At 43.1% G+C, this 144,179-nt stretch overlaps 5 protein-coding genes across 23 annotated transcripts; 2 read left to right on the forward strand and 3 right to left on the reverse strand.

Moving 5' to 3' along the window:
* Window positions 1–20,537: 20,537 nt before the first annotated feature.
* Window positions 20,538–23,859, reverse strand: LOC110522469 (ADP-ribosylation factor 6). 6 transcript variants are annotated; one of them, XM_021600891.3, is made up of 3 exons: window positions 23,420–23,859; window positions 23,162–23,247; window positions 20,538–22,473 (listed from the first exon to the last, which is right to left on the reverse strand). In XM_021600891.3, the coding sequence occupies exon 3, from the start codon at window positions 22,443–22,445 to the stop codon at window positions 21,918–21,920; it is 528 nt and encodes a 175-aa protein (XP_021456566.1). In that variant the 5' UTR covers window positions 22,446–22,473; window positions 23,162–23,247; window positions 23,420–23,859; the 3' UTR covers window positions 20,538–21,917. The 6 variants fall into 6 exon arrangements, with proteins under 6 accessions (XP_021456566.1, XP_021456565.1, XP_036831973.1 ...); XM_021600890.3 differs by having other exon boundaries at window positions 22,956–23,247; window positions 23,420–23,846; XM_036976078.2 differs by having other exon boundaries at window positions 22,956–23,268; window positions 23,420–23,563.
* A 2,567-nt stretch (window positions 23,860–26,426) lies between these two features.
* LOC110522470 (pre-mRNA-processing factor 39) lies at window positions 26,427–36,544 on the forward strand. 10 transcript variants are annotated; one of them, XR_016495459.1, is made up of 17 exons: window positions 26,618–26,786; window positions 27,768–27,901; window positions 28,114–28,182; window positions 28,312–28,680; window positions 29,174–29,299; window positions 29,505–29,623; window positions 29,818–29,985; window positions 31,223–31,403; window positions 31,938–32,045; window positions 32,346–32,510; window positions 32,669–32,781; window positions 32,974–33,100; window positions 33,323–33,591; window positions 33,746–33,930; window positions 34,572–34,646; window positions 34,812–34,926; window positions 35,975–36,544. XR_016495459.1 is itself a non-coding variant. In XM_036976080.2 (16 exons), the coding sequence occupies exons 1-16, from the start codon at window positions 26,774–26,776 to the stop codon at window positions 36,065–36,067; spliced, it is 2,316 nt and encodes a 771-aa protein (XP_036831975.2). In that variant the 5' UTR covers window positions 26,427–26,773; the 3' UTR covers window positions 36,068–36,544. The 10 variants fall into 10 exon arrangements, 5 of the variants coding, with proteins under 5 accessions (XP_036831975.2, XP_021456569.3, XP_090089230.1 ...); XM_036976080.2 differs by lacking the exon at window positions 32,669–32,781 and having other exon boundaries at window positions 26,427–26,786; XR_016495457.1 differs by having other exon boundaries at window positions 26,601–26,786; window positions 28,114–28,680.
* Window positions 36,545–36,945: 401 nt separating this feature from the next.
* LOC110522472 (ubiquitin-like FUBI-ribosomal protein eS30 fusion protein) lies at window positions 36,946–41,975 on the forward strand. Of its 2 annotated transcripts, none has more exons than XM_090233107.1 (5): window positions 36,946–36,983; window positions 37,558–37,639; window positions 37,821–37,984; window positions 41,549–41,604; window positions 41,770–41,975. In XM_090233107.1, the coding sequence occupies exons 2-4, from the start codon at window positions 37,565–37,567 to the stop codon at window positions 41,580–41,582; spliced, it is 273 nt and encodes a 90-aa protein (XP_090089233.1). In that variant the 5' UTR covers window positions 36,946–36,983; window positions 37,558–37,564; the 3' UTR covers window positions 41,583–41,604; window positions 41,770–41,975. The 2 variants fall into 2 exon arrangements, with proteins under 2 accessions (XP_090089233.1, XP_021456572.1); XM_021600897.3 differs by having other exon boundaries at window positions 37,821–37,965.
* Window positions 41,976–44,118: 2,143 nt separating this feature from the next.
* On the reverse strand, window positions 44,119–50,244 carry LOC110522471 (FKBP prolyl isomerase 3). Of its 2 annotated transcripts, none has more exons than XM_021600896.3 (7): window positions 49,777–50,244; window positions 46,534–46,635; window positions 46,318–46,416; window positions 46,004–46,139; window positions 45,748–45,815; window positions 45,480–45,577; window positions 44,119–45,180 (listed from the first exon to the last, which is right to left on the reverse strand). In XM_021600896.3, the coding sequence occupies exons 1-7, from the start codon at window positions 49,861–49,863 to the stop codon at window positions 45,126–45,128; spliced, it is 645 nt and encodes a 214-aa protein (XP_021456571.3). In that variant the 5' UTR covers window positions 49,864–50,244; the 3' UTR covers window positions 44,119–45,125. The 2 variants fall into 2 exon arrangements, with proteins under 2 accessions (XP_021456571.3, XP_021456570.1); XM_021600895.3 differs by lacking the exon at window positions 49,777–50,244 and adding an exon at window positions 47,084–47,360.
* A 22,550-nt stretch (window positions 50,245–72,794) lies between these two features.
* Window positions 72,795–92,974, reverse strand: LOC110522474 (heme-binding protein 1). Of its 3 annotated transcripts, none has more exons than XM_021600898.3 (5): window positions 92,342–92,974; window positions 88,768–88,862; window positions 86,118–86,244; window positions 85,209–85,392; window positions 72,795–80,568 (listed from the first exon to the last, which is right to left on the reverse strand). In XM_021600898.3, the coding sequence occupies exons 1-5, from the start codon at window positions 92,583–92,585 to the stop codon at window positions 80,397–80,399; spliced, it is 822 nt and encodes a 273-aa protein (XP_021456573.1). In that variant the 5' UTR covers window positions 92,586–92,974; the 3' UTR covers window positions 72,795–80,396. The 3 variants fall into 3 exon arrangements, with proteins under 3 accessions (XP_021456573.1, XP_090089234.1, XP_036831978.1); XM_090233108.1 differs by lacking the exon at window positions 92,342–92,974 and adding an exon at window positions 92,195–92,308; XM_036976083.2 differs by lacking the exon at window positions 92,342–92,974 and adding an exon at window positions 92,177–92,308.
* Between the last annotated feature and the right edge of the window lie 51,205 nt (window positions 92,975–144,179).

The raw sequence follows: 144,179 nt of genomic DNA on the forward strand, positions 1-144,179 counted from the left end.
GGGACAACCACATATCACAGGCAAAGAAAGTACATTTTGCCTCAATAAAGTAGGGGGGTGTCGAGGCGAGGAGGAGGATGGATTATTTAAAATACTGTTTGAAGAGGTATGTTTTCACAAGATTGGCAGGGACTGCTGTCCTAGCTTCAGGGGGATGCTGATTCCACCATTGGACAAGGAATTGCTTGGACTGGGCTAAACGGGAGGGCCAAGAAACCTGATGTGACAGAATGGAGTGCTCTGGTTGGGATGTAGGGTTTGAGCATAGCCTGAAGGTAGGGAGGGGCAGTTCATCTTGCTGCTCCATAGGTAAGCACCATGGTTTTGTAGTGGATGCGAATTTCGACTGGAAGCCAGTGGAGTGTGCGGAAGAGCGGGGTGACATGAGAGAACTTGGGAAGGTTGAAAACCAGGCGGGCTGCATCATTCTAGATAAGTTGCAGGGGTTTGATGGCACAGGCGGGGAACCCAGGCAACAGCGAGTTGCAGTAGCCCAGACAGGAGAGGACAAGTGCCTGGATTAGGACCTGCACCGCTTACTGTGTAATGTAGGATCATACTCTATGGATGTTGTACAGCATGAACCTGCATGAGCGAGTCACTGCTTTGATGTTTGCAGAGAATGACAGGGTGTAGTCCAGGGTTACGCCAAGGTTCTTTGCACTCTGGGAGGGCGACACTGTGGAGGTGTCAACCGTGATGGAGAGGTCTTTGAATGGGCAGGCCTTCCCCGGGGGGAAGAGCATCTCCATCTTGTCGAGGTTGAGCTTGAGGTGGTGGGCCGACATCCAAGTTGATATATCTGCCAGGCACGCAGAGATACGTGTCGCCACCTGGGTGTCAGAAGGGGGAAGGAGAAAAGTAGTATCCTCCGCATAGCAATGATAGGAGAGACCATGTAGAGCCGAGTGACTTGGTGTGTAGAGAGAAGAGGAGAGGGTCTAGAACCGAGCCCTGGCGGACATCAGTACTGAGAGTACGTGGTGCAGAGTCTTTCGTCTCCTGGTAGGAGCGGCCTGCCAGGTAGGATACAACCAAGAGTGTACAGAGCCTGAGATGTCCAGCCCTGAGAGGGTGGAGAGGAGGATCTGATAATTGTCAAAGGCTTTGATAAGTGCCTTTGATAAGTGTCAAAGTCAGTGGATAGATTAAAGAGGAGGAGAACAAAGGAGAGAGAGTCAGCTTTGGCAGTGTGGAGAGCCTTTGCGACACAGACAAGAGCAGTCTCGGTTGAGTGACCCATCTTGAAGCCTGACTAGTTAGGGTCAAGAAGATCGTTCTGAGAGAGATAACGGGAAAGTTGATCAGAGACAGCACGCTCAAGTGTTTTGGAAAGAAAAGAAAGAAGGGATACAGGTCTATAGTTTTTGACGTCAGATGAGTCGAGTGTTGGTTTCTTGAGGAGGGGAACAACTCGGGCCATTTTGAAGTCAGAGGCAACCCAGCCAGTGGTCAGGGATGAATTGATTAGGAAAGTGAGGAGTGGGAAAAGGTCTCCAGGTCTGGAGTTCTGGAGAAGAGAGGAATGGGGTTGAGCAGGTAGGTTGTCAGGCAGCCAGACCTCACTAGTTGCAGGATGTCATCTTGGATGCGGTCTAGTCAGCCATTCTTTAATTACAGGTAACCTAAAGCCAATTCCAGCATATTGGTCCAATTCACTCAGGATGGCAGGCAGCATGCATTGGACATGTAATAGATTTCTGATTAAAATTCAAGTAATCAAAGAAGTAATACATTTTGTTGGTCAGTTCCACCATCTATATTTTACAAAAAAATGAAGGCCTACCTTTTACTTTTTGTGAAATATTTGTAAGTGCTCACTCATTTCTGTAATGTCTGAATCTTAGTCACATTGGGTCAATACAATTGTGTTTACTTTAGCTGACTACTGCTAACTACTACACTTTAGACAAACTTCCTCCCTCTTGCCCTCGCTGTGTGTGTGTGTGAGTGAGTGCGAGAGCAGGTGCATTGTGTGAGAGAGAGACAGAGAGGGAGAGAGAGAGAGACATTGAAATTCACTGATAGCTTCAACTCAGGGACTGTTCCCATTCGGCAGAGAAATGTCTGCTTCCTGCCACAGGAGGTCAGTGCTATTCACAAAGTTCCTGAAGTTTTCAAATACAAGTGAGGAAATTAAAATGGTATTTATTTATCACCATAAATGACTGTGTTGACAATCACTATACACCTCACTGTGGTTAGAGCGTTGGACTTGTAACCGAAAGGTTGCAAGATTGAATCCCCGAGCTAACAAGGTAATAATCTGTTGTTCTGCCTCTGAACAAGGCAGTTAACCCACTGTTCCTAGGCCATCATTGAAAATAAGAATTTGTTCTTAACTGACTTGCCTAGTTAAATAAAGGTAAAAACTGGGCCATGGTGTGCCACTATGTCTGTAAGGGTGTATGTTTGGCCTCCACAAGGTCAGAGACTGGCTCTAAGGCTGAGGCATCACCTGTGGCTATGCTAGGGTTAGGTTGGGTTGCCAACTGGGATCAAACTCCTTCTGGTATGTCATCAAAGTCCTTCAGGTGTGTCATCAAAGTCCTTCTGGTATGTCATCAAAGTCCTTCAGGTGTGTCATCAAACTCCTTCTGGTATGTCATCAAAGTCCTTCTGGTATGTCATCAAAGTCCTTCTGGTATGTCATCAAAGTCCTTCTGGTATGTCATCAAGCTCCTTCTGGTATGTCATCAAAGTTCTTCAGGTGTGTCATCAAACTCCTTCTGGTATGTCATTAAACTCCTTCTGATATGTCATCAAAGTAATTCTGGTATGTCATCAAAGTAATTCTGGTATGTCATAAAAGTCCAGGCTTTAACACTGTGTACATTTGACAGTATTCATTTCAGTCTGGCGTTAGAAAAAATCTCCCAGAATAGCTCCACTGCTCCCTGGGAGTTAAAGGGGTAAATGTCATTTCCAGGAGACTTGGAAACCCTATTCAGAGTGAAACGTCTAAATCTGCTGGTTTACAAGGGCCAGCCTGAGTCAAGGTGCTGGTCAGATGATCTGATCTACAAATCACTTAAACTTCTAAACAACTGGGGGTTGACTGGTCCTTATTATGGAAAGATTAGCTAATCTCAACAACGCTTACCTCTTGCATACCTTAAAGAACAAGCAGTCTGATTTATGAATGAACTTGACTCTTTGTAACCCTAACCACATCCTCATTTAGTGAAGTAGTAGTACACCATGTCTATAGTAAGCCTAATAAAAGGCTGGAGTCACTGAAAAGGTTCTTGTGGTTTCACTTTGTGGCTGGATAGTTTATATAAAGCAAAAACAACCAGTTTACTTTATTTATCTACAAGTCGCTGTCACAGAGAGAGACTGTCTAGGAACCATATTTGGTATGCTGATTTGAGATCTGACTGTGTGCCTTATTATCGTGATAGTGCGGAATGCATTACTCTCTGCTATCACTGTGCAGCCAGCCGTTGATGCAGATTTATTTCAGTGCTAGAACAAGAGCACAGAACAGCCAGTACAGAGTTTGTTTTTGGAAACACACACATTTATATACACAGATATACAGGCAGATACATGCACATACACAAAGCATACACTCACTACTACTAAATGTTTGAACAACCAGTCATACATTCCATAAGCACACGTTCCCCTCATTCCCACTCTCACTGAAACATTCTTTCTTTCATACTCTCTCTCCCTCTCTCTTACATACACACACAAGCACATGGCGCACACACACGCAGGCCCGCACACACACACAGTAATTATGTCATGGCTCTGGAGAGAGGGGTGAAGTATTTTGGCTGCTGATCATGCTCCACATGCAGCATCAAGATGTTTCCTGATTGTGGTTAAGTTATCGGCTGATAAGTCTGAGCTCAATGATGAATGGGACTTAATTTGGCAGACTATGGGAGAACACTCTCAATTTATAGTGGTCGCCACTGACACAACTGCCAACAAAGCAAAGGTATTTAACAGTGCAGTGATCTAACCTCCTGTGTCTGTGTGCTCACTACTCTAGTTATGCTTTGGATGCTTTCAGCATTGTCTAAGGTAAAAAAGGTGAAGGTGTGTGTGTTCCTTCACACTTTACATGATATGATATGCTAGGCAGTGCTTGACTGACTGAAATAGGTGGGGATAATCATTTTGAGTGCTGGTACTCTCTATATTTAGGTGCAGGAACTCCACAACACTTTTGAGCTAAGAGGTGCAGAGAACATTTAAGGTGCTGGTAGAACATTTGAGGTGCTGGTATTCAGTTCTGGTGAGTTCCTGCCTGGGTCAAGCACTGGTTATATGTGTGTCAGTAGTTCAGTTGATATGATATAGAGGGTTATATGTGTCAGTAGTTATAGAGGGTTATATGTGTGTCAGTAGTTCAGTTGATATAGAGGGTTATATGTGTCAGTAGATCAGTTGATATGATATAGAGGGTTATATTTGTCAGTAGTTCAGTTGCCATGATAGAGGGTTTTATGTGTCAGTAGTTCAGTTGAAATTATATAGAGGGTCATATGTGTGTCAGTAGTTCAGTTGATATAGAGGGTTATATGTGTCAGTAGATATGATATACAGGGTTATATGTGTCAGTAGTTCAGTTGATATGATAGAGGGTTATATGTGTCAGTAGATCAGTTGATATGATATAGAATATTATAGGTGTGTCAGTAGTTCAGTTGATATGCTATAGAGGGTTATATTTATTTTATTTAACTAGGCAAGTCAGTTAAGAACAAATTGTTTTTTCAATGACGGCCTAGGAACTGCTTTGTTCAGGGGCAGAACGACTGATTTTTATCTTGTCAGCTCAGGGTTTCGATCTAGCAACCTTTCAGTTTGTAGTCCAACGCTCTAACCACTAGGCTACCTGCCACCCCATATGTGTGTCAGTAGTTCAGTTGATGTTATATGGAGGGTTATACTTACAGTACCAGTCAACAGTTTGGACACCTACTCATTCCAAGGTTTTTCTTTATTTTTACTATTTTCTACATTGTAGAATAATAGTGAAGACATCAACACTATGAAATAACACATATGGAATCATGTAGTAACCAAAAAAGTGTTAAACAAACCAAAATATATTTGAGATTCTTCAAAGTAGCCACACTTTGCCTTGATGACAGCTTTTAACACTCTTGGAATCCTTGGAAGGTGTGTGTGTGTCCAGCAAGTGTACATAGCAGATGTTTGAGCTCTTGGGAGGGAGGTTATTTAAGGATAACGTGTCTTGTTGAGAGAGAGTGAAGTGGCAGGCTATTTAAGGATGCAGTGTTAATGTGAGGGTCTGTCTGCGGCAGGTGTGTGTGTGTGTGTGTGTGTGTGTGTGTGTGTGTGTGTGTGTGTGTGTGTGTGTGTGTGTGTGTGTGTGTGTGTGTGTGTGGAGGATATGAGTCAGCTAATTACGCCGTTCCCCATGGTCTTGCTGACCTTGCAGAATTCCTCTTAAATTCAATCCAGATAATTGCAGTCGCTTTGCCAATTAACAAACAAACAACAGGATTGATATCTTGGATCAGAATCAAGTAATGTGTCTTTGATTGTTTTATTTTCGGATGTACTCAAGTGGATTAGAGAATGTCTGTGTGCTGTAGTAGAAGGGTTATTATCCCAGTAGGCCGGTGGGAGGAGTTATAGGAGAACTGGCTGGAATAGAATGGAGTCAAACGTGTGGTTTCTATATGTTTGATACTGTTCAATTTATTCCATTCCAGCCATTACAATGAGCCCGTCCTCCTATAGCTCCCCCCACCAGCCTCCTCTGCCTGAGTATAACCATCTGTCTCTGGACCTCAGAGCAGCCTTTTTCACTCATTCTGTCGTTAGCATTGGATTGGTCCAATGCTTTATACTGTATCCTATAGGTGGAGGGAACAACTGCAGACATCAGGAAGGAGGAGACTCAATATTGGAATCTGCATAGAGGAACTTAAAACATATAATTCCTTTTATATTTGGGACCTGTTACAGCACTTTTCAAAAACACATCCATTCTTCCTCCCTTCCCTGGAAGTAATCACTAAGCAATCAGCATGATTGGATAAGCCTTGTTTTTACCTAACCAATCGTGATCAGTGACTCCAAGTAATCTAGAAAGGAAGGATGCATAAAAAATGAACAGGGCTCAATTCCACTCATATTTATTTAGGTCTAGCAGCTCGCATCACATCCTGTTAAAGAGGGTATCAACACGCATCCCTCCCACAAATCCCTGCCACCAGATGCACTAGGACCTCAAGGCACTATAGAAGTGTTAGCATGTGGAAAAAAGCAGAAGGAAAAGCTCTCTGTGACATTTTCTAAAGAGGCTGGTTGCAGCCTCAAGGCTGAGCGACACTGTTGAAGCACAGCATGGCTGTTTTATAGAGCAGTGTAAAGCATCCACAGCTGACCAGACAGTGTGTGTATGTGTGTGTGTGTGTGTGTCTCATTAGACCAAAGTGGTTTCCTCTCCCATCAGCATTCATATTCATCATGCACACTGGGTATATGTGAAATCTTTCATCTCCATCTTGACTATATTGTAAGATTCCATTCTCAAGGGTAAGGATAAATGAAAGGAGATAGGAAGCTATTTTGAGTATTGAGATGAATCCTGAGTGATGTCACACCTGAACAGGATGGCAGGTGAGTAGAAGGGGCAGATAATTACTACTAATTGATCAGAATACCTGAAAGTTCTACAGCTGCGCCATCAATTGGAAAGCTGCCGTGGTCATCCCCCTCTTCAAAAGGGGAGACATTCTAGACCCAAACTGCTACAGACCTGTATCTATCCTACCCTGCCTTTCTAAGGTCTTCGAAAGCCAAGTTAACAAAAAGATCACCGACCATTTAGAATCCCACCGTACCTTCTCCGCTATGCAATCTGGTTTCTGAGCTGGTCATGGGTGCACCTCAGCCACGCTCAAGGTCCTAAACGATATCATAACCGCCATCGATAAGCGACAATACCGTGCATCCGTATTCATCGACCTGGTCAAGGCTTTTGACTCTGTCAATCACCACATTCTTATTGGCAGACTCAACAGCCTTGGTTTCTCAAATGACTGCCTCGCCTGGTTCACCAACTACTTCTCAGACAGAGTTCAGTGTGTCAAAAAGGAGGGCCTGTTGTCCGGACCTCTGGTAGTCTCTATGGGGGTGCCACAGGGTTCAATTCTCAGGCCGACTCTTTCTCTGTATACATCAATGATGTCACTCTTGCTGCTGGTGATTCTCTGATCCATCTCTACGCAGACGACACCATTCTGTATACTTCTGGCCCTTCTTTGGAAACTGTGTTAACTAACCTCCAGATGAGCTTCAATGCCATACAACTCTCCTTCCGTGGCCTCCAGCTGCTCTTAAATGCAAGTAAAACTAAATGCATGCTCTTCAACCGATCACTGCCCACACCTGGCCGCCCGTCCAGCATCACTACTCTGGACGGTTCTGACTTAGAATATGTGGACAACTATAAATACCTAGGTGTCTGGTTAGACTGTAAACTCTCCTTCCAGACTCACATTAAGCATCTCCAATCCAAAATTAAATCTAGAATCGGCTTCCTATTTCGCAACAAAGCATCCTTCACTCATGCTGCCAAACATACCCTCGTAAAACTGACTATCCTACCGATCCTTGACTTCGGCAATGTCATTTACCAAATAGCATCCAACACTTTACTCAGCAAATTGGATGCAGTCTATCCACTACTGCGACCTGTATGCTATAGTTGGCTGGCCCTCGCTTCATATTTGTCGCCAGACCCACTGGCTTCAGGTCATCTAGAAGTCTTTGCTAGGTAAAGCCCCGCCTTATCTCACCTCAATGGTCACCCCCAAAGCCAATACCTACTTTAGCCACCTTTCCTTACAGTTCTCTGACGCCAATGACTGGAACGAACTGCAAAAATCACTGAAGCTGGAGACTCATATCTCCCTCACTAACTTTAAGCAACAGCTGTCAGAGCAGCTCACAGATGACTGCACCTGTACATAGCCCATCTGTAAATCGCCCATCCAACTACCTCATCCCCATGCTGTTATTTATTTTGCTCCTTTGCACCCCACTATCTCTACTTGCACACTCATCTTCTGCACATCTATCACTCCAGTGTTTAATTGCTAATTGTTACCTCCCTTATCCTACCTCATTTGCACACACTGTATATACACTTTTTCTATTGTATTATTGACTGTATGTTTGTTGTTTGTGTTGCACTGCTTTGCTTTATCTTGGCCAGGTCGCAGTTGTAAATGAGAACTTGCTCTCAACTAGCCAACCTGGTTAAATAAAGGTGAAATAAAAAATGTTATAAAAAAATAAAAAATCAAGAGCTGGTTGCATCACCGCCTGGTATGGCAACTGCTCCGCATCCGACCGTAAGGTGCTACAGAGGGTAGTGTGTACAGCCCAGTACATCACTGGGGCCAAGCTTCCTACATCCAGGACCTATACACTAAGCGGTGTCAGAGGAAGGCCCAAAAACTTGTCAAAGACTCCAGTCACTCAATTCACAGACTGTTCTCTCTGCTGCCTCACGGCAAGTGGTACCGGAGCGCCAAGTCTTGGTCCAAAACACTCCTTAACAGCTTCTACCCCCAAGCCATAACCCTGCTGAGCAATTAATCAAATGGCCAACCAGACTATTTGCATTGCCCCCCCCTTGTTTTTATACTGATGCTGCTCACTGTTTATTATCTATGCATAGTCACTTTACCCTTACCTACATGTACAAATGAATTAGACTAATGTGTACCACCGCACATTGACTCGGTACCGGTACCCCCTGTATATAGCCTCGTTATTTAAATTTTATTGTGTTACTTTTTTATTTATTTTTGACTTTAGTTAATTTAGTAAATATTTTCTTAACTCTATTTTCTTAAACCTGCATTGTTGGTTAAGGGCTTGTAAGTAAGCATTTCATGGTAAAGTCTACACCTGTTCTATTCGCCACATGTGACAAATAAAATACAATTTGAAGGTAGAATCTCCCAGTGTGTCGGTTTATGTGCTTGTCACCATACAATAGGCCTTCCTTCCTACTGATCCTAAGGACTTTCAGTTTGATGTTTTACACATCAGATTGCTGCTTGTGTCTGAGATTGAAGTTTGGGACATATTACTAAAATAAAATACAATTTTATTGGTCACACTCACATATTTAGCAGATGTTATTGTGGGTGTAGCGAAATGCTCCTAGTTCCAACAATGCAGTAGTATTTAACAATTCACAACAATACACACAAATCTCAAAGTAAAATAATGGAATTAAGAAATATATAAATATTAGGACAAGCAATGTCAGAGTGGCATTGACTAGAATACAGTACAATACAGTATATACATATGAATTGAGTAAAACGGTATGTAAACATTATTAAAGTGACCAGTGGTTCCATGTCTATGCACATAGAGCAACAGCCTCTAATGTGCAGGATTGAGTAACCGGGTGGTAGCCAGCTAGTGACAGTGACTATGTTCAGGGCAGGATACTGGGATGGCTATTTCAGTCTGATGGCCTTGAGATTGAAGTTGTTTTTCAGTCTTTCGGTCCCAGCTTTGATGCACCTGTATTGGCCTTGCCTTTTGGAAGATAACGGGGTAAACAGGCTGTGACTCGGGTGGTTGATGTCCTTGATTATATTTTTTGCCTTCCTGTGGCATCGGGTGCTGTAGGTGTCCTGGAGGGCACCTCTGGCAATGCAATGGGCAGACCGTACCACCCTCTGGAGAGCCCTGTGGTTGCGGGTGGTGGGGTTGCCGTACCAGGCAGTGATACAGTCCGACAGGATGCTCTCAATGGTGCATGTAAAAGTTTGTGAGGTTCTTAGGGGCCAAGCCAAATTTATTCAGCCTCCTGAGGTTGAGAAGGCGCTATTTGAAACACTGCCGATTTTGCAGGTTTTTCTACTTACAAAGCATGTAGAGGTCTGTAATTTTTATCATAGGTACACTTCAACTGTGAGAGACGGAATCTAAAACAAAAATCCAGAAAATCACATTATACGATTTTTAAGTAATTAATTTGCATTTTATTGCATGACATAAGTATTTGATACATCAGAAAAGCATAACTTAATATTTGGTACAGAAACCTTTGTTTGCAATTACAGAGATCATACGTTTCCTGTAGTTTTTCACCAGGTTTGCACACACTGCAGCAGGGATTTTGTCCCACTCCTCCATACAGACCTTCTCCAGAACCTTCAGGTTTCGGGGCTGTCGCTGGGCAATACGGACTTTCAGCTTCCTCCAAAGATGTTCTATTGGGTTCAGGTCTGGAGACTGGCTAGGCCACTCCAGGACCTTGAGATGCTTCTTACGGAGCCACTCCTTAGTTGCCCTGGCTGTGTGTTTCGGGTCGTTGTCATGCTGGAAGACCCAGCCACGACCCATCTTCAATGCTCCTACTGAGGGAAGGAGGTTGTTGGTCAAGATCTCGCAATACATGGCCCCATCCATCCTCCTCTTAATACGGTGCAGTCATCCTGTCCCCTTTGCAGAAAAAGCATCCCAAAGGAATGATGTTTCCACCTTCATGCTTCACGGTTGGGATGGTGTTCTTGGGGTTGTACTTATCCTTCTTCTTCCTCCAAACACGGCGAGTGGAGTTTAGACCAAAAATATATATTTCTGTCTCATCAGACCACATGACCTTCTCCCATTCCTCCTCTGGATCATCCAGATTGTCATTGGCAAACTTCAGACGGGCCTGGACATGTGCTGGCTTGAGCAGGGGGACCTTGCGTGCGCTGCAGGATTTTAATCCATGACGGCGTAGTGTGTTACTAATGGTTTTCTTTGAGACTGTGGTCCCAGCTCTCTTCAGGTCATTGACCAGGTCCTGCCGTGTAGTTCTGGGCTAATCCCTCACCTTCCTCATGATCATTGATACCCCACGAGGTGAGATCTTGCATGGAGCCCCAGACCGAGGGTGATTGACCGTCATCTTGAACTTCTTCCATTTTCTAATAATTGCACCAACAGTTGTTGCCTTCTCACCAAGCTGCTTGCCTATTGTCCTGTAGCCCATCCCAGCTTTGTGCAGGTCTACAATTTTCCCTGATGTCCTTACACAGCTCTCTGGTCTTGGCCATTGTGGAGAGGTTGGAGTCTGTTTGATTGAGTGTGTGGACAGGTGTCTTTTATACAGGTAACGAGTTCAAACAGGTGCAGTTAATACAGGTAATGAGTGGAGAACAGGAGAGCTTCTTAAAGAAAAACTAACAGGTCTGTGAGAGACGGAAATCTTACTGGTTGGTAGGTGATCAAATACTCATGTCATGCAATGAAATGCAAATGAATTACTTAAAAATCATACAATGTGATTTTCTGCATTTTTGTTTTAGATTCCGTCTCTCACAGTTGAAGTGTAACTATGATACAAATTACAGACCTCTACATGCTTTGTAAGTAGGAAAACCTGCAAAGTGTGTCAAATACTTGTTCTCCCCACTGTGTGTACTCCGAAAATTGTGAAGCATTTCACCTTCTCCACTGTGGTCCCGTCGATGTGGATGGGGGCATGCTCCCTCTGCTATCTCATGAAGTCCACAATCAGCTCCGTCATTTTGTTGACGTTGAGAGAGAGGTTATTTTCCCGGCACCACTCTGCCAGGGCCCTTACCCTGTATTCTGTCTTGTCATTGTTGGTAATCAGCTGTGGTGGGAAAAGTATCCAATAGAAAATGACTCAAGTAAAAGTGAAAATCCTACTTGAGTAAAAGTCCAAAAGTATAAATAATTTCAAATTCCTTATATTAGCAAACCAGACAGCACAATTTTCTTGTTTTTTAAATTTATGGACAGCCAGTGGCACACTCCAACACTCAGACATAATTTACAAACAAAGCATTTTTGTTTAGTGAGTCCGCCAGATCAGATGCAGTAGGGATGACCAGAGATTTTTGTGAATTAGACCATTTTCCTGTCCTTCTAAGCATTCAAAATGTAATGAGTACTTTTGGGTGTCAGGGAAAATGTATAGAGTAAAAAGTACATTATTTTCTTGAGGAATGTAGTGACGTTAAAGGAAAAGTTGTCAAAAATATAAATAGTAAAGTAAAGTACAGATACCCCCAAAAAAGACTTAAGTAGTACTCTAAAGTATTTTTTACTTAAGTACTTTACACGGCTGGTAAATCAGGCCTACTACTCTGGTGTCTTCTGCAAACTTGATGATTGAGTTGGAGGTGTGCGTGGCCATGCAGCCATCAGTGAACAGGGAGTACAGGAGGGGGCTGAGCACGCACCCTTGTGGGGCCCCTGTGTTGAGGATCAGCATTGTGGAGGTGTTGTTTCCTACCTTCACCACCTGGGGGCGGCCTGTCAGGAAGTCCAGGACCCAGTTTCACAGGGCTGAGTTCAGACCCAGGGCCCTGAGCTTAATGATAAGCTTGGAGGGTACTATGGTGTTGAAGGCTGAGCTGTTGTCAATGAACAGCATTCTGACATAGGTATTCCTCTTGTCCAGATGGGATAGGGCAGTGTTGAGTGTGATGGATATTGCATCGTCTGTGGATCTATTGGGGCGGTATGCAAGTTGAAGAGGGTCTAGGGTGTCAGGTAAGGTGGGGGTGATATGATCCTTAACTATCCTCTCATTGCACGGTTTGTTGTTTTGAACGTTTTCAACGTCTCTGAAAAAGTGTTTTATTTAAAAAGTTTGGTTACTAGCTACCTTTAGAATTTTGATCCCGTGATGCAGTTACCATCAGTTGCTGGGACCACTAATATTTGTCCAGGGATCCTGCAAACAAAAGTCTGAAGAGCTGCTTGGCATAGCAGCTAGCCTAGCTGCCAAGCTAGCAAGGTTTCCTGAAAGCTGAAAACCATGAGGAATAACATCGTTGTGGATGACATACCAGTTTTCGAGAACTGAGCCGAGTCTAAAGAGAAGGTAAAAAAAAGGATCACTGAAAAGCTGCAGCTGAATCATAAGAAGATTGAGGTGGAGCCACACTCACAGGTCTGGAAAACCTGTAACCAGCCCAGGTGACAGACCCAGGCCGATAGTGACCAAGTTCCTCAGGTTTAAGGGTAAAGGAAAATATGGCTGTTCTGGAAAGTGCCAATAACTTGTAGAAGAACCAACATCTTCCTTAACGAGGACTAATTATTATCCAGTAACTGGAAGCTTATTATCCTAGCAATGAAAGCTGCCAGAAAGCATGAGGACATTGCTTACAGTTACTTCTGCTATGACTGGGAGGAGTGAGAGGGCTTATTTCCAAAGGCTGGGACTAAAATAGTGTACAAGAGATCATACAAAACGTTTTGTACTGATTCCTATGTTGAAAATGCAAAAAATATTTGTTGGTCTGATGTGTGTAATGAGGAGCATCTAGACACTGCACTTGATGCATTTATTAAATTGTTTCTTCCAGTTATTAATAAGCATGAATCTACTAAGAAACTAACTGTTAGAACTGTTAAGTACCTGTGTATTGATGTGGAATTGAAAAGCTGTATGGTGGAACAAGGCAAACGGAGTGGTGAATAAGTCTGGCTGCACATCTGATTGGCAAACTTACTGTAAATTGAGACATTATGTGACTAAACTGAACAAAATAAATAGTGTTATGAAACCAAGATAAATGACAAAGTATACTTTAAATAAAATTATGGGCAGAAAGGCTAATTCATCTACATCTTTCATTGAATCAGATGGCTCATTTATCACTTTTGATGTTGCCAATTACTTTAATGACTATTTCATTAGCAAAGTAGGCAAATTTAGGCATGAAATGCCAACAACAAATTGTGAGCCATCATTTTCATGCATAAAATACCTAACAATTAAAGCAATGCATTGTCATTTGGAATTCTGTAAAGTTAGTGTGGGCGAGGTGGAATAATTATTGTTGTCCATCAATAATGAGAAACCAACTGGTATTGGTTTTGACAAACTTAGATGGAAAGCTACTGAGGATGGTAGCAGACTAAATTGTCACTCCTATTTGTCATATTTTATCTGAGTCTGGAGAAAACATTTTGTCCTCAGACCTGGAGGGAAGCCAAAGTCGTTCCGCTACCCAAGAATGGTAAAGCACCCTTTAATGGTTCTAACAGCCAACCAATCAGCTTGCTGCAGACTCTCAGCACACTTTTGGGAAAAAATGGTGTTTGACCAGATACAGTACAATGCTATTTCTCTGTAAACAAATGAATAAAAGACTTTCAGCATGCTTATATGGAAGTGCACTCAGCATGTACTACACTGTCACAAAGGATTGATGATTGGTCTAAATACAGTTATAATAAGAAGATTGTGGAAGCTATACTGTTAGATTTCAGTGCAGCCTTTGATATTATTGAGCAAAACCGATTGTTGAAAACGGCTTTTCAACCTTTTCCATATCGTGGATTCAGAGCCATCTGCACTGAACAAAAATATAATCACAACATGCAACAATTTCAAAGATTTTACTGAGTTACAGTTCATCTAAGGAAATTAGTCAATTGAATTAAATTCATTAGGCCCTAATCTATGGATTTCACATGAATGGGAATACAGATATGCATCTGTTGGTCACAGATACCTTGAAAAATAAGGTAGGGCTGTGGATCAGAAAACCAGTCAGAATCTGGTGTGACCACCATTTGCATCATGCAGCGTGACACATCTCCTTCGCAGAGAGTTGATCAGTCTGTTGATTGTGGCCTGTGGAATGTTGTCCCACTCCTTATCAATGGCTGTGCGAAGTTGCTGGGTGTTGGCGGAAACTGGAACACGCTGATGTCCATGTCAATCCAGAGCAATCAAACATGCTCAGTGGGTGACATGTCTGTTGAGTATGCAGGCCATGGAAGAACTGGGACATTTTCAGCTTCCAGGATTGTGTACAGATCCTTGAGACATGGGGCCGGGATCTCCAGCGTGCCAGTGGCCATCATAGGTGAGCATTTGCCCACTGAAGTCGGTTACGATGCCGAACTGCAGTCAGGTCAAGACCATGGTGAGGATGACGAGCACGCAGATGAGCTTCCCTGAGACTGTCTTTGACAGTTTGTGCAGAAATTCTTTGGTTGTACAAATCCACAATTTCATCAGCTGTCCAGGTGGCTGGTCTCAGACAATCCAGCAGGTGAAGAAGCAGGATGTTGAGGTCCTGGGCTGGCATGGTCTCTAAAACAACATTGGATGTGGCTTATGATAGAGAAATTAACATTAAATTCTCTAGCAACAGTTCTGGAGACATTCCTGCAGTCAGCAAGTCAACTGCACGCTCCCTCAAAACTGAGACATCTGTGGCATTGTGTTGTGTGACAACTACATTTTAGTGGCCTTTTATTGTCCCCAGTACAAGGTGCACTGTGTAATGATCATGCTGTTTAATCAGCTTCTTGATATGCCACACCTGTCAGGTGGATGGATTATTTTGGCAAATGAGAAATGCTTACTAACAAATAAACAAATTTGTGCACAACATTTGAGAGAAATAAGCTTTTTTTGCATATGAAACATTTTTGGAATCTTTTATTTCAGCTCATGAGACATGGGACCAACACTGTACATGTTGCGTTTATATTTTTGTTCAGTATAATAGAACACAGAGGGTTTTCTTTAATAATGTAAGCTTCTTTAATGCTAAACATGTAAATTGTGGTATACCACAGGGCAGCTCTCGTGACCATCTACTCTTTTCTATTTTTACTAATGACCTGCCACTGGCATTAAAACAAAGCCTGTGTGTCTATGTATGCTGAGTATTCAACCCTATACGCGTCAGCAACCACAGCTATTAAAATCACTGCCACCCTAAACAAAGAGTTGCAGTCAGTTTTAGAATGGGTGGCCAGTAATAAACTAGTCCTGAACCTCTAAAACTAAGGGCATTTTATTTGATACCGTGCAAATCATCCTCTAAGTTCTAGACCTCAGCTGAATCTGATAATGAATAATGTTGCTATTGAGCAAGTTAATGAGACTAAATTACTTGGTGTTACCTTGGATTGTAAACTGTCATGGTCAAAACCATATTGATTCAATGGTTGTAAAGACAAAGCAAGACCTGCAGGCTATAGTTTTTGATCTTGATTATTGCCCAGTCATATGGTTAGGTGCTGCAAAGAAGGACCTAGAAAAACTGCAGCTGGCCCAGAACAGAACGACATGTCTTGCTCTTCAATGTAATCAGAGGGCAAATATCAATACTATACATGCCAGTCTCTTTTGGCTAAAAGTAGAGCAGAGACTGACTCCATCACTTCTTTTTATAAGAAACGTGTTGAAAATTCAAAATTGTTTGCATAGTCATCTTACACACAGCTCCCCCCCCCCTCCCCCCACCACACACACACACACACACACCACCAGGGGTCATTTCAGTCCCCAAATCCAGAAACAAATCTAGAAAACGTACAGTATTATATAGAGCTATGATTGAGCTATATAGAGCTACTTCTATCTCAGATTGCTTGTGAACAGAATACCTTGTTTAAAAAAAACTGATAAAGCAACACCTCATGGCACAACACCTCTCCCCTATTTGAGCTAGATAGTGTGAGTTTATGTACTGATATGTAAGCTATGTGTGACGTTTTAACTTTATGTAGTTCGGTCCTTGAGCTGTTCTGGTCTATTAATGTTTGGTATTATGTCATGTTGTCTGGACCCCAGGAAGAGTAGCTGCTACTTTTGGAACAGCTAATGGGGATCTAATAAAAGACTAGATTCAAGGACCCAACACTGAAAACAGTTATCCTTTCACTGAGTTCAGCATGCCAGTTCCTTATTCTATACAAAGACACAAACTAGAGGTATACAAATATAACCTTGAAGTGGGGTTAGAGATTCAGAAAATAAAATATTTTGTATTAACCAGAATTCCGTAGCAGTGTGTCTTGTGGCCTCCAGAGAGGCGCAGCGGTCTAAGGCACTGCATTTCAGTGCTAGCTGTGCCACTAGAGATTCTGGGTTTGAGTCCAGGCTCTGTTGCAGCCGGCCGTGACCGGGAGACCCATGGTGCGGCGCACAATTGGCCTAGCGTCATCCGGGTTAGGGGAGGGTTTGGCCGGCAGGTATGTCCTTGTCCCATCGCACACTAGTGACTCCTGTGGTGGGCCAGGCGCAGTGCACACTGACACGGTTGCCATGTAGACTGTGTTTCCTCCGACACATTGATGAGGCTGGCTTTCAGGTTAAGTGGGAATTGTGTCAAGAAGCAGTGCGGCTTGGTTGGGTTGTGTTTCGGAGGACGCACGGCTCTCGACCTTTGCCTCTCCTGAGTCCGTATGGGAGTTGCAGCGATGAGGCAAGACCAACTACCAGTTGGATACCATGAAATTGGGGAGAAAAAGGGGTCAAATAAATAAATATACAAATAAAATAAAAAATAAGGTGTGTCTTGTAACAACTGCTGCTATGTTAATGTTAGTGTTGGAGTTGGGTTAATGTGTGTGTGTGTGTATAGCTGTTTCATAGGTAGGCTTGAATGAAGCTGTCATGTGATGAACATCATTAACACTTTTATTAGTCACCCCAGTGAACACAAGAAACATCCCCTTTACCAATATTGTGTGATTGTAAATGTACAGTCCATTAATAACCAAAGTAGCATTGCATTTGGTTGTGGTGTTTATAAATAGTTATGTTTTGTTCAAGAAAGAATTGTTGTTTATGTGTGTGGTTCAATACAGCATTAATAAGACAAAAAAGCAGGGAGGGACGCCTGAGTAAACTAAATTACTGGGAACTGGCAACAAGGTTTATTAAACATTTTTGGTTTAGTTCACGCCTCCAAAACGAACACAATAGATCGGTCCACCCCCACCCTGCAGCAGACAATGGTCCGGCTGAAGGCTAAATCCACCCAGCAAAACCCAAGCAGGTTCTCTTTGCCTTTCCATGAATCATACTAACTATATGTGCCTCTAATAACTTTCAATTCTAAACCCTTCTGAGTCACTCAAGAAATGAGAGGAAAGTGAGCAATTCAAAAGTAGTTCCCCTAATCTTGATGTAAAAATATTAGAACCAGAAAAGCAGGGAATACAACTTCAATGTGTGTGTATTGCAGACCTACATGTGTCTACTAACTTTAAAAAGAAGTATTTCAGACAGACCTTCATGATAACGTTCAGAGGCTTTACTGAACACTGCAGAACACAAACTCTTTAACATGTAGCCACAGGTGAGACAGACAGCAGAGGATGTTGGCTATTGTCTATTGTACATCCGGCACAGAGTGCAGTGACAGCTGTAGAAAAGCCTCTGACACGTGTGCTTCTGAGCCTCTCTAATCAAACACTATAGGGCTGAGCCTCAACAGTCTAAAATGGCTTCCTGTCCTTGGGTCCTCTCTTTCGTCTGAACTAATTTGGAGAGAAGTGGACTGGTAAAAGCAAATACCAACACGGTGCTTTCGCATCTCATATGTTGTCAGGTTATTGAAGATGAAAGATGATAGAGAAGGAGAGGATACAAGGAGAGTAAGCCACAACAGTCGACTGTGACGCAGTCAGAGTTCAACTCCCCGCACCGTGTATTCTGGGATCTCTAGTGTGCATACCAGGCAAATGGAGACGCTGCTTATTCAAACATTCACCATTCAGCTAGCGAGAGAGGGACAGCAGGGGGAAGTTTTACTTTTGTCTTTCTACAATGTAGTTAAGTTTACAGACAGTTGCAAAAGCATCAGCGGTGAAAGCAGGTTGATTTGGACGAGATAGCAGGTGGCTGCATTTGATCTCCCTGGTGTGGACTTGAACTACACGTCCTTGGTCCAGACAACCTGAGTCACTCAATCCTTTCAACACAGCGACACCCAGGTCAAACTCCAAACCAACAGACGCAGAACAAACAACACAGCAAACACTGCAGCCATGCCTCCATTTAATAAGGGAAGGGAGTGAGAGACAAGAGCAGGACTGACATTCCTTCACAGACTCAAGGGTGGGCACTTGCTGCCTGATTAATTTGAGTGGGTAATACAAACTGCCACAAACTGTAGAGTAGAATACTACAAATATATCCAATACCCTAAACTGCTCCTTGTTTTTTTCTTTATCAGAAAGGTCACACTGAACCTCATCTAAAAGCAAAAGTGAAGCGTCACACTTGGCTGGCTGGCTGTCTTAGCACTCGTGGACGGCCGGGCCACACCCCAAACAACAATCACACTGACGTGCATGGGAGAATCGCAATTTCATACTCCTCGTCTCCTTCTCAAAACCCATTGGAGTAGGTCGTCAGAGGGGGGACCTCTGGCTTTCTCGTCCAATGGGTTTTCAGATGGAGACGAGGAGAGCCGACATGAGGAATATGCAATTGAGATCTTCCCTCTGTCTTCTTCTAGCATTTTCTGATTTCAGTCGCTGATGTCACACCAATAATTCACCCTGTCTCTCCATCTGTCAAAAGATTAACTTGCCCATAGACACTGATCTAAGATCAGTTTTGCAGTCCCCCACTCTAATGGTTAAGGTTAAGGAGCAGGTAAACTCAAATCACATCAAACTTTATTTGCCACATGAGCCGAATACAAGTGTAGACTTTGTGAAATTCTTACTTACAAGCCCTTAACGAACTGTGCAGTTCAAGAAGAAGAAAATATTTACCAAGTAGACTAAAACATAAAGTAATAATAAAAAGTAACACAATAAGAATAAGAATAACTGATACTAGATCAGGGCGTTGACACCCTATTCCCTATACAGGTCACACAAGCATGAAAGATGACATCACTCTCCAGCCCAGTCGCCAAGCAAGTTCTCATTGGTGTGAACTGAAATGCATTACAGTACACTTGCCAACAGATTTGCCAATACAGTAACTTACTTTGAGCAACTATGAGATTGATAAAATGTGACTGACCCCCCCCCCCCCCCCCTGCCTTATGTATTATTTAAATCTGTGGATTTATATAGTTATACAGGTCAACGTACATACTCAAACACACTGAGTTGTTTGTTCTTGAGGACAAAGCCTAGTTTGAATGACCCACATCAATCAGATTATCTATTCGCTATGTACACAAGTGTCAGTCAGTTTCATAGTCGATGTCTTTCAACTGTGGCCATTTGAAGGGAATCGCCTAAGTGGTGGGGTTCAATATATCAATCTTCCAGCAGTCTCCTATGTTCTCAAACCAACACCAACTTTAGGACTCACTTTGCTTAAAACTTCAAGTTTGACTAAGGATGAAGAAACAGAGTTCCAAAACAGAACCCCTTACAAATTCACAAAAGAACACGTCCCTAAATGTCCAAAAAGCACTTTGGGTTGAATACACCAGAGACTCCTAGTACAGTATTCTAATGATGGACTAAGAAATACAGTCTTGAGGTAGGCCTGGAAAGTTGGACCTAAGCTACCTACCAATCACTACCCCGAAACCAGAGATCTTATCATCACTTATTCACAGCCGGTGACTCACGAGCACAACGGAAACACACCAAACTGACTTCACACATCAACTTTTTTCCCCCTTCTAACTCTTATAAACTGCCAAATTTCACTTCCTCTTTTGTGACATTTTAAATCCTTTAGGCAAGTACATGCTCATTGATAATGTGAAATGTTGCAGGATTCATATTGAAAACGCTCCACTTCCATGTTGATCTGGATACATATTTTTATTATTTCATCAGCATAGCAAATGGAACAAAAATAATTAAACAAAGCATTTTCATATCTATAACTTATGAACAGAACATGTAGTCTTGTCTGACTGCATGAAGAGCTGTACAACTGATGTGAATGGATAAAACAAACTGAGCAGGAGGCCCCATTTACTGGAGAGCAGAGCACCATGGAAGTGGTGTTGGATTGAAAAGTAAACACTTGCTTACTTGGGCCCAAGAGTCAGTCAGAAAGAGTCAGTGTGCACTTTTAGTCAAGGGGCCCTATAGTATTGTGTTTCCCCCCACCCCCTTGTGGATAGGGTAGTCATTCCCACCCCTAGTGAAGACTTAGCTATGAGGGTGCTTTCCACCACACTGTCTGTCTTTCTGTTGGTGCACCTGTAACTCAGGGCTTCCCAAAAGGCAGCCGGAACTACAAATACTCAACTGGAAATGGAAGCTCTTAGAAGATTAGAGGCAAAAAGAGATCAGTGGTAACAGATTCTGACCCGAAACAGAACAAAAATACAATGATATCCATCCATGTCGCAGTGTCCATGGTGTCTTCTCAGAAAACCCCCCTAGCAGACATGGGATGGAATCACTGTTTAAGGAATTAAGTACTAAACACATTTTCCTCAATCATCTCCACCATTTTGTACAATCAATCAAAAGTGAAAACAGTACTTCTTCATGAGGTCCTTACATGTCTGTAATACATATTCTTAACTCTTTAAAAACCATGGTGGCAGTTTGGAACCATGAGAACTGATATGCTGAATCTGTCCCTTGGTTTCCGGCGCAGATATGAGCGGGTAACGTCCACACAGGGGCATTGGCCTTTCCCATCCTTTGGGTGGAAATTGGGTCATGAGAATACTGTATGAAAACTGAATAGAAGGCTGTCTGTAATGTATCTATAACTGAGGGACAAAAAATAGCACACCCTAACCCTGAACCCTGCCACCGCAGAAATAAATCATACAAGAGAAAAAAAACATTTAATCTGCCTCTTTCAGAGCTTCTGAAAATAATATTTTGTGAATTATTGAGTGATTAGACTGTGAGTTCAGTATACTAGAGTCAAAGTGAACAAAAAAAAGAAAGAAAAGCCAGCCCAAAATAATTGCATTTTGTTTATAAAAAACATGGGTTATAGGGGCATCATTCACCATTATCAAAAGGAAAAAAATGGAGGATTATAATCAAACTTCTCTTTTATATAGGCCTACTCATCTGAGAAGTCATGTTATTCATTGACTCATGTTGTCATTTTTTTCTCATCTGTTGTTCATTTCACTTCTTCTCTTTTTGCTTTTTTTTGCTTGTTATTGTAACTAAACAGTCCAGGTTGAGCATAAAAGTGATGAACATTAAGATTTGTAATTTGAGGTGAGCCAGGTGAGACCCTCGTATAGTCCATCACCGGTGGAAGCACACGAGGGCTGAACGTACCAATTCCTATCTCTGATCCGGGTCAGGCCCAGCTTCTCCTGGATCTCGTGGGGCTTCATGGCGTCAGGCAGGTCCTGCTTATTGGCAAAGATCAGGATGATGGCATCCCGCATCTCCCGGTCATTGATGATCCGGTGGAGCTCCTGGCGGGCCTCGTCTATCCGGTCCCTGTCGGCACAGTCCACCACAAAGATGAGGCCCTGAGTGCCAGTGTAGTAGTGCCTCCACAGCGGCCGGATCTTGTCCTGGCCCCCCACGTCCCACACGTTGAACTTCACGTTCTTGTAGGTGACTGTCTCAACGTTGAAGCCGACTGTTGGGATGGTGGTGACAGACTGGCCCAGCTTCAGTTTGTAGAGGATGGTGGTCTTGCCAGCAGCATCAAGTCCAAGCATCAATATCCTCATCTCCTTGTTGCCAAAGATCTTCGAGAGCATTTTCCCCATCTTGTAGGCTGTGCATAAATATTACTTCCTTGGGGGAAAAAAAGTAAATTACTTCCCTATGATTTCAAGAGAGCAGAAATGGTTCTTAAAAATAAAACAGATTTTTGTTTCTAATGCTGTAGCAGGTTGCCCGACAGCATAAATCCACGTGACAGTCTATCAGTGGTGGATTGACAAATATAAATTAAGGTAGCAGTTACAAAAGTTAGTTCCAGATAACGTTTCACTTGTGTCTAGAACGACGGTCAATCTATGGAAAATGATCCACTGAAAGATACAAATATCCCGTTACACTAACAGCTGTCAAAAATAGCTGGGTGCTAGCCTATTCGAGAGGATTCAAAGGGAAATTGAAGTGCTCGAAAATTGGGCGTCTCAGTGCACGGGAGAGGGTGGGGAAATATTTTCATAATCTACAACACTCCGATTCAAACACTTTCTCTTTGATTAAAACGATTAGCGCACCGTCATCTTTAAATCCCAATTTCAGTTCCCGGTGCGTAGGCCTACCTTTGTGTTTTTAATAATGTAGAGAGAGAAATACAAAAATATATACAGCCTAATAGTTGCGTTTATGAAATTAGGCCCTCTCAAAAGCCCGTGGTAAATCCGACTTCCTCCTTGTCTGCCGGCTGTCCACTTGCCCTTATTCCAATCGGCGGATTCAAAAGAACGATTCTATTCAGTAGTTCATTGTAACAGACAGATAAGATCACCCCCGGTCGTATCTTCGCCAGGTCATCCAGGTCTAGAATGCTCAAAAGGTCATTGATTCCTCCGACTTTCAGCTCTTCCTCTCTCCCTATAACACAGGAGCGGAGCGCTTCAGAAAAGGGAGGGGTGTCAGACAGACAGAGCACAACTTTAATCGGCTACCGTTCTGTCCAAAGCGCATTATTATAGGCTGAAAATAGCGCGTAATATAAATCAAAAGCTTTCACAAAAAGAGCCACGTTGGAAAATGTGATAGGTACCTGCAACTGCGGCAACCCCCCGGTCCCCCAGGTTAGTTATCCCTGCTCTTGCCTCTCTACCTCTCTACAGTCGTTCAGTTACAGCGTTGGCAGTGCTGTGTTACCGGAAAAGGTGCGGACCCAGATCACCCGCCACTTCCTCTCGATTGCTCATGCACAGATGCACTACGCCATTTGGCATGCGCACACGGAGCGACTCAGCAGCAAGCCGATCATATGATAGTTGAAATGGACGCCATTTCAGCTCTGTGTCGCTCCGCGTTTTGTCTGTCTCGAAACTAAATTTAAAAAATGCTGTAGTTTTTTTGGTATTATTAAGGAATATCTCGTGTGTAATGATAGAAAACAACACGTTTTAAATTTGTCTTGTGATTCTCTGTTTCTGTGTTTTACACATCGAGAAACTGATCTCCCTATTGTTTACGTCATTTTCATCGTCTGCTCATTATATGACGTCGTGATTGTTCATTGGCTGTATAACGTGATAATTTGCAATGCCCAGATTGAGAGAATGCCGGTAATTTTTCCATCTGTAATCTTGTTTTTAAATGCTGTATTTGAGCTCTTCCTTTTGCAACAGCAACGGCATCAATAATAAGGCAACAATAAGCACAATAGTATGCCATATATATCACGGGCGGCTGGTGGCACCTTAATTGGGGAGGATGGGCTCCTAGTAATGGCAGGAATGGAATGGTATCAAGCACATTAAACACATGGTTCCATGTATTTAAAACGATTCCGTTCACTCCATTCCAGCCATTATTAGCCATCCTCCCCTCACCAGCCTCCTGTGAATTAGAATTTTCTTAACATTACAGTACAAACAGACAACGTGTGGATATGAGATACATTTAGTATTTGGTTCATAAAGCCTTTAGAATTTTTTTGAAATCATGATCAGAGTCAGAATCCATTTTATTCACCAAGTACATTCACACACACATACTCAGAATTGTACTTAGTGATATGGTGCTGCTAGTGATAGATTAAGAGACAGAATACAGACAGCGGAGGTTAAACAAAGTTTACATACATTATAAACAACTAGCTAGAGTGAGCATAGTGTTATAAGAATTAGCAGATATACAAATATACAGTGGGTATACAGTTGATATACAGTGGATGTACAAATTTACAGTATCAGTATGAATCAGTGGAGGCTGCTGAGGGGAGGATGGCCATTACCATGAGCCCATCCCCCCCAATTAAGGTGCCACCAACCTCCTGTGGTATGAATATATCTAAATGCAGAGAGATTAACAGAGTGCAATTGAAGTATAGCCCGGGGGAAGAAACGTTTCAGGTGGCGGGGGTTTTGGTCATGAGTGACCTGAACCGCCTGCCAGAGGGGAATTTTTGGAGGAGGGGGTGACTGGTGTGGGATGGGCCGGCAGTGATCTTTCCTGCACGCTTCCTTGTCCTGGAGTTGTGCAGGACCTCGATGGAGAGAAGATGGCAGCCGATGACCCTCTCTACAGCTAAAGTCCACAAACAATATCCTTGCATATATACATGCATATATACACCAAAAATATATACTAAGAATGCTATGTACAGCAGCAGATATATTACAGTGAGCTATGTCAAGAATCCAGTATTTAAATATGCAATGTGTATAAACAGTGTAACAAAAATGTAATATATTGGAATGATGTATGTGAAAAATACAGTATACACAGTAAAACTTTTCACTGTAAATGTACCACATTATAGTGGCACCAGAGATGCCAGCTTAATGCTGTCATTTTGCTTTAGTACTATTTTTCTTACTGTAAAAACATATTGTAAATGTACAGTGGTTTACAGTGTGAAGAACAATATAAAGAAACGGTCCAGTGTTTAATGTCTCTGTGTGTGTGTTTGTGAGTATGGGCGTATGCGTGTGTATGACTGCATATGTGAGTACAGGGGTCTGCTTGTGTATGAGGTGTGTGTGTGTGTGTGTGTGTGTGTGTGAGAGAGCTTGTGTATCTGTTTTGTGTGAGGGAGTCTATCTTTGTCTCTTACTACAGGAGATTGTGTGATGGCTGTTCAACAGGCTGATGGCCTGGAGATAGAAGCTGTTTTTCAGTCTTTCGGCCCCGGCTTTGATGCACCTGTACCTTCCCTGTCTGCTAGGTGGTAGAAGAGTGAACAGACCGTGACTCAGGTGGCTGAGGTCCTTGATACTTTTCTTGTCCTTCCTTTGACACTGAGTGCTGTAAATGTCCTGGAAGGCAGGCAGCATGCCCCTGGTGATGCGTTGGGCTGACCGCACCACCCTCTGGAGAGCCATTCATTTGAGGGCGGTGCAGCTGCCATACCAGGTGGTGATGCAGCCAGACAGAATGCTTCCAATCACACATAGGCTATTGATGGATTTATATGTTGCCTACATTTACATTATTCTACACTTCATTGTTAAATTCAATGCTAAATGATGATGTAAAATAGTGTCAAAAAATGTACAGGAATGTTATTCTCCTATCCTCTTATTCTGAATGGCAATGGTAACTTTCACCTTTTGTGTAAATCAGTGACTGCAGCCTCTACTGGCTACAGTTGTTGAATTCATTACAGACAGACACAAGTAGCTGGATATATTTAAGAAATAAGTCCAGAGGGGGTGTGGTATATGGCCAATATACCACGGCTAAAGGCTGTTCTTATGCACGACACAATGCAATGCGACGCGGATTACCTGGACACAGCCTTTATAGCCAAGGTATATTGGCCATATACCACAAACCCCCAAGGTGCCTTATTGCTATTATAAACTGGTTACCAACATAAATAAAGCAGTAAAAATACATGTTTTGTCATACCTATGGTATACAGTCTGTAATAAACTGGTGGTTCGAGCCCTAATGCTGATTGGCTGACAGCTGCGGTATATCAGACTGTATACCATGGGTATAACAAAACATGTATTTTTACTGCTCGAATTATGTCGGTAACCAATATATTACGTTGATAAGCCATGGTATATTTAAGCAATAAGGCACCTCGGGGGTTTGTGGTATGTGGCCAATATACCAAGGCTAAGGGCTGTGTCCAGGTAATCCGCGTTGCGTTGTGCTTAAAAACAGCCCTTAGCAGTGGTATATTGTCCATATACCACACTTCCTCGGGCCTTATTGCTTAAATATACCACAGCTTTCAGCCAATCGGCATTCAGGGCTCGAACCAAGTTTATACCATTCTTGGTTACGTTGTAGTGAACCCACCCGCATGACACTACAGTACGCATGTGCGTCTACTGTGCCTTTCCTCGAAGTTGTCGCTGGAGAATGAGAGTAGAAACGCGGCTACATGTTGTTGGTTAGATTAGTTTGAAGTATATGAAATACGCATTTGTCTCATCTAATTTCCATGGAAGATATTGGTAAGTTGTCGCAAACCTCTTTGCGCAAATGTTGTATTTAATTTTGCGAATTTACAAGTTCGGTTGCTGTAACGACGTGAAGATGGTGGACGTGCGCGGTCTGGCTAGCTAGCTAACTAGGCCCAAACCGAGGCAAGGTTGAAGCCTCAACATTAAGACCATTATTTGGGATTAGAATGAAATTGTCGCCTTTCCCTAGTTACAATCTTTATCACAACACGCAGTAACGTTACTAAAGTTTTATTTTCGAGGATACCTACAGAGTGTGTATCTAGTTTGGTAATTCAAACATCTAACTACGCTAGCTAGCTAACGTCATTGAGTGTGTACTGACCAACGATGTAGCTAGCTAGTTAAATGCTGACTGCAGTAAGTTGCTAAACCAATTTTACAACTGTGTGCCGTTCTTGAATGATGACCAAAAGCTCTAGCTAACTATTGCAAAAAATTGTCTAACTAGATAGCTACTGAAATAACTAGCCAACTAGTTGATTGACCGGATTAAATGTTGTTTAACTAGATACATAACGTGCTACTATCACCAGCATGCGCACCTGTAGTCAGCTAGCTAGCATGCTATCTCTTAACAAGTCAACAGATGCGGTCAGAGTGAGGATTCTTTGGCTCAAGGTTATTTGAATAATCCCAGTTGAGTTTGATTTGAATGGTTTAGGTTAATATCTGAAGCACGTATGATAAATACATTTAGCGTAACGTTACCTATCTAGCCATATCTGGATATGTGGGCACATTTGTATCAGCCATACAGATTTTATTGGTTGATAAGGATTTTTTTCGTGCATTAGTAGATATGCCCAAAGAACCCACAATAACCCAGTTATGTCAATATTGTCTGGACCCACTCCTGATTCTAAAACACTTTACTGTAAGCCAACGTTAATAATTACCCTCAACCCTTTTTGATGTTGTGTTGTTGATTGATGTGCAACCTGTGTCCCTTTCCAAACCGGCATCTCTCAGACGAGCCCATGACAGGGATGTTGGACACAGACAGCTCTGAGAGTGGGGACTCCCCAGCCATGGAGGGCAACGGAGATGGCTTCCTCCCAGACCTGCCTGTCCTCGCGCACCCTGCTGAATGGACCATGGACCAGGTCAGTGGTGAAAATAGACAGGTTTGCTCTGGGAAATTGAGAAATGCCTCTGAGCGTAACCACAAAGACAATGCCCTGTCATCATTACTCTAAACACCACATAGCCATTGTCATGTTTTTTTGCTTGCAGTCCGAGTAAACCACAATGCTTTCAACTTTGAATAAGGTTGTCGTTTCAAGCAGTGCCCTTTGTCTACTTCTCTTTCTACCAGGTTCCCCCTGACAACCTCACCACAGTTATCCACGACACTGACTCAGAGTCAGATCAGTCATCACCGGAGGTAATCAAGCAGCACCAGGACCAGCAGTCTGATCTGGGATCAGTTGAACAAGCAGTGCAGCACTTCCAGCTAGCGAGTGCCAAGCTCTTCCAAGAGGAGGATTCAGATGATCAGTTTTGTTCTCCCCAGGTAGAACAACAGAACCAAATGGAAGCTTCGTCAGAAGAAGAAAGCAAGGAAGGACAGAACAACCAAGAGGATGCCACAGAGTCTCTAATGCAGGGTGAGAAGATGTCAGAGGCTGTAGAACAGCAACAAGATCCAGCCCAAGCCCAGCCACCAATGGTTGCGGAAGATGGAAGCCCAGCTAACATGGAGCTGGAAGAATCCAAAGAGATGACCGAGCAGGGGGAACCTGTTGAGGTACCAGCTGAGGAACCAGCTGTCCCCACAGAGCCCCTCATCCCTGCTGAATACGAGAAGCTGGCTAAAGGGTGTGAGGAGAACCCTGAAGACTTCAATGGTTGGGTCTACCTGCTGCAGTATGTGGAGCAAGAGGTGAGCGTGGAGAAGTCCTGGAATTTGTATGTGGACCCTTGTATTGTGAATAGGTGTAATCTGCTCTCATAGTCTTCTGTATTGAAAACTACATTTTAAAATCTCAATGCGACTAAACCTGATTGATTAAAGGGTTAGATCAGGGCTCCAACACTGTTCCTGGAGAGCCACTGTTTTTCTTCTTCTCCAACCTTAATCCATCACATCCGATTCTAAAAATCAGCTGGTGTAGTCAGTGTTATCAAGGACTCCTTGGGATGTCCCTACCCTAAACCCTAACTTTAACCCTTACCTAACCCTTTCACCTTTCCACTTCAATGTGGTAGGGACGTCCTACGGATCGCAGATAGCATGGATGCAACAGGAGAGTAGCTCTCCCGGAACAACATTGGAGAGCCTATGGTTCGATGAACATGTGGCTTGATTTGGTTAAAGTCACATTGATAAAAATTGTCTGGCAGGAAGCAAGTTATAATTGATATGTTTTCCTCAGAATCATCTCGGTGTTGTGAGAAAGGCGTTTGATGCGTTTTTCCTGCACTACCCCTACTGCTACGGCTACTGGAAGAAGTTTGCTGATACTGAGAAGAAGCATGGCAATGTGCAGGTGGCAGAGGAGGTAAGTGTGAAATGAGCATGTCTTTTGCCGCAGATGGGCTGATGTTGTCAATAGTGTAAATGGACGTCTCCACCTATCCTCTGTGTTGATCTGAAAGGACTTGCCAGGGTTAGTTTGTTCTGTCTGCTTTGTTCTCTCTACTTTTTGGGTCATTGGCTTTTCAGTCTGTCTCATTCACCAATGTCCTTTTGTCTCCTGTCCCCAGGTGTACCGACGAGGTGTGCAGGCCATCCCCCTCAGTGTGGATCTGTGGCTTCACTACATGTCCTTCATCAAGGACAACGCTGACCATGAAGACCCAGAGACACCAGGACGCATTAGAGCGTGAGTAAAGATCCTTGTCGTCACTGAAAAGTGAAAGACTGAATCTCACTCACCTCAACACACACTCCTGTAAAAGCTTTGTGCATGGTGACACTTCAACAATCAAAACGACATGTCTTGACATTGTATTTATTCCATGATCTTTTCAGGTCATAGACTACATGATTAACAATGTCCTATGTTCTTTCCCACAGTGCGTATGAGCATGCTGTGTTGGCAGCAGGGACAGACTTCCGCTCTGACCGTCTATGGGAGGCCTACATCAACTGGGAGATGGAGCAGGAGAAACTGGCTAATGTCACGGCCATCTACGACCGCATCCTGGGCATCCCCACCCAGCTCTACTCACAGCACCTCCAGAGGTACGAGGGGTCAGCTCATTCACAATGGGTTTTGATAAATCATCCATGAGGGTTATGGTTATAGAATTAATACAAAGTGCTTGGAGACACTAACCCTGGCAATTCAATTTGTAAACTCACAGCTGCCTGGTATTATGATGCAATAATTTCAATGGTCATTTGGGATGCTCTCTACTGATGCTGGATTGTCATGGAAATGTATAATGATGCTAACTAATCTGGCTCATGGACTGTATTTGTTTTAACGTCAGTTGAGTTGACTCAACCAGTCACAGCACAGATTGAAGGGTCTATGCAAACTCTGCATCCTTGTGACTCCCCCCTATTGAAGTTAACATTTTTTTAATGTTATAGATAGGGCGGTCCCAAGGATCCCAGAAAGTACTGACTTAGATTTAAGGGTATACCTCCTTTTACTTTCTGTCAATGGTACTCTCAAAATGGCTGCCAGTCCACCCATTATGCCATCATTGACTTGAATGGGGATGTCCGTTCTATTCATTCTATTTCTGTTATGGTCAACATCTCGAGTAGTGGGTAGCTAAGAGAAATCAAATACTTAACACTGGCAATAGTTGTACACTTGTCAGCCACACTCACTTTCGGGCATGCTATGGCAACTGCTTAGCTTTCGATGGCAAGGTGCTACAGAGGGTAGTTCGTACGGCCCAGTACATGACTGGGGCCGAGTTCCCTGCCGTCCAGGACCTCTATACCAGGCGGTGTTAGAGGAAGGCTGTAAAAAAATTCAGCCCCCAGCAACCCAGGTCATAGACTGTTCTCTCCGTTACCGCATGGCAGGATTCTGAACCGCTTCTATCCCCAAGCCATAAGAATGCCGAATAATTATCCAAATGCCTACCCGGACTATCTGCATTGACCCTTTATGCACTAACTATTTCGACTCATCACATACTCTGCTTTTACTGTTTATGTATCCTGTTGCCTAGTCACTTTACCTCTACCTATGTGTATATATCTACTTCAGTGACCTACCCCTGCATATTGACTCTACTGGTACCCTGTGTGTATATAACCAAGTTATCGTTACTCATTGTGTATTTATTCCTTGTTATTTTTAATATTTTTCTATCTACATTGTTGGTAAGAGTCCGTAAGTAAGTAAACCTTTAACTGTTAGTCTACTCCTGTTTAAGAAGCATGTGACAAATACAATTTGATTTGATTTTGACTTCTCTGGTAGTAGTTTTGTGATGTATTGAATGTCTCTTCGCAGGTTCAAAGAGCATGTGCAGAACAACAACCCCAAACACTTCCTGTCAGAGGAGGAGTTTGTCCAACTGAGGGTGGAGCTAGCCAAAGCCAACGTAGCAGCTGCAGCCAATGGGGAAGGAGAGGACACAACACCTGCCGACGAGCTCCCGCCAGGCACCGAAGACCTCCCAGATCCTGCAAAGGTACGACTCCACCTCCTCACCCTCGAGGAGGGGTTGATATGCCACAACATGCCAGAGAGTTAGGAAAGAGGCCCTCGCCTCATCATCATCCTTGGAGAGAAACACAAATCTGTGCAGGTTTGAAGAGGTGTCTTTCCGTCAGCAGCCAAGCCAATGAGTACGTGGGGGATTCAAGTTGGCTTCATCCAGTCAGGGACTCGACTTAAAGTGGGTCAGGAATGGATGGATCGTGGGCCGGCTGGCCAAGTCGAGTGACCCCTCGTCCTTTCCAGTCCCCAGCACCAGGGCTGGCCTACAGGCAGGGTGCATACGGTACATACCCTGCCCCGGGTCGGGCCTCGGTCCCTGGGTCGGCCCCCTCGCCTTCGACAGGCAGGGCCCCTGCTAGTCTCAGGCTCTCTCGGCCTCATGGTGATGTAAATAATCTTGGCAGCTGGACATGCAGTTTGCACATCAGTGGAGAATGAGATTGTTACGAGATTGTTTTAAAGTGAAGTGAGAAGGTTAACATTGAGTGTCTTGTGTTCTGTGTAGAGAGTGACGGAGATTGAGAACATGCGACACAAGGTGATCGAGTCACGCCAGGAGGTGTTCAACCAAAACGAGCAGGAGGTCAGCAAACGCTGGGCCTTCGAGGAAGGGGTGAGTACTGACACTTTTTAATGATCAGAATATCATCCAATTATATTTCATATTGCTAAAAGGAATAGTTCACATACCTCTAAAGTGGGCTTTGTCAAGCTGGGTTGAAATTGAATGGGATGGTGCCACTCTTTCCTGTTTATTAGGGATTGAGGACTCCAGATGTCTACAAAGTAGATGGAATGTATAAAAATATCGGACAACTGTTGATTTTGGGGTAAACTATCCCTAATTCTCCAAAGTGGTTATTTTTTGTCCTTGCACCATTTTGAATGCTCTGTTTCTCCTCTCCCCCTGTAGATAAAACGCCCCTACTTCCATGTCAAAGCCCTGGAGAAGACCCAGCTCAGCAATTGGAAGGAGTACCTGGACTATGAGATCGAAAACGGCACTCCCGAACGTGTGGTCGTTCTGTTCGAACGCTGCCTCATCGCCTGTGCTCTTTACGAGGACTTCTGGACAAAGGTAACCCAACCCTTAACCGTTGACACCTCAAAAATAATGAACCCCCCCGCACTTCCCCTATCAACGATTTCATCACTTCCTGACAACAGTAAATCGTCCTGCACATCTCTTCTTTGCGTGTATCGTTGATCTGTGACTCACTGTATCTGTTGTATTAGGGGATGGCCAGCTTTGCCACACAAGATTTGACTCCAGCATTTGCCAACTACTACGTTGCATCTTCTCCGTCTCCCACTACCTTACAGAAACTTATCTTATTGGTTCCATGAAGGTGCTGATGGGTTTACAAAGAACATTTCTAAAAACACGATCTTGTCAATGAAGAAATTCACTGGTTGAGTAAACTGGAAATGGGTGTTTAAAATGTTGTCGTCCCCACCCCCTCCTCGTCTTCTCTTCCCACCTTCTTTCCATCCACCCCGTCCCCCTATTCCTCCAACCCTCCTCTCTTGCTTCTCTGAAGTATGCAAAATATATAGAAGGCTACAGCATTGATGGAGTAAGACATGTGTACAAGAAGGCGTGTACCATCCACCTGACCAAGAAGCCCAACATTCACCTGCTGTGGGCTGCGTTCGAGGAGCAACAGGGTGAGGGGTGTTTCTAGATCCCTCTTGACATCACATTCACATGTCATTAGACCTTTAGCAGATGCTCTTGTCTGAAGTGATTTACAAACAGGTACATTCAAATGAGGCTGAGCCAATCACGTAATACATGTTCAAAAGGATTGGTAGCCTCTGTCTACAAAACTAGTTAGAAACATTCAACCCAGAAGTGGAACTGAGTTTCTGTCATTTGTTTCCTTGCAGGGAACATAGCGGAGGCGCGCCGTATCCTGAAGGCTCTGGAGGCTACGGTACCAGCCCTAGCTATGGTGCGTCTGCGGCGGGTCAGCCTGGAGCGGCGCCACGGCAACCTGGAGGAGGCGGAGGCCCTGCTGAGGGAGGCGATTGCGGCGGGGAAGAACACCAGTGAGACGTCGTTCTACGCCGTGAAGCTGGCCCGGCAGCTGCTGAAGGTGCAGAGAAGCCTCGCCAAGGCCCGCAAGGTGCTGCTGGACGCCATAGAAAAGGACCAGGTAAGAGCACAAAACTAGACGAGGAATGGAGTCACTTGGTACAGGATCTTGATATTGAGATGTGTTATTGAGACGCATGGTGCCAAAGGGAGTTTGATTTGGAGAAACCATTTGAGTTCATCATTAATCTGCTTTGTGTGTGCGCCTCTCCCAGGCCAGTGCTAAACTGTATCTGAACCTGCTGGAATTGGAGTACAGTGGGGACGTGCAGCAGAACGAAGCGGACATCTTGGCCTGCTTCGACCGTGCACTGAGCAGCCCGCTGCCCCTCGACTCCCGTCTCACCTTCTCTCAGCGCAAGGTTGAGTTCCTCCAGGACTTTGGCAGCGACATCAACAAGTCAGTTCACCTGCAGTACCTACTTTCAAATACAATGAATGAATGTTTCATGACTAGTGTTCAAATTAGTCTGAAAGACTTCCCTTTCCACTTGGAGCTACAATATGCACTTTTCTGGGCGACCCAACCAAATTCACATTGATCTGTGATTTATAGATCTGTCATTCTCATTGAAAGCAAGTTTAAGAAGCGGTAGATCTGTTGCACTTGTGTCGTTTTTGTGTCGTGTTACTTTCGGTTTAGTACACCAGCTGAAAACTTTATTTTTGGTTATGGAAAAGATATTTCACAGTGGTTTTGGATAGTGCAATGATTCTCTACGCCACGTGCCACTCATTCCACGGAGGGCAGTGTCTGCGGGTTTTCGCTCCTCCCTTGTACTTAATTGATGAATTAAAATCACTAATTAGTAAGGAACTACCTTCACCTGGTTGTCTAGGTCTTAATTGAAAGGGAAAAAACAAAAACCAGCAGACACTAGGCCATCATGGAATGAGTTTGAAACCCCTAGTCTACACTACTTGTTTTGTCACAAACTGAAATTAGGTGAATTAGAATTCTTGCAAACAGGAAATGGCAGAGCGATTTCTGCATAGTGAGTCATTTTAATCTCAACCATGTATTATTTTTAACCCTCACAGGTTAGTGACTGCGTACGATGAACACCAGAAGCTTCTGAAAGAAAACGAGTCGGCAAAGAGGAAAGCAGAGAATGGGTAAGATTTCAGTTTGTTTACTTCCCTCAGCTTAACATTGACGTCATTGAGTACAAATCAATAGGATTGGTAGGACACTTCATAGCAGGTTGTGAATCACCATGCTTGACTTGGTTATTTGGGTGCTCTTGATTGACCTGAACCTGTTCCTTTGTGTCCCTGCAGCTCACAGGAAACCGAATCGAAGAGACAGCGTACAGACGAGCACTCAGGCTCAGGGCACATGATGCAGGGAGATGTGCAGGGTAACAACTCTGCCTACAACTACAACTGGTACCAGGTGAGTCCTATGACCTACTGTTTTACACCCAATTAATGTTGCAGTGAGCGATATACCCAGTTTATTAGGTACACCACCCCATTCATGAAAATGGTTCGTTCTGGCAGACAGTCATGTGGCCATGGCTTGCTATATAAAGCAGGTAGACGGGCATCAAGGCATTCAGTTACTGTTTGATTTTAAATGGGCAAAACGAGTGACCTAAGCAACTGAGCGTGGTATGATTGTCAGTGCCAAGCACACCTGTTCCAGTAAATCCGAAAAGGGCCGGCCTCCTGGGCTTTTCACACACGTGTCTAGGGTTTCCTGTGAAAACCTTCCCATCAGCAGCTGTCCTGTGGGAGAAAACAGCTTGTTGATAAGTGAGGTCGAAGGAGAAAGGCATGAATCGTGCAAGCTAGCAGGCAGGCCACAAACAGGCAAATAACGGAGCAGTACAACAGCGGTGTGCAGAACGGCATCTCGGAACGCACAACTCGTCGATCCTCGTCACGGATGGGCAATTGCAGCAAGCAGACGTCCCCACCGGGTTCCACTCCTATCAGCTAAAAACAAGGACATTTGAGGAATGGAAAACCATTGCCTCGTCCGATGAATCCCGGTTCCTGTTGGGTCAGTTTGACGGCAGAGTCAGGATTTGGCTTAAGCAGAAGGAGTCCATGGCACCATCCTGCCTGGTGTCAACAGTATAGGCTGTTGGTGTAACAGTGTGGGGAATGTTTTCCTGGCACATGTTTGGTCACTTGATACCAACGTTTGAATGCCACACCTTGTAGAATTCAGACTGTTCTGGAGTGGGGCTGACCTGGTACTAGATGGGTGGATCTAATTAACGGGCCTCTGAGTATTTTCACCATACTATGCCTAGGTGACAAAAGTCATACTGTCTGACACAAGACTCGAGGCAAAATTGCTTCTCAATGAGTAAAAAATGGGAGTGTGATAGTGTTGCACTATTCTCTTCATCACCTAACGCTAGAATGAGATGTTTCTAATTATTTGAAGGAATGCCAACTAATCCTGTCTGTCTTTTGCTTTCCTTCTACAGCAACAGTACAACAACTGGGGACAGAACTCCTGGGGACAGTACAACCAGTATTCCCAGCAGTATAACCAGTACTACCCCCCTCCACCCACATAAGGTCTTGCAGACCGAAAGGGAGATGAGAGGAAGCATCTTTCTACCCAGCCCAATTGCTCATCTCAGCTAGCCCCGCCTCCTGTGTGACGTAATTTGTTTCAATTGGCCATTAGATTGGCACGTTTACTGTCATCACCATTGTCATTCATTCATTGGCCGGCTGCTTTTTGTGTTGCTTGCACATGTGTTGATGCGGACTTCATTTTCTCAGTTGAAAAAAGCAACGATGTTTTCAATTTTTTGATTGACTGCATAATTTGGTTCCTCTTCGATATCTCAGTGGGGGGAATCTAGTTATGTTTGATACAGATTATATATTTGTATGGAGGTAGTGGTACCAGCTATGCTCCTCCCTGAGCCTCTTCTCTGCTTTCCTAAAATGTGAGATTTTTAAGATGAAGGTTTTTGTTTCCTGGGACAAAAACAGAAATGAATGGAAATGTTTGTTTATTTCATAATAAAGAGATGAATATCATATTTCATGTTTTGTTATTCCCTGAATTAACCCATATTTGTACGATATTAACGTCACCGCAATTGCGTCTAAATTAAACCAAACGGGAACATATTGAAGAGTTCATATGTAACCAATCATGTAGATACTCATGGCGCGGTATAAGGTGTGGCCCAGAGCTAAAAAGCTGATTCTGTTTACTGTCTACATCCAGCAGTTGAAACAGCAGGATGTATCATATGACATGTTTCTGTATGACAGGCAAACATTTACAATGATATTTGTATACAAAATCATAGGAAAGTATTTTATTCATGAATACGATTCCATAGGCTTTTTAAAAAAAAATAATAATAATGGTAGTGCCCTCAGCCTTATCTACGTCACACGTTGACACATGCGCACCGCCTACGCTCCGAAAGCCCTTTTTTGCATAGTGTTGAACGGCTAGCATCAACCGAGGTAAGGCCTGTGCAAATGTATTTAAAATATTGCATATTATACCCATTCGAGACTATATATAAGCTCGGAATAAGTACTTCACCATCCACGACGAATAATTATTTATTATATTGCCTTCTATTTAGCAAATCATATCGTTTTTCCGGAACCGCGTGCACCATGTGGCTAGCAAGTTTAGTTATGTGGTTGACTAGCTAATCAAACGACCATGGATGCGTAGCTATTCGTTAAGGTCGTAACTATAATACATCCTCGTGTTGCTGATTTGCAAATATATTGCCTGCCTAGGTATGTCTAAATGCAACTTTAGCTAGCTCGTCAACTTCCAAACCTTACAGCTATGCTCTGTCTTTGCAGTGAAGTGGTAGTTATTGGTTCCTAAATTGCCTATTTCTATTGATATCTTAACAGATGTGCCACCTAGGCAGACAATATATCAATGCGTAGTCATCCCTAGCGCAGTCGTAGTTGCTTTTTTAGAGCGGATTCAAGTCACATGTGGACCAATGACACCCAGTTTGCTGCCAACTGTTCTCATACTAAAAGCTAACGAACCATCTCTTCCTATCCACAGCATCAAGATGCAGCTCTTCTTGCGTGCCCAGAACACTCACACCCTTGAGGTGACCGGACAGGAGACCGTCAGAGAAATAAAGGTGAGAGGCTAAGCTTGGATAAAGCAATGATCATTGTGTTGTAATTGGTGTACTGTCTTGAGTCTACATTTCCACCAGGTCTTGTTACATTGTCTGGATTTGTCACATGCATGTAAATTGTTTGGATGTATCCATGTCTGGAGCAAACCAGTAAGTAAGTGTGTCTGTTGGGTTGTTTCAGCTCCATGTCCAGACTCTGGAGGGTCTCCTAGTGGAGGACCAGGTACTATTGCTGGACAGTTCCCCCTTGGAGGACTCTTCCTCTCTGGTGGACTGTGGCATCTCTGAGTACTGCACCTTGGAAGTGGCTGGCCGACTTCTGGGAGGTCAGTACTCGGGCAGCAGGTATCCTAGTGGTTAAGAGCACTGGGCCAGTAACCATAAGGTTGCTGGTTCAAATCCCTAAGCTGTCTAAGTGAAATCTGCTGATGTGCCCTTGAGCAAGGCACGTAGCCCCAATTGCTCTTGTAAGTGGCTTTGGATAAGACTAAAATGATGGAGAACCAAATACAGCTTGCTACAATGGTTTATGAGGTCCTGTACATGATCTCAATATGTGTCCTGATTTGAATACTTTGAAAATGTATCCTTCCTCCATTGAATAAAATCACAGCTATGAGAGGATTGGATTTTTGAAAGAAATAGGGTTGGAACCCTTGACCTTTTTCATATTTTGTTATGTCACAGCCTTATTCTGAAATGGATTAAATACATTTTTCCTCTATCTACACACAGTACCCTATAATGACAGAGCAAAAACTAGTTTTTAGACATTTTTAAATAATAAAAACATGTCTACTTTACATAAGTATACAGACACTTTGCTATGATACTTGAAATTGGGCACAGGCGCATCCTGTTTCCATTGATCATCCTTGAGATGTTTCTACAACTTGATTGGAGTGCACCTGTGATAAATTCAATTGATTTGGAAAGGCACACACCGGTCAAAATGAAGTCCCACAGTTGACAGTGCATGTCAGAGCAAAAACCAAGCCATGAGGTCAAAGGAATCTAAGACAGGATTGTGTCTGGGGAAGGGTACTGAAACATTTCTGCAGCATTGAAGGTCCCCAGGAACACAGTGGTCTCCATCATTCTTAAATGGAAGAAGTTTGGAATCACCAAGACTCTTCCTAGAGCTGGCCGCCCGGCCAAACTGAGCATTCGGGGGAGAAGGGTGTTGGTCAGGGAGCTGACCAAGAACCTGATGGTCACACTGACAAAGCTCCAGAGTTACTCTGTGGAGATGGGAGAATCTTCCAGAAGGACAACCATCTCTGCAACACTCCACCAATCACGTCTTTATGGTAGAGTGGCCAGGCAGAAGCCACTCCTTAGCAAAGGACAGCCTGCTTGGAGTTTGCCAAAAGGCACCTAAGGACTCACCATGAGAAACAATATTAGCTGGTCTGATGACACCAAGATTTAACTCTTTGGTCTGAATGCCAAGCGTCACGTCTGGAGGAAACCTGGCACCATACCTACGGTGAAGCATGGTGGTGGCAGCATCATGCTAAGGAGATGTTTTTCAGCGGCAGGGACTGGAAGACTAGTCAGGATTGAGGGAAAGATGGACAGAGTGAAGTGCAGAGAGATCCTTGATGAAAACCTGTTCCAGAGCACTCAGGACCTCAGACTGGGACAAAGGTTCACCTTCCAACAGGACAATGACCCTAAGCACACAGCCAAGACAACGCAGGAGTGGCTTCAGGACAAGTCTCTGAATGTCCTTGAGGGGCCCAGACAGAGCCCGGACTTGAACCCGCCCGAACATCTCTGGAGAGACCTGAAAATAGCTGTGCAGCGACGCTTCCCATCCAACCTGACAGTTCTTGAGAGGATCTGCAGAGAAGAATGGGAGAAACTCCCGAAATACAGGTGTGCCAAGCTTGTATCGTCATACCCAAGAAGAATCGAGGCTGTAATCGCTGCCAAAGTTGCTTCAACAAAGTACTGAGTAAAGGGTCTGAATACTTAAGAAAATGTAATATTAAATTGGTTTTATTTTTAATACATTGGCAAACATTTCTGAAAACCTGTTTTTGCTTTGTCATTATGGGGTATTGTGTGTAGATTTGATGGGGGGGGGGGGATTTATACATTTTAGAATAAGGCTGTAATGTAACAATGTGGAAAAGTCAAGGGGTCTAAATACAGTGCCTTGCGAAAGTATTCGGCCCCCTTGAACTTTGCGACCTTTTGCCACATTTCAGACTTCAAACATAAAGATATAAAACTGTATTTTTTTGTGAAGAATCAACAACAAGTGGGACACAATCATGAAGTGGAATGACATTTATTGGATATTTCTAACTTTTTTAACAAATCAAAAACTGAAAAATTGGGCGTGCAAAATTATTCAGCCCCCTTAAGTTAATACTTTGTAGCGCCACCTTTTGCTGCGATTACAGCTGTAAGTCGCTTGGGGTATGTCTCTATCAGTTTTGCACATCGAGAGTTTTCCCATTCCTCCTTGCAAAACAGCTCGAGCTCAGTGAGGTTGGATGGAGAGCATTTGTGAACAGCAGTTTTCAGTTCTTTCCACAGATTCTCGATTGGATTCAGGTCTGGACTTTGACTTGGCCATTCTAACACCTGGATATGTTTATTTTTGAACCATTCCATTGTAGATTTTGCTTTATGTTTTGGATCATTGTCTTGTTGGAAGACAAATCTCCGTCCCAGTCTCAGGTCTTTTGCAGACTCCATCAGGTTTTCTTCCAGAATGGTCCTGTATTTGGCTCCATTCATCTTCCCATCAATTTTAACCATCTTCCCTGTCCCTGCTGAAGAAAAGCAGGCCCAAACCATGATGCTGCCACCACCATGTTTGACAGTGGGGATGGTGTGTTCAGGGTAATGAGCTGTGTTGCTTTTACGCCAAACATAACGTTTTGCATTGTTGCCAAAAAGTTCGATTTTGGTTTCATCTGACCAGAGCACCTTCTTCCACATGTTTGGTGTGTCTCCCAGGTGGCTTGTGGCAAACTTTAAACAACACTTTTTATGGATATCTTTAAGAAATGGCTTTCTTCTTGCCACTCTTCCATAAAGGTCAGATTTGTGCAATATACGACTGATTGTTGCCCTATGGACAGAGTCTCCCACCTCAGCTGTAGATCTCTGCAGTTCATCCAGAGTAATCATGGGCCTCTTGGCTGCACCTCTGATCAGTCTTCTCCTTGTATGAGCTGAATGTTTAGAGGGACGGCCAGGTCTTGGTAGATTTGCAGTGGTCTGATACTCCTTCCATTTCAATATTATCGCTTGCACAGTGCTCCTTGATGTTTAAAGCTTGGGAAATCTTTTTGTATCCAAATCCGGCTTTAAACTTCTTCACAACAGTATCTCGGACCTGCCTGGTGTGTTCCTTGTTCTTCATGATGCTCTCTGCGCTTTTAACGGACCTCTGAGACTATCACAGTGCAGGTGCATTTATACAGAGACTTGATTACACACAGGTGGATTGTATTTATCATCATTAGTCATTTAGGTCAACATTGGATCATTCAGAGATCCTCACTGAACTTCTGGAGAGAGTTTGCTGCACTGAAAGTAAAGGGGCTGAATAATTTTGCACGCCCAATTTTTCAGTTTTTGATTTGTTAAAAAAGTTAGAAATATCCAATAAATGTCATTCCACTTCATGATTGTGTCCCACTTGTTGTTGATTCTTCACAAAAAAATACAGTTTTATATCTTTGTTTGAAGCCTGAAATGTGGCAAAAGGTCGCAAAGTTCAAGGGGGCCGAATACTTTCGCAAGGCACTGTAATTTCTGAATGCACTGTGCAACTCCATTCAAGATCAGCAGTTAACTAATGAATGCTCTGTCGAGGTCTCTTATTGTCATTTCCATTGCTGTATGTTCACTTGGGATAATCTCTTTGCTTTCTCTCCCCACCAGGAAAGGTCCACGGCTCCCTGGCCCGTGCCGGTAAAGTGCGGGGACAGACACCCAAGGTCAGCAGATACTTTCTGATATTTTTTAAACATACTCTTTATGACACTATGGTAGTTGGTTTTGTGGCAGTTGTTTCAAACTCTTTATAGTGGCTGGATTAGTGTCTGCTAAATAATGTATTTCTGCATAGTATGGACCATAGCACTGTCCCTCTATCACTCCAGGTTGACAAGCAGGAGAAGAAGAAGAAGAAGACTGGTCGTGCCAAGCGTCGCATCCAGTACAACAGGCGCTTCGTCAATGTTGTGCCCACCTTCGGCAAGAAGAAGGGCCCCAACGCCAACTCCTAAGAACCCCCCCCCTCCCCCCCTTCAAGAGAACGCTGAAAGGTTTTCCTCCTGTACAGAATAAAGATTTGCCTTGGACTAAATAATGATCTCATGTCTTGGGTGTTTCTGAATTTGAGATAAGTAAATTATATTATTAAAATGCCTATTAGAAACTATTGTTTGGGCAACATATTGACAAATTATTTGATACTTTCTTGTTCAGGGGTTTTTGAATCTGAGCCTGCAGTTCTGCTGGTTTTCTGTTCTACCTGATAATGGCTATAAATAGTCACACACTCCATATATAAATTCCCAGTGATTTATTGGGTCAATCACCAACGTGATTGGGTCAATCACCAGCAGTGATGCTGACCAACGTGTCAGCATCACTGCCTTCTTCAAGGTAATGTCTTGAATACAATGTAGACAATTTGTGCAACCAATGACAATAGTGGGGTGTGTCATTAAGTTAATTATTAATGAGTGAAGCTGTTAAACAATAGTTTATGGCGTGTTGAATATATTAGGTTATGTGGAAACATTGAATATTGTACATAATATTAGCGTCACCATTGTTTAATTCAATTTCACATTTGTTTCATATTTCTCAGGTTAAACTATGTACCCTGTGTAACAGGGTGAACATATTGGATGTACACTGATAAGCTGTAGAAAGAATATAATGTATAATACTTGTTCATAAAAGAGAGAATTGTTCATAAGGGCCTGGGATCAAAGTCAATATTTAAACCACATGCTCAATGCCTGTGTATTTGAGGGAGGAGATTGGATGGTTAGCTTTAACAAAGTGAGCTGCTACTGGATAGTCAATGTACTTTTTGAAATTGTATTTTTGTTTGTCCTACGTAGGCTTTCCCACATGAACAGGTGATGAGATAGATTTCACCCTTGATCTTGCATGAGATGATAATCCTAACGGATTTTTCGACCTGTATGTGGGTGTCTGAAGAAGGATGTTTTTATAGTGCTATTGCACTGCGCATGAGCCACATTTGTAATTTCCGGTTGGAATGGGTTTCAAGAGTGGCTCAGGGGGCATGTCAGATCTCACCAAGCTATGTCCAATATTGCGACCACACTTATAGACCAGCAGTGGGGGTTCCTTGAAGAGGTGTGCGATTTTTTTGTTGTTGTCTGATTGCAGAATATGCCAGTGCTTTTTCAGGATCGCTTTCATTTTCTCTGTGTTCGGGGAACAGTTTCACTCAATTCATTCTAATTAACTTTATGACGCACCCCTCACTATTATCATTGGTTGTACTGTTGTCTACATAACCTGGTTCAAGCATTCATGACATTTCCCTAAAGAAGGCAGTGATGCCGAAACATTGATTTACCCAATAAATGGGAGTTTATGGAGTGAGCGACTATTTTTTTTTATAGCTTATTCGCCGTTAGTCAGCACCTCTACATCAAATAATTATCTGGGTGTGTGCCAGCTCATGTTTTTTTATTCGACTATCCGATAATGGCACTCACCTCGGGTGCGTTGACAGGCAGCCCAATTCATGTTTTCACTAACTGGTATTTTGACCAATGTAGATCAGCTCTGAAAAATATCTGTGATTGGTGAATTTTTTAAAAAAATTTAATTTTTACCTTTATTTAACCAGGCAAGTCAGTTAAGAACAAATTCTTATTTTCAATGACGGCCTGGGAACAGTGGGTTAACTGCCTGTTCAGGGGCAGAACGACAGATTTGTACCTTGTCAGCTCGGGGGTTTGAACTCGCAACCTTCCGGTTACTAGTCCAACACTCTAACCACTAGGCTACCCTGGTAGACCAATTGGTGGAACAAAATGTCAGAATTGGTCTGCCGGTCTAAATGCAGCCATTTTGTACTAAGTTGATTTGAGGGGAAAGAAATGGAAGTGGAACTGACTTAAAGGTTGTCTAATGGCGTTTGGAAATGAATAAGGGATGTGGTCAAAACTGGTAATACCAACACCATATATTAAGAGTTCTGACAGCTGTCTAAAGTTTAAGTACACATGAACTGGGCTGGTTCAACACAACCGGTGCAGTTTGTGTTGTACTACACACCTTCAGGTGGGTGTTTAGAACCCCTTTTAGATGGCTGGGAGGACTGGTTCTGATTAGAACAGACATGCATGTCTGATTTCAAGAGCAGGAACTTACTTCCAAACCATTCACTACTGCCCAGTTCTGGACCATTCAAACACTGAAAGCACCCAATAAACAAGACCTGATGTACGTGTCAATTTAGTCTCCAAAATTGGTTTATTAATCTTTAAAAAAGGACATGCATGCAAAAGAACAAGAATAAACAGGAAGGCTTTCCTCTGCGGTGTGTAACTGTCAGGCAGGATGCCCCATCTGTACAGTGTTGTCCGGTCATCACTATCTTGCCATGCTGGAAAGGACAGAAGCATGGCACCTTCTCAACTCACCACAAATAACCCTGGTCTGTTCCTGCTTCAGACAATATGCCAAAACAATGATAAAAGGACTTGACTTAAGCAGAAAAAGACAAAACAACCAGACTAACCTTAAGAAGGGTTACTTTGGGATTCTGGCAATGAATCAGATGAACTGGTGGATACCACTTTTATGACTCAGTGTCCAGTCATCCTACCATCCCAGTGTTTAATTGCTATATTGTAATTACTTTGCCACCATGGCCTATTTATTGCCTTACCTCTTATCCTACCTCATTTGCACATGCTGTATATAGATTTTTCTACTGTATTATTGATTGAATGTTTGTTTATGCCATGTCTAACGCTATTGTGTCGAACTGCTTTGCTTTATCTTGGCCAGGTCGCAGTTGCAAATGAGAACTTGTTCTCAACTAGCCTACCTGGTTAAATAAAGGTGAAATAAAAAATAAATAAAATAAATGAAAGTTATGTAGTTTCATGAGCCAATGCTAACTAGTGTTAAACACATTCTAGTAGACGCCCATAGAATTCCAGTCATCGTGCCAAAACTAGTTAGTTTCTCGAGCCACTGCTATATTTAACTTCCTTCATACTGACAAAAACAAAAAAAGTATCCAAAAGTTAATCTGACTCTGGGGAAGTAGATAAATGGCCTTATTGCCAAAATCCCAAAGCATCCCATTAAATGTAAATTAAGACATATCACAGACTCCTTCAATGTTCTGACAAGGTTACAACCACTTCTGTCCTTTCGAGCATAGCCATCTAGTGACTACCATGTTTTCCCCGTCCACGGAGAGAAGGGCATGCTGGGTAGGATTCTGCCATTAATCGACGGCCACCAGCTCGACCTCGAAGATCAGCTTTGCGTTTGGTGGGATTCTGGTGGTGGGAGAGTTAAAGGGAAGCACACAGGAAACGTTTGCATATCGATTCAATGAGAGACATTCAACTGTTACAACTAAGAGTAAGTAGTTATAAATCTGGCTCAAATTCAATGAGTACCAACAAGGCTATGCTAGAGCCATTGTACAGGAGACGACTATGCTGAGGATTGGCAATCTTCCTGACCACCATTGGTGGTGTAAAACATACCATTAAAGCCAAGAGGGGTCACTTTCTGCCATCTCCTAATTAAAAATTAGCTCATGGTTCACATGATGTTAAAATGTAAAGGATACTTTGAATCAGGAAGTCCTTTCTTCCCGTAGGCCCATTCTGGTTCAATCTCCAGTTTGGCTGTCTCGCCTTTGCTCATCGTTAAGATACCTTCATCCCACTGTGGAAACAACCATTTCTCATGAGACAGTGAAAACTGTTACTTTTCATTTAACTTGGATTCTTCAAAACCCACAAGGAAATCAGAATTATTGCTAAATTGATGAAAGAGCACCATTAGCCATATAAATCAATATGTTACTAGTATAATACAGTATCTCTATGTCTTACCCCTTTGATGACCCGGCCCAGGCCAACTTTGAAGCTAAGTGGCTTGCTCTGTTTCTTCTTTCTGGCAGCTGCAGAGGGGAGGACAGAGGAAACAGTAGAATCACTATTGGTATTACTGAGAGAAAGGTAATTGAGATAAAGTGACAGTGACAATACGTGTGTGAGAGAGACCAAGAGGATGAAGTTGTGTATCAGATAGTAAGAGAGAATGCATGCGTTTGAGTGAGTGCGACAGAAGTATGAGAAGAAAACATACTTGCAGGGATGTTGGTGTCAAACACTGTGCCATCCTCCAGGGAGCCAGTGTACCAACAGCTCACATTGTCTCCCTTCTTAGGGAAGTTAGTCTTGTCACCTTTCTTCAGCACAGACTTGAAGAACTTAGGAGGACCCTGGGAATTGCAATACATAAGTGACCATTAGAGAGTACAATTCTGACAAACTGAATATAGTGGAGCAGTAAATTGTACTTGTTAAACTTAAATGCAAAATACAGGACTTTTATCCTGATGCTTATTTCAGTGGGAAGTGCTTATTCATACGTTTTTCAAACACGGGTTGTGTACATACCTCATCAACGACTTCCACAACTTCTTTTGGCTTGTCGTCGATCTTCACATTTTTCACATGCTCCGTCACATCTTCAATGGGTTCTGAACCTAAAAATCTCTGTTGGTTGGACAAACAAAATACATTACAGGTATTCATTATTTAAATTTGAAACCTTGTGTCATTTGCTTCTGAAAATAGATATCACATTGAATCCATTCACGTGGTCCACCCTACCTTGCTCTCAAACAAATCGTTGTATGCAATAATTAGTTGCTCCTTCTTTGCCGTTTTTGCAACATTCTTGATATTTCCCATCAGCTTGTGTTCTGCAAGAAACTGGAAGAGAGAAGTCACTACGTCAGAAGAGAGTAGTAGTTTTGCCATGAACGGAATGAATGACAACTTAAGTAATTTTGTGCACCTGCATTATTTCCAAAATCTGGCAACAAACACTTTCATGCGTAGCTGCCCCCCCGTTGCCACAAAAATATATACTTCACATAGGCCCAAAGGCTGGAAATGTTTTACTTAAAATATTTAGCCTTATCCATGTGAACTTGACACGGCATGATAAGCACAATGAATGATACTAGCTAGTAAAGACCTGCATACAACGCTGAACTACTACATGCTAGGCTAACAAGCTAGCGTCAAGCTAAATTGGAAGCGGTTCGCCAATGCGGAGGTAAACTGATCTCACCATGCGTGCGCTCTAAAAGTAAGCAATGGCATTTCAGTGAGCGCTGTCACACCAATGGATGGATGGATGAAACATAAAACATACCGAATGGGCAGCATTGTCCTGAATGAACTTAATAATGTCTTTTTTGGGTAGATCATCACTTTTTAGCTGTTCATCGCTCCACTCTCTGGTCAATTCAGCCGCCATTTTACAAGGCGCACTGCTGAACTTTCACCTCCGCTATGTAAGGATTGGGGAGGCGCGATGCCTTTACCGTTTTTCCTTGCCTTGGTCAGAGAGGAAGGGGAGAGCTGGGCCCAAAATCAATCTTCTCCAACAGGTGGCGTTTTTTCTCTCATCAAGTGAGAAGTTATTGTATGGAGGTCAATGACAGTGTCGAATTTGGTTTAACAAAAAAATTTAATGACTTATTTGCTAGGTGTGGCTTATTTGATCGAATATAAGTTTCGTAATACTTAGGTTGTTACGAGTGTACTGGTAACGACATCCCGGTAACTTTGAGAAATATACACTTTATATTAGAGATGTGCCTGTCGTTCACATGTCTATCTGCCCTCTAAATCTACTAGAATGGTCCCACCAGATCTGGCCTCCTCCTGATTTACCTTCCATTTTTTAAGAAATTTCTAATTTCTTCCACCCTAGCCAAATTTCCTCATCTGCTTGCCATTGTGCCTCCCTTATATCAGTGTTTTGGTACTTCTCTTACTATGTTTTTCCACTCGACGTAAATTGAGTATGTGGTATGCGTATTGGTCATAGTATGGATAGAGTTAGTATGCCAAAAGTTCCAGAATGTCGTACTAAATCGCCAAATTCCGAAGTATAAAAGCAGTGGACACGATTTCCGTGCTTTTAGGGCCCATAAATGAAATTCTGCAGAAAATGGGCGTGGCTTCACGTTTTCAGATTTGAAGTAAACGGCGTAAAATATTGCTTTAACTAATTATGACAAATGTTGAGCAATGTAATAAAGTTATGACATTTCAAATAAGTTATGTTGGCTGACAATTTGTTAGCTACACTATCCTTACGAACTGCATAGAACTACAGTAGTATTTTTGTTAGTTGGCTACTAATACAAGGAACTTGCCAGGCAGTAACGTAACTATAATATAACTAATTACCCAACATTTATTTTCATAATTATTCACGTCATTCTTAGCTAAGTGGTGTAGTGGTTGTGAGTTCTCAATGGACTCCGATTTCAGAGCACTCTCGTCTGTTTGCCAGAGCGCAGAATAATTGATGGATTTACGAATGCTCAACACCCGTTGAATATGTGAACGTCCGTAAAAAAATTAATTAAAAAAACGTCATTAAATTGTTGCCAGCTGTACAGTTACAGTCACTAACGCTCTGGATAACATGACAACTGCCTAACCAGCTCTGATAGGGCGAGTAAAATTGTCAGAGTGAGGTGTTCTCTAATTTATGTCTGGAAATAGTTAGCCAACTTTAGCCAGTTGGCTTGACCGCGGTTGTGAGGCCAGAACGCTCGGATCAACCCTCCTCCTTCGAGGGTGGCTGTCGATGTGTGCAGAGGCGAGGAGAGGGACGGAGGCTACACTGTTACACTCTGAACACGCAGAGAGCGAAACGCTTTGCATTTAGGAATGGCCAATCTGACAAAACTCTGGATTTACGAACACCCAGAGCATAGTTTTGCGTGCTCTGGCACTCCAGATTGAATTTACAACACATCCGAAATCGTAAAATGTCTAGCTATTCATTTGTTACGCTAACAAGCTAACTAGAGGTTGCATATCAACAGCATCAATTTACGGTAGACAGTCACCGCGGTAGTATGCTCAAATGAAAGCATACTGTTCGTTTACAGTATGCTAAAATTAACTAATATTATGTAGTATGTTAGTATGGGTATTTGAACACAGCTTGTATCCTGCCCTCTATCCACCATTCTTAGTGACAACACAATTGGTAGGTGAATCGTTTGTCTAGATCTGCAATAGGCTAGCAATCATACCACACATTAAATCTTTCAAAGCTGCATGAGTTTTTAATAGGAATCCACAAAAACAAATAGGAATTGCTGATATGCAGCGGAGAGGCCAGGTGCATCATTGCGCATATATTGGACTCGCTAAATGTACAGTAGCCCTTATCCAGCTATCCAGTTAGCTAATCACTCATTCAAATAACTCCGTGGGAAGCAGGGTTCCGTTTTGGAAGTTTACGTGAATCACAGTGTGAAACTGCAACAAACACAAAAATACATGTTGTTTTCAGTTACAGTAGTATAGAGCACAGAATGTCTTCCACAATAACTGCACTAAATGTATGAAATAAGGAATAAGAGTACTCAATTTGGAGCCAAATATAAAATAAAGTTACTAGAACACAACCTTATGCTTGATATTACTCAGATAGGTATCCCTAGGGAGAAATAGTATTGAAGCTAATGCAAAGTAGCTAAATCAATTATTCATATTTTACATTTATCTTGTGTTAATAACACAATAACACAGACATTGCGTCATACAAAGCTAATAAAGGCTGTTGAAGGATTGTAACTACTCTGTCACACTTGCACATCTTACACATTGCTTCACTTCTGAACCTGCTTCCATGACACAAACAGGTAAATTCTAGACTCCCGAACTTAAACTTCCACTAGGGGGTGCTAAACTACTAACAGGTCCAGAACACTCCCCGCCTGGGGTCTTTAACGATCCCACATAAACCTAACTGTGACCACTGAGGTCTTCCAAAGAACGAAGGAGAACCACTTCGGAAATAGGCAGAGAGAATACCTTCATAGTTGCCTCCTTGACAATTCTCACATTGACTTTCCTCACCATCCCATCCCGGCTGGGAAGGGTCTTTACAACGATGGCCATAGGTCATTTATTTTCTGTCCTTCATTAAGACAACATCCCCTTCTTTAAGATCTGGCCTCTTGTCCTGCCACTTGCGTCGGCTCTGCAGCGTGCAGAGATACTCCTTCCCCCACCTGTTCCAAAAGGTGTCCGCTAGACTTTGTACCTGCTTCCACTCTTGCTTGTAGAGTTCTACTTCCCCGAACTTGCCTGGTGGAGGAGGGGGGACGCAAGTCTTCTGGGTCAAGAGCATAGCTGGAGTGGGGATGAGGGGTGATTCAGACATTGCGTCATACAAAGCTTATAAATAAGGATGTTGAAGGATTGTAACTACTCTGTCACACTTGCACATCTTACACATTGCTTCCCTTCTGAAACGGCTTCCTGTCACATGACACAAGCAGGTAAATCATAGGCTGCTTAAATTCAACTGCCACTAGGGGGTGCTAAACAACTAACAGGTCCAGAACAGCACATGAAAGAACAGTGAAGACATGAGACATCCACCTCAAAAAGCTCCCCTATTGATTGTGTCTTCATGCAATGAATACTTGCATTATTGTTTACAAGTGAGTACAACATTCTACTCTAGGCTGCAGTGAAAATGTAATTTGAATAACAATGAAAAGCCTTGTGATTTGAATGTTTAATTCCATTTGGATCAGTTGTAAGTCTACTCTCTGCAGTTTATAAGGTCTACAAAGGTACAGTAGCAGCTCAGTCTGGCTGTATTTTTACTTCTCATCCTGAGATATACTGTCTGTTACAGATCATCCTTCTCCCAAGTCGTCCTATAATAATGTGGCCACGTTCTGTGGCCGCTATTCCTTGTGCACCTTGAACCTAACGCTTCAATAGCCTTTAGCCTAAATATTTAGAATTGAACATCTAAACTGTATTACCTTTTATATGTGGCATAAACACAACCAGTCACAATGTTTTAATCTGATAAGGTTACTTAGGTTAAAAGTCTCCTGTAGGCTTGTACACATTTGTCCAAATTATAATTCCAGCCGCCTACTTGCTGTATTTCTGTATTTTGATAGTTATATATCTTGAAAACTTGATTGCGAACATGCAAAACATGTTGGGACTATATCAACAATTGACTAATGAAATAAATGCCAAAACATAGTTTTTGGATGGAGTTTTCCTTTAACCAGGTTTCCATCCAACCTTTTTATGTGAGTAAAGTACATGTTGGATAAAAAATGTCAACACATTATGGGAATGCATGCAGTTTATTAGGCTACAGATGAAATAATTGATGATGAACTTCACAAGGTGGTGAATGTGCATGGTAATGAGCTTGATGGTCCTTTCAGTAAATATCAAGGGTATTTTTCTGTTGACATTATGATAGATGCTTAGCGGCCATTTGACAAATGAAAATAATCTCGCACTTTTGTCCATAATAATCTCATCATGTAGGCTTTACCAGCACTATATCAGCGAGCTGTTGACTAAAACGCAAGTGACAATACCAGAGTGAGCATCAGTAGGCCTAGAGTTAAAAATGGGATGGAAACCTATTTAACTCATTTTTTATTTGTTCAGCAAAAGTCATTTTTATGTACGCTATCTATAGGCTACACAATATCACACTCAATTCGTGCAAATATGTGTCACGTCTGCTCCCGCTCTTCTCCCCCTGGCGCTGCCCTGATCACGCACTCCTACCATCTAATACGCACACCTGCCTTCCCTCATCACGCGCATCAGCAATATTGGACTCACCTTGACTCATTCATCACCTGTTTATTTCCTCCCCTATATTTGTCAGTTCCCTTGCGCTGTTCCCTGCTGCTGCATTAATTGTTTTTGTCTGTATTACCCGTGTGCTGACGCTGTTACTGTCTCGTTCCATGTCTGTTCTATATGAAATGTTTTACTCCCCGTACCTGCTTCGTCTCTCCAGTGTCATGTTATGTGACAATATGCATTTATAATAAGTATTTAATCAGATTTTGTGCGTTTTTGTGTGGCTTAATTTGTAGGAAAAGTCACACATTCTTGTGCGACTTAATTCATAGAAAAATACACGTTTTGGGGGAAAACTTCGGAACAATCTTTTGAAAGTTATTGGAGCAATGCATTTTAGGCAATGGTGTTCTACACTGCCTTTTTTATGTCCCACATTTAGTTTAATAATCAACCAAGTTGTCACCGAAAGACTTGTAATATAATAGTAGCCTTACGTTTTTATTTTTATTAATGACAATGGCCTTTTCTATGGTTGTTTTTCGTTTATACTTTGGCATATTATAATTATTATAATTTCCCATCCAAAAAAATGTGTCCCCATTACCCAATCAAATACCTTCATCGATACCAATACAAACAACAAATCTGTATTTTTCTCCAATCTGGCAACCCCTGTAAAATTCGACATAGCCTTGTATAAAATTCATTTTGAGGAAAATTGTGTAATGTGTAATGCTCACAAGGAATATGGAATGCGTTATGAAGAAAATCGTGTAGGCCTATTGTTACTTACAGAGAAAAGGGGCCTTTCTGACAACAAGTGCACCAGTATTCCAAAGTATCAAGCAAAAACAAGCATAGAAAACAGTATTTGCATTAATAAAATCAAAAACTACGTAAAGCTACTATTATATTATAATTATTTCGGTGACTACTTGGTTGATTAACAATATTGGGTTGTTAACAGGTCTAAAAAACTATACATAAATAAATGGGGCGGCAAGTAGCCTAGAGGTTAGAGTGTTGGGCCAGTAACCGAAAGGTTGCTATATCAACTCCCCGAGCTGACAAGGTAAAAATCTGTCGTTCTGCCCCTGAACAAGGCAGCTAACCCACTGTTCCCCGGTAGGTTGTCGTTGTAAACAAGAATTAGTTCTTATCTGACTTGCCTAGTTAAATAAAATAAAAAACGTGGGACACAAAAAAAGGCAACGTTGAATAAACAAATAACTTTAAAAATATTGTTCAGAAGTTTGCCCACCAAAAATGTATTTTCCTACGAATAAAGTCGCACAACAACGTACAGAAACGCACAAAATCTGGTGAACATATTTGCAGGAATTGAGTGTGAGATCTTGTTGAACGTTCAGATTTTTTTGCTCTTTACTTGAAATGTTAGGATTTCTTGTGATCACAACAAAACTAATTATTTTGCTCAAATAGTGGTATAATTAAATTGTGTTTTCTTTGAAAAGACGGGCCTGGCTGAGAATAGAACATTCTTTTTTTCTGCCTGAGTGTGGCGTAGTTTACCATAATCTTCGGGATTATTTTGGGACCAGAACAAAACTACTTATTTTACTCAACTAGAGATTTAAATGAATAGTGTTTCTTTAAAAATATGGGCCTGGCTGATGTAACAGTATAACTTTAGACCGTCCCCTCGCCCATACCCGGGCGCGCTAGCCGTTTCACATCCGTTACACTGACATGGACTGTTTCCTCACCTTATTATTCTTGTGGCTATCCATGGTTGATAGTTATTTACGAGGTAACAAGATGTGAAAACAAGGTTTGAAGCAATAGACACCTTATTTTACTCAACTGAAGATTTAAATAAATGGTGTTTCTTTGAAAACTTGGACCTGGCTGGCATGAAAAATAAATTAAGGGGAAAGGATATACAGACACAGAGGCTGACAATCTTTCTGCACATCTCTCTATTTACAGTGCTGGCTGCCATGGTTTACACAAACGCAGGACATTGATGCAACCTGAATTGACTCAGAAAAGTAACATAAGTAGGTTTACAGTATCACAATGAGGTGTGTGTGTTAGTCAGATTATCCAGTGTCCACAGCAACACTATTGAAAATAAGAATTTGTTCTTAACTGACTTGCCTGGTTAAATAAAGGTAAAATAAAAATAAATAAAAATTGATTATTCTCTACCCCCAGTGCATGTGGTGTACTATGGTCTTAGCCATGCTCTCACTAACCCTCCTCATCTTTTCTCTGTCTCCCTTGCCGGGGGGACTGAAGACACCCTGGCCTGACACCTGGAAGTGCCTGGCCCAATCTTACCTGGCTCACCTCTACCTGCTACCCGACTGTTACTTGAAAGTCCACAATGAACCTGTACAGCTCTAGATCCATTGTCTTACCTACTACTGCAACAACTTGTGTCAATTATAATTGATCTTTCATCTCTCAGTGTTTCATAATTTTCCTTCAATTCGCAAGAGGCTGAATGTATCTCACCGGAGAAAGCATCCAAGCAAGCGAAACAGCGCCCCTCTCTCTGTTTATGTGTAGGCCATTTATCTGATGCTGCCTGGTCCAAAAGAGCAAAAACATTGTTGCTGCCCATAGCATTGAATGCAAGCGAAGCCAGCAGCATTTGGCCTCCCTAGATAGTAAACATAATAGCCAATCAGCGTTGAGCTAAACTGAGAGAGCTCAACTATGAATGGTCCTGGCGCACCAAAGAAAAGTGTCAAGGTAAAGCAGTTTAGATTTGGCATCACTCTAATCTCATCACATCAAGAGCATACGTTATTGGCAGAAACTCACTGTGCATCTCGTTGGGTTGTTGTCCTCCGGTGGCTAGCTAGCTAAAATGGGCCCTTTCCTAAATTAGCCATGGATGGAGAGAGGGATTTGGACTTGTGGTTTTACTTAATAATTATACATACTGGCCAATGATTATAACAGCTATTCTGATCCAACCATAAATTCATATATTGTGCCCCTGGCCTGAGAGGATAGATGTTCAATATGTAGCCACACGCACACGAACACGAACACACACACACACACACACACACACACAAATCAGAACAATGGACAGCCACATCATTAGTTTATGTTGATTGTTGAAGTAGTTTTTGGTATATTTTAGTTGTCACTGTGTAAGACGAAGCATAGGTGATTTGATTATGTTGAAATGTTTAAGTTGAAATGGTGCTGAAATAGTGGAGGCAGCTCCTGTTTTCTTTGCGACTTGCTGTAACTCTCTGTGGTTCTAAATCAACAGTTGTTTAGTGGTCTGAAATGTAAAAAGCATGAACTTTGCTTGACATGTCATGTACAGTAACTGTTTGTTATATGCAATATGCTTTGTGGACTTCACAGGACAGAGGTTGCTGTCTGGTTTTATACTGCAACTGCCTTCTTATTGCCTCGGCTTTAGACCTATATATCACGGTGGCAAGGGATATGAACTAACAGGTTATAGAGCAAACAACACAATTATCACAACACATACAGTAGGTTGTAATATGGCTATGTGTTTCTGGCTTGGCTTCCCCAGTGATTTTACCCACGCACCGCTACTGATTTGCTATTTAATGTAACAGTTTTTGTGACAAAACTTTCGGTAGAGTTGAAAATGCGATGGAAACACAATGAACTTTAGATTTTTATTTGGTACATGAAAACTTAATCGAAAAATGACATTTTGTGTGCAATATGTCATCATGCACTGGTTTTTATCAGCAACGAGATTTTAGAATATTCGCATGAAAATCTGTCACCAATTGGATGGAAACCTAGCTACTGGTTGTAACCAGATAATCCCAATAATGTAGGTAGTAAATGATACCCACCTCTAGTATGCCCCTCTCTGGTATGCAACGTTGTTGTTTCCTTGTTTACTACTCGAAGATAATTTACTGATGAAGTCAAAAACGAAATGATCTCAAATATATTAGCATAACTGGGCTACACAGAACCATGGCGGACCTATACTAAAATTAGATGCTTTCCCTCATATTAAAACACGTCCCAGTGCAACATGCCTAGCTAGCTCTGCCCACTGGGACGTGGTTTACGGAGCGCTCTCTGAAATAAACGCTAGTATCGCTGTATTCCAAAGGATCGAGTTCTCTCTCCACGCTGGTCTAGCAATGGTTCTGTACTGCTGCTGCTCATTTCATGGCAAAGTTTGCAAATAACAAATAGTAGATACAAATAATATACTTACTCATGATATACTACTACCAGGTAATCCAACTTTGCAGTTTACATTTAATTGAGAAGGTTTTCAACCCACAACGTTTATCACATCAACTGGCTACACACGGAGTCATAGACAAATGTGCGCACCACACAGATAGGTGCAATATTACTGGATACTAATTAGAAAACATTGAGTTAGGTTTGGCTTTTGAAGCCAATAGTGGCTAACCAGGGGATGGATAATGTCAATGTTGCGTTGATTATGTAGACACCCCTTCAAATGAGTGGATTTGGCTATTTCAGCCACACTATGCTAGAGCTGCCTGGTCAACTGTAAGTGCTGTTATTGTGAACTGGAAAAGTCCAGGAGCAACAACAGCGCAGCTGCGAAGTGGTAGGCCACACAAGTTTACAGAACAGGACAGCCGAGTGCTGAAGCGTGTAAAAACTGCCTGTCCTCGGTTGCAACACTCACTACCGAGTTCCAAACTGACTCTGGAAGCAACGTCAGTACAAGAACTGTTTGTTGGGAGCTTCATGAAATGGGTTTCCATGGCCAAGCAGCCGCACACAAGTCTAAGATCGTCATGAGAATGCCAAGCGTCGGCTGGAGTGGTGTAAAGCTCGCCGCCATTGGACTCTGGAGCAGTGGAAACGCGTTCTCTGGAGTGATGAATCACACTTCACTATGGCAGTCCGAATGACGAATCTGGGTTTAGCGGATGCCAGGAGAACACTATCTGCCCCAATGCATAGTGCCAACTGTAAAATTTGGTGGAGGAGGAATAATGGTCTGGGGCTGTTTTTCATGGTTGGGGCTAGGCCCCTTAGTTCCAGTGAAGGGAAATCTTAACGCTACAGCATACAAAAACATTCTAGACGATTCTGTGTGTCCAACTTTGTGGCAACAGTTTGGGGAAGGTCCTTTCCTGTTTCAGCACAAAGCAAGATTGGTGTGGAAGAACTTGACTGGCCTGCACAGAGTCCTGACCTCAACCCCATCGAACACCTTTGGGATGAATTGGAATGCCGACTGTGCGCCAGGCGTAATCGCGCAACATCAGGACCCGACCTCACTATTTCTCGTGGCTGAAAAGGAAACAAGTCCCCGCATCTAGTGGAAAGCCTTCCCAGAAGAGTGGAGGCTGTTATAGCAGCAAAGGGGGGACCAACTCCATATTAATGACTATGATTTTGAAATGAGATGTTCGACTAGCAGGTGTCCACATACTTTTGGTCATGTAGTGTTTCTGCTGGGATGGTGTAAATAAAACTAGGCTGCATTACACACTGCAATGGATATTCCAACCCTGAGCCCGGCCTGCTCAACTCTCGCTGATCAAAAACGTTTTTGTGTGCTGCCTAACCAATGGTGGTGCTGTGTAGGCCTACAGTGGCAGTTCAGGAGGAGAGTCAAAGGCTTCATCCTGAATTTTTTTGTTGATTAGGCCTAGTCTTGCGTGCGGACTAGCCTAACCTATGTTTGTTCAGTTTGAGGAGAGCGCAAAGATGAGGAGGAGGATCAGAGGTCAACTTTGAAAGCTTGCAACTACTATAATAGATTTGATTAAAAACAATATGTTTCTTGCCCATGATTTAGGGCCTATTTATCAGAGTTATTGACCTCAAAATAAGCCAGATTCAAGTAACTCACATTGTGGTGTTGACACTTGAAGCAGCAGCCGCGGCACAATCAATCGGAAATGGACAGCTCATGGTGCTGAACGTAGGCAAATTCGAGGGACTACCTGTTTGACAGACAAACTTAGGCTATAGGATCCTATATCCATAGATTTGTCAGCCATTTCCCTCACCCACCATGCACTCTCAGAGGTGGAAAAATTACTAAATTGTCATGCATGAGTAAAAGTAAAGATACCTTAATATAAAATAACTCAAGTAAAAATGAAAGTAACCCAGTAAAATACTACTTGAGTAAAAGTCTAAAAGTATCATATTTCAAAAGTCCTTAAGTACAGTGGTGGAATAAGTATTCAAATGTCATACTTGAGTAAAAGTACAAAGTAAAAGTAAATGCTATACATCAAATTCCTTATATTTAGCAAACCAGATGGCACAATTTCCTTTTTTATTATTTTTTAAATTTATTTTTACATTCAGGGGCACACTCTAACACTCAGACATAATTTACAAAGGAAGCATTTTTGTTTAGTGGGTCCACCAGATCAGAGGCAGTAGGGATGACCAGGGTCGTTCTCTTGATAAGTGTGTGAAATTGACCTTTGTCCTGTACTGCTATGCATTCAAATTGTAACTTGTGTACTTGTGGGTGTCAGGGAAAATGTATGGAGTAAAAGTACATCATTTTCTTTAGGAATGTAGTGAAGTAAAAGCTGTCAAAAATATAAATAGTAAAGTAAAGTACAGATACCCAAAAAAACGACTTAAGTTGTACTCAAAATTATTTTTACTTAAGTACTTTATACCACTCGTTAAATAGCCGACCTCCGTGTCAGTGAAGGTGTTAAGTTAAAACCAAGACTCGTATTAAGCGGGTATGAGATGGTATGCCATAGGCCTAGTTCTTTTTTTAAGAAGAAATTGGCTAAAGTCACAGGCCTACCCCTTGTTAGCTTAAGATTTAGAAGAAAATAAAACGGATCCGATTATATAAAGCAGTGGTCACCAACCTTTTCTGTGTCAAGATCACTTTCTTTGTCAAAAAGCAAGTCTAGATCTACCATTCATATTTTAAAAATATGACTATAAAAACGTAAGCCTTTGCAACATTAACCAATTAGAAACAGTTCTGTAGCATTGAAGGTTTCTGCAGTAAGCTATAGGCCCAATACATTATCACCGCATACTGGCTTTGCTTGAATTACTCTGAAGATGTTGTTCTTCTCGACCATTTTGAAATTATATTTGAAAAAAAAATGTTATATGATCACAATGGTAATAGATAATATGTTGTATTACTTGTGAGGCCCAGCTGAGTGAACATAATACTTTTTTTTACTGGACTGATGGCCTGCATGTGATGGTCAGTCTGAGGGAGGGGGCAGAGATGAGACTGCCTCTCAACTCACCGTCCCTCCTCTCTCACTCCCTCCGCTGAGAAACGAGAACACAACTGATGGCGAAAGTCGCACTGCATTATTTCTATATTTCTATATAGCCGCTAATATAACAACGCAAGTTGTTCCCACTTTGCTATACTCATTCATTGCAGCTGCAGTCCTGGAATAGGCGCATTTTATGGATTATAAAAGTGTTGACAGCGCTGAATAACAATTTAAACATGAATTTACTCCTAAAAACAGCGCTCTTTGCTGTATTCGTTGAGTCTCTCTATAGTCATAGTTTTAAAAGTTTTGAATTCTCACAGTATCAACTTTGCTGTGCGTTCGAGGTTTATTTTTACTGTCTTTGTCTCGAGGAAACTCCAGACACTGTGATCTGATCTATCGGATTGGCCAGCGGGAGAACTTAAGATGCACTTGATTTGCTCTCTAGGCCTGCCGGGTAGGCAGTTAGGAGTTCCAACTTCAGACACATGAAATTGTTCAAAATGGGAACACTTTGCCAGGGCTGATGAATCAAGTCCACCTACAATCAACTTCGCGAAAGAATACAAACATAAGAACGCAAGGCTTAGGTTATGCCATGGAAGGAGGGTACCCAGCAGTTAAAGGTGCACTATGCATAAATTGCTATGCCATTTCCTGGTTGCAAAAATTCAAATAGTTTTCCTAATTTCAGTTTATGTGACATAACAAACAGTCATTGTGGAGAGAATCCCTGTGAAATATATTTTCCATAACCAGAAATATTGTATTTTCAGCTGTTTGAAGCTGGTGTGCAAAACTGAAAGTAAAAGACGCAAAATGAAATGTAAGCACAGGAACCATACAAATAGCCACCTATAACAGATCTACCGCTTCTTAGACTTGCTTTCAATGAGAAGGACATACTGTATCTATAACCCACATTTCTATGTGAATTTGGTCGGGTCGCCCAAAAAGTTACATATTGTAGCTTTAAAGCTTACATTTCTCTGAGTAGGTAGGTCTAACTTTTGAAAGTACCATGCTCAGATTCCTAATGACATTTCAGATTTAATTATTTGCAAACATCGACATTTTCATTGCAAACAAGGACACACTGATTTGGCATTGGAGAAATATGATAAGATGAACCCATAGGCCCATCTCCCTGTCCATTCTGAGCCTGTAATTTCGGTAATTTGTGTGGTATTAAAAAAATATTCTGCTAATATGTAAAATGACGTAGAATTGCATAAAATGTTTATAAAAGGCCATATTTTTCTTAGACCTGCAAATACAATGATAGATTCATGCATGCAATGATTTTATTATAAAAGGGATCTCTCCACCCCTACTCTTGTCTACGATGGTCTGCGAACCCACAACCTTCTGGCCCACAACCCTGTGTGCTATCAAAATTCCTGCATTGCCACTTACAGATCCAAGAGCAGTTTCTAAAACTGCATATCTAAGGCTCTGTTCTGACCAAGAAGTAAGGGTAAACGTTACCCCTGTTCACTGCTACCCACTCTGTTTGAATTATTATTTGGGGTATAAGGGCAGGAGGGTCACTTGTTTTCTTTCAAGCGTTCTGGGAGGGTTTAGGTGAAATATATTTTGCTGAAGGGAGGGACATTTTGATTTTCTCCATGTAACCCTTATTATAAATAACGTTCACTCCCTAACTTTCCTGTCAGTAGGTTAATTTAGTTAGCTCCCTCACGGGACTAACCGCACTATTCATAGTCGGTTGGTCTATTTTTCCATTCAGTACCTCCTTGGTTTTATATGTACCGTGTGACTCCATGCTCTCTGAGGGGTCTAAGGGCCACTCTTGGCCTGGATGCTCTGTCTCAAGAGTGGCCTAAAGTGTTGTTGTACGCTTTTCCCCCGTTGCCTCTGATTTCAGGTTCTTCATCGGATAAAGCATCGACACCACAGGGTCCTATCAGAAGCGCTGAGATGGCCAGGCAGACCTTGGTTCTTGGAGCTCTTCAACTGGTGTGGGGGTCACTCTGGCCTCTTCCAACCAGGCCATACCTCCTGCCTGATTTGGCACCCCAACCCCGCTTCCCTTCAGCTGTGGGTATGGCCAATGACAAGTCTATCTCTCAGGAGCTAGTTGTGGCTATTCATGAGACTCTTAGAATAGCGAGAGCCCCATCCACTCAGTTGCTTTATGCTCTCAGATGGAGACTATTCTCCTCTTGGTGTGACGCTAGACAGCTAGACCCAGATACCTGTCCTGTCCCTCGTCCTTTGTTTTCTCCAGTCCCATCTGGACATTAGCAAGACAGGCCTCTATTTAAACTTCTCATGACATGGTGGATGGCCACAAGCTGAGCAGTCATCCTCTTGTGTCGCAGTTTCTGAAGGGTGTCCGGAGGCTACACCCAGCCCGCGTTCTGCATGGCCCTGGTCCCAAGGGCCCTGGCTAGGCCTCCATATGAGTCGATAGCTCAGTCTGACTTGAAATCTCTCTCCCTAAAAACTGCTTTTCTCCTTGGTCTCTTTGCGTGTAAGCGAGCTACATGCCCTCTCTGTAAGTGTGGACTGTTTAAGGTGGAAGGCTGAGGACATGGGCGTGTCCATGCTGCAGAGCCTGACCTTTCTACCTAAAGTGCTTTCCTCTCAGCACATTAACCAGTTGGTGGAGATAGTGCAAGCAGAGGACAGAATGCCCCAATCTGGCGAGGACGAAAACTTGCTTTCCCTGTGCCTGGTCAGGGTGCTACGGGCATACATGTCCAAGATGCAATCTCTGAAACGCACCCAACAACTGTTTGTGTTTTACGATGGAAAGAAGCTTGGCCTGCCGGTCTCTAAAAAGCGTCTCTCCCATTGGATGTTCGATACCATCTCCCAGGCTTACATGGGTCAGGGTCAACTAGCCCCAGGAGGTGTGGCCACATCTTGGAGCGGCCCTGAAAGGTGCTACTTCATCTGCCAAACGGTCCTCGCCATGGACATTTACTACGTATCACTCTCGCTCTTCTGAGCTCCGCCATCTTGCTCGCTGCTGAGGTGTTGGAGATGGGGAATCCTCTGTTCCTCGCGACCTTGTTGACACAATCATCTAAGGTAAGGACTATAACACTTAACAGTGATGGTCTGAGTGAGGTCGAAATAGATTTATGTACATACCTATGGATCTATGAGACCGGAGGCCTCGACTGTGGCTGTCATTTTTTCCCGCTCGGGAACCTGTTTCCAGCATTCCAGGCAAAGAGGATGAGGTAAATCCCGCTTCTAGGTCATAGGGCATTACGTTTTTGATATGGTCTCGATGATTGGCTGATGCAAGGCATCATTTACTGTGAGGACTGTAACACTTACTTGTCACGGACATCCTTCGGTTTCATAGATCCATAGTTAGGTACATAACTTATGTTCTCTGCTAAGTCGGTCTCAAGTAGCTACTAAACTGATTGATGGGAAATCTGTCAAGCAAGACCACTGGTCCGCAAGATGACTTTTGGCACCAAAAACAAAGGCAGGATAGAGACTTATGCAGCGGAGCCTGCAGAGGCACGCAGAGGCCAAATTGAGCTCCGTACTGCATCGTTGTGCTCCTCTCAAATTCTGTAACAATGCAGATGGCTCCGTGTAGCACCGCAGTGACATGATTGGTTGACAGTAGGTGAGGGCGGGAGGTCCTGTATAAACACGAAATCACTTCCTTGAAAACGTCTTGCTCCACACAGCGCAAAAAGTATGAATGCCCTGACTTCTCCAGAGGTCGTATCACTGTAAATGCTGCAGTGCCAATGCAGACATTGCATTGACCATGCAGCGCCTTTTCAGTGACAGAGGGACCATCAATGTGTGGGCTAAACTGAAGCCTTTTATCATCTGATTCTCATCCCGCTCTTCTCACCAGATCCCCTCTTAGACATCCCTGTTTTCCTCAGCCCCATTGTGTATTTGATGGAAGCACATTTTAGTTTGTATAATCATTGAATCCCTTTCAAAACTATTTGCAACATTTGGGTGCTGATCCTCCGTATTGCAGTGCATAAATCATTGTATTCAGTGAAAAAGAGGCACAGATAAATAAATAAAAAGTTGTCTATCTTTTGCAATAATTAAAATAGACACGTTACAATGTCCACTTTTGCATTGGTTCCTTGTAGCTGAAATCTATACAGCTTGTAGCTGAAATAGTCAAGAAATACATATAACAGAACACATTAATTGGAGGTTATAAACACCTGGTTTAGGCCCAAATGATATAGCGTGACTCTACTGATGAAAATATAAAACACTTTGAAAACAGGAATTAGAACTAAACTTTGAGCATCAGAGTAAAACCATAACTCAACTGACAACTAGCTGTGTGTCTGTCTGGGGGGCGGGGGGGAAATGATAAATCATATTGTCAGATCATATAATGATTGCATTTAAACACACATTGGAACACAATGTAATGAGGAAAGTATTACAGGTACACATTGTGACGTTTTGACAGGACACTCAGGAAACCTCATGTTCCTCCTGTCAGAAGACTCACATATTAAAATGAACAAGACTTGGCCAAATGAACGCTTACAGTAGGTTGAGAACTACAGACTGTTTAAGGCAGTGCTTGACTTGGACTGGAATAAGTGTCAGTACTCATTTTGGATGCCTGTACTGTTTAAATGTAGGTGCAGGAGCTCCACAATACTTTTGAGCTAATATTCTATAAGAGGATCAGGAGCTCAAGCAGTAGAACATTTGAGGTGCTGGTACCCAGCTCCGGTGAGCTCCTGCCCAAGTCAAGCACTGGTTTAAGGCAAGAAAACTATAATGACAACCAGGGATATAATGAATGAAATGTGAAGACTTCTTTAAAATGAAGATCAATCAAATCTACGGCCAACAACCAAGTGACAAATACAAGGTTATATAATTATGTTAGTCTTCGTATGGCTACCCAGTTATTCCATTTATTATAGAAAATATAGATGTATCTTTCACCAACATCCACATCACAACTGCATTGAGAACGACACCCCAGACCACCAAGGGTTCTTTTTCTATCAGATAAAACCATTATATAGAACCTGATGAGGTTCTAAAATCCTGCCCATTCAACCGGAGTAAACATTTAATCTCAAAACATACATATTTAAAATGAATCAAATCAGATGTATCAGTCTTTACACATAACTTCACTGTCAGTTCATATAGTAGAGTGAAAATAATTTATTGTTGAATAATAAACCAGATATGTATACAAACGGTAGATACTGTGTGTGTGTACACACAAATTTGTTGGTACACCTCCACAAAAAACAACGAATGCACAATCTCCTCTGTAATAACTTGAAACTGACAAAAGTAATTGGCATCCACCATTGTTTATTCCATATTTAATAGAAATCAGACTTTACTTTTCATTTTCTATTCAACATAATATTGTAAGTAATAACACAAATGAAAATGGCATGGACAAAAATGATGGGACCCATAACCTTATATTTTGTTGCACAACCTTTAGAGGCAATCACTGCAATCAAACATTTTCTGTATCTCTCAATGGGACTTCTGCACCTGTTAACAGGTAGTTTGGCCCACTCTTCCTGAGCAAACTTCTCCAGCTGTCTCAGGTTTGATGGGTGCCTTCTCCAAACTGCAAGTTTCAGCTCTTTCCATAGATGTTCGATAGGATTCAGATCAGGACTCATAGAAGGCCACTTCAGAAGAGTCCAATGTTTTGTTCTTCTCCATTCTTGGGTGCTATTAGCTGTGTTTTGGGTCATTATCCTGTTGGAGGACCCATAACCTGCGACTAAAACAGAGCTTTCTGACACTGGGCAGCACATTTTGCTCCAGAATACCTCCAGATTTCACTGTGCCCTGCACAGATTCAAGGCACCCTGTGCCAGGCGCAGTGATGCAGCCCCAGAACTGAGTCATGTTTCACTGTAGGCATGGTGTTCTTTTCTTTGAAAGCTTTTCTATGAAAAGAGCTGATTGATGTGACTTGCCAAAAAGCTTGTTTTGACTCATCTGTCCAAAGGACATTCTCCCAGAAGGATTGTGGCTTGTCAATATGCATTTTAGCAAATTCTATTCTGGCTTTATGTTTTTCTTTCAGAAGTGGAGTCCTCTTGGATCTTCTTCCATGGAGCCCATTTTCGTTCAAAAAGTGACAGCTGGTGCGATCAGAAACTGACATACCTTCACCTTGGAGTTCAGCTTGCATCTTTTTGGCAGTTATCCTTGGTTCTTTTTCTACCATTTGCACTATTCTTCTGTTCAATCTGGGATTGATGTTCCTCTTGTCCCGCTCCCAGGGAGGTTGGCTATAGTTCCACGGACCTTAAACTTCTTAATAATATTTGCAACTGTTGTCACAGGAACATCAAGCTGCTTGGAGATGGTCTTGTAGACTTTACCTTTACCATGCTTGTCTATTATTTTCTTTCTGATCTCCTCAGACAAATCTCTCCTTTGCTTTACTCTGGTCCATGTTCAGTGGGGTGTACACCATGATACCAAACAGCACAGTGACTACTTTACTCTGGTCCATGTTCAGTGGGGGGTACACAATGATACCAAACAGCACAGTGACTACTTTACTCTGGTCCATGTTCAGTGGGGGGTACACAATGATACCAAACAGCACAGTGACTACTTTACTCTGGTCCATGTTCAGTGTGGTGCACACAATGATACCAAACAGCACAGTGACTACTTTACTCTGGTCCATGTTCAGTGTGGTGACCACAATGACACCAAACAGCCCAGTGACTACTTTACTCTGGTCCATGTTCAGTGTGGTGACCACAATGACACCAAACAGCCCAGTGACTACTTTACTCTGGTCCATGTTCAGTGTGGTGACCACAATGATACCAAACAGCACAGTGACTACTTTACTCTGGTCCATGTTCAGCGTGGTGACCACAATGATACCAAACAGCACAGTGACTACTTTACTCTGGTCCATGTTCAGTGTGGTGCACACAATGATACCAAACAGCACAGTGACTACTTTACTCTGGTCCATGTTCAGTGGGGTGTACACAATGATACCAAACAGCTCAGTGACTACTTTACTCTGGTCCATGTTCAGTGGGGTGTACACAATGATACCAAACAGCACAGTGACTTCTTTACTCTGGTCCATGTTCAGTGTGGTGTACACAATGATACCAAACAGCCCAGTGACTACTTTACTCTGGTCCATGTTCAGTGGGGTGTACACAATGATACCAAACAGCACAGTGACTACTTTACTCTGGTCCATGTTCAGTGGGGGGTACACAATGATACCAAACAGCACAGTGACTACTTTACTCTGGTCCATGTTCAGTGTGGTGTACACAATGATACCAAACAGCACAGTGACTACTTTACTCTGGTCCATGTTCAGTGTGGTGTACACAATGATACCAAACAGCACAGTGACTACTTTACTCTGGTCCATGTTCAGTGTGGTGACCACAATGATACCAAACAGCACAGTGACTACTTTACTCTGGTCCATGTTCAGCGTGGTGACCACAATGATACCAAACAGCACAGTGACTACTTTACTCTGGTCCATGTTCAGTGTGGTGCACACAATGATACCAAACAGCACAGTGACTACTTTACTCTGGTCCATGTTCAGTGGGGTGTACACAATGATACCAAACAGCTCAGTGACTACTTTACTCTGGTCCATGTTCAGTGGGGTGTACACAATGATACCAAACAGCACAGTGACTTCTTTACTCTGGTCCATGTTCAGTGTGGTGTACACAATGATACCAAACAGCCCAGTGACTACTTTACTCTGGTCCATGTTCAGTGGGGTGTACACAATGATACCAAACAGCACAGTGACTACTTTACTCTGGTCCATGTTCAGTGGGGGGTACACAATGATACCAAACAGCACAGTGACTACTTTACTCTGGTCCATGTTCAGTGTGGTGTACACAATGATACCAAACAGCACAGTGACTACTTTACTCTGGTCCATGTTCAGTGTGGTGTACACAATGATACCAAACAGCACAGTGACTACTTTACTCTGGTCCATGTTCAGTGTGGTGTACACAATGATACCAAACAGCACAGTGACTACTTTACTCTGGTCCATGTTCAGTGTGGTGTACACCATGATAACAAACAGCTCAGTGACTACTTTACTCTGGTCCATGTTCAGTGTGGTGACCACAATGATACCAAACAGCACAGTGACTACTTTACTCTGGTCCATGTTCAGTGTGGTGACCACAATGATACCAAACAGCACAGTGACTACTTTACTCTGGTCCATGTTCAGTGGGGGGTACACAATGATACCAAACAGCACAGTGACTACTTTTCTCTGGTCCATGTTCAGTGTGGTGCACACAATGATACCAAACAGTTCAGTGACTACTTTACTCTGGTCCATGTTCAGTGTGGTGCACACAATGATACCAAACAGCACAGTGACTAATTTACTCTGGTCCATGTTCAGTGTGGTGACCACAATGATACCAAACAGCACAGTGACTACTTTACTCTGGTCCATGTTCAGTGTGGTGCACACAATGATACCAAACAGCACAGTGACTACTTTACTCTGGTCCATGTTCAGTGTGGTGACCACAATGATACCAAACAGCACAGTGACTACTTTACTCTGGTCCATGTTCAATGTGGTGCACACAATGATACCAAACAGCACAGTGACTACTTTACTCTGGTCCATGTTCAGTGTGGTGCACACAATGATACCAAACAGCACAGTGACTACTTTACTCTGGTCCATGTTCAGTGTGGTGACCACAATGACACCAAACAGCCCAGTGACTACTTTACTCTGGTCCATGTTCAGTGTGGTGACCACAATGACACCAAACAGCCCAGTGACTACTTTACTCTGGTCCATGTTCAGTGTGGTGACCACAATGATACCAAACAGCACAGTGACTACTTTACTCTGGTCCATGTTCAGCGTGGTGACCACAATGATACCAAACAGCACAGTGACTACTTTACTCTGGTCCATGTTCAGTGTGGTGCACACAATGATACCAAACAGCACAGTGACTACTTTACTCTGGTCCATGTTCAGTGGGGTGTACACAATGATACCAAACAGCTCAGTGACTACTTTACTCTGGTCCATGTTCAGTGGGGTGTACACAATGATACCAAACAGCACAGTGACTTCTTTACTCTGGTCCATGTTCAGTGTGGTGTACACAATGATACCAAACAGCCCAGTGACTACTTTACTCTGGTCCATGTTCAGTGGGGTGTACACAATGATACCAAACAGCACAGTGACTACTTTACTCTGGTCCATGTTCAGTGGGGGGTACACAATGATACCAAACAGCACAGTGACTACTTTACTCTGGTCCATGTTCAGTGTGGTGTACACAATGATACCAAACAGCACAGTGACTACTTTACTCTGGTCCATGTTCAGTGTGGTGTACACAATGATACCAAACAGCACAGTGACTACTTTACTCTGGTCCATGTTCAGTGTGGTGACCACAATGATACCAAACAGCACAGTGACTACTTTACTCTGGTCCATGTTCAGCGTGGTGACCACAATGATACCAAACAGCACAGTGACTACTTTACTCTGGTCCATGTTCAGTGTGGTGCACACAATGATACCAAACAGCACAGTGACTACTTTACTCTGGTCCATGTTCAGTGGGGTGTACACAATGATACCAAACAGCTCAGTGACTACTTTACTCTGGTCCATGTTCAGTGGGGTGTACACAATGATACCAAACAGCACAGTGACTTCTTTACTCTGGTCCATGTTCAGTGTGGTGTACACAATGATACCAAACAGCCCAGTGACTACTTTACTCTGGTCCATGTTCAGTGGGGGGTACACAATGATACCAAACAGCACAGTGACTACTTTACTCTGGTCCATGTTCAGTGTGGTGTACACAATGATACCAAACAGCACAGTGACTACTTTACTCTGGTCCATGTTCAGTGTGGTGTACACAATGATACCAAACAGCACAGTGACTACTTTACTCTGGTCCATGTTCAGTGTGGTGTACACAATGATACCAAACAGCACAGTGACTACTTTACTCTGGTCCATGTTCAGTGTGGTGTACACCATGATAACAAACAGCTCAGTGACTACTTTACTCTGGTCCATGTTCAGTGTGGTGACCACAATGATACCAAACAGCACAGTGACTACTTTACTCTGGTCCATGTTCAGTGTGGTGACCACAATGATACCAAACAGCACAGTGACTACTTTACTCTGGTCCATGTTCAGTGGGGGGTACACAATGATACCAAACAGCACAGTGACTACTTTTCTCTGGTCCATGTTCAGTGTGGTGCACACAATGATACCAAACAGTTCAGTGACTACTTTACTCTGGTCCATGTTCAGTGTGGTGCACACAATGATACCAAACAGCACAGTGACTAATTTACTCTGGTCCATGTTCAGTGTGGTGACCACAATGATACCAAACAGCACAGTGACTACTTTACTCTGGTCCATGTTCAGTGTGGTGCACACAATGATACCAAACAGCACAGTGACTACTTTACTCTGGTCCATGTTCAGTGTGGTGACCACAATGATACCAAACAGCACAGTGACTACTTTACTCTGGTCCATGTTCAATGTGGTGCACACAATGATACCAAACAGCACAGTGACTACTTTACTCTGGTCCATGTTCAGTGTGGTGCACAGTGACTACTTTACTCTGGTCCATGTTCAGTGGGGTGTACACAATGATACCAAACAGCACAGTGACTACTTTACTCTGGTCCATGTTCAGTGTGGTGACCACAATGATACCAAACAGCACAGTGACTACTTTACTCTGGTCCATGTTCAGTGGGGGGTACACAATGATACCAAACAGCACAGTGACTACTTTTCTCTGGTCCATGTTCAGTGTGGTGCACACAATGATACCAAACAGTTCAGTGACTACTTTACTCTGGTCCATGTTCAGTGTGGTGCACACAATGATACCAAACAGCACAGTGACTACTTTACTCTGGTCCATGTTCAGTGTGGTGACCACAATGATACCAAACAGCACAGTGACTACTTTACTCTGGTCCATGTTCAGTGTGGTGCACACAATGATACCAAACAGCACAGTGACTACTTTACTCTGGTCCATGTTCAGTGTGGTGACCACAATGATACCAAACAGCACAGTGACTACTTTACTCTGGTCCATGTTCAATGTGGTGCACACAATGATACCAAACAGCACAGTGACTACTTTACTCTGGTCCATGTTCAGTGTGGTGCACAGTGACTACTTTACTCTGGTCCATGTTCAGTGGGGTGTACACAATGATACCAAACAGCACAGTGACTACTTTACTCTGGTCCATGTTCAATGTGGTGCACACAATGATACCAAACAGCACAGTGACTACTTTACTCTGGTCCATGTTCAGTGTGGTGCACACAATGATACCAAACAGCACAGTGACTACTTTACTCTGGTCCATGTTCAGTGTGGTGTACACAATGATACCAAACAGCTCAGTGACTACTTTACTCTGGTCCATGTTCAGTGGGGGGTACACAATGATACCAAACAGCACAGTGACTACTTTACTCTGGTCCATGTTCAGTGTGGTAATGATACCAAACAGCACAGTGACTACTTTACTCTGGTCCATGTTCAGTGTGGTGCACACAATGATACCAAACAGCACAGTGACTACTTTACTCTGGTCCATGTTCAGTGGGGTGTACACAATGATACCAAACAGCTCAGTGACTACTTTACTCTGGTCCATGTTCAGTGTGGTGACCACAATGATACCAAACAGCACAGTGACTACTTTACTCTGGTCCATGTTCAGTGTGGTGACCACAATGATACCAAACAGCACAGTGACTACTTTACTCTGGTACATGTTCAGTGTGGTGCACACAATGATACCAAACAGTTCAGTGACTACTTTACTCTGGTCCATGTTCAGTGTGGTGCACACAATGATACCAAACAGCACAGTGACTACTTTACTCTGGTCCATGTTCAGTGTGGTGACCACAATGATACCAAACAGCACAGTGACTACTTTACTCTGGTCCATGTTCAGTGTGGTGCACACAATGATACCAAACAGCACAGTGACTACTTTACTCTGGTCCATGTTCAGTGTGGTGACCACAATGATACCAAACAGCACAGTGACTACTTTACTCTGGTCCATGTTCAATGTGGTGCACACAATGATACCAAACAGCACAGTGACTACTTTACTCTGGTCCATGTTCAGTGTGGTGCACACAATGATACCAAACAGCACAGTGACTACTTTACTCTGGTCCATGTTCAATGTGGTGCACACAATGATACCAAACAGCACAGTGACTACTTTACTCTGGTCCATGTTCAGTGGGGGGTACACACAATGATACCAAACAGCACAGTGACTACTTTACTCTGGTCCATGTTCAGTGTGGTGCACACAATGATACCAAACAGCACAGTGACTACTTTACTCTGGTCCATGTTCAATGTGGTGCACACAATGATACCAAACAGCACAGTGACTACTTTACTCTGGTCCATGTTCAGTGTGGTGCACACAATGATACCAAACAGCACAGTGACTACTTTACTCTGGTCCATGTTCAGTGTGGGGTACACAATGATACCAAACAGCACAGTGACTACTTTACTCTGGTCCATGTTCAGTGTGGGGTACACAATGATACCAAACAGCACAGTGACTACTTTACTCTGGTCCATGTTCAGTGTGGTGCACACAATGATACCAAACAGCACAGTGACTACTTTACTCTGGTCCATGTTCAGTGTGGTGACCACAATGATACCAAACAGCACAGTGACTACTTTACTCTGGTCCATGTTCAGTGTGTGGTACACAATGATACCAAACAGCACAGTGACTACTTTACTCTGGTCCATGTTCAGTGGGGGGTACACACAATGATACCAAACAGCACTGTGACTACTTTACTCTGGTCCATGTTCAGTGTGCTGCACACAATGATACCAAACAGCACAGTGACTACTTTACTCTGGTCCATGTTCAGTGTGGTGACCACAATGACACCAAACAGCACAGTGACTACTTTACTCTGGTCCATGTTCAGTGGGGGGTGCACACAATGATACCAAACAGCACAGTGACTACTTTACTCTGGTCCATGTTCAGTGTGGTGACCACAATGATACCAAACAGCACAGTGACTACTTTACTCTGGTCCATGTTCAGTGTGGGGTACACAATGATACCAAACAGCACAGTGACTACTTTACTCTGGTCCATGTTCAGTGGGGGGTACACACAATGATACCAAACAGCACAGTGACTACTTTACTCTGGTCCATGTTCAGTGTGGGGTACACAATGATACCAAACAGCACAGTGACTACTTTACTCTGGTCCATGTTCAGTGTGGTGACCACAATGACACCAAACAGCACAGTGACTACTTTACTCTGGTCCATGTTCAGTGGGGGGTGCACACAATGATACCAAACAGCACAGTGACTACTTTACTCTGGTCCATGTTCAGTGTGGTGACCACAATGATACCAAACAGCACAGTGACTACTTTACTCTGGTCCATGTTCAGTGTGGTGCACAGTGACTACTTTACTCTGGTCCATGTTCAGTGTGGTGTACACAATGATACCAAACAGCACAGTGACTACTTTACTCTGGTCCATGTTCAGTGTGGTGCACACAATGATACCAAACAGCTCAGTGACTACTTTACTCTGGTCCATGTTCAGTGTGGTGTACACAATGATACCAAACAGCACAGTGACTACTTTACTCTGGTCCATGTTCAGTGGGGTGTACACAATGATACCAAACAGCAGTGACTACTTTTCTCCATTTAAATATGCTGAATGACTGATTACAAGATAGGAGACATGTGATACTAATTAAATAAATCAATTAGTTTGAAATATCAATAAAATCCAGCTATTTATCTTTTCTAAGGGTTACCAAAAAATGTGTCCAGGCCATTTTAGAATATCTTTGTAGAATAAGCAATAATTCATCTCTTTTCACAGCTTCTTTGCTTTATTCTATGACATACCAAAGGGATACAAGTGTTCATGATAAATTAGCTTTTAATTTAATCACTTTTCAGGAGGAATTAAGCATGATTTCAATGAGCTGTAAGGCTACCAACAAATTTGAGCACATGTCTGTCTGTCATATACATTACATTACATTACATACATACACACACACACATACACACAAAAGTGGACATACCTACCCTATTTTCTATAATATAATAATTGTGAGGACATCAAAACTATAAAATAACACATATGGAGTCATGTAGTAACCAAAAAAAGTGTTAAACAAATCAAAATATATTAGAGATTTGAGATTATTCAAAGTAGCCACCCTATGCCTTGACAGCTTCGCACTCGCTTGCAATTCTCTCGACCAGCTTCATGAGGTAGTCACCTGGAATGCATTTCAATTAACAAGTGTGCCTTGTTAAAAGTGAATGAGGAATTTCTTTCCTTAATGCGTTTGAGCCAATCAGTTGTGTTGTGACAAGGTAGGGTTGGTATGCAGAAGATGGTATTTTACCAAATAGGGCTAAGTCCATATTATGGCAAGAAAAGCTCAAACAAGCAAAGAGAAACAACAGTCCATCATTACTTTCAAACAAGAAGGTCAGTCAAATAAAAGCACCAGAATTCAAGTAACAGACACAGCAACTGTTCAGAGGAGACTGAGTGAATCAGGCCTTCATAGTCAAATTGCTGCAAAGAAACCACTACTAAAGAACACCAATAATAAGAAGAGAATTGCTTTGGCCAAGAAACACGAGCAATGGACATTAGACCAGTGGAAATCTGTCTTTTGGTCCAAATTTGAAATTTTTGGTTCCAACCGCCGTGTCTTGGTGAGATGCAGAGTAGGTGAACGGATGATCTCTGCATGTGTGGTTCCCACCGTGAAGCATGGAGGAGGTGTGATGGTGTGGGGGTGTTTTGCTGGTGACGCTTTCTGTGATTTATTTAGAATTCAAGGCAGACTTAACCAGCATGGCTAACCACAGCATTCTGCAGCGATACACCACCCCATCTGGTTTGCGCTTAGTGGGACTATCATTAGTTTTTCAACAGGACAATGAGCCAACACACCTCCAGGCTGTGTAAGCGTTATTTGATCAAGAAGGAGAGTGATGGAGTGTTGCATCAGATGACCTGGCCTTCACAATCACCTGACCTCAACCCAACTGAGATGGTTTGGGATGAGTCGGACTGCAGAGTGAAGGAAAAGCAGCCAACAAGTGTTCAGCATGTGGGAACTCCTTCAAGACTGTTGGAAAAGCATTCTTCATGAAGCTGGTTGAGTGTGCAAAGCTGTCATCTAGGCATACTTTGAAGATTCTAAAATGTATTTTGTTTTGTTTAACACTTGGTTACTGCATGATTCCAAATGTGTTATTTTCTAGTTTTGACATTTTCACTATTATTCTACAATGTATAAAATAGTAAAAAAAATAAAGAAAAAACCTTGAATGAGTAGGTGTCCAAACTTTGGACTGGTACTGTGTGTGTCTCATATATACATATATATACACACACATATACATATACATATATACACACACACTACTGTTCAAAAGTTTGGGGTCACAAAGAAATGTCCTTGGTTTTGAAAGAAAAGCTATTTTTGTTGTCCTTTAAAATAACATCAAATTGAACAGAAATACAGTATAGACATTGTTAATGTTGTAAATGACTATTGTAGCTGGAAATGGCTGATTGTTCTATAAAAACATCTACATAGGTGTACAGAGGCCCATTATCAGAAACCATCACTCCTGTGTTCAAATGGCACGTTGTGTTATTCAATCCAAGTTTAGCATTTTAAAAAGGCTAATTGATAATTAGAAAACCCTTTTGCAATTATGTTAGCACAGCCTGTTTGCGCTGTTCTGTGAAGGGAGTAGTACACAGCCTTGTACGAAATCTTCAGTTTATTGGCAATTTCTCGCATGGAATAACCTTCAATTCTCAGAACAAGAATTGACTGACGAGTTTCAGAAGAAAGGCCTTTGTTTCTGGACATTTTGAGCCTGTAATCGAACCCACAAATGCTGATGCTCCAGATTCTCAAATAGTCTAAAGGACAGTTTTATTGCTTCTGTAATCAGCACAACAGTTTTCAGCTGTGCTAACATAATTGCAAAAGGGCTTCCTAATGACCAATTAGCCTTTTAAAATGCTAATCTTGGATTAGCTAACACAGGAGGGATGGTTGCTGATAATGGGCCTCTGTACGCCTATGTAGATATTCTATAAAAAAAAAAATAAAAAAAAATCAGCCGTTTCTAGCTACAATAGTCATTTACAACATTAGCAATGTCTACACTGTATTTCTGATCAATTTGATGTTATTTTAAATTTACATTTCTAAGTGACCCCAAACTTTGAACGGTATATATATATATATATCTCCTATGATTTCATCATATATAGATTGATACAAATGGCAAAGTGAATATGACGTGCTGAAATGACATCTTTCCAAAGTTTTTACTGTGCTCTCCTCCACATGCAAAACCCTGTGTCTCATGGGAATATCTTCTACGTCACACACTGAACTGTCTTGAACACAGCCACTCTGATTTCCATGTGAATTTGCCTTCATTTAGTAATTAAAACTTCTTTGGGATAGGGGGCAGCATTTTCAATTTTGGATAAATAGCGTGCCCAAATTCAACTTCCTGCTACTCCACCAGAATATAAGATATGCATATTACTAGTATATATGGATAGAAAACACTGAAGTTTCTAAAACTGTTTGAATCATGTCTGTGAGTATAACAGAACTTATGTAGCAGGAAAAACCCAGAGGACAAACCATTCAGATTATATACATTTTCTTTTGAGGTCACCGTCTATTCAATGAGCTTTCATTGAGAAACTAGATTTCAAAGGGACTTGTTTGCAGTTCCTACCGCTTCCACTGGATGTCACCAGTCTTTAGAAATTGGTTGAGGTTATTTCTTTGTGTAATGAAGAAGTCCGGCCATCTTGAAGAAGTGTCACGTTATGTGTATTGTTTGATAGTTGAGCAAGACTAGAAAGCATGCTTGAGTTTGTTGTCTTCCTGTATTGAAAACAGACCCGTATTCAATTTGATCGATTATTAACGTTTAAAATACCTAAAGTTGTATTACAAAAGTAGTTTGAAATGTTTTGGCAAAGTTTACAGGTAACTTTTGAGATATTTTGTAGTGATGTTGCGCAAATTGGAAGCTGTGTTTTTCTGGATCAAACACGCCAAATAAATGGACATTTTGGATATATATCGACGGAATTAATCGAACAAAAGGACCATTTGTGATGTTTATGGGACATATTGGAGTGCCAACAAAATAAGCTTGTCAAAGGTAAGGCATGAATTATATTTTTATTTCTGTGTTTTGTGTCGCGCCTGCAGGGTTGAAATATGCTACTCTCTCTGTTTACGGCTGTGCTATCATCAGATAATAGCATCTTATGCTTTTGCCGAAAAGCCTTTTTGAAATCTGACATGTTGGCTGGATTCACGAGTGTAGCTTTAATTTGGTATCTTACAAGTAAAATGTTTATATTATTATTTCATTTGAATTTGGGGCTCTGCATTTTCCCTGGCTATTGGCCAAGTGGGACGCAAGCGTCCCGCCTATCCCAGAGAGGTTACAATGATGAAAGCACCATATTCCACCCACACAGCATAGTAGGTACGCTATGTACAACCACTCGTGTATCTAACAACTGAAAACTGTTGCCTTGCCCAACAATATGGCCGACACACAGTAACAGACTGGCACCAAGCTGATGAACACCCACTGACAATAGCCTGAAATGCAACATCCTTAGAAACCATGAGCTCCTGAGCTGAACTCGTGAAATACCTCGGTCTTAACGATACTACACGCTCCGTCTGTCTGCTTGTCATACGTTTCCTTGTCCTGTTGTACTCTGTGCTGCGCTGCATGTGCTCATTGAGTGCTTGTCATATGTTTCCTTGTCCTGTTGTACTCTGTGCTGCATGTGCTCATTGTGTGCTTGTCATCTTAAATTGTGTTTAATATCCTTCCCAGGGACTGCAGTTAAATTAGCCGGCCGGCTAAAAACAGGCACTTAATGTGAACTGTCCCTGTAAAACTAAATGTAATACAGTAAAGTAAATTGACATACTGATGTGATGAGAAAGCTGTCGAAATTTGGAGAGACACATATTGCAGTCCTGTGTAGCTCAGTCAGTAGAGCAAGGGGCTTACAACACCAAGGGTCATGGATAAAAGCATCTGCTAAATGGCAAATAGTATTATATATTAGTTTGTTGCAATCCCTTTGGCACTAATTTCAGAACCTTGATGTCATTTTTCAAAACTCTAGACAACTCACAACCGATGATCAAAATGCACATTTTTAAATCTAACACTTTTTACAATTGCTTGGATACAATACACAAAGCTAAGATCATTTGTTCATTGAACTAAAATCACCTGTTCAAAATGACAACTTAAAGTACTACCATTTCAAAATGCAATTCACACATTACATCTGAAATGACTGCCTATTCATTTCATTACAATGATCTAACTATCAATTGATACAACTACTCAATGAGTTTTATGGAAACTGACAAACAATATTACATGTTTAGATCATGAAAGTTTCAGGATAACGAGATCCATTGACACCAATTACCTTGGAACATGAACCAATTGGACTACATTATCTATGGATGTAATATTTCATCATCATTCTTTATAAGACACAGTCTCTATGGTCCCATGTACCACTTTTCCAGACCATGTTTTTAGATTGGTGTTTTTTCCCACTGAACTGCCGCTCACTGAATGTGTTTTGTTTATCGCACCATTCTCTGTAAACTCTAGACTGTAGTGCATAAAAATCCCAGGAGGGCAGCTGTTTCTGAGATGCTGGAATCACCATGTGGCACCAACAATCATACCACGGCCAAAGTTGCTTAGATTACGCATCTTGCCCGTTCTAATGTTTGGTCGAACAACTAAAGCTCTCTACTCTATACACGCTATATACTAAGTTGCAGGCAGCCACATGATTCACTGTTCGGAGGAGCAGGTGATTTGCGTTAACACACAGGTGTACCTAATAATGTGTCCGGTGAGTGTATGCAGGCCCTTGTAATTGCTTTTCCAATACTGATGATTCATTTCACATTGTGGTACGGGTATATAGTGAAATGAATGGTATCCACCTACAACAACAGAGATAACATGGAGCTGGCAGGTGATCCAGGTCACAATAGAGGTCAAGCAGTGGGAGGAAGAAGACGAGGAAGACGTGGTGGTCAAAGGAATGGCAGGGGACCACTACTCAGAAGGTGTGCTTGTCGTGGGCCTCGTTTGAGGAGGTGTGGGGGAAACGTGGTAGAGGACAAGGCCACGGACCAAGACAGTGGCAACAACAGCAAAGTGTCCAATGAAATCCGAGCAATAGTTCTAGACCATGACGTAAATCATGGCAGGACAATGACTGAGGCAGCTACAATGACTCAACCAAACCTCAGAAGATCAACCGTGGCCTCAATCATCAGAACTTTCTGCAATTAGAACCAGTAAGTTTTCAGCATGCACTAAACATTAGGCTACTCTCAATTGTCAAATGACTGTATACTGCATGCCAATGTGTACCACAGAGTATGTAATGTGACCAGCTCTACTTGCACATCATCACCTGCACATCTATCACTCCAGTGTTAGACGCAAAATAATTACAATTTAGCATTATGGCCTATTTATTGCCTTACCTCCCTACTCTTCTACATTTGCACACACTGTACATAGATTTTTCTATTGTGTTATTGACTGTACGTTTGTTTATGTGTAACTCTGTTGTTTTTTGTGGCACTGCTTTGCTTTATCTTGGCCAGGTCGCAGTTGGAAATGAGAACTTGTTCTCAACTGGCCTACCTGTCTTACTGTAATGTCTTACTGTAACGTTCCCTGCAGAATTGAGACTAGGCCAAATAGGGGAGGCAGAAGCAAAATTCTGACTGACCAATAAGAGCGGGCTGTGGTCAATTTGGTTCTGGCCAGAAATGATATTCGTCTTACAGAAATCAGCAGCACATCTTGGACAATGTTCAACAATGTGGAAGCCATAAGTTGAAAAGTGTGGAAGCCGCATGCTGAAAAGGCACCAGGTGTCTCTAAACCAGCTATACCATGTGCCTTTTGAAAAAAATGCAGACAGAGTGAAGCAACTGAGGACCGAGTATGTTCAGTTTCAAGATGCCTGTTGTGAAAAATAACCCCCAAAAATCTACATCATTGTAATCAGTAATTATCTTTCCAAAATGACTTTTTAGAGGGTGATGGAGCTGGATGCTAACAAAAACCATCACAAATTCCTCTTTTTGGATGAGGCAGGCTTCAACCTGGCCAAGACAAGGAGGAGAGGTCAGTCATTGGCCAGTGGTCAACCATCCAAGTACCTGGACAACATGGGGCCAACGTCACCATTTGTGCTGCTATATCAGAAGATGGTGTGGTGGGACACAGACCTCGTATTGGATCATATAATGCAGCTCTCCTTGTAACCTTTCTTTATGAGCTAAATCAGGTCTGTAGAGCTGATGGCATGACCTATGTCATTGTGTTGGATAATGTCAGGTTCCACCATGCTCAAATGGTGCAAGCATGGTTTCAGGCCCAACCACAATTTACCACCCTGTACTTACCCCCATTCTCTCCTTAACCCAATTGAGGAATTTTTCTCCACATGGTGGTGGAAGGTATAGGATAGGTGCCCTCATGAATAAGCCACCCTTCTCCAGGCCATGGATGACGCATGCAATGACATCACGGCTAACCTGTGTCAGGCCTGTATTCGCCATGCCCGAAGATTCTTCCCAAGATGTTTGGCTAATGAAAACATCCATTGTGATGTGGATGAGAACCTGTGGCCAAACCCACAAGACAGGTTTGATGGAAATATAGAAGTACAGTAATCAATCCTTTGTTTAGCTTTTTACAGTAAGCCAGGTGAGGAATACTGCAGTTGATGTTTTACTGTAGTTTCTTATTTTTTTTGTAGCTAATTATTTTTGCTTTGATTCAAAGAAACCTGTTGTGACTATTGTATTTCATCAATAAATGTCTCTTTGTTCAATGATTCCACTGTGTCTGTAGTATTCGCTCTACTAGTTATTTTAGTGATGTATTTACATATTTCATTATGGTACATGTATCACATTTTGTACTACAATATATGTTTGTATGACCAACTACATAGTTTCACTATCTTGTGTGTGGGTGATCTAAATTAATGTTCCTACGGTATTTCATGATAAATTTGTTATTTGAAATAATGATTTTGCAAGTGCAAGATTTCATTAAATATATGAATGCACAATGCAATGTTTTGAACATGGGACAGCCTGTGTTACAAGTGATGACCGTTTTGAGTTTTGGTTCTGAAATTGTGCCAAAGTGATCGTAAAAAACTGTATTATATATTATCTGCCTGAGACCACAGCCCAATTAAAATACTTGTGTACTCGTTTCTTTGACGTAAACTGTATCCAATTTTATGAAATTCTGCTATTTTTGGTTTGTGTGAGGCTTTCGATTTGGTTCGCAGTAATGAGTGTTTATCATTTGTTTACTTTGTGTTAATAATGTAGTGCTACATAGCCACTTCAGCAGCGCTCCAGGAACCAGACTTCGTTGTGTCGGTGTGCGGCTGCGGGGCTGGTATAGCCGGCCACGATGAAGGACTCACTCACACACAGCTGTGGAGAGTCCAGCACCTCGCCCAGAGCATGGATCTCCCCTAGGATAGAGGTCTCAGTAGTGGGTCCACTGAACGACCTGACAGGGGTAGAGAGAAAGAGATGGATGAAAGGTTACACAGTTACTTTAAATCATTACATCATCACGTAGCAATAATAATGTGTATCCATGTATTATAATAGAAACATTACTTTTGTAAATATACATCGAGTGTACAAAACATAAAGGACACCTACTCTTTCCATGACAAACTGACCAGATGATCCCTTATTGATGTCACTTGTTAAATCCACTTCAAAAATCAGTGTAGATTAAAGGGGAGGAGACAGGTTAACCTGTCTAGGAACGGGGTTCCACTAGCAATGAAATCGCAGGGCGCCAAATTCAAATCAACAGAAATCTCATAATTCAAATTTCTCAAACATACAAGTATTAGACACCATTTTAAAAGATAAAATTCTCCTTAATCCAACCACAGTGTCCAATTTCAAAAAAGCTTTTCGGCGAAAGCAGAACAGATCACTATGTTAGGTCAGCAACTAGTCACAGAAAGCATACAGCGATTTTCCAACCAAAGAGAGCAGTCACAAAAAGCAGAAATAGGGAAAATTAATCACTAACCTTTGATATTATTCATCAGATGACACTCCCGGGACAACATGTTACACAATACATGTATGTTTTGTTCGATCAAGTTCATATTTATATCCAAAACATCCCTTTACCTCAAACATCCCGTGAATTTGCACAGAGCCACATCAATTTACAGAAATACTCATAATTGATAAATGATACAAGTGTTATTCACAGAATTAAAGATACACATCTACTTAATGCAACCGCTGTCAGATTTTTAAAAAAAAACTTTACGGAAAAAGCAAACCATGCCATAATCTGAGTACGGCGCTCAGAGACCAACACAACCCAAAAATATATCCGCCATGTTGGAGTCAACAGAAGTCAGAAATACAGTGCCTTGCGAAAGTATTCGGCCCCCTTGAACTTTGCGACCTTTTGCCACATTTCAGGCTTCAAACATAAAGATATAAAACTGTATTTTTTTGTGAAGAATCAACAAGTGGGACACAATCATGAAGTGGAACGACATTTATTGGATATTTCAAACTTTTTTAACAAATCAAAAACTGAAAAATTGGGCGTGCAAAATTATTCAGCCCCTTTACTTTCAGTGCAGCAAACTCTCTCCAGAAGTTCAGTGAGGATCTCTGAATGATCCAATGTTGACCTAAATGACTAATGATGATAAATACAATCCACCTGATGTAATCAAGTCTCCGTATAAATGCACCTGCACTGTGATAGTCTCAGAGGTCCGTTAAAAGCGCAGAGAGCATCATGAAGAACAAGGAACACACCAGGCAGGTCCGAGATACTGTTGTGAAGAAGTTTAAAGCCGGATTTGGATACAAAAAGATTTCCCAAGCTTTAAACATCCCAAGGAGCACTGTGCAAGCGATAATATTGAAATGGAAGGAGTATCAGACCACTGCAAATCTACCAAGACCTGGCCGTCCCTCTAAACTTTCAGCTCATACAAGGAGAAGACTGATCAGAGATGCAGCCAAGAGGCCCATGATCACTCTGGATGAACTGCAGAGATCTACAGCTGAGGTGGGAGACTCTGTCCATAGGACAACAATCAGTCGTATATTGCACAAATCTGGCCTTTATGGAAGAGTGGCAAGAAGAAAGCCATTTCTTAAAGATATCCATAAAAAGTGTCGGTTAAAGTTTGCCACAAGCCACCTGGGAGACACACCAAACATGTGGAAGAAGGTGCTCTGGTCAGATGAAACCAAAATTGAACTTTTTGGCAACAATGCAAAACGTTATGTTTGGCGTAAAAGCAACACAGCTGAACACACCATCCCCACTGTCAAACATGGTGGTGGCAGCATCATGGTTTGGGCCTGCTTTTCTTCAGCAGGGACAGGGAAAATTGTTAAAATTGATGGGAAGATGGATGGAGCCAAATACAGGACCATTCTGGAAGAAAACCTGATGGAGTCTGCAAAAGACCTGAGACTGGGACGGAGATTTGTCTTCCAACAAGACAATGATCCAAAACATAAAGCAAAATCTACAATGGAATGGTTCAAAAATAAACATATCCAGGTGTTAGAATGGCCAAGTCAAAGTCCAGACCTGAATCCAATCGAGAATCTGTGGAAAGAACTGAAAACTGCTGTTCACAAATGCTCTCCATCCAACCTCACTGAGCTCGAGCTGTTTTGCAAGGAGGAATGGGAAAAAATTTCAGTCTCTCGATGTGCAAAACTGATAGAGACATACCCCAAGCGACTTACAGCTGTAATCGCAGCAAAAGGTGGCGCTACAAAGTATTAACTTAAGGGGGCTGAATAATTTTGCACGCCCAATATTTCAGTTTTTGATTTGTTAAAATAGTTTGAAATATCCAATAAATGTCGTTCCACTTCATGATTGTGTCCCACTTGTTGTTGATTCTTCGCAAAAAAATACAGTTTTATATCTTTGTTTGAAGCCTGAAATGTGGCAAAAGGTCGTAAAGTTCAAGAGGGCCGAATACTTTCGCAAGGCACTGTAGCATTATAAATATTCACTTCCCTTTGATCTTCATCAGAATGCACTCCCAGGAATCCCAGTTCCACAATAAATGTTTGATTTGTTCCATAAAGTCCATCATTTATGTCCAAATAACTCCTTTTGGTTTGCGCGTTCAGTACACAATCTAAACTCAGAACGTGCAGGCAGGTCCAGGCAAAAGTTCAGACGAAAAGTCATATTACAGTTCGTAGAAACATGTCAAACGATGTATAGAATCAATCTTTAGGATGTTTTTATCATAAATCTTCAATAATGTTCCAACTGGAGAATTCCTTTGTCTGTAGAAAAGCAATGGAACGCGAGGCAACTTCCACATGAGTGCGCGTCACGAGCTCGTGGCTCTCTGCCAGACCTCGGACTCATTCCCCTCTCATTCGGACCCACTTCACAGTAGAAGCATCAAACAAGGTTCTAAAGAGACTGTTGACATCTAGTGGAAGCCTTAGGAAGTGCAAAATGACCCCACAGACCCTGTGTATTCGATAGGCCAAGAGTTGAAAAACTAAAAACCTTAGATCTCCCACTTCCTGGTTGGATTTTTTCTCAGGTTTTTGCCTGCCATATGAGTTCTGTTATACAGACATCATTCAAACAGTTTTAGAAACTCCAGAGTTGTTTCTATCAAAATCTACTAATAATATGCATATATTAGCAACTGGGACTGAGTAGCAGGCAGTTTACTCTGGGCACGCTTTTCATCCAAACGTGAAAATGCTGCCCCCTAGCCCAAACAGGTTTTAAGGAAGGATTTTTAAACCTTGAAACATGGATTGTGTATGTGTGCCATTCAGAGGGTGAATGGGCAAGACACAAGATTTAAGTGTCTTTGAATGGGGTATGGTAGTAGGTGCCAGACGCACCAGTTTGTGTCAAGAACTGCAACGCTGCTGGGTTTTTCATGCTCAACAGTTTCCTGTGTGTATCAAGAATGGTCCACCACCCAAAGGATATCCAGCCAACTGTGGGAAGTATTGGAGTCAACATGGGCCAACATCCCTGTGGAACACTTGACACCTTGTAGAGTCCATGCCTCAAGGAATTGAGGCTGTTCTGAGGGCAAAAGGGGGTTCAATTCAATATTAGGAAGGTGTTCTTAATGTGTTGTACATTAAGTGTACACTACATGATCAAAAGTATATGGACATGTGCTAGTCAAACATCTCATTCCAAAATCAAGAACATTAATATGGAGTTGGTCCCCCCCTTTGCTGCTATAACAGCCTCCACTCATCTGGGAAGGGTTTCCACTAGATGTTGGAACATTGCTGCGGGGACTTGCTTCCATTCACCGCCAACAGCATTAGTGAGGTCAGAACTGATGTTGGCCGATTAGGCCTGGCTTGCAGTCGGCGTTCCAATTCATCCCAATTTGTTTGATGGAGTTGAGGTCAGGGCTCTGTGCAGGCCAGTCAAGTTCTTCCACGTCTTCCACAAACGGATCTCGACAATCCGTTTCTATAAGGACCTCACTTTGTGCATTGTCATGATGAAACAGGAAAGGGCCTTCCCAAAACTGTTCTCACAAAGTTGGAAGCACATAATTGTCTAGAATGTCATTGTATGCTGTAGCATTAAGATTTCCCTTCACTGGAACTAAGGGGCCTAGCCTGAACCAAGAAAAACAGCCACAGACCATTATTGCTCCTCCAAACTTTACAATTGGCACTATGCATTTGGGCAGGTAGTGTTCTCCCGGCATCCGCCAAAACCAGAATGCTCGGCCATTGAAACCCATTTCATGAAGCTCCTGATAAACAGTTATTGTGCTGAAGTTGCTTTCAGAGGCAGTTTGGAACTTGGTAGTGAGTGTTGCAAAAGAGGACAGACACACTTCTATTCTGTGAGTTTGTGTGGCCTACCACTTCGCAGATGAGCTGTTGTTGCTCCTACAAGTTTCAGCTTCACAATAACTGTACCATCCGTTGACCGGGGCAGCTCTAGCAGGGCAGAGATTTTATGAACTGACTTGTGGCAGTGGTGGCATCCTATGACAGTGGCACGTTGAAAGTCACTGAGCTCTTCAGTAAGGCCATTCTACTGCCAATGTTTGTCTATGGATATTGCATGGCTGTGTGGTCGATTTTATACACCAGTCAACAACCCCCCCTCACCTGCTGTAGATTACGGTGGCAGGCCATGTCTCCATGGTGATGTCAGGGTCAAAGGGTGTGGGGGGTTGGTCCTGGTGTTGGGATGGTAAGTAGTAGGCCACCGTCACATCTCTGGATAGGCTGGAGCGGGAGTCATCAGTCCTCACCACTGTCACAATGGGAAGGGTCATACCCAGGTAGTTACCTGGCACACACAGAGGGATGAGGAGGACCCAAACAGAAGTCAAAGGGATACTTTATTTTGGGATTTTGGCAATAAGGCCCTTTATTTACTTCTCCAGAGTCCAAGAAACTTGTGGATACCATTTGTCTCTGCATGCAGTTTGAAGGAAGTTACTAACTAGCGTTACCCATAGACTTCCAGACATTGTGCAAACGCAAGTTGGCTTGCAAAACTACTTCAAACTTCTTTCTTACTGAACACAAAGACATACAAATAGGGCTGTCCCAACAAAAATAAATATTTGTTGACCAAGAGTAGTCTGTTCATTTGACCATTCGATTGGTCAAAATGTTAACTTGGATTTTTGAACATACATACAGTGAAGTTGAAAGTTTACATACACTTAGGTTGGAGTCATTAAAACTCCAAGCCTATCAGAAGCTTCTAAAGCTATGATATCATTTTCTGGATTTTTCCAAGCCGTTTAAAAGGCAGTCAACTTAGTGTATTTTAACTTCTGACCCACTGGAATTGTGATACAGTAAATAAGTGAAATAATCTGTCAACAATTGTCGGAAAAATTACTTGTGTCATGCACGAAGTAGATGTCCTAACCAACTTGCCCAAACTATAGTTTGTTCAAAAGAAATTTGGAGTGGATGAAAAAAAAATAGTTTTAATGACTCCAACATAAGTGTACGGAAACTTCAACTGTACATGGATCCTTATCTGCTACGCTCACTCACCTGAGGTATTCTGCTGGCAGATATATCTCATGAGCTTCATGAAGCCGGCACAGATGCTCTGCTCGTACGTGTCCTCTCGCACAGTGATACATGCCCAGCTGGCTTGGTTGTAGACTCTCTTCTCATACTGCACAGGACAATGCATAGGGCAGAACAATGGACAAAATGGTACGAGTGGCAGAGAGAGGGAAAGAATGAGAGAGAGCATGAGAGAAAGAGAGAAATGACAGACAGGGCTAGAAGTGCAGGGATAGATTAAAGGTTGCCCTTTTGCCTGGCTCAAGTGAACTGAGCAGTCATGCTAGTTGAGCCTGTTCCCGAAGTTGCCCCATTGGGAAGATGATTTAAAAAAGGTCCAATGCAGCAGTTTTTACCTATATATCAAATAATTTCTGGGTAATAATTAAGTACCTTACTGCGATTGCATTTAATTAAAATGGTCAAAAAGAAACAAAAACAACTTCTTAGCTAAGAGCAATTTCTCAAGCAAGAATTTTTCTAGGACTGTCTGGGAGTTGTCTTACTGGGGAGGGGAAAACTGAAAAAACTGTTGTTGGCAGAGAGGTTTGGAACTCTCTTATTGATTTAACGTCTGTTGATGTCACCAGGCAGGCCGAAACTCCATCCCACCAAAACAGGCTGAAGTGTTCTGTCAGGTGTTCTTTCAAACAGCTCTTACAAAAAGGGCATGGTCATCATTTTTACAGTATTATTCCAACATTGGTGTGGAAATATATATTTTAAAAAAACACAGAAAAAGCAAATTTTTGACTGCACTGAGACTTGTTTTTAAAACAACCAAACTGCAAAGAATTCCAATAGCCCAAAGCTGATCTTTCTGGTTCCTCCCCATTTTTTAAATGAAAGACAGCAAATGTATGGCATTTATGCCAGTCGGGCAAGTTGAGCCCCCCTATGTGTAGATGAAAGGCAGGCAATACTTTATGACATTTCTGCATGTAAATACGGTGCATTCAGAAAGTATTCAGACCCCTTCCCTTTTTCCACATTTTCTTATGTTACAGCCTTATTCTAAAATGGAGTAAATAAACATTTTTCCTTAATCTACACACAAAACCCCATAATGACAAAGCGAAAACAGGTTTTTCAATTTTTTTGCAAATGTATTAAAAATAAAACAGAACAACCTTATTTACTAAGTATTCAGACCCTTTGCTATGAGACTCGAAATTAAGCTCAGGTGCATCCTGTTTCCATTGATCATTCTTGAGATGTTTCAACAACTTGGAGTCCACCTGTGGTAAATTCAATTGATTGGATATGATTTGAAAAAGCACACACCGGTCTATATAAAAAGATCCCACATTTGACAGTGCATGACAAAGCAAAAACCAAGCCATGAGGTCAAAGGAATTATCCGTAGAGCTCCGAGACAGGATTGTGTTGAGGTACAGATCTGGGAAAGAGTACCAAAACATTTCTGCAGCATTGAAGGTCCGCAAGAACACAGTGGCCTCAATCATTCTTAAATGGAAGAAGTTTGGAACCACCAAGAGCTGGCCGCCCGTTCCAAACTGACCTTTCAGGGGAGGTGACCAAGAACCCGATGGTCACTGACAGAGCTCCAGAGTTCCTCTGGAGAACCTTCCAAAAGGACAAACGTCTCGGCAGCACTCCACCAATCAAGCCTTCATGGTCAGACGGAAGACACTTCTCAGTAAAAGTCACATGACAGCCCGCTTGGAATTTGCCAAAAGGCACCTAAAGGATTCTCAGACCATGAGAAACAAGAGACTCTCTGGCACTATCCCTACAGTGAGGCATGGAGGTGCCAGCATCATGCTGTGGGGATGTTTTTCAGCGGCAGGGACTGGGAGACCAGTCAGGATCGAGGATAAGATGAACGGAGCAAAGTAGAGAGAGATCCTTGATGAAAACCTGCTCCAGAGCACTCAGGACCTCAGACTGGGGCGAAGGTTCACCTTCCAACAGGACAATAACACTAAGCACACAGCCAAGCCAACACAGGACTGGCTTGGGGAGAAGTCTCTGAATGTCCTTGAGTGACCCAGCCAGAGCCCGAACTTGAACCCGATCAAACATCTCTGGAGAGACCTGAAAATAGCTGCGCAGCGACGCTCCCCATCCATAATAATTTAAGTACATTTCAAACATTTCCCCAAAATACTTTTTGTTTTCTCATTATGGGATATTGTGTGATGAGGGGGGGGAAAAACATTTAAATCATTTTTAGAATAAGGCTGTAATGTAACACATTTTGGAAAAAGTCAAGGGGTCTGAATCATTTCCGATTGCACTGTAGCTAATTTCAGGTAACCCCCCCCAAAAAAATACTTCTGACTTGCCTGACGGGCAATTACCTTTCACACCTAATGTCAATCCCTGGAATTTATTGATAAAGAAAGCAATAGAGAGCTATTTAAAAAGAGTGGTAGATATTGATTTATTCATATGCATCTTCTTTAACTCAAATGAAAATGCTCAAAGGCTTGCATCAATACTGTTAATTACAATGCTCCCTGTTTACTCAAACTCAATGAAATCAAGAAACCAAGCTGAGAATATAAGATAGGCTAGATAAAGCCTGTCCGCCAGTCCATCTTTTCCTACTGGGTGATGGGGACAGAGGGAGCAATGAATGAGTACAAAGGGGGCTAGACTAGCTTACATTCTCTTTGCATGTGATCAGTGTGAAGGGGACTTTCTCCCTGTCCGTCGTGCTCTCTGTGTCTGAGGTGAGCTGTTGGATGGGCTGGGCCATGTCTGGAAGGAAAGAGAGAGAGGGGTTAGAGACTGGCGTCACACAATGCCACCTACAAGATAAATGACCACACAAGATAGTGATCGGTTTCTCTTCCTCAGATGGCATACAGAACAATAATAATTATACTGCTGTGCTGTAGTACACTGGGCTTCTGTGTAAAGGAAACAGTTTATGAGAATAATCTTATAACATACAGTGCCTTGCGAAAGTATTCGGCCCCCTTGAACTTTGCGACCTTTTGCCACATTTCAGGCTTCAAACATAAAGATATAAAACTGTATTTATTTGTGAAGAATCAACAACAAGCAGGACACAATCATGAAGTGGAACGACATTTATTGGATATTTCAAACTTTTTTAACAAATCAAAAACTGAAAAATTGGGCGTGCAAAATTATTCAGCCCCTTTACTTTCAGTGCAGCAAACTCTCTCCAGAAGTTCAGTGAGGATCTCTGAATGATCCAATGTTGACCTAAATGACTAATGATGATAAATACAATCCACCTGTGTGTAATCAAGTCTCCGTATGAATGCACCTGCACTGTGATAGTCTCAGAGGTCCGTTAAAAGCGCAGAGAGCATCATGAAGAACAAGGAACACACCAGGCAGGTCCGAGATACTGTTGTGAATAAGTTTAAAGCCGGATTTGGATACAAAAAGATTTCCCAAGCTTTAAGCATCCCAAGGAGCACTGTGCAAGCGATAATATTGAAATGGAAGGAGTATCAGACCACTGCAAATCTACCAAGACCTGGCCGTCCCTCTAAACTTTCAGCTCATACAAGGAGAAGACTGATCAGAGATGCAGCCAAGAGGCCCATGATCACTCTGGATGAACTGCAGAGATCTACAGCTGAGGTGGGAGACTCTGTCCATAGGACAACAATCAGTCGTATATTGCACAAATCTGGCCTTTATGGAAGAGTGGCAAGAAGAAAGCCATTTCTTAAAGATGTCCATAAAAAGTGTTGTTTAAAGTTTGCCACAAGCCACCTGGGAGACACACCAAACATGTGGAAGAAGGTGCTCTGGTCAGATGAAACCAAAATTGAACTTTTTGGCAACAATGCAAAACGTTATGTTTGGCGTAAAAGCAACACAGCTGAACACACCATCCCCACTGTCAAACATGGTGGTGGCAGCATCATGGTTTGGGCCTGCTTTTCTTCAGCAGGGACAGGGAAGATGGTTAAAATTGATGGGAAGGTGGATGGAGCCAAATACAGGACCATTCTGGAAGAAAACCTGATGTAGTCTGCAAAAGACCTGAGTCTGGGACGGAGATTTGTCTTCCAACAAGACAATGATCCAAAACATAAAGCAAAATCTACAATGGAATGGTTCAAAAATAAACATATCCAGGTGTTAGAATGGCCAAGTCAAAGTCCAGACCTGAATCCAATCGAGAATCTGTGGAAAGAACTGAAAACTGCTGTTCACAAATGCTCTCCATCCAACCTCACTGAGCTCGAGTTGTTTTGCGAGGAATGGGAAAAAATGTCAGTCTCTCGATATGCAAAACTGATAGACATACCCCAAGCGAATTACAGCTGTAATCGCAGCAAAAGGTGGCGCTACAAAGTATTAACTTAAGGGGGCTGAATAATTTTGCACGCCCAATTTTTCAGTTTTTGATTTGTTAAAAAAGTTTGAAATATCCAATAAATGTCGTTCCACTTCATAATTGTGTCCCACTTGTTGTTGATTCTTCACAAAAAAATACAGTTTTATATCTTTATGTTTGAAGCCTGAAATGTGGTCGCAAAGTTCAAGGGGGGCCGAATACTTTCGCAAGGCACTGTAAATGAAAAATCTGTTTGAAAACAAGTAGACAATTTCAAAAACAGATTTCGACTAGGCTAGTGTATTGAATGTTACATTTCTTTTTATTGTATATATTTTATTACAGGAGTCGCTAGTGCGCGATGAGACATGGATATCCCTGCTGGCCAAACACTCCCTAACACGAAGGATGCTGGGCCAATTTTGCGCTGCCCCATGGACCTTCCGGTTGCGGCCGGCTGCGACAGAGCTTGGACTCGATCCCAGAATCTCTAGTGGCACAGCTAGCACTGCAGTGCAGTGCCTTAGACCACTGCGCCACTCGGGAGGCCTGAATGTTACATTTCTGACAAAGTCTTTCTCACTGAGTTATCTTAGACGAGTGACTGAAGTTTAGGAAGCAATGAGAGCCCTAAGGAAGCACATGATATGAAAATTTAGGTCAGATGGACAGGTTTGCCACCATTTTGGGTGGTCTGTGCACTGCAGAATCCAATGTACACTCAAGTTGGACGCAAATTAGCTTTGGGGTTATCGTACACTGCAGAACCTTGGCCTGCGTCCAAATGACACAAATTAACTTTGAGGTAGTCTTTAATCAAGCACCATTCTCTCCCTGATCAACTAGCCTAAAATGAACGCTTTTGTTTGTTTTCCTTATGTGGCCTATGATCTACTTTCTGTATTGGAGGAAAACAGCTACGCTAACAAACCAAATGTTTATATCCCAGGACAAATAAGCTAGCAACAGCAAGCTAACTAGCTAAATTGCCATAAACGTTTAATGCTTTTCGACCTGTCCAAATTAACATAGTTGGTTCAGAGTTCGTTTTGATAGTTAAACCTTCGTGTCCTGATCGCGTCTGGTGTGGGTGGACAAATATAAACATACGTACGCGTGCGAGTGGTCTGGTCAGCATGTAAAATACTCATGTTGTACCCATCTGCACTAGAACCAAATTAACCTAGGCCCATTCAGCTGTTTAGCTCTGAGCTGTGGCTACAAAACAAACTCACTCAAATCTGATTATAACCCACCATTTTGTGACTATGAAAGGGCAAACAGGCTTTTGCATATCTAAAATGTTGAACTACCTAGCCTGTAGGCCTAGGTCTATTCCACTAAATAACATCTAAAGGTGTAGGTGTTATTCTCCATCTTACAACAGGTTGAATAGTGCAGGCCAGTTTCAGTCACGGTTTCTCTCACAGCTAACCATTTACTTTGATGGTCTATTTTTTTTTCCTTCAAAAGCTGATTCTGAAAGGGTGAGTTGTCCCCTTTCCCTAATGTTGTGAAAAAAGTTCAGACCTGTACAATTAACCTACATTGTCCATAACGACATTGAGTTCACAGTCCATTATACTACATAATAACATGTGCCTGTGCCAATAGAAATGTGTACTTAGTATGCTTGATGAGAAATTGTGTTCATCTTGTGTTGCTGGTCCAAGTCATATTCTGCCATAATGGGCCAGAAATGATTTAAAATCAAAATGGTTTACATGTAAATACAGACTTCACTTACGGCGTTTTCCCCACTTACACATCACGCTGTAAAGGATAGTGGTTCAAGTAGCGTTCGAATAAACCAGGCGTTTGTCAGTCTGCGAGGGGAGCAAGGAGTGATTCAAACGTTGTGTGCATGCTTGCATTTCGACCATAGAGCAACTATCTCCCCCCCCCCTCTTACCCTGGGGAATTTGAACATGATGCTCTCTGCCAATGTCCTGCCAGTAGTTTAACAGGCGATCCTGACCCTCTTCTTCCATAGCATCGTTTACCCCATCCGCCCCCCCGCTTCTGCAGAGGTCTGAATCGAAGTCATCCTCGTTGAAGGCATCCAAGTCCTCTAGCGTGATAGTGGGTCTTGATCCAGATTCACCCCCGCGACTGTCACCTCCTTCGCCACTCATGTGACAGCCTCCTCCATTCATGGTTATTTTGACCGAAGTGCCCAAAAACTACTTGCAACAGTCGCAGATCTCCAGCGGGGGGGGGGGGGGGGGGGGGAGATTGTTGAAGCGATAACAGCAGGCTACAATGTTGCCGACCTAGTGAGCTTGATAGCTGGCCAGCAAGTCCAGAAAACTTTACAAACGAAACGAAGGAATCATGACAACCACGGCATTAGGTCGACAGTGCCTGTCAAATACGTACGACTGATGTACAAAGTATAATATAGTTAGTAAAACCACCGGGTTCTTGTGCACATAAAGCAACTTCGAATGTCTCTTTCCCCGTGCGGTGATTACTTGTGTTTTAATTTCAAGGCTCTCTCTGGTCACATGGCATACAATGGGTCGTCACTAGTTACCACAGCTACAAATGGCTAAACACCGCCCATTTCTGAATGTTATCTTCTTCAAATCAAATCCTCTTCAAATTTAAACTTAACCACACTGCTAACTGTATGCCCAACCCTAACCTTAAATGTAGACCAAAAAGCGAGTTGTATTTTTCAGGATTTTGACTTTGTGGTTGTGTAACTACTGACAACTCATGCGGAGGAAGGAGAACAGTATGTGGGTGTGATCAAAGGCGTAGTTCTCTGATAGGTGAAGAAAACATCTAAATGTATAAAACATATATACATGACTAACTTTGACATTACCTTGGTGTAAATATATTTGCGATTTTTTTTTTTTAAGTGTGCAAATTCAAGGGGAAAATAGTGTTCCTTCTGTTCAAAAAAGTGTGTAAAGAGACTTCTCATTTATGAAGGATTCAGGTAGGAAAATAATCCAGATTGTTTTAGTTTATGACAGTTGAAAATACAAGTAAATTGCTCAGAGTGTATTTTATAAATCCACTCTGTCAATCAATGGATCAATCAAATCATATTTCCCCTTTCAGCTCATTCATTAATGTCCGGGCACATTTTGACTTCCCTCAGCACCAGATAAACCGTCAGTATGATCTATTTTAATTGGGTCAGGGGTCTTCAGTACATGGCCATGAGGACGGTTACATCAGAGATGATGGAAACTCATTCCTGCCACATTTTATTTTCTTTTAATGTAGATACTATCTCCAAATCTTGAGATACAAAAATTATCATTTAGAGATACCGTTAAAAAAAAATGGTGGCGGAATGGGCTTCCATAGAGATACCTTTTTGTGGGTTACACAAACAAATGGATGTGGAAGTGACCCACAGGTTGTTCTGGCAACTAATATATACAGTTGAATACCTATTCACCCTGTTTGGATTTCTTCAGATTTTGTGTTTCAAAGTGGGATTAAAATGCATTTGATTGTCATGTTTTGTCAATGATCTACACAAAATACTAAGTAATGTCAGTGAAAGAAAAAAACATTGTTTTTTTCAAGATGAAAGAAAAATGAAATGAATATGCCTTGATTAGATAAGTAAGTATTCACCCCCCTGAAACAATACATGTTAGAAACACCTTTGGCAGAAATTACAGCTGGGAGTCTTCTTGGGTAAGTCTCTTAGAGCTTTGCACACCTGGATTGTGCAATATTTTCCCATTGTTATGAAAACAATTCTTCAAGGTCTTGGTGATAATGGCCAGAGAGCAATTTCCAAGTCTTACCATAGATTTTCAAGCAGATTTAAGTCAAAAATGTAACTTGGCCACTCAGGAGTATTCACTGTCTTCTTGGTAAGCACTCAGGAGCATTCACTGTCTTCTTGGTAAGCAACTACGGTGTTGGCTGTGTGTTGTAGGTTATTGTCCTGCTGAAAGGTGAATTACTCTCCCACTGTCTGGTATAAAGCAGACTAAAGTAGGTTTTCTTCTAGGATTTTGCCTGTGCTTAGCTCCATCCTGTTTCTTTTCATCCTGAACAACTCCCCAGTCTTTGTTAACGTCAAGCATATGCAAATTGAATATTTGACTGAGGGACCTTACAAACGTTGTATGTATTGGGGACAGAGGAATGGGTAATCATTCAGAAATCAAGTTTCCCTCTATTATTTCATACAGAATGAGTCCATGTAACTTACTATGCGATTTGTTAAGCAAAATTTTACTCCTGAACTCATTTAGACTGGCCTAAATTAAGGGGGTGAATACTTTTGCAACCAGGGCCGACTAGCCTTTTGGGGGCCCTAAGCGAGTTTTGTAACAAACGTTATAAAACATTTCATGAGATTCTACTCATTAAATTTTAGCAGTTTTAAAGCAAAACCTACAGTTATACACATTTTGCCATCGGGCAGAGAGAAAATCGGGCAGCATTTTTATTAAAAAAACAATTCATGCAATTCTACCCATTTTTTTTCCAATTGGGTGGAAGGAAATATTTGCAGTTTTAAATCTTATTTCCAGCAATTTTACTGATTTTGCCATGACTCATGCCATGTTAATGATAGTGGAGTGAGAGTGACTAACATATCAATGTGGGTCCCCTGGAGGTCAGGGCGTCTGGGTGCGTGCCCGGTCTGTATTCTGTCATTATTACTACAAGCTTATATAACTGGCTAGACTAACATAACAATCTAATAATTGTTGCACAACCAAATTTTGAATTTGCACCTTATTCATTATACACTGAACAAAAATATTAACACAACATGTAAAGTGCTGGTCTCATGTTTCATGAGCTGAAATAAAAGATCCCAGAAAATTTCCCTATGCACAAAAACATTTTCAGCATCTCCACTTTGGCAAAAAAAACATTGTTGTACAATAACAGTATCTTGTAGGATTCAATAGTTGGAATTTTAAGTTGTTGCCCTGTCCCTTCCTTTGTGATGTTATTCTAATGGAATCCAGATAGAACAAAACCCTGCCCTCAAACATTTACATCAAAAGGTGAAAAATATCCACATCAAATTTTAAATATTGTTCTTTATCAAATAACACGAAAGTAACCACTTTTTGAAGTATTACCATCCTCACAAACCACTTTTACATTAGTGTATTGTACATAGGCTGGTCATCTAGGGTTGTACCTGTGGAGTTCCCATCATCATTGTCACACCCTGGTCAAAGTATTTTGTGTTTATCTTTATTTATTTGGTCAGGCCAGGGTGTGGCATGGGTTTTTGTATGTGGTGTGTATGTATGGGGATTGTAGCTAGTGGGGTGTTCTAGCTAAGTCTATGGCTGTCTGAAGTGGTTCTCAATCAGAGGCAGGTGTTTATCGTTGTCTCTGATTGGGAACCATATTTAGGCAGCCATATTCTTTGAGTTTGTCGTGGGTGATTGTCCTTAGTGTCCTGATGTCATTGTTCTGTGTTAGGTTACACAAGTATAGGCTGTTTCGGTTTTCGTTAAGTTTATTGTTTTGGTAGTGTTTGTGTTTAGTGTGTTCCTTCATTAAACATGGATTGCAATAGACACGCCGCATTTTGGTCCGACTCTCCTTCTCATCAAGAAAACCGTTACAGAATCACCCACCACAAAGGGACCAAGCAGCGTGTCAACAGGCAAGAACAGCCCAAAGTGGAGTACAGTATGGACTATACTTCTTGGGAGGAGATAGACAGGTGGGCGGTCGACCCAGGGAGAGTGCCGGAGCCCGCCTGGGATTCGATGGAGCAGTGTGCGGAAGGATATAGGAGAATGGAGTTTGCGAAGCAAGCAAGGCGGCGCGGACGGAGGCCCCATAGTCAGCCCCAAAAATTTCTTGGGGGGGGGCTCAGGGAGAGTGTGGCAGAGTCAGGAGCCAGACCTGAGCCAACTCTCCCTGTTTATCGTGAGGAGCCAAGGAGGAGACCAGAGCCGGTGTTGGAGGTGAGCGAAACAGAGACTGTGAAGGAGTTAATGGGGAAATTGGAGGAGAGAGAAATGAGGGAGTTGCTGTGTTGGTGTTTTAAACATGGAATTCGCCCGACGGAGCGTGTCGGGGATTTGATGGCACCTGGGTCAGCGCTCCATACTCGTCCTGAGGTGCGTGTTAGTCGGCTGGTGAAGATGGTGCCAGTCTCACGTACCAGGCCTCCTGTGCACCTCCCTAGCCTTGCACGTCCTGTGCCAGCACCGCTCTCAAGATCTCCAGTACGCCTTCACGGTCTAACCCATCCTGTGCCTACTCCACACCCCAGCCCTCCGGTAGCAGCTCCCCGCACCAGGCTTCCTGTGCGTGTTCTCGGCCCAGTACCACCAGTGCCAGCACCACGCATCAGGCCTACAGTGCGCCTCGCCTGTCCAGCGCTGTCGGAGCCCTCCTCCTCTCCAGCGCTGTCGGAGTCTCCCGCCTGTTTAGCGCCGTTAGAGCCTTCCTTCTCTACAGCGCTGCCGGAGTCTCCCGCCTGTTCAGAACTGCCAGTTAGCATAGAGCTGCCAGTTAGCATAGAGCTGCCAGTTAGCATAGAGCTGCCAGTTAGCATAGAGCTGCCAGTCTGCATAGAGCTGCCAGTCTGCAAGGAGCTGCCAGTCTGCAAGGAGCTGCCAGTCTGCAAGGAGCTGCCAGTCTGCAAGGAGCTGCCAGTCTGCAATGAGCTGCCAGTCTGCAAGGAGCTGCCAGTCTGCAAGGAGCCGCCAGAGCTGCCTGTCTGCAGGATGCCGCCAAAGCTGCCAGTCTGCAAGGAGCCGCCAGAGCTGCCAGTCTGCAAGGAGCCGCCAGAGCTGCCAGTCTGCAAGGAGCCGCCAGAGCTGCCAGTCTGCAAGGAGCCGCCAGAGCTGCCAGTCTGCATGGAGCAGCCAGGGCCGCCAGTCAGCATGGAGCAGCCAGGGCCGCCAGTCAGCATGGAGCAGCCAGGGCCGCCAGTCAGCATGGAGCAGCCAGTCAGCATGGAGCAGCCAGTCAGCATGGAGCAGCCAGAGCAGCCAGTCAGCATGGAGCAGCCAGAGCTGCCAGTCAGCATGGAGCAGCCAGTCAGCATGGAGCAGCCAGAGCTACCAGTCAGCATGGAGCAGCCAGTCAGCATGGAGCAGCCAGAGCTGCCAGTCAGCATGGAGCAGCCAGAGCTGTCAGTCAGCATGGAGCAGCCAGTCAGCATGGAGCAGCCAGAGCTGCCAGTCGACCAGACTCTTCCAGAGCTGCCAGTCGACCAGACTCTTCCAGATCTGCCAGTCGACCAGACTCTTCCAGATCTGCCAGTCGACCAGACTCTTCCAGATCTGCCAGTCGACCAGACTCTTCCAGATCTGCCAGTCGACCAGACTCTTCCAGATCTGCCAGTCGACCAGACTCTTCCAGATCTGCCAGTCGACCAGACTCTTCCAGATCTGCCAGTCGACCAGGATCTTCCAGATCTGCCAGTCGACCAGGATCTTCCAGATCTGCCAGTCGACCAGGATCTTCCAGATCTGCCAGTCGACCAGGATCTTCCAGATCTGCCAGTCGACCAGGATCTTCCAGTTCTGCCAGTCGACCAGGATCTTCCAGATCTGCCAGTCGACCTGGATCTGCCAGTCCTGCCAGTCGACCAGGATCTGCCAGTCAGCCAGGATCTGGTAGATTCATCAACCTGCCTGAGCTTCCTCTCACTCCTGAGCTTCCTCTCACTCCTGAGCTGCCTCAGTCCCGAGCTGCCCCTCAGTCCCGATCTGCTCCTCAGTCCAGTGGGGTTCTGGGTGAGGACTACTAGGCCATGGTCGGCGGCGAGGGTGGACTATCCATGGACGCGAGGAGAAGGGGCTAAGACATTGATTGAGTGGGGTCCACGTCCCGCGCCGGAGCCGCCACCATGGACAGACGCCCACCCGGACCCTCCCTATTGTTTTGAGGTGCGTTCGGGAGTCCGCACCTTAGGGGGGGGGTTCTGTCACACCCTGGTCAAAGTATTTTGTGTTTATCTTTATTTATTTGGTCAGGCCAGGGTGTGGCATGGGTTTTTGTATGTGGTGTGTATGTATGGGGATTGTAGCTAGTGGGGTGTTCTAGCTAAGTCTATGGCTGTCTGAAGTGGTTCTCAATCAGAGGCAGGTGTTTATCGTTGTCTCTGATTGGGAACCATATTTAGGCAGCCATATTCTTTGAGTTTGTCGTGGGTGATTGTCCTTAGTGTCCTGATGTCATTGTTCTGTGTTAGGTTACACAAGTATAGGCTGTTTCGGTTTTCGTTAAGTTTATTGTTTTGGTAGTGTTTGTGTTTAGTGTGTTCCTTCATTAAACATGGATTGCAATAGACACGCCGCATTTTGGTCCGACTCTCCTTCTCATCAAGAAAACCGTTACAATCATGAAGACAATTAATAATACAGTAATTGAGTACATTGAGAAATCAAGTGGTATGTGATGCTGTGATGTGGTGATGTGGCTCAATTGGTAGGGAATGGTGCTAGGGTTGTGGGTTCGATTCCCATGGTGGACTAGTATGAAAATGTATGCTCTGGATAAGAGCGTCTACTGAAAAGCAAGGAATGGATCATTTCAGTTTTCACATAGAAATCAGTTATATTTGCAAAGTATTTCAAGAAACTAGAATTATTTTCATATTCCACAAGTAATATCAAATGAACTGTTTTGTACAGATAATTATCAGACTCAAGTTACAAATGCTGTTGCCAGATAATTTTATGTTAATTTCTTTACCATAAGTTTTCTCCAATGTCGTTTTAGAGAAATTGGCAATACGTCCAACCGGCTTCACAACAGACCACGTGTAACCACACCAGCCCAGGACCTCAACATCTGGCTTTTTCACCTGAGACCCGCCATCCGGACAGCTGATGAAACTGTGGGTTTGCACAACCAAAGAATGTCTGCACAGACTGTCAGAAAACATCTCAGGGAAGCTCATCGTCCTCACCAGGGTCTTGACCTGACTGCAGTTCGGCGTCCTAACCAACTTCAGTGGGCAAATGCTCACCTTCTATGGCCACTGGCACTCTGGAGAAGTGTGCTCTTCACGGATGAATCCTGGTTTCAACTGTACCGGGCAGATGGCAGACTGTGTGTATGGTGTCGTGTGGGCGAGAAGGTTTTCTGATGTCAACTTTGTGAACAGAGTGCCCCATGGTGGCGGTGGGGTCATGGTATGGGCAGGCATAAGCTATGGAAAACAAACACCATTGTATTTGATCAATGTCAGTTTGAATGCACATAAATACCATGAGGAGATCCTTAGGCCCGTTATCGTGCCATCTGCCACCATCAAATCACATTTTATTGGTCACATACACATGATTAGCAGATGTTAATGCGAGTGTAGCGAAATGCTTGTGCTTCTAGTTCCGACAGTGCAGTAATATCTAACAAGTAATCTAACAATTCCACAATAACTACCTAATACACACAAATCTAAGTAAAGAGATGGAATAAGAATATAAACACATATAAATATTAATGTGCGATGACCGAGCGGCATAGGCAAGATGGTATAAAATAAAAATCAAATCAAATTTTATTAGTCACATGCCTCCCGGGTGGCGCAGTGGTCTAGGGCACTGCATCACAGTGCTAGCTGTGCCACCCGGTCGCAGCCGGCCATGACCGGGAGGTCCATGCGGTGACGCACAATTGGCCAAGCGTCGTCCGGGTTAGGGAGGTAGGGATATCCTTGTCTCATCACGCATTAGCGACTCCTGTGGCGGGCCGGGCACAGTGCATGCTAACCAGGTCGCCAGGTGCACGGTGTTTCCTCCGACACATTGGTGCGGCTGGCTTCCGGTTTTGATGCGAGCTGTGTTAAGAAGCAGTGCGGCTTGGTTGGGTTGTGTTTCGGAGGACGCATGACTTTCGACCTTCGTCTCTCCCGAGCCTGTACGGGAGTTGTAGCGATGAGACAAGATAGTAACTACTAACAATTGGATACCACGAAATTGGGGAGAAAAGGGGGTAAAATTCAAAAACAGATAAAAGTAACAAATAATTAAAGAGCATGTCACTGCTGTTCAAAGGAGAGGACCAAGGTGCAGCGTTGTGAGCGTACATTTTCTTTATTAATCCAAATGACGCCAAACAAAACAATAAACACTACAAAAAAAAAGCAAAGTGCTCTTAACAAAGTCAACCTCCCACAAACACAGGTGAGAAAAAAAGGTACCTAAGTATGGTTCCCAATCAGAGACAACAAAAGACAGCTGTCCCTGATTGAGAACCATACCCGGCCAAACACAAAGAAATAGAAAACATAGAACACAAAACATAGAATGCCCACCCCAACTCACGCCCTGACCAAACCAAAATAGAGACATAAAAATAATCTCTAAGGTCAGGGCGTGACAGAGCAGCAGTAAAATAATGAGACTATATACAGGGGGGTACTGATACAGAGTCAATGTGCTGGGGCACCGATTAGTTGAGGTAGTATGTACATGTAGGCAGAGTTTATACATACTGTATGAGATGAGTGATGCAAGATATGTTAACATTATTAAAGTGACTAGTGATCCATTTATTAAAGTGGCCAATGATTTCAAGTCTGTATGTAGGCAGCAGCCTCACTGTGCTAGTGATGGCTGATTAACAGTCTGATGGCCTTGAGATAGAAACTGTTTTTCAGTCTCTCGGTCCCAGCTTTGATGCGCCTATACTGACCTCGCCTTCTGGATTGTAGCGGTGTGAGCAGGCAGTGGCTCAGGTGGTTGTTGTCCTTGTGTTGTCCTTGATGATATTTTGGCCTTCCTGTGACATCGGGTGCTGTAGCTGTCCTGGAGGGCAGGAAGTTATCCCCCGGTGATGCATTGTGCAGACCGCACCACCCTCTGGAGAGCCTTGCGGTTGCGGGCGGTGCAGTTGCCGTACCAGGCGGTGATACAGCCTGACAGGATGCTCTCAATTGTGCATCTGTAAAAGTTTGTGAGGGTTTTAGGTGACACTCCAAATTTCTTCAGCCTCCTGAGGTTGAAGAGGTCCATCCACTGTCTGTGTGGGTGGACCATTTCAGTTTGTCTGAACTTAAAACTTTCCACCTTCTCCACTGCAGTCCCGTCAATGTGGATAGGGGGTGCTCCCTCTGCTGTTTCCTGAAGTCCACGATCATCTCCTTTGTTTTGTTGACATTGAGTGAGAGGTTGTTTTCCTGACGCCACACTCCGAGGGCCCTCACCTCCACCTTATAGGCTAGCTCGTTGTTGTTGGTGATCTGATGATTGAGTTGGAGGCGTGCATGGTCACGCAGTCATGGGTGAACAGGGAGTACAGAAGGGGGCTCAGCACGCACCCTTGTGGTGCCCCAGTGTTGAAGATCACCTCATATTTCAGCATTAAAATGCAAGGCCCCTTGTCCCAAGGATCTATACACAATGCCAGGAAGCTGAAATATCAAGTTCTTCCATGGCCTGCATACTCATTGAGCCTGTTTGAGATGCTCTGGATTGCCGCATACGACAGCGTGTTCCAGTTTGCCAATATCCAGGGACTTTGCATCGCCATTTAAAGAGGAGTGAAACAATATTCCACAGGCCACAATCAACAGACTGATCAACTCTATGTGAAGGAGATGTGTCATGCTGCATCAGGCAAATGGTGGGCACACCAGATACTGACTGGTTTTCTTTTTTTAAAGGTATATGTGACCAACAGATGCATATCTTTGTTCCCAGTCATGTGAAATCCATAGATTGGGGCCTAATGAATTGATTTCAATTGACTGATTTCATTAACTCAGTAACATTTTTGAAGATGTTGCATGTTGTGTTTTTGTTCAGTGTACTACTGTAACCCTCAACAGTAAGTTGAGACCCCGACTGACTTCCTAAAAAAAAAAAATGCTCTGGGGGCCCTAAGTTGTCACTTATGTCGCTAATGCTATGGAGCCGGTCCTGTCTGCAATATTTTAGCTATTTAATGAAATGTGTAGAATTTTCTTATCACATTGACATTATAGAGTATTTTGTGTAGATCGATGACAAAAAATCACTATTAAATGGTAATCGGACACGATTGAAAGCATGTGATTTACTGAAATAGCTCTCTGATTTTGTTGATTGGTATGTGATACTTTCATCTGACCCTTACAGACTGAAGGAACACTTCTTGGCAACTCACCTTCAAGCCTTAATAAATACTCAGCTGGCCATTTTGGCGTTCAACGGAAGGGCTCTCATACCCAGCCAGGTCACCTGTGGTACAGTACAGGTCAGTATTCAACGTCCATCCATATCTTATACAAGTCAAAGGTTTGGACACACCTACTCATTCAAGGGTTTTCTTTAGTTTGACTATTTTCTACATTGTAGAATAATAGTGAAGACATCAAAACTATGAAATTACACAAATGGAATCATGTAGTAACAATTTAAAAAAAAATCTCAAATCTCAAATATGTTATATTTTAGATTCTTCAAAGTAGCCACCCTTTGCCTTGATGACAGTTTTGCACAGTCTTGGCATTCTCTCAACCAGCTTCATGAGGTAAAGGCACATTTGAACTTATTAAACCCAGAGGAAAAACAAAAAATACTCATGGGCGAAGTAGCAATGGTTCCTCTTGCAGCCAAATATGTTTTTGCCTGCCATAGCCTGAGAGACAACAAAGCCATCACCTACAGAGAGATGAACCTGGAGAAGAGTCCCCTAAGCAAGCTGGTCCTGGGGCTCTGTTCACAAACACAAACACACCCTACAGAGCCCCAGGACAACAGCACAATTAGACCCAACCAAATCATGAGAAAACAAAAATATAATTACTTGACACATTGGAAAGAATTCACAAAAAAACAGAGCAAACTAGAATGCTATTTGGCCCTACACAGAGAGTACACAGCGGCGGAATACCTGACCACTGTGACTGACCCAAAATTAAGGAAAGCTTTGACTATGTACAGACTCAGTGAGCATAGCCTTGCTATTGAGAAAGGCCGCCGTAGGCAGACATGGCTCTCAAGAGAAGACAGGCTATGTGCTCACTGCCCACAAAATGAGGTGGAAACTGAGCTGCACTTCCTAACCTCCTGCCCAATGTATGACCATATTAGAGATACATATTTCCCTCAGATTACACAGATCCACAAAGAATTCGAAAACAAATCCCATTTTGAAAAACTCCCATATCTACTGGGTGAAATTCCACAGTGTGCCATCACAGCAGCAAGATTTGTGACCTGTTGCCACGAGAAAAGGGCAACCAGTGAAGAACAAACACCATTGTAAATACAACCCATATGTATGCTTATTTATTTTATCTTGTGTCCTTTAACTATTTGTACATTGTTAAAACACTGTATATATATAATATGACATTTTGTAATGTCTTTATTGTTTTGAAACTTCTGTATGTGTAATGTTTACTGTTAATTTTTAATGTTTTTCACTTTATATATTAACTTTATATATTATCTACCTCACTTGCTTTGGCAATGTTAACACATGTTTCCCATGCCAATAAAGCCCTTGAATTGAATTGAATTGAATTGAATTGAATTGACACAGAGGGAGGTTGGAGAAACAGAGGCAGAGAAACACAGAAAGTAGAGAAAGAGACACAGAGAGAAGGAGAGAAGAGACACAGAGAGAGACACACATGGAGAGAGAGACACAGAGAGAGACAAATAGAGGTGTCATGAGCAGATGAGCTCCTGCATTTTTTAGATAGAGTTAGATAAACTTGGATTTTTTTGTCAGGTACATATACAGGATGCTACAATCTACAACATTAACTTCACTCCAAATCAAAACTCAAACGTACAACCTGATTTGGACGGAATTATGGAATCACATGGAAGGCCTACAACTACCAAATATTATTATTCCAACGCTATACAGCAAATGCTCTGGAAACAACAGAAACCTGAAAAAACCATCCAACCTGGAACTGAGTGAGTGATGTTTAGTCTGAAGCTATATTTTATTTCCAAAAGCCAAGAAGAAAAATACATTACATTACTTTATAAGGACTGAATGCTAAATTAAGGCTGCCAAGCTTGATACAAGTTCAATTAGCACTGACGTGTAAAGTGAGAGGTGTCAAAGCCCTTTAGCCCAACAATGGCAGGAGAGTCACACAGTCTACTCCAACCAAATGGAGAGGCCTTAGAAGCTGCCTGCTGCTGTTCAGAGGTTATTCAAATACAGTACCCTTTGTATATAAAGAATAGTAACACAAAAAAAGAGTACAAAATGAAGCTCCTTATGGAAAATCAGGAGAGACTTCTTGCTGACTATTATACTAGCCTTGCCAAGGCTTTCGACTCTGTCAATCACCATATTCTTATCGGCAGACTCAGTAGCCTCGGTTTTTCGGATGACTGCCTTGCCTGGTTCACCAATTACTTTGCAGACAGAGTTCAGTGTGTCAAATCGGAGGGCATGCTGTCCGGTCCTCTGGCAGTCTCTATGGGGGTGCCACAGGGTTCAATTCTCGGGCCGACTCTTTTCTCTGTATACATCAATGATGTTGCTCTTGCTGCGGGCGATTCCCTGATCCACCTCTACGCAGACGACACCATTCTATATACTTTCGGCCCGTCATTGGACATTGTGCTATCTAACCTCCAAACAAGCTTCAATGCCATACAACACTCCTTCCGTGGCCTCCGACTGCTCTTAAACGCTAGTAAAACCAAATGCATGCTTTTCAACCGATCGCTGCCTGCACCCGCATGCCCGCCTAGCATCACCACCCTGGATGGTTCCGACCTAGAATATGTGGACATCTATAAGTACCTAGGTGTCTGGCTAGACTGCAAACTCTCCTTCCAGACTCATATCAAACATCTCCAATTGAAAATCAAATCAAGAGTCGGCTTTCTATTCCGCAACAAAGCATCCTTCACTCACGCCGCCAAGCTTACCCTACTAAAACTGACTATCCTACCGATCCTCGACTTTGGCGATGTCATCTACAAAATGGCTTCCAACACTCTACTCAGCAAACTGGATGCAGTCTATCACAGTGCCATCCGTTTTGTCACTAAAGCACCTTATACCACCCACCACTGCGACTTGTATGCTCTAGTCGGCTGGCCCTCGCTACATATTCGTCGCCAGACCCACTGGCTCCAGGTCATCTACAAGTCCATGCTAGGTAAAGCTCCGCCTTATCTCAGCTCACTGGTCACGATGGCAACACCCATCCGTAGCACGCGCTCCAGCAGGTGTATCTCACTGATCATCCCTAAAGCCAACACCTCATTTGGCCGCCTTTCGTTCCAGTACTCTGCTGCCTGTGACTGGAACGAATTGCAAAAATCGCTGAAGTTGGAGACTTTTATCTCCCTCACCAACTTCAAACATCAGCTATCTGAGCAGCTAACCGATCGCTGCAGCTGTACATAGTCTATTGGTAAATAGCCCACCCATTTTCACCTACCTCATCCCCATACTGTTTTTATTTATTTACTTTTCTGCTCTTTTGCACACCAATATCTCTACCTGTACATGACCATCTGATCATTTATCACTCCAGTGTTAATCTGCAAAATTGTAATTATTTGCCTATCTCCTCATGCCTTTTGCACACATTGTATATAGACTCCCCCTTTGTTTTCTACTGTGTTATTGACTTGTTAATTGTTTACTCCATGTGTAACTCTGTGTTGTCTGCTCATACTGCTATGCTTTATCTTGGCCAGGTCGCAGTTGCAAATGAGAACTTGTTCTCAACTAGCCTACCTGGTTAAATAAAGGTGAAATAAAATAAAATATAAATAAAAATGGAAATATCAGCAACCTCAGCGTTCACACAGACCATCCCCTGGCATGGCACAGTGCTATATTAACACACTCTGTTAAGAGAGAGGGGGGTGTTACTGAGGGGTGGGAATTCAGGATACTCGACAACGAGGACTCTGAGTCAGCTAACATAAATCTCTATAAGTCTGGAACTGTATTGGTACAGGGCAACCCCAAACAGTTACAGCGGGACTTTCCCCGAATCAAAGAATTAGCTCAGCAGGAGAAGCTCTCCCTTGAGAAGATACCCCCACCCCGTGCGGGTCAGACCAGACCTCTTCATTATATAACCCCACAGACGAGCCACCCCAAGTGGAAAGTCAACCTCCCAGCACAGAGTACTACTCCCTCAAAGATATGAAGGATATTTACCCAGCTGGAGGTAAGGCAGGTGGAGCAGGAACAGCTCCCGAAAAAAGACTCGACACCACAGCAGAACAGTCCACCACAGACCCTGATCATAGCGTCGACATCACAGCGGGACAGACAAATGAAGAACCCCAAGCCCAGGGGATCTCACCCCCTCTGAGCACCCCCCTGTCAGCCACCCTGATAGCCCTCCTGACAACCCCTCCACACCCACTGAGGACATACACAAGACACAAACTGTACTCCTTATGGACTCAAACGGGAAATACAGTTGAAGTCGGAAGTTTACATATACCTTAGCCAAATACACTTAAACTCAATTTTTCACAATTCCTGACATTTAAGCCTAGTAAAAATGCCCTGTCTTAAGCCAGTTAGGATCACCACTTTTATTTTGAGAATGTGACATGTCAGAATAATAGTAGAGAGAATGATTTATTTCAGCTTTGATTTCTTTCATCACATTCCCAGTGGGTCAAAAGTTTACATACTCTCAATTAGTATTTGGTAGCATTGTCTTTAATGTTTAACTTGGGTCAAATGTTTCAGGCAGCTTTCCACAAGCTTCCCACAATAAGTTGGGTGAATTTTGGCCCATTCCTCCTGACAGAGCTGGTGTAACTGAGTCATGTTTGTCGGCCTCCATGCTTGGACACGCTTTTTCAGTTCTGCCCACACATTTTATATGGGAATGAGGTCAGGGCATTGTGATGGCCACTCCAATACATTGACTTTGTTGTCCTTAAGCCATTTTGCTACAACTTTGGAAGCATGCTTGGAGTCATTGTCCATTTGGAAGACCCATTTGCAACCAAGCTTTAACTTCCTGACTGATGTCTTGAGATGTTGCTTCAATATATTCACATCATTTTCCTGCCTAAGGATGCCATCTATTTTGTGAAGTGCACCAGTCCCTCCTGCAGCAAAGCACCCCCACAACATGATGCTGCCACCCCCACAACATGATGCTGCCACCCCCATGCTTCACGGTTGGGATGGTGTTCTTCGGCTTGCAAACATTTTTCCTCCAAACATAATGACGGCCATTCTATTTTTGTTTCATCAGACCAGAGGACGTTTCTCCAAAAAGTACGATCTTTGTCCCCATGTGCAGTTGCAAACCGTAGTCTGGCTTTTTTATGGCAGTTTTGGAGCAATGGCTTCTTCCTTGCTGAGCGGCTTTTCAGGTTATGTCGATATAGGACTCGTTTTACTGTGGATATAGATACTTTTGTCCCTGTTTCCTCCAGCGTCTTCACAAGGTCCTTTGCTGTTGTTCTGGGATTGATTTTCACTTTTCGCACCAAAGTACGTTCTAGGAGACAGAACACGTCTCCTTCCAAAGCGGTATGATGGCTGCATGTGTCTAAACTCTGGTGTCCAAACACCCAGCGCGCCCTAGACCTGCTGTCTGAGGACCAACTAGGTTCACCTAGCCACATAATAATACACTCAGGCACAAACAACCTGAGAGCCCAGCAGGAAAGGGTGGCCAAACCACTCAAGGGAGTGATTGAAAATATTATTTTACTTTCCCAAACACAAAAGTGGTTATATCCACCTTGCAACCACGAAAAGATTTGCACCCTGCTACCATACAGCGGGTAAGTATTTCCGTGCCTCAAAACCAAATGTTTACCTGGCCGACCACGCCATCATGGTCTTGAACAGCCTTTTTGACCAGGTCCACCTATACAAGGCAGCAGTGCCCACCTTCACCCGGACCCTAAAGGACATCGCTCTCAAACTCAGCCCCAACACTGGAGCAACAGATCAATAGACACCCCGTACAGACCAGCAAGACACTCTCCCGGACCTGCCCCCCCCCCCCCCCCCCCCGGGACCTACACATAGAGGACCCATGCCGAGAGGACCTACATCCAGACCACAACACCACCAGCCACATCCACATCCACACATCCACACCCCATTTAGGCCCCCTCAGATCAGACATATGCCCCTCCTGCCCACCCCATGCACCCCACCCCTGCAAAGAGGGCCTCAACATGGAAGTCACACATACGCCCAGGCCGTGAGTAAGCAAATAGGCCCAACCCCCACTCTTACACTAGCCCAAGCAAATGGCATGTACCAGATGCTCAGCAGGCTCTTCTCACACTTACTGGCCTAAGGTCAAACCACACAACCAACAACAAAGGACATTTTATGGAACACAAAGCCTTCACTATCTCTTCCTGGAATATCCAAGGCCTGAGGTCATCTGAGGTCAACGTACTTAACGGCATCTGCCTGAAAACCGCTAGCAAACTTACCAAAACGACTCAGCTCTTTCCTGATTTGATCATCTTTAATAAACGGAGGCAAATTTGCAACTACCACCCTTTTTGAAATAGGCACCAACACACCCCTTACAAATATTCCACTAGCAATTAGCCTACCAACCAAATTTGCTATTTTCATGAACACAACCACAGTTTTGTTCATTCTGGAGGCGGAATTATCCCCCTAATTATCCCCAGAAAAGTGTCAAAATATAGTTGACGATTGTAAATCTGGCACATTAAAATACTTTTCTAACTAAAATCTTTCTGTATCCATGCAGACATCAGACTGTATGCATAATCTGCACATATCATTCAAAAAGATGGAACAAAACAGCATCAATCAACCAAAGACCCTTTGACCCCATGCAGTTGTCACAAAGTAGCATCATCGCCACAGATCTCCCCCCAAACATAACAGTGTCTAGTATTCAAAGAAACAGTGTCTATGAATTTGTAATTGGTATGAGTTACCATTCTCGCTGGTTGTCCTATCAGTTTTGCCCTTCCTCAATCTTTTGTCCAGAGTTTAGTAAAGCTGCCCTAGCATAGTGGTGGTGCCTGCTAGCTCTAAATCTAACAATGTAGAAGAATAACTTACTTAATGAAACTTGTATCAAATACGACCAACTCCCTTTTCCTTGTTTCTGATGTTCAAAAATGTCTCTCAGATTACGTTGGCCTACTTTTTCAAATTCTCATCATCCAATCAATTTTCTTCAACCTAAAAGATGCTATGTTGACCAATTAATTTTCAGACAAAATTGCAGGTATAAAAACAAACAATACGGTTATCGTTATGTCAGGAGTATGTTCTCAAATTAACCGTCGGTCATTTATTTCAGCTTCCTACTTCATTTTGAGCTTTGCTTCTTTAAACAAATAGCATTACATTTGCTGTGCAGGAAATGCTACTGTCCTGTACCAGCTAACATTCAGCTCAGGGCTGGAGGGCTATTTTATTTTTATTTGATTATTACAAAACCACAACCATGAGGACAGGACAAAGAGGACTCGTATGTACATCTCTGAGAGGAATCCTCAATGAAGTGTTTTCAGCAGAAAATGAAGAATATTTTTTTTTCCTTGACCTCAAACAGACCTTTTGTACTCTGCTCAGTGCTTGACGTCCTAATGTCATGTGGTTAATGTTGTTCTGAATCTTGTCTTCTTGGACAGAGACTGCATTGAGTTGACTGGGAGGAGATAAGTTGGCCACGACCAGTAGAGTTTTGACAGACTGGGACATAATTCACTGACCTTTCTTTCTTAATCTGTTAGTAAGGGCAGCATGTAACTCTGAAGTAGGATCCCAGATATCATAGAACCATAGAAGATACCTTTTAACATTGTGGTAATGTGAAGCTAGTGTTGCTTATATCCGAACTTTGCAGGTGTTGGCATTAAAAACAGATTGACCAATGCAATGTTACAAAATATAAAGACCATGTTGCATCCCCCCAAAACATAATATCTGTCACAGCAACAGGGTCATGTTCTGTATGAACCCCCTCCCAAAGAAAACATTATGAAAATGGAAGTGATACTTAACACTATGGGCAGGACTACCCTCTCTGTATCATAACATTCAGCTCAGAAAGCCCAGTAGGGTCCAGGACACTTCAGAGACATGTGTGGAGATCACACGCTTCTCACCCCCGTCCGGAAGAGGCCCCCCTAAAGAGAGCAAACTCTCCATTACATGCACACATACGCACTTTACGGTAGTCCTTCGTCTCCGATGATGACTTCCACTTCTGAGTAAAGGGTGAATTCTTTGGTGACTGTAGAGTCCATTCCGAGATCCACAAACATTATTGCAGGTCTGTGTTGGCGGGGGCATGATTGTATTCTCCTGAGCTTTTTTTTGCTGTTTCTTTGTGCTCCTCTCCTCCTCCCACCTCTGTACATCGCTCTGGCAGAGCTGCCGCCAGGTGGAATGGTCAGCAGCAGCATCCTCCAGGTCTGTGGGTTTGATGTTGCACTTCTTCAGCGACGTTTTCAGCTGGTCCTTGTAGGGCTTCATCTGCCTCCCTGCAGACCGCCAGCCAAGATGTAGCTGCCCCCCTCTTCAGCCTGCCGGCCAAGATGTAGCTGGCCATACAGAATCTTCCAAGGCAAGCGCTCCTGAGACATTCTAATGACATGCCCAAGCCAGCGCAGTCAGTGTTGGGTGACCATGGCCTCCTTACTCTTGCAGTTGGTCTTAACAAGTATTTCTGTATGGGACACACTGTCGCCCCAGGTTATTCCCAGGATGCGCTGCAGGAATCTTATGTGGAATCGCTCGAGCTGCTTGTTGTGGCGACTGTAAGTGACCCAGGCTTCACAGCTGTAAAGAAGTGTGGTGATGCAGACGGCTTGATAGACGGTGACTTTGGTGTGGAGGTGGAGATCCCTGTTTTGGAAGACCCTGCTTCTGAATTTCCCGAAGGCAGCTGATGCTTCATCCTATTTTGAATCCCGAGGTCGATGCTGCAGTCCTCTGAGAGGATGCTGCCAGGTATTTCAAGGATGGGACTATTGCCAATGATTTGTGTTCAATGGTGAAGACCGGCATGGTGGGTGGAGGGCTAGATCTCCATTGGCAGACCACCTCTGCCTTGGTGATGTTAATAAACAGTCTCATCCTGCTATAGACCCTCACAGCCGCTACAAGGATGGACTGAAGGTCTTCCGAAGTGTGGACCGAAAGAGCACAGTCATCAGCATACTGCAGCTCAAGAACCCGTCCGTCAAAACCTTGGTGGCTACTTGGAGCCTCCTGATGTTGAATAGGTTTCCATCCAGCCTGAAGTCCACCACAACCCCTGTGCTGTAATCAAGCTCCTGGTGGAGAAGCTGGGTGACATATAGGAGGAAAATGTTTAACAGTACAGATGCCAGCACACACCCCAGCCTCACACCAATGCTTACTCCAAAGGACACTGACTCCTGTCCTGCTATGTCCACCCGAGCCATCATCCCATTTGTCTGGACAGACAAATTTGAGTAGAATTCCCCCACACTGCTCACAGTGCCGAAAGCCTTGGAGAGGTCGACAAAGCGTTGGGCCAGTAACCGAATCCCCGAACTGACAAGGTAAAAATCTGTCGTTCTGACCCTGAGCAAGGCAGTTAACCCACAGTTCCCTGGGCGACGATTATGTGGATGTCGATTAAGGCAGCCCCCCACACCTCTTTGATTCAGAGGAAAAATGCGGAATACACATTTTGTTTTTAAGGCATTCAGTTGTACAACTGACTAGATATTCCCCTTTCTCTTTCCCAAAGACCATGAAAAGGTCCTGATGTTGTTCACAGCACTTCTCCTAGAGTTGCTGTGCAGTGAATATCATGTCGACCATATTCCTGTTCTTTCTGAAACCGCATTGTGACTCTGGCAGCAGTTCCTCTATGATGTTGTTCACCAGCCTGTGTAGCATCACCAGGACATTGCCGGCAACAGCCAGAAGGGATATCCCCTGGCAGTTGCTGCAGATGGACTTGTCACCCTTGTTCTTATAAACGGTGACAATGTTTGCATCCCGCAACTGTTGAGGGACAATCTCCCGGTCCCAAACCTCAGTAATATAATGGTGAAGCGTTCTGGTGCAGAAGAAACCTCCCTTCTTAAGTAGCTCTGATGTTTTGGTCCTTCAAGTGAGTCAGACCATCAGCTGTTTTCAGGGGGGTGATGGAGCGACTTCTAGGGCCATAGATAGCTTTAGTTGAGTTGTAGAAATTGTGCATGTTGTTTTTGTCCACAATTCGTTCTGCAGAGCATGCATTGTTGTTTGCACTTCCTTGCTTGATGGGTAGCAGATGTGGGGCTCTTGAGAGTAGCCCTGTGAGCTTTGTGCATATTGTCAAGTAAGGTTGTGATTGTGTCAGTTCTCTTCGAACCATGCCGGATATTTCCTACATCTGTAGCCAATGGAGTGGGCCGCTGCCTGATAGAGCACTGAGCTGATAGATGCCCACTTCTGGTACATGGGGTCCTCAGAGGCTCAGTCTCCCTCAGCCTTTCAGCGAGAGAGCGATGGAACTCATCCATTACTGCAGCTTTCTCAAGCCGGGTACAGTGCAGACGCCTCTTTTTTGACTTCTGCAGGTGTTGGTGGGGGGCACTTGTGGCACTTGTCAGCAGGACGTAATTTGTGTCAAAACGTCTCACAACGATGTGGTCGATCAGGTGCCGGTGTTTAGAGTGTGGGTGCATCCATGATGTTTAATATTTGTTCTTCTGCTGGAACAAGGTGTTAGTGACAAGGAGATTGCTCGGCACATAGAATTAGCAGTCTCATGCCGTTTTCATTGACCTGGCCAACACCATGCCTACAAAGCACTCTGATCCATATTGTGTTGCTCTGTCCCACCTTACCATTGAAGTCACCCAGCAGAAGGATCTTGTCATTCCTGGGGATGCGGTGAAGGGCCTCATCTAGTGACTGGTAGAAGCAGTCCTTTGCCTCATTTTCAGATGGTAACGTTGGTATGTATGCACTGAGAAGAGTAACATAACCCTTCTTGGCTAGGGGGATACGGTGTTTTGGTGAGGCTGGGTAAAACTCTGTTCTTAATTGCCAGTCCCACACCGTGTTGATGTTGTCCAGGGTAACCTTTCCAGAAGAAGATGTAGCCTTCTCCCTCCTCTTTCAGGGAACCTTCATCCAGGAACCTAGTCTCACTCAGGGCAGCAATGTCAATGTTGTAGCTCTTTAGTTCTGCAGCAATCAAAGCTGTTCTCTGATGGGGTCTATCGCTATTATAATCAGTGTCCAAAAGAGTTCTGATGTTCCATGTCGGCAGCTTCAGGGAAATTATTTTCTTAAGCATTTTTCGACCGCTGAGCGGAATTCCTGATAGGTGCGGTAGCCTATCCAGGATGGAGTGAGTGGGCAATTTTTAGACCAACTTTTCTAGGCCTCTCCCCAGCAGGGGTGAGCAGTTGTGGCTCCGAAATAGGGCTGCTCAGTCACACGGGTCTGCCGAGAGCAGATGCCATGCCGCTGGCATGCAGGGGTCTGAAAAGGGCTCCCGGTGCATTCACTCCTGCCTTCGTCACCAGACACCACAACGCCGCCAGACTCCAGTCTGGTTTCCTGTTGATGGGCTTCACCAAGGTCAGAAGTGGATACTTGCGCAAAGGAAGTTAATTAAAGTGTCACTGAGGGTGCGCAATCCCCAATAGCATTACTTCACTGTAGGAATGTGAATTCCAGTGGCAAGGGGGGAAACCCAGGATGACCAGTGTCTTCCACAGCTGCAGGAGGCTGCCGGATCCCCAGTCTGTCGGCATCCGCCTACCGCACGCTGCTAGCATGCCATCACGCTGCTTTTCTCTCAGGGTGTGCTCCCCTAGCCTTTGTCGTACCAGACAAACCCACAAGGCACACGCACACACGCACACACACACACACATACACACACACTCCACTCCGCATGCCTCTCCCTAATGTCAATATGCCTTGTCCGGTACTGTTCTGGTTAGTGATTATTGTTTTATTTCACTATAGAGCCTCTAACCCTACTCAACATGCCTTAACATTTTAGGGATAGGGGGCAGCATTTTCACTTTGGATGAATTGCGTGCCCATAGTGAACTGCCTCCTACTCTGTCCCATATGCTAATATATGCATATTATTATTACTATTGGATAGAAAACACTCTGAAGTTTCTAAAACTGTTTGAATTATGTCTGTGGGTATAACAGAACTCAAATGGCAGGCAAACTTCCAAACAGGAAGTGGAAATTCTATACCTTAAGCATCTCCCATCCAAAATTAAATCTAGAATCGGCTTCCTATTTCACAACAAATCATCTTTCACTCATGCTGCCAAACATACCCTCGTAAAACTGACCACCCTACCGATCTTTGACTTCGGCGATGACATTTACAATATAGCCTCCAAGACTTTACTCAACAAATTGGATGCAGTCTATCACAGTGCCATCCGTTTTGTCACCAAAGCCTCATGTACTACCCACCACTGCGACCTGTATGCTCTCGTTGGCTGGCCCTCGCTTCATACTCATCGCCAAACCCACTGGCTCTAGGTCATCTATAAGTCTTTGCTAGGTAAATCCCTGCCTTATCTCAGCTCACTGGTCACCATAGCAGCACCCACCCATAGCACGTGCTCCAGCAGGTAAATCTCACTAGTCACCCCCAAAGCCAATTCCTACTTTGGCCTCCTTTCCTTCCAGTTCTCTGCTGCCAATGACTGGATCGAACTGCAAAAATCACTGAAGCTGGAGACTCATATCTCCCTCACTAGATTTAAGCACCATCTGTCAGAGCAGCTCACAGATCACTGCACTTGTACATAGCCCATCACTGCACCTGTACATAGCCCATCTGTAATATCTTGCTCCTTTGCACCCCAGTATCTCTACTTGCACATTCATCTTCTGCACATCATTTACTCCAGTGTTTAATTGGTATATTGTAATTACTTCGCCACCATGGCCTATTTATTGCCTTACCTCCTTTATCTTACCTCATTTGCACACACTGTATATATACTTTTTCTACTGTATTATTGAATGTATGTTTGTTTATTCCATGTGTATTTCTGTGTTGTTGTATGTGTCAAACTGCTTTACTTTATTCTTGGCCAGGTCGCAGTTGTTAATGAGAACTTGTTCTCAACTAGCCTACCTGGTTAAATAAAGGTGAAATAAATCAAATAAGAATTGTGTTTCAGTCAATCAGTTGTGTTTTTTGACAAGGTAGGGATGGTATACAGAAGATAGCCCTATTTGGTAAAAGACCAAGTCCATATTATGGCAAGAGCAGCTCAAATAAGCAAAGAGAAATGACAGTCCATCATCAAATAATTTAAGACATGAAGGTCAGTCAATCCAGTTAATTTGTGCAGTAGCAAACCAATCAAGTGCTATGTTGAAACTGGCTCTCATGAGGACCAACACATGGAAAACCCAGTTACCTCGATTCCAACCACTGTGTCTTTGTGAGACGCGGAGTAGGTGAACGGATGATCGCCACGTGTGGTTACCACTGTGACGTGTGGAGGAGGAGGAGTGATGTTGTGGGGGTGCTTTGCTGGTAACACTGTGGGCAATTTATTTAGAATTCAAGGCACACTAAGCAGCATGGCTACCACAGCATTCTACAGCGATACACCATCCCATCTAATTTGTGCTTAGTGGCACTATCATTTGTTTTTCAACAGGACAATGACCCAACACACCTCCAGGCTGTGTAACGTCTGTTTGACCTAGAAGGAGAGTGAAACATCAGACGACCTGGCCTCCACAATAACCCGACCTCAACCCAATTGAGATGGTTTGGGATGAGTTGGACCACAGAGTGAAGGAAAATCAGCCAACAAGTGCTCAGCATGTGTGGGAGCTCCTTCAATACTGTTGGAAAAGCATTCCAGATTAAGCTGGTTGAGAAAATGCCAAGAGTGTGCAAAGCTGTCATCAAGGCAAAGGGAGGCTACTTTGAAGAATCTAAAATCTAAAATACATTTTGATTTGTTTAACACTTTTTTGGTTACAACATGATTCCATGTGTTATTTGATAATGTTGATGTTTTCACTATTATTCTAAATAGTAAAAATAAAGAAAAACCCCTGAATGAGTAGGTGTGTCCAAACTTGTGACTGGTACCGTGTGTGTGTGTGTGTGTGTGTGTGTGTGTGTGTGTGTGTGTGCATGCATATACTCTGAGTATACCAACCATTAGGAACACCTTCCTTTTGTCTTGCCCATTAACACTCTGAATGGCACACATACACAATACATGTCTAAATTGTCTCAAGGCTTAAAAATCCTTCTTTAACCTGTTTCCTCCCCTTCATCCGCAATGACTGAAGCGGATTTAACAAGTGACATCAATAAGGGATCATAGATTTTTCGCCTCGATTCTCCTGGTCAGTCTGTTATGAAAGAGCAGGTGTTCTTAATGTTTTCTAAACTCAGTGTATGTTGCAAGTAAAAGTCCTGGGTGGCGAGTTGATACAATTCTAAGTCTGGAAGGTAAAAACCACCCTCAGGTTTAGGAAGATGTAAAACCTTCCTTTTAAATCTATGAGTTTCATTTGTCCATATAAAGCATGTTATGATATACGTAGTATAAATAAGGTATTATGATGGGGCAAATGGTATTACAGAGAATACATATAAGAACGTTAGAAGCCATGCCATTCTGAATAGGTTTAAGATTTATGGTACGATTGTTCCATTTAGTTATATATTTGTGGTTTGTTGTCACTTATTAAGCATCCTAAGTATTTGATATTTTGTATGGTCCACTTAAACGATTTCTGTATAGTGACACTATTTTGTCTGTCAGTAAACGGCAGTTACTCTATATGGCCACACAGAGGCAGTATTCCCCCACCACTGATCATCTGTGCTCAGCTTCCTGTCACTATGGAGACATCATGAATCACTGCAGATGGATACTTCCATTAAACAAGGCTGACTGGGGTGCCTCAATACTGCTGGGCCAAAATGACAATGTTTACCCAAAGCAAGACAAATGATGCCATATGAGAACCCTCTGGTGCACTCAATATAGAGCCAGTAGCTTATAAGTATGGGCTATCATATGAGCCCATGATTGAAGATCTACAGTGGAAATGTTGAGTTTAGAATGCATGCATCCATTGGTAGCATCAACACTACATCTTGACCTTCCTGTACTCTCAGGGTTGGGAAGCTGAAATAAATTTTATTTTTCATTTTTTATATAGAACACTAAGCAGTTCAAGAACTGCTCATGCTTTCACCTGTGTGATAGTCAATGTCAAGGAATTCCTTCTCATTCAAGGTACAGGTGTAGTATCTTAATTGGATCACTCTGTTGTTGCTTAGAATTTCCTTCGCTGCAATAAATTCAAATGAGTATTGTGATTTACATAAATTCACTGAAGACCTGCAGTTCTCTTTTTCTCTCTCTCGCTCAAAAGCACCAGACAGAATAAATGTCCTACTACTGAGACATTCAAGTGTACAACAATTTCTCTGAAGTGCAACCCTACACAGCTCCACTACGACATACAAGTGTATCCAAAATGAAGCCGTAGGCTACACCTAAACAGTAGCCTACTATACCCTATCAAAACTAATTTACCATTAGACATTGTTACCTTTGGGGGGGAATAACCAAATCATCATGCTGCATGATTATTTAACTCCACCGTACGAAACTGGTCAAATTAAGACCCAACATCTGTATGCCCTACCATTCAGTCTTATTTCCTGTGTATGTTCTGCGCCAATGTAGAAGACTGTACGCAGTTCAGGTACTGGTAATGCTTTCAACTGTGTGCAGTAGACCTACATAATATCACAATACCTGTTTCTAGCTTTATACGACTGTTTCCTTTATTTATTAAAAGGCATCTCAAACCAGACGTCAGTGCATGAGAAAACCATAAGCAGTTGAAGGTCTGGGCATGCTTTGCCTGTGTGCAGTCTGTTGTTTCCTTGCTTATAGCAACATTAGAGGTACTTTAGTGTATGGAGGTGTGACAGTGTACAGATTCTTTCCACCTTTGGCCACCAGAAAGCAGTGCCTTACACCTTGAAAGAGAAAAATCACGCACACACGCACACACACACACACACACACACACACACACACACACACACACACACACACACACACACACACACACTCGCGCACACTCAGGTCAGTCACAGTCACAGGTTTGAGTTCTGTTCTGATGATCTGTATGTAATTGCTAGGGCTTGTTTCTGGCCCAATCAAGACCCATTCAAACTCTTTTCTCATCAAATTATCACACAATAACTGTCAGGTTTCTTTGTGGTAACATACAATAGTGTTTTAATCTGACTCACTCTGTATTTGAAGTTTCAGGTTTCCATCATTAGATCTCAAGTATCTGAGGGAATACTATAAAAAATGTACATTGTAGTACGCAAATGAGAATCTTTCAAAATGTTTTATTTTTTTTATTTTTGAAAGTCTTTGTACTTTTCGCTGGTTTAATCTCCCTCTGTACCTGCTCTGCTCATCTTCCTTCCAATCACAGTAAAACTATTGTTTTTTCATTCTCACCGTCTTCCTTCCATCACTCCTCTGGCACTAATGAGTCAGTAAAGACCTGCTGAAAGTCCTGTTCACATTCCCCCGCTCCCTCCTGCCAATATGGCTAAAATGACAGACATCCATAAAATGACAGACATCCACCCCCTAGCCAAGTGGATCTGTTCTGTTCCTCTGGTTAATGCTGCAGTTCGGTCACTCTCAGGATAATCAGCTGGCCTGGGCCATGAAGTCATGAAGCTATGAAGCCATGAAGCCATCACTTTTAGAGAGTTTGCCTGCTCCATCTTGCAGACCTAGTCTGTGAGAACAACCTCTTATACCTTATACACCCTAATCCCTATGTTCGGCTGAATTCCAAATACACTTCTGGCACCCTTCCTATAGCCTCTTTCGACCGTCCACAGGAATGGGAGCACAGGGGTCAGTCTGTTTCACCAGGCAACCCTTCCTAGTGTAGGGGAGAGTGGGGTAAGTTGAGCCATTATTTTACATTCAGCATCACTCCGTCAAGGGAAATATGGTATTCTTTCTGACAAATATATCTACATATATCTCAGAAGTTTGTGTATCCCTGGAAATAATCAGAATTCATGTAAACATTACAGTTATGAAAACTTATCTTGTTCAAAAAAAGGGTTCTCTTGGCACAACTTATGTTCTCCAAGGCACAGGATATTTTCCAATATAAATGAGTGATTCTGCATGATCACTCCCCCTGGTGCAATGCATACGGCCTTTGGGCCCTAGCGTCCCTCTGTCCCATGGTGCAAGGCAGACGGCCTTTGGGCCCTAGCGTCCCTCTGTCCCATGGTGCAAGGCAGACGGCCTTTGGGCCCTAGCGTCCCTCTGTCCCATGGTGCAAGGCAGAGTACCTCCGGACCCTGTCTTTTTCCGTTTCTTGAACCATTTCCAAGCCGGAGCAAAGCCCTGGAACTGCTCAGAGCTGCTCTCTGACTGCTAGCCCACGCCAGCCCTGTCAGTTCTAATCTCTCAGCTACGCGCTGTGAAATAGGGCTTATTAAAAGTTTAACTGAGATCAACCGAACCACCATCCAAGACAAATTAGAAAAATTATGAACTCAGAAAAGCACAAAACCAGGATTTGTGTCGTTTGCCAAAGGCCTTGTTGTGTTTTCTGTCTCCTCTCACTTTCACTCTCTCTTGGTAAGAACTCATTAGAAAGTAAACAGTAGAGATGGATTTGGAAGTGTGATTGGAGCGTGTCCCAGGGTGGTTCTGGCTTTACAGCAGGCCTCTCAGGGATCACACTCTCACAACTTAACCATGAAGTTTGTATGATACAAACAAAACAAGATATAATCTTCTAGATGTATTTGTAAATCAATACACAGCTGGTGGTAGAAAAACATCTAAATCATTATTACTTCATGTTGCTGTTTCACCAAACTGAATGCCCTGCTCTGATTTTCTCATCCCATCCAGGCAATGTGCAATGACAACAACAAACTACTATATCATCATATCAATTGACCGAAGGGCAAAATCAGTCTGGATTGAGCCAAATGTTTGTAGCAAGAGTTGCACCATACCTGTAAAGTACATTCCATCCCCCTACACACAACATCTGATACTACTACACACTTCTTCTGATTTCCTACCTTACGTTATAGCTTAATTCTGTTATCTGCAGATACACCAGACTGGTATCACGGCTCCAGTAAATCAAGACCTCATCTCTCTGAGACAGACCCAGCAGCCTGAGCTTCCAGTATCTCCTGTTTCTTTCCCCTCCAGGGACCAGCACCAAATGGACCTTTTCATTTGTGTTTATCAAGCCTGAGATGACACACACACACACACACGCGCGCGCGCGCGTCCCCCAGGACTGTGTACTGTATAGGCATTGGACAGCTCTCACCTCATGTTGAATGCTGTTAGCCCATGTAACTCTCAGAAGAAAAGCTTCATGCTATACTGCTGGGCGGTGACACTAATGAGGAATCTAGTTGTGGATGTATTTTTGGTATGCTGCAGTCTTACATGACAAGGATATGTGTCATAGCTGGCTTAGTTGGATTATCCTGTCTTCAGGCCTTCAGAAAGTATTCATACCCCTTTACTTATTCCACATGTTGTTGTGTTAAAGCTTGAATTCAAAATGGATTAAAAATATTTTCTCTCACCCATCTACACACAATACCCCAAAATGACAGAGTGAAAACATGTTTTTAGATATTTTAGAAAATGTATTGAAAATGAACATGGAAATTCACACCACTGAGTCAATACATTTCGGAATGACCTTTGGTAGTGATTACAGCGGCGAGTCTTTCTGGGTAAATCTCTAAGGGCTTTGCACACCTGAATTGTACAGTATTTGCACATTATTCTTTATAAAATTCTTCAAGTTGTTTATTCTTCAAGTCTTTATAAAATTCTTCAAATTCTTCAAATTCTGTCAAGTTGGCTTTTGATTATTGCTAGACAGCCATTTTCAGGTCTTGCCATAGATTCTGAAGCCAATTTAAGTCAAACTGTAACTAGGCCACTCAGGAACTTTCAATGTCATCTTGGTAAGCAACTCCAGCGTATATTTGTCCTTGTGTTTTGGGTTATTGTCCTGCTGAAAGGTGAATTACTCTCCCAGTGTCTGGTGGAAAGCAGACTAAAACAGGTTTTCCTCTAGGATTTTGCCTGTGCTTAGCTCTGTCGTGACGTTGTATTAGTAAATGTGATGACTGTTGTTCATCGAATGATTAAAAGTTTCTAATTGCGTGATTAACTGAATCAAGCAATTATTAACTCATTAACCTGGGGCACCATGGGAAAATACGTTTTTATTGAGTTTCTAATTCCCAAATTAACTCAAAGAATATCAGAATATAAATTTTACAACAGGCGTTAATTAACCAGTTACCTCTACAATCTCGTTCTGAACGTCGTATAGTCTGTGAATCTGCATGGACCCAGGTCTCACCAAAGAGTTCGTACCACACCAATCTTAGTTGAATATTTATTTACGAGAAAGCTAAAATGATGATAAAATATACACATAGACAAAACACATTATAGGCTATTGATTAGAACTTAGTATAACGGGCCAACACACTATGGCGCGTGTTACCCAAAATGGGGATTTCAAAGAGAGAGAGGAAAAAGAGAATACACGAGAGAAATATATATTTGGGTGAATTTGTCAGCTATGCTATTCTAACCCTAGCCTTGCCCCAAACTGCCGCTCTTATGGGTCAGAATATAATGATGTAATTACGTGGGGAAGATCTCTGAGGATTCTCTGCGTGGACTGTTCAGGGGACCGTTCAGACTGCTCGATGACGCACTTCTCCGGCACACCTCTCTGGTCGTCCTCACAATGTCAGTGTCCTTTTGGCTTAGGAGTCTGTTCCCTCACCCTTGCTCTGGAAGGGGTCTTCTGAGGACAGACAGCTCTGTAGCTCAGAGCTCACAGCATAGGAATGAAACCGTTTAGATACCACGATTCGATGGGAGTTGGAGGATAGGTGGTTCGACTTGAATTCACCCGCTTAGACACAGCTACTCATCCGTAGCTTGGGTAGAAAAATATTTATTTGTCTTCAAACTTGTGTTGCGTTCTGGGTTTTTTGACTTTTTAGACCTTGGCTGCAGCTTGGGTCACGTAGCCTCCTCTGTAAATTCTTCACCCACAGGTTTTATACCCTCGGGTCAGAAGTGAGCGTAACCACCTTTAGGGCAATTCTCTGGGTGTACCAAGGTCTAGGTTTTTCTCAAATCCAATTTTAGACAACTAACTTCACACTTCATCTTTACCAAAACATTCCCTTTGATTTAAACATTTTCCACACAACGTATAATGTATAAACATCAAACATATACTAGGAAAACTCACGTTACAATGTTTTTGTAATAACGTTATCTATTAACCTTTAATAACAAAACAAAAATGACATACATTTTCATATTCCATCTTTCGTCATGGCCACCATTGTGGCTGACGGAAAACATTGTTCCAAAATTGTTCCTTTATTTCATGTTTAATGTTCTGAGGCTGGTTCTCCATAGTAACAGGACAAAGGAATTTGTCTGTAGCCTGAGATTTACCAGGGGCGTGAGGGGTCAGAAAAACCCCACATCTTCAGACCCCTAGATCTCTCCTCCTCTGTTGGGGTTGAAAGATAATCTGTAGGGTTGTGTTCTCCTGTAACCTGACCTGATCAGGACAGTCATGACAGCTCTATTCCATGTATTTTTATACCCCCACAAACTCCTTAGTCCTTGTCGATGTCAAGCATACCCATGACATGATGCAGCTACCACCATTGCTGAATATATGAAGAGTGGTACTCAGTGATGTGTTGTGTTGGATTTGGCTCAAACATAAGTTTTTATTCGGGACATAAAGTTAATTTCTTTGCCCCATGTTTTGCAGTTTTATTTAGTGTGTTATTGCAAACAGGATGCATGTTTTGGAATATTTTTTCTGTATAGGCTTCCTTCTTTTCAGTCTGTCATTTAGGTTAGTATTGTGGAGTAACCATAATGTTGTTGTTCCACCCTCGGTTTTCTCCTATCACAGCCAATAAACTCTGTAACTGTTTTAAAGTCACCATAAGACTCATGGTGAAATCCCTGAGTGGTTTCCTTCCTCTCCGGAAACTGAATTAGGAAGGACACCTGTGTCTTTGTAGTGACTGGGTGTAGTCATACACCATCCAAAGTGTAATTATTTACTTCACCATGCTCAAAAGGATATGCAGTCTTCTTTTTTTAACCATCTACCAATAGGTGTCCTTCTTTGCTTGGCATTGGAAAACCTCCCTGGTCATTGTGGTTGAATCTGTCTGAAATTCAATGCTCGACTGAGGGACCTTACAGTTAATTGTATGTGTGGGGTACAGAGATGAGGTAGTCATATAAAAATCATGTTAAACACTATTATTGCACACAGAATGAGTCCATGCAACTTATTGTGTGACTTGCAAAGTACATTTTTACTCTTGAACGTACGGCTTGCCATAACAAAGGAGTTGAATACTTATTGACTTAAGACATATCAGCTTTTAATTTTTTATTAATTTGTAAAAAATTCTACCAACATAATTCCACTTTGACATTATGGGATATTGTGTGTAGGCCAGTAACACAAAATCTACATTTTATAAATGTTAAATTCAGGCTGTAACACAGCAAAATGTGGCAAAAAGTCAAAGGGTGTGAATACTTTTGGAAAATATTGTATGTTAAGCCTAACCTGATTTACATACCACATGTTCACAGTGATGGAGAGGACCAAACAGACAACATTTATCTACTAACAATAATTATTTATTTCAGATTGATTATTCATAATTTGTGAGCTGTAAAATTGGAACTATTTAAAGACTTTTCCATTTGTTTTTAGAATTGTGATTGGCTGTAATTCACTGTGATGGAGACAGAATATAAGCAAGATAATAAACCACTTAAAATGACCATCTAGATTGGTTTGACTCACTCTCCCCAATGGCTTTAACTGAATATGCTACTATAGAATAAGAGTTCTATTTATTTCTATCTATTTGTGTGAGCTAACAGTTCAATGTGACACACATAGTTCTCTGATGAAGTAATCATTTTCAATTACTTAAAAAAAAAACTGTGTAAACATTCATTAACACAGCACCTGCAGAACATTTCGCAAAAAGTGCAAATCTATTTCACTCCACTTAAACCCGAACCTGTTCTGAAGTTGTGGAACTATTTTCCTCCATTTGTCGAAAGATTGGACAGGAATTTGTGACACTCACTGGAATTGCATTCCAGAGTGATTCCTCACACACACATACGGTGAGAGGGGAGGATATCATGTAATTGAAAACGGGTTTGTGTTCATTGGACGTCTCATGCCTTTCAGTTCAGTTTCACAGCTGGGGTGCTGCCAGCTTCTGTGTGGTTCTCATGTAAAATATATTGTAGTTTGGAGTGTAAGTATTCATAACTGAATCATAAGAAATTGAGAAACCTATCCAACCAAAAACACAGAGACCTAGAAAACCTGAGCCTACACCTTCACTATGGTGAATCACTAAAACAAGACAGAAACACACAACGGAAAAAGAAGGAACAGCACGTCAGAAATCAGCTCAATGTAGTTGAAGAATCTACAGAATCTAACCACTTCTGGGAAAATTGGAAAACTCTAAGCAAACAATAACACAAAGAGTAAGTAAAGCTGTTGAATTGCGACTCCACCCTGTCTCTATATTGACGTTTTGCCTGTTTGATTGCCTTACGGAGGGAATAACTACACTGTTTGTATTGTATTGTATTCGGCAACAATAAATGCAGCCTCAGAATATGTGGTTTCCAGTTTGCATAAAGTCCAGTGAAGTTCTTTGAGGGCCGTCATGGTATCAGCTTGGGTGTGAATACACATGGCTGTGACTATAACCAAAGAGAATTCTCTTGGGAGGTAATATGGTGTGCATTTGATTGTGAGGTATTCTAGGTAGGGTGAACAAAAGGACTTCAGTTCCTGTATGTTATCACAATCACACCATGAGTAGTTAATCATGAAATACACCCCCACCCTTCTTCTTCTTCCCGGAGAGATATTTATTCCTGTCTGCGCGATGAACTGAGAACCCAACTGTCTGTACGGACTTAGAGAGTATATCCTGAGAGAGCCATGTTTCTGTGAAACAGAGTATGTTATAATCCCTGATGTCTCTCTGGAAGGAAATCCTCAGCCTCAGCTCGTCAACTCTATTATCCAGAGACTGAACATTAGCGAGTTATATACTCGGAAGTGGTGGGTGATGTGCGAGCCTCCTGAGTCGGACTAGAAGTCCACTCCGAGGAACCTCTTCTGGATCTGCCTCTGGAAACAGTTCAATTGCCCTGGGGGATACGAACAAAGGATCCGAATCGTAAAAGTCATATTTCTGGTAGTAATGCTGGTGAGTTGTCGTTGCTCTGATTTCCAAACGTTTTTCCTGGCTGTATGTAATAACACAAAATGTTTTCTGGCCTAGTAATGTAAGAAATAACACATAAAAAACAAAATACTGCAAAGTTGCCTAGGGGCTAGAAGCACGGCTGCCCTCTCTATCAGCGCTATTTTCCTACAATCCCCTCCTGTGCTAATAGCCCTCTCTCAGAAATCCATTCATCCCAATTACAGGGGTAAAAGTCAGAGATAAGTTAGAGCAGTCTACCTTCTGTTGTGTATGTGTGTGTGTGTGTTTGTGTTGCTTCAATGTGTTCATAGCCCTTTTGAAGATGCTATCTCTAAATCTACATTTTATGGATGAACAGGAATAAATCTGCCCCCAGCGTCTCTCTCTCTCTCTCTCTCTGTGTGTGTGTCTGTGTGTGTGTTTTTGCAGTCGGTTTTTGAAGCAGCTACTGCAGGTCAATGGGTATCACTGGAAAGGCAAGGACAGTTTCAACTTTATCTCCAAAAGAACAGCACTGATGGACGGACACAGAGAGAGAAGTGTGTTGAGAGAGACACAGAGAGAGGTTGTGGGTGAGAGCAAGCAATATAAATAAAGATGTATGAATGAAGAGAAATAAAGAAGGAGAGAAACAAATACTTTTTGTCCAGGTCAGTAGAGACGCTCACTTCTGCACCGTAGGAGCCACAGTTCGAGTACCCGTTGCAGCTTGCTGTTTCTCCTGCTACACTGACATACCTCAGCCTAGGTTCTCCCCTCTGGCCCCCCTCCTACAGGATCAGGAAAGATAGAGGATGGAGGAGCTGTATGTGTACGCATTATTGCATGCGTGTCTGTGTCTCTGTGCGTGTGTGTTAGTGTGTGTACGTGTGTGTGTGTATGCCTGTGTGTGTGGATGTTGTTGCCCATGCCCTATAGGACTATAAAGAAAAGCAGAAAGAGACAGACAGAGAGATAGAGCTCTGCTTTTAAAGCTGTGAACCTCTGCCTCCACCATGATGCTGTATTCAGTCAGACAGGCCAGCAGCTCATCCTTAATTGTTTGAGTTTATTTTTATTTTTACAGGGACAGTGCATATTAATCAACTTTTCAGTAAAAGTGCCAGTTTTAGCCAGCCGGCTAATTTTTTTACCGCAGTCCCTGGGCAGGTTATTTAAAACAATTACAACAACAATACAGACAATCATTGAGCAGTGAGCACACACAGAGCCACATAGTACAAGCAAGACGTAGCACGCAGACAGAGCAACATAGCACAAAAAGCAACAAGACAAAATCCATAAAAGCAACAAAGTGTTTCGGCAACACAAAACTAGTGATTATGTTCACAAATCTGATTGGCCTTTAGCCATGTCTTCACGTTTTTGTGAAAGTGTGATAGGTGGTGCAGTTATGTGTGTCTGATGGCAGTGTATTCCAAACATGGGAAGCTCTCACATAGAAAGCAGATTGACTGAAGGTGCTTTTCCTTAAGGGAACTAACTATACAGTCACCTCTCATGGCAGACCTTATGGATCTGCTGCCATATGTTTGGGTTTTCTGTTTAACAAAAGTACTGAGTGGAGGGGGAGCCAGGCCATTTAGGATCCTGAATACAAGACAACCGTTGGTGTATTGCACAAGATTTTTCCAACTCAAGAGCATGCTTTCTGAGGATGTAACAGTGATGATGGCTATTGGGCTTCCTATCAAGCACTTTGAGAGCCTGTTTGTAGACAGACTGAATGGGTTTTAATGTTGTACAGCAAGCTTGGGCCCAACTAGTCAAGCAGTACGTTAAGTGGGGGTGTATCATAGATTTGAAGTACTGTTTTGCTACCTCTGTAGTCAAACAATTTTGTATAAATCGGAAATTAGTGAGGTTGAAATTGGTTATTTGAATTACCTTTTTCACCTGCTTTTTAAAAGAGAGGTTGGAATCAAGTATGATGCCAAAGTACTTAAAATCAGATACCACCTGGAGCTCCTCCCGACACATAGACATCTGGCTCAGTAGCATCAGTTGCAATCTTTGTGAAGAACATGTAGACAGTTTTTTTCACATTGAAATGCAAACATGAGTCACTGAGCCACTTTGTAACCTGGACCATTACAGTGGTGAGTTCTTGTGCAGCTTGTTGTTTTCTCTTTGCATGCACATATATCACTGTATCATCTGCATACATTTGAACTTCCGACCCAGTACAGACAGAAGGCAGATCATTAATGTACAGGCTGAGCAGGAGGAGCCCCAGTACGCCCACAGCATAGCTAAGAGTGGGCGACAGCTCAGTGCTCACTCTGACCCACTGAGTTCTGCTTTCAAGGTATGATTTCATCCATCTCAAGGCATCGGGGGAAAAGTTGAACTTGGACAATTTTGTGATGAAAACCTCATGGTTAACAGTGTCAAAAACCTTCCTTAGGTCCAGAAACACAGCTCCAACAATGCCCCCTTTGTCCATCTTGGACTTCACATTTTCCAGCAGAAAGCAGTTGGCCGTTTCTGTGGAATGTTTACCTCTGAAGCCAAACTGCATAGAGTGTAATGTGAAGGGGCTGTTGTTGAGGTGGGCAATCATTTGCTCGGCTACACACTTTTCAACAACCTTTGACACTACAGGTAGTATACTAAGGGGCCTGTAGTTACTTACGTCAGCAGGGTCACCCGATTTAAAGATGGCCATTATTATGGCCGACTTCCATACCCTTGGAAACACCCCCTGACGAATAGATGTGTTGACCTTAGTAATCGGGCCAATGAGTGACTCTTTGTAGTTTTTAAGAAAGGTAGAGTCCAGCCCAAACACATCTTTGGCTTTAGAGTTCTTTTGTTCACCTCTGACTCAGAAACCTCCCTTATGATGAAGGCAGGTTGAGTGTCGTTCACTAGTGTCATTCATTCAATAAAGTAGGAATTGAAGGCTATTGCTATTTCGAATGCATCCTGTGTTAGAATTTTTTTCTGTTGTGTTATTGACTGTACGTTTGTTTATTCCATGTGTAACTCTGTGTTGTTGTTTTGACGCACTGCTTTGGTTTATCTTGGCCAGGTCGCAGTTGTAAATGACATTCTGTTCTCAACTGGCCTACCTGCTTAAATAAAGGTGAAATAAAATATAAAAAATAAAGATTGTCATTCACCATGATTTGTAGTCTTTTTGCAGTGTTACTATGGTCTTTCCCTGTTAACTTTTTAAAATTCTCCCAGGTCAATTTAGAATGTCTTCTTTGCTTCACCAATCATGTAAATAAAAATGTTTGCCTTGGCCTGTCTTATTTCCTTCATCACCTTATTTCTCAACATGGTAAACCTACATCTGTCTTGCTCTAATTTGGACTTTAGGGCTGTTTTTAGAACATGATCTCGTTTTTTCATCAGTTTCCAGATTTCTCCATTTAGCCAAGGAAGAGAGCTCTTTTAGCCAGGTTTGGATTTGATTTTCTTTAGGAAACCATCTATTGTAGTCTGGATTGTGGATAGAAAAACCTGACTTTCAGCTTCCACGTCTGTATAGGACAAGAGATCATTCCAGTTAATTACCTTAATTGCATTTTCAAAATAATTTAATTCACTCTTAGGTATTCTGAGTTGATCCGGCTTTCTAACAGTAGAGAGGTTAAACCTGCTCTTAGAAAGCTTTCTGGCTATAAGTGTCAGATTATGATCAGATAGCCCAGTAACCATGTTGAATGATTTAGTCACTCTCTCTGGTTTATTACTGAACACCAAATCATTCTGTGTTTTAGAGCAACAAGTCACCCTGGTTGGCCCTTTAACTAGCTGTGTAAGGTCAAAGGTATTAGTGATCCATTTGAGGGTTTTCCTACAAGACTTGTCTTCATAATGAATGTTAAAATCTCCCATTAAGATGACCTCTTTCCCAAAATCACATTCCCTAAGCATGTTATTAAACTGATCAAAAAATACACTTTTGGTGGAAGGTGGTCTATACGTTCCAATAAGGGTAAAAGAAATTTGGGGAGACAGTGTAACGTTCAGGCCAATACATTCTAGTTCATTATCACATGACCACTCAGGCACAATCAGAGCAGCATATGGAGAGTTTTTATGGAGCCGTGTCTCTGAGAGGCAGAGGAAGTCAAGGTTTGAGTCTGTGGAAAGATGTTGAATTTGATCACTTTTTGAAATGACACTGCGAATGTTCAAGTGCCACCCTAGTATTCCCTTGGGCTTAGCGACTTGGATATGTTTGGAGAGTCAAATTCCATCTTGGAGCCGGGTGACCCGAGAGAAACCACGGGACCATAGCACTTACCCACTTCCGGAGGGGTGACGATCAGTGGACGAGGCCATCCACTGCTTTCCACTTCGGTGAGAATTGATGGCTCGGTGATGTTGGGCCCAGGATTGAGTTGCACATCCCTGGAGAGAAGGAGGGTAGTGAACAGGTAGTTTAACAGTTTTCAATAAATGTTGGACTTGTGTTTGTTACGCCTAAGCGGTTCAGTGGAATAGGGAGCGAGGTAGACTTGGCCATTATTCAGAACATTATGGTATGCTGTGTACTGTCCGCTCCCGTGGAACGGTGAACCAATGTGTTTGGTGTTGATATTCTCCGGCAGTAGATTTATTGTGTCATCCCAGCAAGGACGCACTGAGATTATCAGTATAGCAGCTACATAACTGACAATCATGGCAATGTACTGGAGATAAAAACACATAATTGAGCTTTAAATCTTTGCATGAGTTACTTAGCTGGGGTCAGCTTACACCTGATGTTTTAGATAAAATAACAGCATCTGTAGGAGAAGCGTGTCACGCCCTGGTCAAAGTATTTTGTGTTTATCTTTATTTATTTGGTCAGGCCAGGGTGTGGCATGGGTTTTTGTGTGTGGTGTGTATGTATGGGGATTGTAGCTAGTGGGGTGTTCTAGTTAAGTCTATGGCTGTCTGAAGTGGTTCTCAATCAGAGGCAGGTGTTTATCGTTGTCTCTGATTGGGAACCATATTTAGGCAGCCATATTCTTTGAGTTTGTTGTGGGTGATTGTCTTGATGTCCTTGTTTGATGTTAGTTGACACAAGTATAGGCTGTTTTCGTTTTTCGTTTTGTTTATTGTTTTGTAGTGTTTGTGTTTAGTCGTGTTTACGTTTGTTTCAATAAACATGGATCGCAATCGACACGCTGCAGTTTGGTCCGACTCTCCTTCTCATACAGAAAACCGTGACAGAATCACCCACGACAAAAGGACCAAGCAGCGTGTCAACAGGCAGGAGCAGCCCAAAGAGGAGATGCGTAATAAGGATTTCTGGACATGGGAGGAAATCCTCGACGGGAGAGGACCCTGGGCTAAACCAGGGGAGTGTAGCCGCCCAAAGGTGCAGCAGGAGAAAAGGCAACAGGAGCAGCCCAAAGAGGAGTACAGTATGGACTATACTTCTTGGGAAGAGATAGACAGGTGGGCGGTCGACCCAGGGAGAGTGCCGGAGCCCGCCTGGGATTCGCTGGAGCAGTGCGAGGAAGGTTATCGGAGAATGGAGTTGGCGAAGCGAGCACGGCGGCGCGCAAGGAAGCCCGGGAGTCAGCCCCAAAAATATCTTGGGGGGGGGGGGGGGGCTAACAGGGAGTATGGCTACGCCAGGTAGGAGACCTGCGCAAACTCCCTGTGCTTACCGTGGGGCTAGAGAGACCGGACAGGCACCGTGTTATGCAGTGGTGCGCACGGTGTCTCCAGTGCGGGTGCATAGCCCGGTGCGGTGCGGTATATTCCAGCTCCGCGTGTCGGCCGGGCTAGATTGAGCGTCGAGCCTAATGCCGTGAAGCCGGCTCTACGCATCTGGTCCCCAGTGCGTCTCCTTGGGCCGGCTTACATGGCACCAGCCTTGCGCTCGGTGTCTCCGGTTCGCCTGCATAGCCCAGTGCGGGCTATTCCACCTCGCTGCACTGGCAGGGCGACCGAGAGTATTCAACCAGGTAAGGTTGGGCAGGCTCGGTGCTCAAGAGCTCCAGTGCGCCTGCACGGTCCGGTCTTTCCAGTACCACCTCCACACCCCAGCCCTCCGGTAGCAGCTCCCCGCACCAGGCTTCCTGTGCGTGTCCTCGGCCCAGTACCACCAGTGCCAGCACCACGCATCAGGCCTACAGTGCGCCTCGCCGGTCCAGCGCTGCCGGAGCCTTCCTCCTCTCCAGCGCTGTCGGAGTCTCCCGCCTGTTTAGCGCTGTCAGAGCTTTCCGCCTCTACAGCGCTGCCGGAGTCTCCCGCCTGTTCAGAACTGCCAGTCTGCAAGGAGCTGCCAGTCTGCAAGGAGCTGCCAGTCTACAAGGAGCTGCCAGTCTGCATAGAGCTGCCAGAGCTGCCAGTCTGCAGGATTCCGCCAAAGCTGCCAGTCTGCAAGGAGCCGCCAGAGCTGCCAGTCTGCAAGGAGCCGCCAGAGCTGCCAGTCTGCAAGGAGCCGCCAGAGCTGCCAGTCTGCATGGAGCAGCCAGAGCCGCCAGTCTGCATGGAGCAGCCAGAGCCGCCAGTCAGCATGGAGCAGCCAGAGCCGCCAGTCAGCATGGAGCAGCCAGGGCCGCCAGTCAGCATGGAGCAGCCAGGGCCGCCAGTCAGCATGGAGCAGCCAGGGCCGCCAGTCAACATGGAGCAGCCAGAGCTGCCAGTCAGCATGGAGCAGCCAGTCAGCATGGAGCAGCCAGTCAGCATGGAGCAGCCAGAGCAGCCAGTCAGCATGGAGCTTCCGGATCTGCCAGTCGACCAGACTCTTCCGGATCTTCCAGTCGACCAGACTCTTCCGGATCTGCCAGTCGACCAGACTCTTCCGGATCTGCCAGTCGACCAGACTCTTCCGGATCTGCCAGTTGACCAGAATCTTCCGGATCTGCCAGTCGACCAGACTCTTCCGGATCTGCCAGTCGACCAGACTCTTCCGGATCCGCCAGTCGACCAGACTCTTCCGGATCCGCCAGTCGACCAGACTCTTCCGGATCCGCCAGTCGACCAGACTCTTCCAGATCCGCCAGTCGACCAGACTCTTCCAGATCCGCCAGTCAGCCGGGATCTGCCAGAACTGCCAGTCGGCCAGGATCCGCCAGTCGGCCAGGATCCGCCAGTCGGCCAGGATCTGCCAGATCTGCCAGTCAGCCAGGATCTGCCAGTCAGCCAGGATCTGCCGAAACCACCAGCCAGCCAGGATCTGGTAGATTCATCAACCTGCCTGAGCTTCCTCTCACTCCTGAGCTTCCTCTCACTCCTGAGCTTCCTCTCACTCCTGAGCTTCCCCTCAGTCCCGAGCTGCCCCTCAGTCCCGATCTGCTCCTCAGTCCAGTGGGGTTCTGGGTGAGGACTACTAGGCCATGGTCGGCGGCGAGGGTGGACTATCCAAGGATGCGAGGAGAAGGGACTAAGACATTGATTGAGTGGGGTCCACGTCCCGCGCCGGAGCCGCCACCATGGACAGACGCCCACCCGGACCCTCCCTACTGTTTTGAGGTGCGTTCGGGAGTCCGCACCTTAGGGGGGGGGGGGGTTCTGTCACGCCCTGGTCGAAGTATTTTGTGTTTATCTTTATTTATTTGGTCAAGCCAGGGTGTGGCATGGGTTTTTGTATGTGGTGTGTATGTATGGGGATTGTAGCTAGTGGGGTGTTCTAGTTAAGTCTATGGCTGTCTGAAGTGGTTCTCAATCAGAGGCAGGTGTTTATCGTTGTCTCTGATTGGGAACCATATTTAGGCAGCCATATTCTTTGAGTTTGTCGTGGGTGATTGTCCTGAGTGTCTTGATGTCCTTGTTTGATGTTAGTTGACACAAGTATAGGCTGTTTTCGGTTTTCGTTTTGTTTATTGTTTTCTAGTGTTCGTGTTTAGTCGTGTTTACGTTTGTTTAAATAAACATGGATCGCAATCGACACGCTGCAGTTTGGTCCGACTCTCCTTCTCATACAGAAAACCGTGACAAAGCGGCACCTGCCGCAACACCCTACTTCCGTCTGCCATTTTTTTTCTTCTAACTGATGGGCCAATGCATCAAGAATGTAAACCCCAGTAGAAAGAGAGGAGGAAGAGAGAGAAAGAGAAGGAGAAAGAGAATGAGAGAGAGAGTAAAGAGAACGGAGGAGTGGAGAGATGAGGAGAGAGAAGGAGGGAGAGGTGTTCAGCAGGGTTCAACACAGACACTAAGTGGAGTATTCAGGGCTCTACCTTCTCTCTCTCTCCATCTCTCCTCCCTCTCTCTGTTTCTTTCTCTCTGCCCACTGTGCTATCTCTCTTCTGGAAATACCACCCCTCTGACACAGAATGTGAACTGAAACTGGCTAACTTTTCTGTCAACTTTTTCTGTTCTATGGTGCAGCTAAATTCAACATTTTTATTGAGCTACACTCACTGCCTATTCAAAGTCAATATTACAGCAATTGGCAGCCTTACAAATGAACAAAACTAAACTCTGACCTATATCCTTCCAGTACAGCAATCTTTTTGAGATAGGGACACTATTACAGAAGCAGTAATTCAGTCAAGATCCAGTTGTTAAATACAGATTCATGATTATCAGGACTAAAACTCACACCCCCTTACCCTAGCAACAGTCATCAACATTGATAAAGGTCAAAAATACAGTTCTGATGAGTGTAACAGCTGCATAATGGAGTGAGATACTCAACTATTTTTTAAATAAAAACAAATCCATAAAATATTGTCTGTATTATAGCACATGAACAATTATGTAATGAGAGACAGAACATCTATGGAATCCAGATAGATTCTGTTGGTGGCACCTCAGCTATTCAATTGAATGTCAAACATGACATGTTTTCTTCTTTGAATGATACATGCCGGCGTATGTCGCAAGTCATGACTTCACAGGAGAGCCGTGTGAATGTAAAACATATTTTTGGCAGGATGGAGAGTGATGGGGAACTGCATCAGATGACCTGGCCTCCACAATCACCAAACCTCAATTGAAATGGTTTGGGATGAGTTGAACCGCAGTGAAGGAAAAGCAGCCAACAAGTGCTCAGCATATGTGGGAACTTCTTCAAGACTGCTGGAAAAGCATTCCTCATGAAGCTGGTTGAGAGAATGCCAAGAGTGTGCAAAGCTGTCATCAAGGCAATAGGTGGCTACTTTGAGGAATCTCAAATATAAAATATATTTTGATTTGTTTAACAATTCTTTTGTTACTACATGATTCCATATGTGTAATTTCGTAGTTTTCATGTCTTCACTATTATTCTACAATGTAAAAATAAAGAAAAACCCTTGAATGAGTAGGTGTGTCCAAACTTTTGACTGGTACTGTACATATGGGTATAATTTAATATATGACCATGAAATTTCACACTTTTCCGGATACGTAAGTCCAGGAGACAATGTGGTTTGCACAGGTAATCAAATGAATATTGTATTTTTCTATTTTGAAAATGGATCAAGCACACACTAACGAAACCTCAAAACACCATAACCAGGCAGGTGGTTGAGTGGAACCCACAGGGTTGGCCACCCGAAGACGACATGGAGACGGACAAATGAGCAGGAGATGAAGAACCACCGCAATGAGGTCAAGACAACAGCCCAGAACAGAGTCAGCTGGAGATGCACTGTTGAGTCCCTCTGCTCCACTAGGAGCTTAAAGGAATAATAATATACATTTTGAAAGCAATCAGTGAAGTGGCCATTAGTTGACAAATAGAGCATCCACTTCTCAAATATAGAGAAATTATGGCAAAGAGATGTGTATTCTCAGGTGGGCGTGGCTTGAGCCTTGCTACTTACAACATCACAGACCCAGGTCACTCATTCTTTATCTCCATGGAGAGATAGAGACTGAAAAATGAAAAGAGAGAGACATAGTGATAAAAGAGAGTGAGTAAGAGACAGACAGACACTGAAAGGTAGAAAGCGAGAGAGGGAGAGAGAGAGAGAGACTGAAAGACAGCGATAAAAAGAGAGTGGAAGACAGACAGACACTGAAAGGTAGAGCATGAGAGAGAGAGAGACAGCAACTAGACAGAGAAATAAAGATAGACATAAGGAGATAGAGAGTGCATGAGAGAGAAATAGAGAGAAGGATGGAGAGAGGGAGAAATAGAGACAAAGAAAAATATCAAAAGGGAGAGAGATGGAGAAAAAGACAGATATAGACACAGAGACAGAGAGATAAAGGAATAGAGTTAGAAGGAAGGATGTCCTCTCCTCCCCTGTCAGTCCCAGATTCTGGACTGAGTAATATTCCTACCAGCACCATTAGCTGACATCTCCAGATAACAAAAGGAGGATGAATCAGTATTCAGCTTGTGGCTCTGGGCTGTGCCTCTGGGCTGTGGCCTTCCTCAAAAGGTGAGGTTAAAACGCAGATTACGCTTTGTTCCAGCACACCTCCTCTAATGAACCTTATCTCTCTTCCCCAAATTCTCATCTCTTTATTCTCTTCATTTCTACCTCTCATACACAAACGTGCATGGACGGTCTACTCTCGCTCCTATCTCTCTCTATCCATACTTTATTTCTCTATTCCCTTAATCCTCATCCATCCCAATTAGGGTAGAATATTTCCCTGGTATTTTATAAATGTTCCATCCGTATTTTACAAATGTTCCATTCTGAGAATAAATCACTTTTTCCCAGGTAACCTGGTATTTCCCACCAAAATCGGAAGTGTCATTCAAAAGCATTATAAAGCATATGTCTGGATTTGATTATTCATATCTGATACTACCTGAGCCTGATGAGCCATATTTGAAATACATTTTATGAGCCCTACATTAACATTTAATGAGCCAAGCCCAAAAAAGCCCAAATGTGACTCACCACCTGGATTCGGTCTTATGTAGCAACATTTTTAAGTTCAGTTTTTTACATTGGATAAAAGTAGAGACTCAGAGCTACAAAATGGTATATCATACAATACATTTTTGAGGAACAATGGGAAAGTAATTCTACTTTGAAAGTTGATACACTTGTAACTCACTTTTGAGAAAAGGGCCTTTGAATGTTTTGGTACCTACTAAAGAGCTCTCCTCTCTCTACACCCATTCAGCATTGTTCACACCCTCTTAAGCCAGCCCCACCCATGTCTAAGGATTCACATGAGGTTATGTGATAAAGACTAAAAGTGGTACAATAAGGAAAGCAATAGCCTACAATAAGGAAAAATTCCAGGTAAACAGAAAGGGTCCAGATAAAGATATTTTATAAATATTAGATGACACCCAGATACACTTGTCTAAATTAATGGGTCATGTGAAATAAATGCTATAACCCCCAGCCACATCCAGTGGTGGAAAAAGTACTAAATTGTCATACTTGAGTAAAAGTATAAACCATTTCAAATTCCTCATAATAAACCAGACTGCACAATTCTATTAAAATATATATAAAAGACAGATAGCCAGGGGCACAATGTCCTTAAGTATCAATAGTAAAAATATAAACCATTTCAACTTCCTTATATTAAGCAAACCAGATGGCACAGTTTTATTATCTTTTACTGATGGATAGCCAGGGACACACTCCAACACTCAAACATAATTTACAAACGAAGCATTTGTGTTTAGTGAGTCTGCCAGATCAGAGGCAGTATGGATTTTATTTATTTTATTTCACCTTTATTTAACCAGGTAGGCTAGTTGAGAACAAGTTCTCATTTGCAACTGCAACCTGGCCAAGATAAAGCATAGCAGTGTGAACAGACAACAACACAGAGTTACACATGGAGTAAACAATAAACAATAAACAAGTCAATAACATAGTAGAAAAAAAATAATCTTTATACATTGTGTGCAAAAGGCATGAGGAGGTAGACAATAAATAGGCCATAGGAGTGAATAATTACAATTTAGCAGATTAACACTTGAGTGATAAATGATCAGATGAACATGTGCAGGTAGAGATACTGGTGTGCAAAAGAGCAGAAAAGTAAATAAAATAAAAACAGTATGGGGCTGAGGTAGGTAATTTGGGTGGGCTATATACCGATGGACTACGTACAGCTGCAGCGATCGGTTAGCTGCTCAGATAGCAGATGTTTAAAGTTGGCGAGGGAGATAAAAGTCTCAAACTACAATTCGTTCCAGTCGCAGGCAGCAGAGAACTGGAAGGAAAGGCGGCCAAATTAGGTTTTGGCTTTAGGGATGATCAGTGAGATACACCTGCTGGAGCGCGTGCTACGGGTGGGTGTTGCCATCGTGACCAGTGAAATGAGATAAGGCGGAGCTTTACCTAGCATAGACTTGTAGATGACCTGGAGCCAGTGGGTCTGGCGACGAACATGTAGCGATGGCCAGCCGACTAGAGCATACAGGTCGCAGTGGTGGGTGGTATAAGGTGCTTTAGTAACAAAACGGATGGCACTGTGATAAACTGCATCCAGTTTGCTTAGTAGAGTATTGGAAGATATTTTGTAGATGACATCGCCGAAGTCGAGGATCGGTAGGATAGTCAGTTTTACTAGGGTAAGTTTGGCGCCGTGAGTGAAGGAGGCTTTGTTGCAAAATAGAAAGCCGATTCTAGATTTGATTTTGGATTGGAGATGTTTGATATGAGTCTGGAAGGAGAGTTTGCAGTCTAGCCAGACACCTAGGTACTTATAGATGTCCACATATTCTAGGTCAGAACCATCCAGGGTGTTGATGCTAGTCGGGCATGCGGGTGCAGGCAGCAAACGGTTGAAAAGGATGCATTTGGTTTTTACTAGCGTTTAAGAGCAGATGGAGGCCATGGAAGGAGTGTTGTATGGCATTGAAGCTCATTTGGAGGTTAGATAGCACAGTGTCCAAGGAAGGGCCAAAAGTATACAGAATGGTGTCGTTTGCGTAGAGGTGGATCAGGGAATCGCCCGCAGCAAGAGCAACATCATTGATATATACAGAGAAAAGAGTCGGCCCGAGAATTGAACCCTGTGGTACCCCCATAGAGACTGCCAGAGGACCGGACAACAAACATGCCCTCCGATTTGACACACTCAAATCTGTCTGCAAAGTAGGTGGTGAACCAGGCAAGGCAGTCATTAGAAAAACCGAGGCTACTGAGTCTGCGGATAAGAATATGGTGATTGACAGAGTCGAAAGCCTTGGCCAGGTCGATGAAGATGGCTGCACAGTAGTTTTATCTTTTATCGGTGGCGGTTATGATATCGTTTAGTTCCTTGAGCGTGGCTGAGGTGCACCCGTGACCGGCTCGGAAACCGGATTGCACAGCGGAGAAGGTACGGTGGGATTCGAGATGGTCAGTGATCTGTTTGTTGACTTGGCATTTGAAGACCTTAGATAGGCAGGGCAAGATGGATATAGGTCTGTAACCGTTTGGGCCCAGGGTGTCTCCCCCTTTGAAGAGGGGGATGACCGCGGCAGCTTTCCAATCCTTGGGGATCTCAGATGATACGAAGGAGAGGTTGAACAGGCTGGTAATAGGGGTTGCGACAATGGCGGCGGACAGTTTCAGAAATAGAGGGTCCAGATTGTCAAGCCCAGCTGATTTGTATGGGTCCAGGTTTTGCAGCTCTTTCAGAACATCTGCTATCTGGATTTGGGTAAAGGAGAAGCTAGGGAGGCTTGGTCGAGTAGCTGCAGGGGGGGGGGGGGGGGTTGATTCACTGATGTGGTCATCCTGTCTGGGTTTGCGCCCCCCCTTGGGTTGTGCCATGGCGGAGATCTTTGTGGGCTATACTCAGCCTTGTCTCAGGATGGTAAGTTGGTGGTTGAAGATATCCCTCTAGTGGTGTGGGGGCTGTGCTTTGGCAAAGTGGGTGGGGTTATATCCTTCCTGTTTGGCCCTGTCCGGGGGTGTCCTCGGATGGGGCCACAGTGTCTCCTGACCCCTCCTGTCTCAGCCTCCAGTAGTTTATGTGTCGGGGGGCTAGGGTCAGTTTGTTATATCTGGAGTACTTCTCCTGTACTATTCAGTGTCCTGTGTGAATTTAAGTGTGCTTTCTCTAATTCTCTCTAGGACCATGCTCCAGGACTACCTGACATGATGACTCCTTGCTGTCCCCAGTCCACCTGGCCATGCTGCTGCTCCAGTTTCAACTGTTCTGCCTTATTATTATTGGACCATGCTGGTCATTTATGAACATTTGAACATCTTGGCCATGTTCTGTTATAATCTCCACCCGGCACAGCCAGAAGAGGACTGGCCACGCCACATAGCCTGGTTCCTCTCTAGGTTTCTTCCTAGGTTTTGGCCTTTCTAGGGAGTTTTTTCTAGCCACTGTGCTTCTACACCTGCATTGCTTGCTGTTTGGGGTTTTAGGCTGGGTTTCTGTACAGCACTGTGAGATATCAGCTGCTGTACGAAGGGCTATATAAATCAATTTGATTTGATTTGATTTGAAGCTAGATGGGGGGCAATCAATTCACAGATGGTGTCCAGGGCACAGCTGGGAGCTGAGGGGGGTCGGTAACAGGCGGCAACAGTGAGAGACTTATTTCTGGAGAGATTAATTTTTAAAATTAGAAGTTCGAACTGTTTGGGTTTAGACCTGGAAAGTATGACAGAACTTTGCAGGCTACCTCTGCAGTAGATTGCAACTCCTCCCCCTTTGGCAGTTCTATCTTGACGGAAAGTGTTATAGTTGGTTATGGAAATCTCTTAATTTTTGGTGGCCTTCCTAAGCTAGGATTCAGACAGCTAAAGCAGTGAGTAAAACAAACTTAGGGAGGAGGCTTCTGATGTTGACATGCATGAAACCAAGGCTTTTTCGATCACAGAAGTCAACAAATGAGTGTGCCTGGGGACATGCAGGGCCTGGGTTTACCTCCACATCACCCGAGGAAAAGAGAAGGAGTAGGATGAGGGTGCGGCTAAAGGCTATCAAAACTGGTCGCCTAGAGCATTGGGGACAAGGAATAAAAGGAGCAGATTTATGGGCGTGGTAGAATATATTCAGGGCATAATGTGCAGGCAGGGGTATGGTGGGGTGCGGGTACAGCAGAGGTAAGCCCAGGCACTGGGTGATGATAAGAGAGGTTATATCTCTGGACATGCTGGTGTAATGGGTGAGGTCACCGCATGTGTGGGAGGTGGGACAAAGGAGGTATCAGAGCTATGAGAAGTGGAACTTGGGGCTCCATTGTAAACTGAAACAATGATAACTAACCTGAACAACAGTATACAAGGTATATTGATATTTGAGAGAGACATACAGCAAGGCATAAAGTAATCGCAGGTCTTGATTGGGAGAGCTAGCTAAAACAACAGGTGAGACAACAACAGCTAGTCAGCTAACACAACAACAGCAGGTAAAATGGCGATGACTAGGCAGAGAGGGTCGGATTAACTACACACAGAGCCTGAGTTCGCGGCTGGGGCCGACAGATAAAACATAAATAAACAGAATGGAGTACCGTGATTAATGGACAGTCCAGCAGGCATCAGCTATGTAGCCAAGTGATCATAGTTTCCAGGGGGCAGCAGTAGATGGAACAGGGAAGCCGCCACTACGCTAGCACGTGGGCGACACAGCGTTTAAAATTAGTAGCCCGGGAGTGGTAGGGGGGTATGCTCAGACGGAGGCCGGTTGAAGGCACAGCGGATGGAATATTCGTCGGCAGACCAGACGTGGTGGTGCGGCGTGGCGCCGCGTCGACAGAGAATGCAAGCCAGATGGCGAAAGAGGTATTGTAAAATTTTGTTTGCTAGCCGGGAGATGTGCCTGGCTCATGGCCAACTGGTGCTAGCTTCGTGGCAGTGGCGTCAGCCACTATAGCCAATCGGTAGCAGCGGTGATCCGGTGCCAAGGTCCAGAGTTTACAGCAAGGATCCGGTGGAGTATTGGGCTCTAGCCGTGTATGAGGGGGGTTCGGGTGAACAGCTGAGTAGGCCGGGGGGTGGGCCTCAGGGATAGCTTCGGTACTGGGTCCAACGGAGGGTGCAAAGGAAGGTAAAAGCCGCTAGCAGTGGCTAAGAATGACTAAATAGCTTGTAGCTAATTAGCTGGTTAGCTTCTGGAGGTTCTTGAATGTGTTCTAAAGTAAAAAAAATAATAGAGATTCCTTATCACATTGGGTGAGGCAGGTTACCGGAAGGTATAATCGAATTAAAAATCGAAAAGAGATTGATTTTTATTTTATATATATACAAAAAATACGAAAAATACAAAAGTACACGAGAGGACGAACAAAACACGACTACACTGCTACGCCATCTTGGATATGATGACCAGGGATATTATTTTAATAAGTGTTTGAATTTGACAATTTTTTGGGTGTCAAGGAAAATGTATGTACTAAAAACTACATTATTTTCTTTACAAATGTAGTGAAGTAAAAGTTGGCAAAAATATAAATAGTAAAGTAATGTACAGATACCACAAAAAAAACTTAAGTAGTACTTTAAAATATTTTGCATGCATGCGCCATATACAGTGCCTTGCGAAAGTGGAACGACATTTATTGGATATTTCAAACTTTTTTAACAAATCAAAAACTGAAAAATTGGGCGTGCAAAATTATTCAGTCCCCTTAAGTTAATACTTTGTAGCGCCACCTTTTGCTGTGATTACAGCTGTAAGTCGCTTGGGGTATGTCTCTATCAGTTTTGCACATCGAGAGACTGACATTTTTTCCCATTCCTCCTTGCATAACAGCTCGAGCTCAGTGAGGTTGGATGGAGAGCATTTGTGAACAGCAGTTTTCAGTTCTTTCCACAGATTCTCGATTGGATTCAGGTCTGGACTTTGACTTGGCCATTCTAACACCTGGATATGTTTATTTTTGAACCATTCCATTGTAGATTTTGCTTTATGTTTTGGATCATTGTCTTGTTGGAAGACAAATCTCCGTCCCAGTCTCAGGTCTTTTGCAGACTCCATCAGGTTTTCTTCCAGAATGGTCCTGCATTTGGCTCCATCCATCTTCCCATCAATTTTAACCATCTTCCCTGTCCCTGCTGAAGAAAAGCAGGCCCAAACCATGATGCTGCCACCACCATGTTTGACAGTGGGGATGGTGTGTTCAGGGTGATGAGCTGTGTTGCTTTTACGCCAAACATAACGTTTTGCATTGTTGCCAAAAAGTTCAATTTTGGTTTCATCTGACCAGAGCACCTTCTTCCACATGTTTGTTGTGTCTCCCAGGTGGCTTGTGGCAAACTTTAAACAACACTTTTAATGGATATCTTTAAGAAATGGCTTTCTTCTTGCCACTCTTCCATAAAGGCCAGATTTGTGCAATATACGACTGATTGTTGTCCTATGGACAGAGTCTCCCACCTCAGCTGTAGATCTCTGCAGTTCATCCAGAGTGATCATGGGCCTCTTGGCTGCATCTCTGATCAGTCTTCTCCTTGTATGAGCTGAAAGTTTAGAGGGACGGCCAGGTCTTGGTAGATTTGCAGTGGTCTGATACTCCATCCATTTCAATATTATCGCTTGCACAGTGCTCCTTGGGATGTTTAAAGCTTGGGAAATCTTTTTGTATCCAAATCCGGCTTTAAAACTTCTTCACAACAGTATCTCGGACCTGCCTGGTGTGTTCCTTGTTCTTCATGATGCTCTCTGCGCTTTGAACGGACCTCTGAGACTATCACAGTGCAGGTGCATTTATACGGAGACTGGATTACACACAGGTGGATTGTATTTATCATCATTAGTCATTTAGGTCAACATTGGATCATTCAGAGATCCTCACTGAACTTCTGGAGAGAGTTTGCTGCACTGAAAGTAAAGGGGCTGATTAATTTTGCACGCCCAATTTTTCAGTTTTTGATTTGTTAAAAAAGTTTGAAATATCCAATAAATGTCGTTCCACTTCATGATTGTGTCCCACTTGTTGTTGATTCTTCACAAAAAAAAATACAGTTTTATATCTTTATGTTTGAAGCCTGAAATGTGGCAAAAGGTCGCAAAGTTCAAGGGGGCCGAATACTTTCGCAATGCACTGCATGGACTGGAATTAAGCACATCATTCAAACCATGATAAAGCAGAAGAGAACATGCAATTCTGGTGCAGCACATGCGGCCTACAAAGTTACAAGTAGGCTATAGGCTAGTGAATGTGATTTAAATGTTGATATATAATAGGGCCGATTTGTAAAATTAGTAGGCTGATGCATATATAGCTTTCATAATATTTCCTCTAGTGCTACAGCCTACCTCCTCTTTCTCTATTGTTGCTTCATTCTTTCATTGCTTTCAACAATTACATGAAATAAGATTTGTTGTCCTTACCATCATTCTAGTGACATACTTTAATAATATAGGACTAGAATTAGATGCAGAAGACTTTCACCAAGATTGAATGGTTATGGGTCTGAATAAATAACTTCTATAGCCTACCGCCATCATGCGTTCGCTCTTATTTCACACTATCCAAGTTTGCAAGTAAGCATTTCACTGTAAGGTGTTGTATACACCTGTTGTATTCGGCTCATGTGACCAATAAAATTAGATTTGATCCGTGAGTTCTGTTGGCTGCTGTATTTAACATTCAGCAAAAAAGAGCTTGCGTTCCTCTTCGAATAGGCTTTTGCTACAGTAAATGCAAAAAAAATAATGTCCAGCAAGCTATTCTAGTCTAGCTTTTCCTGCATGGGACTCCAAG

The sequence above is a fragment of the Oncorhynchus mykiss genome, chromosome 4 (assembly GCF_057628025.1).
Source record: "Oncorhynchus mykiss isolate SJ-2025 chromosome 4, ASM5762802v1, whole genome shotgun sequence".
In the NCBI taxonomy this organism is placed as follows: domain Eukaryota; kingdom Metazoa; phylum Chordata; class Actinopteri; order Salmoniformes; family Salmonidae; genus Oncorhynchus; species Oncorhynchus mykiss.

Excerpts from the sequence above, each read along its gene's own strand:
- LOC110522470 (XM_021600894.3), top strand. Across the intron at positions 28,681-29,173 it reads TGCAGTATGTGGAGCAAGAG|AATCATCTCGGTGTTGTGAG; the intron begins GTGAGCGTGGAG and ends TGTTTTCCTCAG. Across the intron at positions 31,404-31,937 it reads ACCTCCCAGATCCTGCAAAG|AGAGTGACGGAGATTGAGAA; the intron begins GTACGACTCCAC and ends TGTTCTGTGTAG.
- LOC110522474 (XM_021600898.3), bottom strand. The coding sequence starts at position 92,585 with ATGAATGGAGGAGGCTGTCACATGAGTGGCGAAGGAGGTGACAGTCGC. Across the intron at positions 88,863-92,341 it reads TCATGTTCAAATTCCCCAGG|ACATGGCCCAGCCCATCCAA; the intron begins GTAAGAGGGGGG and ends CTTTCCTTCCAG. Across the intron at positions 86,245-88,767 it reads TGATCACATGCAAAGAGAAT|TATGAGAAGAGAGTCTACAA; the intron begins GTAAGCTAGTCT and ends TGTCCTGTGCAG.
- LOC110522472 (XM_021600897.3), top strand. The coding sequence starts at position 37,565 with ATGCAGCTCTTCTTGCGTGCCCAGAACACTCACACCCTTGAGGTGACC. Across the intron at positions 37,640-37,820 it reads AGACCGTCAGAGAAATAAAG|CTCCATGTCCAGACTCTGGA; the intron begins GTGAGAGGCTAA and ends GGGTTGTTTCAG. Across the intron at positions 41,605-41,769 it reads TGCGGGGACAGACACCCAAG|GTTGACAAGCAGGAGAAGAA; the intron begins GTCAGCAGATAC and ends CTATCACTCCAG.
- LOC110522471 (XM_021600895.3), bottom strand. The coding sequence starts at position 47,188 with ATGGCGGCTGAATTGACCAGAGAGTGGAGCGATGAACAGCTAAAAAGT. Across the intron at positions 46,636-47,083 it reads AGGACAATGCTGCCCATTCG|TTTCTTGCAGAACACAAGCT; the intron begins GTATGTTTTATG and ends TCTCTCTTCCAG. Across the intron at positions 45,578-45,747 it reads TGGGCCGGGTCATCAAAGGG|TGGGATGAAGGTATCTTAAC; the intron begins GTAAGACATAGA and ends TTGTTTCCACAG.
- LOC110522469 (XM_021600891.3), bottom strand. The coding sequence starts at position 22,445 with ATGGGGAAAATGCTCTCGAAGATCTTTGGCAACAAGGAGATGAGGATA.